Here is a 117,572-nt window from a genome sequence, read left to right as displayed (position 1 = left end):
CATTCTCTTGAGTTCAAGTTTTCTTTGGCAGCAGGGAAGCCTGATGCTGCCTGCAGAAGTCACAGGGGTCTCCCCACCTGGCTTTTGTTTTGGTCTATCCAGGTGGGCGGGGACAGAGCCCCGAAAGGCCTCAGCAAAGGGCATAACGAACAGTTCTGGATTTCAATATCAGAATGGCAGTGTTTTAACCAGTCGTGAATTTGCAGTAGGGCCAGCTGGTCCCCTTTTAATCCATGTATTTCTGGATCAGGGAGACTCTGATGGTGACTTGGTGACCCAGGCTAATTGCATCATGTGACCCAACCATCTTCAGCTCACGGCTCCCAAGCTTGTCCTGCAATTTTGCAAGTTTTCTCCACTCCATGAAGTCACAGAAGTGTGGCTGCCTCTGCAGAGGGAACAGGTGCTTCTTTTAGCTAAACTTGCCACCATTTACTTCCTTAAACAGCGTCGGACTCTCCTCATATCCCACCTGGAATTCTGCCATGAGTGATGTGTCGCTAGTACCTTTATTGGATAGAAACTAGGGACCCGTGAGTGGAGGCTGGCCTGGGGTCGTGGAGGATGCCAGGTTCAGCTGCAGGTGCCCCTGTGGATGTGGAGAATAGAGCCTCTGGGCGTGCTTGGGTGGGGGAGGCAGCCAGATGCCTGTGGTTTCTTTATCGTTCGTTCATTTATTTACGAAGAAAATGGCTGTTTCACAATTTATAACCTGTTACTGAAGAATTTAGCCCTAGTGGGGCAGGGGAGAGATTAGAGGGATTTTAGGTGGGGATCTTTGATTTGCCAGAAACAAAGCTGGCAGGGGCTTAAGCCACCAGAGGATATTGAGGTAGCTCATGAAGTGGCAGGGCAGTAGGGAGCCACAGCAGCCCCGGGTCTCCAGTTGGATCAGGGCCTCACCTGTGCCGGAGCCCCTGCGTCTCCAGTTCCAGACTCAGGAAAATTCAACCTCTGGGTGTTTACGAGCAGGATTCACCTCTCCGGTTTCTCGTGGTGGCAGGGGCATACGTGGCTGGCAGCTTGTCTTTCCCCAGTAGCCGTGCACACGGTGTGCTAACAACACATTTGCCCCGTGAACCGGTAAAGGACCCTGGTTGCACACGAGGCTCACAGTCCTGCACTCAGTGAATGACACACCTTCTCTCTTCACTATTCATGCCTCTTACCACACCCGGTCCTTGTCTTCACCAGGATGGTCCTCTTCGAAACACATCAACCTGACCTCACTGAGGTCACAGTACAGTTCATAAGCCCCAGTCCAGACCTGCTGAACCAGAGTCTCTAGGAAGAAGGGCCTGGAAACCCTCATTTTGAATCAACACCCCTGGTGACCATTATGGTCACTGGGTTAGTCCATCTCAATCTTAGCTTACTTTTTTCAGAGGTCATGTTCTTTATGAGGACTGCTGTTGCTCATGCCGAATGCTCCTTTTGGAAGATTCTTTTGAGAACCTTCACATGGAAAAGAAATTCCTATTCTTCTTTACAGCTCAAGAATTGTGACACCTCTGTGTCACCTTCTTTTCTTCTGTGACACTGTCACCACTAGCCCTTGCCTCTGTTTTCCCTGCCCACCATGTACCCAACACACCCCAGCCTTCACCTGTAAACACTCTATACATGTGTCATGAACTTCATATATTGACTTCTCTGCCTAGTTCTCTCACCAATCATCCCAGATCGAGTTCCTCAAAGAGATAAACATCGCTTTTATTTTTATTTTTTGTTACTTGAAAGAGAGAGAGTGCACAAGCAAAAGAGGGGAAGAGGGAAAGATAAAGGGGGGGAGAGACACACAGAGAGAGAGAGAGAGAGAGAGAGAGAGTCCTAAGCAGGTTCCATGCTCAGCATGGAGCTTGATGTGGGGCTCAATCCCATAGCCCTTGGATCACGACCTGAGCCAAAATCGAGAATCGAAGCTCAACCAACTGAGCCACCCAGGCACATTGAACGTTATTTTTAACCCTTGAAACTGGGCCATGCCTGGTATCTCGTGTGCATTTAATAAAATATCACTTGAATGAATATGGTTTAAAACTTACCAACTTTCACGATGAGTAAATAAAACATTACTTACTAGGCTGTAACTTATGCTTCCTGCAGGGATGGGTTTCTATCTACCTTTTTTAAAAGAAGCAATTCATTAATCTTAAGTACTCACTGCTACCAATGAGAAGCATGAGAACAGCCATGTGCATTTCAGCGCAATTTGATCGATTAACTGCGATTTCCTTTGGAAGCAATTGTGCCATGTTAAATGGTCTACAGTGTCACAAACCATGTTTAATGAAGACTTTGTATGCATTGATGTTGACTTCTTTCTTATTTTATCTGGGCAGCAATTTTATAAGGAACATGAGGAATTTGTACAAGTCTCTACAGACTGGGTTTTCTCTGCCCATGTGTTACAATAAATAGCCCACTTGCAAGAGATAGCACAGTTGTCCTGGACATCAAAAAAATCTGTCACCGAGCTTCACACGACAACAACCACAAACACCCTAAAGTCCACAACTTCTCTTTTACACCCGCACGACGGAACCATTGCCATGGGGTTTTACTGGATGCATTGCCTGCCCCTGCGTCGTGCCAGGACATGTTTATGATGCCGAAGGGGTCCGTGGCACTCGCATAAACTAATCCAGAAGATGTAATTGGCTAAGTCTGATTCATCTTTCATAGTTCTGCCAGGAGAAAAATGTTCATGGATTAAAAGAAGCGTACACACTGCTTTCTCCTGAGGCTCTTAACTTCTCCTTTGAAATAACAAAAGCCTCTCATTTCCTCATCGGTTTAGAGGCTTCAGTGGAGATTTTCAAAGTGCTTGCCAAGCGCAAAGCCATCCTTGCACTGGTTGCCAAGTTCAGGTGACAGTGGACTCAACTTTTGCAGGAAGACAAAAAACAAAACAAAAACAAACAAAAAAACCCCACCAAAGCTGCTTAAAATCTCTCCAGTGCTCCAGGAAGCAAATTTAGAAATTAAAAAACAAGAGTAAAACTCTTCCTAAGATTATTCAATTCAGATTTGTGGCTTTGTTTGAGAGAAGTAAAAACAAAAGTCTGATTTGGAGACCGTCCAAGCTTGGGACAGAAATTAACTTCACTGTGGGGCACCTGAGTGGTTCAGTCGGTTAAGTGACTGACTCTCGATTTCAGCTCAAGTCATGATCTCACAGTTTGTGAGATCGAGCCCCACATAGGGCTTTTCACTGACAGCATGGAGCCTGCTTAGGATTCTCTCTCTCCCTTTCTCTCTGCCCCTCCACTGCTGCCTTGCACGTGCACTCTCTCTCTCTCTCTCTCAAAATAAATAAACAAACGTAAAAAAATTAATTTCCCAGTGAAGCTTCAAGTCTCTTGAAGCTTCAAGTTTTCAAGCAAGTATGAGAACCTTTTGTTATCAGACTGAATGATAATATTTCTAGGGACTTTATTTCTTGTATGTTGGATTTTACGGCTATGACTTTGAGCTCTCTACAGATGCGGAATGAAGTTTGCTTAATTCCCTATAGGGGTGGGCACAGTCCAGGCGACTGAGGAGGGCTCAAGTGGCCTGTGAAGCTCCATTTCATCTGTTCATATTTTCTTTGATCACTTTTTATGTATAGGCAAAAGAATGTTTTATTTGGGGGGCACCCAGCCAACTCAGTAGAACATGTGATTCTTGATCTCGGGGTTGTAAGTTAGAGCTCCACATTGGGTGTAGAGGTCACTTAAAAATAAAATCTGTTTTAAAAAACGATTTATTTTTTTCTGAGTTACCACTGAAAGATTTCCCACTAAAGTCTTTCCCATGGAGAATACTTTTTTTAGCGATCTTTCTCTCTTCCCACCTCAAAATATAGACTCAACTCATACAGAAGCATGAAAAACCCAAGAAGTATAGCAAAGTTAATGTCATTTTACAATGATGGTGTAGGCGGGCTTGATGGTAAAAGCAGATGAGTCTGAATTCTTAAAAAAAAATAATTACACTTTAAAATAATGTTCTATCACTTTAAAGAACAGAGACTAACTCCCTTTTTCCATTTCATTTAAATTTTTTCCTCTTATCCCATTTTAAAACAAGATTAAAAAACCCCAAAACTCAAAACCTGTTCCCGTTGGTTAATACTTACGGGTCCTGTTCCTTTAACTGAGTGACCTCCCCATGGAGTCTTCAAACACCCTACCACAGGTTCGATTTTGCTACTAGCAAGTATTTTTATACCTAAACCCTATTTTATTGAAATCCCTAATTTAGTACCATGCAATAATTTGCACATGTCTGTTAATTAACTATTACAGAACTCTGTGCCCACGGTTGCAAATTAGGCACACGTTATCGCTAGCTTACGCGCCTGAGAATTCTCTTCTGGGTATTTTCACTAAGTTGTTCTTCAGGAGGAAGAAAAGATGCTTCGTGACTTGCTCAGAAAATTGAGGGTGAATTTAAAGACCAAATCTTCTACCACTTTCTTATGCTTCGTGTTATAAAGAAAAAATGAACATCATAGCGCCGGGGGGGGAGAAATCAGATTTAATCCTTACAGAATATTTTTATGCGCAGAGAGATCCTTAACATCACTTGATTTAGATTCTAAAAAATAAACTGATAAAAATACAGTTCAAATTATTTTTATTTCTGTTCAGTCTGTATTCATTTTAAAAATAATAACTACCGCATGGTGAGCCCTCACTTGGTCTCAGATGCTCTCCTGGGAGCTGGCCATGTATTATTCTATTTAATCCTCACTACTCTAAGGCAGGTACTTAGGTCAGGCCCCAATCACAGAATGGAGTCATGGAGACTTAAACAGCTCAAAAGACACTAGAAATTCCGCTTCCACGCTGCAGCTGCCAGCCCACCAGGACCAAGAAACCAACCTGCGAAATCACTATCAGCATAAAAAAAACTTAGAAGAAAATATCATAGAACAGAACACAAAAGGATGGAACAGAGTAATAGTGCAGAAAATAGCCCAAGGGCATCAGTTACGGAGAGTATTATTTTGTGAGAGTTTTGTTTTAAATCCACATGCACGTATGTGAGGTATGAACTAATTCTTGCTGCTCAAGTGCATTTCTGACTCTGGGTTGTGACTTTGGAAAATAGGAAATTTAACTGTGCAGAAATCAAAAGCGATCGCAATCTGATTCTGAAGGGTTGACATTATAGCTTAATTTTTTAAAGTTATGTACATTATCTGTCATAAAATGTCATGATACATGTTGGTCCACAGCTAAATATTCTGTTTTTAAAACTTCACGTTAAAAGGAGGAGAGCATTGTAAGATTAATCTCCCTTCTGTCAGAATGATAGAACTCACAACAACAAAAAAATGTAAACACAGAATCTCATTTATTTTTGTCTGAAGCACAAAGGAGTTCACTCAGCACATGAACAGTAAGCAAATCACACAAATATTGAGTAAAAATGTCCCCATGAATACACACATATATATTCTTAAAAGCAGCAATCAGGAGCTTAACAACCATGGAAGGTGGTTTTCGATAGAGAATGCTTTCTGACAGGCTCTTGAGTAGGAAGTGGACAGGTAAGTCAATGCCATGTAATATCAGTGACTCGAGTCACTTGAACCCCGTGGACTCTGAAAGCCATCTTGGAATTTATACTGACGTCCATCACTGGCCTGTTCAACTTTTGCATTTCAGTAAATTCGGATCAGATTTACAAACTAACCCCTCAGCTCTCAATCTCTCGCCTTTGGGGCTGTGGGAGGGAAAGGATGGGTGTGAAAACAGGCATGGGGACCAATGCTAGGGCTTGCCAACAGTGTCCTTTCCTTCATCTTTGCACTTGTTTCCACACTTTTCCTTTAGACACACTGAAAAGGGTTGGGGTCCAAAATCATACCTAAAGGGGCTAGGTAGACCTGAAGTTGCAAATATCTCTTCTAAAATTCATAACAATCCATGTAATCTGAAAATTATTTCAAGACGTTGCCATGACACAATTCTTCGTCTAACTTTTAAAAATTCCGAACACTCCTTTCAGACATGTGAATGTGTCCAGAAGCATCATCAACTTTAAAAAAATGGACAAAAATGAAAAGATGTCCCGGAGGCTACTTACTACACAAGCCTCCACTTCTGGAGATCTTTTAGGTATCGCACAAGGTAGAACTGATCCAACGTGCCTTCCAGCTTGCCTTGAAAGCCTTCCATATGTCTAGTTCTGAGGTGAAAAGATTAAAAATAGGAAGAGTCTGGAAGGGAGTGAAGATTCAAAATACATTGCTGGATCTCACATCCATTATGTTTCCTCTCTGACATCTCAGCTTTAGTTGCCAACAGGGATTTCAAGGGCACAGTTCAAAATCAGCTGAGCGTAACAGGAGTGTTTCCAACTACTTTCCTCCCTTCACCATGCAGAATTCGCACGAAAGTGAAAAAGAGATTCAGTGGGGTTCAATTTTCACAAAATTAACTCAGAAAGATCTGCTCCTGCCATGAAGGGAGCTAGTTCAAGATACTCTCTTGGATTCTAGAGCCCTTGACAATTAAATCAGAGAAGGAGCTTATGAAGGGAGCAGGGTCTCAGTCTCAGGTTATGATTATGAGGACAACGTCTCGGGCCCTAGTCCCATGTTTCATTCCCTTTTGGAAATTCAGTGCACCTTAGCTGCTCGGCCTGCTTTTGTGTTCTGTTGTAAAAAGTACCTTTGAAATGTGTGCTAGTCACCACTATTGAATCAGTTTTTACCTGCTAATGTGTATGTCACTAAAAGTACCACAAAACCCAAGGCAAACAGTGCCGGGTGAGGTGAGGGGGCTGATAAGAAGTCTCAATTAATTCTTTCTTTCCTGTCAGAGAGCAAAATATTCAAACATAAAGTGACAAACCGTGTTGGGATGAAATACCGCCTGTCCACAATTCAGAAAGTTAAGCCGCATGAGGCAAAGCCAAGGTTTCAAAGTGTAGAGCATTTGGCCACATGTATGGCCGATGCCTGTAGCGCTGCGAAAAGCATATGCGACGTTCGGAACACGGCACTTGGAGAAACCAAACACGTAAGTTGTAAGCAATGCAGGGAGATCAAACTACATGTAAACATGTCAACACATTCTATTTTTACTAGAAAAGAGAGTAGGGTCTTAACATCCTACTGGGCTACATTTAATGTTCGACAAATCGGTGGTATAGATCCATTCTACTTGTCGCTGATGCTGCGCTTACTTATATACACCGTGTATGAATCCTTAGTCTAAATGAAAACTGATGGTCAACGTCAAAAGTACATCTTTAAGGAAGGTACAAGTGTAGGATCTTGCAAATGTTGGGGATAGCCGCTGCCTATTAGTGGATTTTGCGTGTCTCCTCCAAATTCTTAAGCCCGCTCCTGTGGGTTAGACACCAGGTAATCATGTTCCTTTGGCAGGGACTAGGAGGCAGAGCAGGAAACACTCAGTCAACACTACAGAGAAATGGGGAGAAAACTGGCGGGGCCTTGTTGACACAGCTCGGGAATTAGGAATTCTGGAAATACAGAGATTGACACCGGAAACTGAATTTACTGAGTTACTTTATATCCCACAACACAAACTCTGTCGTTGTTGTTGTTTTAAAATAAGATCAAATTGTGAGTCGACGGTACTCAAGAAAAGTTCTTAAAAAGACTAACAATAAGATCAGCAGGTGTTGTGTATACAAAATCAATTATAAAAGTGTTTCCACCGGGAAAACAAAAACAAAAAACAAAAAGTAGGCAAATCAAATTACTGCTGATTTAGCATAACTATGTGAGAACAAAGTATAGTACAAGAGGAATTTGGTCTTAGTTCGGTAAATATGGAGTTAGCTATATGATATTACATGAAGTTCTCTCTCTAAAGTAAATAATAAAGAGTCACACTTAAGCTCGAGGCATGAGTGTTATGATATATTAAGAAAATCTATTCCTTTTCCACATTGGTTTATAGTATTTGGAATTAAACGGGAAAATGTAGTATTTAAGTGACATTCACATCAATACTTCTTAAGGGTTTATCATAAAGTCAATTTGTTTTTAATTATAGGGTATGGGAAAGCACACTGTAAGAGTTGGGAGGCATAACAATACTTTTTGCTTTGTTTCATGTTCCTAGATGTCTAGTACAGATTAAGTCCTATTAATATAACTATCAGGTGGGACATCTACATAGTTTTCATTATCCTAAAATTTCTGATGTCCTGAAAATTATTTGAAGTAAAAAGTCAATAGGATAAAATTGAAACACAGAGTACTTTCGATAAGCAGGATTTAAAGATTTGTAACAATATTTTTAGTTGAATTTGTCCTTCATTTCAAAGTTCTAACAGATTGATATCCGAGTATGAAATTTTCAGCAACTGTGGCATTACTCTTGGAGAGAATACGTCATTGCAATGGAACCCTTCCTTTTAGTACTGACGGATCCTTGACATCCAGCACTTACCCCAGTTTAGGAAGACCAGTCTACACAACAGTGTGGAGTATGGAATGTGTTTCTCTTCTAATAACACGGAAGCAATAATAGCATCACATAGTTATACTTTAAGGTGATTCTGAAGTACACAAAAATATCACTATTTATGCCATGTAGTTATATGAATAATATTCCTAAGAGACTTTAAATCTTTAATACCCAACCTCTGTCGAACACTTTGAAGCACAGAACTGTATTAAGAAAGCATGTGGCATCCAGTTTCTGACATTTCATGCCCAAAGAAGGCAAAGCACAACAATAACATCTCTGAAATGCAAATTCCATTAAGTGCAAATTTCCAGAACACAAGGTCAATCTAGAAACACATTTTAAAATTCAACAAGTTCTCTTCTGAAATTAATATGCTCAGTATTTAATTTTCAAACATAATCTGAATTGATTTTCCAATGTTTGCTCATAGTCTAACTTTTTCTCCCTCATAAAAATATATCCACTGTTTCATTCTCCATTTCTGATTTTCACATTTATTAGCTCAAAGTATCTAACCTTATAGGAGTATCTTTTCTCTCCACATTTCCAAATATGGAGTGATTTCACTTAAATCTCATAATAAGAACACCATCAGGAAGAACATTCCCTTATGTTTGAGCTTAAAGTAAATCCGAACAGCTCAAAAGGGAGAAATTTTGAATCCTCCCAAACAGAGTTGAGAATTAACGCAACTTCCTTCAAATGATTTGTCAAGTGAATACTGTAACTAGACACAGAAAGAGATAGTCATCCCAAGAACAAGATACTATTTTTTGACTTTCTAACTCCGCCCGGGCACAAGGGAGACGCAGAACCACGTGATCCCAGAGCTGGTAGAGGCCAAGGGTCTTACACTGAGCTTGAAAAGGGTACCACCTGCTTTCCGCCCACGTAAACTTCTTCAATATTTCGGTCATCTCCTGAAAGAAAAATGAAAGAATCATTCATCAAGGGCTTTTATGTCTGGAGTATTCTAATTGCCACCGGGCGGGTTTTAGAAACAAATACCACTTCTATGAGAGAAAACGCACAAAGGTGCTTTTTTTCTCACAGATTGTTTCTTATCTGGACAAGGGGACATGGCCAAGGGAAGATGTTGCCTCGAATTTGAGGATTAGGGTTGGAATTCTGCATCTAAGACAGAAATCACAGAAAGTTGGGTCCACTCCCTTTCAGCTGGAGTGGTTTGCATTTCCAGCACCAACTGTAAAGGAAATACTATCTTTACACCTCAGAATCATACTCTGGGTGGTGAGGTGGAAGGCCTGCAGGAAGTGAGCTCAAGAAATAGCACCTGCGTCTCTCCCATCTCAGGTTTATGCAGGACTCAGAGCTCAGTGGACCAAGTGGAGGCAGGGTAGAGCCTTCGGTACTCTTTATTTCTGTCTCTCAGTGAACGGAATGGAATGTGAGTACATTAAAACAAAACAAAACAAAACACAAAAAACCACACGCAGTGAGACTCCACCACAAACATCACAAATACGACATGGTAGGGTAGCCTTGGGTGGGGGGCGGGGACAGAGCGAATGTAGAAGGAAGAGACAGGATGGCCCCTCCCCTGGGCCTGCCTGCCATTCCTCAGCTTTGGGTTTATCTCGCAGAGAGCCATGTGCATTTCAAATAGTGCCTTTAAATAGTGTGCCCTAAATGGGCTTGATGCTGAGAAATGTTAAAATAAAATAATAAACCAAATAAAATGGTCACGCATAGGGTTTAGCCTGTGGTGCCACAAATATAGGGAGCCATACCCAAGAAAGAGACAAGCAAAGATTTTATTTCCCACAGAGACATATATCCACCTACCTACATAGAGGAACTTCTGGATAACAGCCTAAAATACAAAATAGAATAGTAATAAGAAAAAAATTCTGTGCATTTAGGAAAGTAAATTCATAGCCAATAGGGGTTGGCAAAGCACAGACATAGAAATGTATTTCTCAATGGCAAAATCTACTCTATTGGTGAAAAAGAAATGGTCTTTTGCTTAAAAAATAATCCTGGCTATTAACAAATGTTTATCCATTATGTAAAGTTCTTGGCATGTGATATTGAAATCTTCAGAGAAAAGTGTTACATAAATTAAAGAAATTAATTTAATAAAATAATTCAAATATTTTAAGAGGTGTATAAGAAAAGTGGGTGAATGGGACTCAGCCCTATTCCCACAAATTTACTTTAATGAAGGAATAAAAGAATAAGTAATATAAAAATAACAAATGGTACCACCTTCAAGCAATCTGGCATCTTTCTTCTAAAAACCTTGACAAGTTATATATAATGTCCTGTTTACTCTCACCAGTGTATCGATTTATAAGTAGTAGTGATGAGGAGAACAAATGCAAAAGAAATGTAGACAAAGTTAAATTTCCCTAGAACTTTCAGCCCATTGACAAATACTTGAGACAGGCAGAGTAGGACATTCTTCAAGGAACTCAAAACTGCTTTGATGTTAACACTTTGCTAGAGGTAAAATGCAACCTTTCTTGACAATAGCCACGACTTCCAGGATCCTATGAGTCTTCTTTAACTATGAAAATACCTTCTAGAAACTTCCTTTGTCTTTACCACCCTTGCCCATCACCACCACTTAAAAGTATATAATCAATTGTTCCTCACAATTCCAGAGCAGCTCTTCCTGCCCAAGGGTCCTGCCTCCATGCTTAAATAAAAACATCTTTTTGCACCAAAACATCTCAAGAATTCTTTCCTGATCATTCGCTCCCAGCCCTCATCACATCAGTAATAGTTAATTACTTTCTAGAAAAACTCAGTTTTATAAAGAGTTGTTAGGAAGAACCAGTTTAGACATAGAAAAAATATTTTAAAATAAGAGGAACAAGGTAATAAAACTCATTTTCATATAAAGTTAAGAAAATCAAGGTAGCATTGTGGTCAAGAGGCCAGACTCTGGAAGTCAGAAAGTCCTGGGCTGGAATCCAAACTGTATCTACTAACTACTAATTACTAGCCAGGAGTCCTTAGGTAAATCACTTAACTTCCATTAGGCCTCACTGCCCATGTGAGCAATGAAGAGATATTAATAGCATTTGCGTGTCATTAAGAGTCATTCTAATGGTTAATCAAAAAGGATGCATGGAAGTACTTAATCCCATACTACCTAGCACATAGCAAGTGATCAATAAGGAATAGGTATATTGTGGTTTCTTGTAGTCAAATACATTCAAATATACAAATATCTTCAAGATACAGATTTCTGTCAGTACCATTATTCACATTGCATTGGCAAATGATAAACAGTTGAAAAGGATCTAGTGTCCCTTTTAAGATCCTCCTGCATTCCATGAAAAGTTTCAGTTTCTATCTTTTTTTCTATAGGGAAGATATTGTGACTACTTCATGAAATCTATGCCTTCTGATGAAATTTATTTTACTTACTTCCGACGGATCACCAAAAAAATCCCCAGAAAACAAGTCAATGGGAGAGTCAGACGCTTTGGGGTTGATCAGGAGGGCATCAAATTCCTTGCCCACTTCAAAGTTTCCAATCTCTTTTTCCAGCCCCAGGGCTACAGGTTGGAATAAATTAATAAACAGTCAGTCTTTGGAGCCATCAGGTGGTGAAAATGTCCCAGTTTGCAAGGACAGAATCTGCCAACATATCACTAGAAAAAGTTAGTATCTTAGTGTGAAGCAGAAAAGCTCTCTCATTCCAAGCGGTCCTAAAACTTTGACATACAGAAAGCAGAATAAGGACAGAGAAAGCAAAATCTAAGAATCAAGACAGTTCCCCTCACCACCACAATCTATGATTCGGATGGCGTCGGTCTATCTCAGCTCTGTCAGTGCATTTCACAGTCCAGCTGGTCTATGATTTCCATTCATCCCTCAAACAAACATGACAATTGACATAATATCTTTCTTCTTCTTCCCTCTCCTTCTCCCCTCACATTCCAGCTCTTTTCCTTGCCCTTTTTGTTCCCTGAAACAGCTGACTGGATCTATTTTCATGGCAGTGAAATGAACCTCGAGTCAATAAAAAAATAAGTATCCTTTTACATATTTGCGAATGCAGGCATATCCATCATAAGTTCCTCGGTTTACATCCTGTGACTGGAGAAAATTCGCTTCTGAAAGTAAATAGATCCCCATAACTCAAGAGTCCCAACACTTTTGAAAGCAGACTGATTTCTCTGTACCCTCAAGGGCTTTCTGGTTGCCAGGGAAGAATGGTTTTCTAAAATAGGCATGGGTCAATAACATCTATTGACTTGATCCATCTCAAAGCTAGAATTCATGTTCCATGAATATTGGATGTCAAGGAAGAACATCTGTCACTTATGATTTAGTTTCAGAAGATGGGAGTGGTTGGCTTTCCTAGTCAATAAAGGTATTAAGTCTAAAGCTCCTTAAAGGCTGTAATTTAAGTGTGCACTGAGGTGCCAAATGGAAGCATGCATAAAAGGAAGGCCAACTGGAGGGCAGCATTATTTATTTGAATTTTTACATGTGTTGGTTGTATTCTGTCCCAGGCAGGATAGAGTCCAATGTGAAAATACTGGATTACGTATCTCTGTCAGACAATATCTGGTACATTGTATTTCTACATATGGATATCCAGTAGTCTTTTGGCAATTGTCTAAGCACTGATTTAGAAATCCTACTTGTTCTTAAAAGATTATTTAAAGGGCGATTCCTTTATTCTCAGAAAAGAAAAAGAGTGTGTAGCTAAAGAATTCTTTTAGGAAGACAGGGGTGTAAAAAGAATTAGAAAAGGTTAAAGGCAGTTAGGTGACTTCTACTAATTATGTGGGGAAGGACCAAATGTAATAGAAAATCAGCAGAAATTCTCTCCTCCTTTACCGATTACAATCTACTTCTTTTTGCCTTTGACAAAGAAGGATAACAAATATGAGTTTTTAATGACCGTATGCAACATAAAATAGTTGTGTGTTTAATAGGCCAGAGAACTGGCTTCATTTGTCAGTGTAATGGTATATATAAACTAACTGAGCTAATCATTAGAAGCTGGAAAGTCAGGCATGAACTAACCAAAAAAGACACAATTGCTTTCGTAAATTTGTAAGTTGGTCTAAATTCAGATTATTGCAGAGAGGCCCAGCAGGGCTGGTAAGCAATTCAGATACGTTTCAGGAAATGCAGTTTTGCAGCCTTAGAGCAAATGTCTCTGTGAGGGTGATTTATGCACATCCTGATCTTGAGAGTGAATGTAAAGGCTGTGGCAAGCTGGGAAGATGCCACAGTTTAAACAGGGAACTGTTCATCTCATTTCCCTCATAGTGTCATAGAGGCACAAGCTAAGGAGAAGAAATTTCATCACAGGAAGATCAGTGGCCCAGAAAATAGATTTAAAAGCTATACAGCCAAGACAGAAAAGGATTTGGTAAGCACCCCATACCAGCTTGATCACATACAGGATCCTGATGAAGCACCTCACAGAGAGTCTAGAATAAAAAAAGCACCATTTAAGTACAATCCATTCGCACCCCGAAAATAAGATGGTAGGCCAGCTACTCAAACTCAGATGCACAAACGGACTGGGGGTGGGGGTGGGGAGTGTCACACTTGTTTTTAAAAATGGGCGATTTAAAACTTGGAACTCTAGAAAACGAAATCATTAGGAAAATGCCAAGAGCATGACCTCTACTTGTTTTTTGTTTTTTTTCAATGTTCTTTATGGCGTTCATCATAGCCCCAAACATTCAAAGAAGAGCCAGGAAGTTCTCTTCCCAGGATACTCTCAGCTACTATCATCCTGCATTTCTAAGATTTATAGAGGAAGGTATCACAGTGCAAGGGTAAGAACCTGCGCTCTGGCATCAGACGATCTGGATTCAAACCATGGCCCTCTGTACCTTGATGGTTGTGTGTGCCTCATTCAGGTATCTCACTGGTAAGGTGGAATTCGTAGCAGTGGTTATAAGGATTGAGGAACAACATACGTAAAGCATGCTGCATACTGCCTGTCATCTGGTGAGACTTCAGTAGCTCTTGGCTATTATTTTTACTATTATTGTTATCATCACTCAGGCCAACAGAGAGCATGTTACTTGACTCTAGGAAAAAAAACTGATTATTTTAAAGAACTCACATGTGACCATTGCAAATATCCAGCAAAGCAAAATTAATATAATTGTGTGTCGAGCATGTCTTCTGTCAAAGACAGGGGGCTTGCTGAAGAAATGACATCTCCGCCACATATCTGAACCTTAAGTCGCTAAATTTGGGATATGTCCTATGAGATACAACAGTCATGAGTATGGGATGCCTGCTGATGCGACCCTCCTGTGCCTTCACGTTGCTTGCAAGGACACAGATCGGCATGGTTGTATACTGTTCAAGAAAGAAAGAAAATGGTCATTACCTTGACTGCCTCCAAGAGTAGCTAGTCTGAAGGCCTCTTTGAGGCTGAGGCTTTTCTCATTTATCTTATTAATTAAAAGTATATTGGAAACCATCACTGTTCTTCTGATTGCATCAAGCATGGAAGATGAATAACCACCGGCCACATCTACGGTAGACAAAATAAAGCCAAAGCAGTCACTTCATGAGATAAATGGAATATGAGCTATATGGAGTACGAGGTATGTGAGGTTGCGTTTTTGGTTTTAGTGACTGATATTCAGTCTGTAATATACTTCAAAGAAAAGATCTTCTCTAAACACAGAATAGGTATACAGTAACATTTAAAATAATTGAAAACCTGCAATTAGCATCAAATGGATACCTGTATTCCTTTCTTAGGGTTGCCACAACAAATTACCATAAATGTGGTGGCTTAAAGTAGCAGACGTGTATTCTCTCAGAGTTTTGGAGGGCAGAAGTCTTCAATCGAACTGTCGGCGGGGCCACGATCCCTACAAAGGTTCTAGGGAAGAATCTCTCTTCGCTGCTTCAGTTTCTGGTGTCTCCTGCCGTTCCACGGCTTGTGGCAATATAGCTACAGTATGTGCCTCTGCCTTCAAATGGCCAACTTCCCTCTGTCTTTACATGGTGCTCATTTTCTCTTATAAGAACATTCATCATTGGATTTGGGGCCCACCTTAACTCAGAATGACTTCATCTTGGGATCCTTACCTTAATTACATCTGCAAAGACCTTTTTCCAAACAAGGTCACATTTACATGTTCCAGTAGACATCTTTTTTTTTGGGGGGGGGGGCAGAAACGCACAATTCAACCCAGTACAATGCCCAAATGGTTAATAAAGCTAAGGGAAGAAACTCTTATCTCTGAATATTCCCTGAAGCCTCACAGAAATATGCCTGCATAGTTATGAAGGTAATTTGGGTAACATGAGATTTAAAACAAAGTCACGCTCTTATGCCCTAAAATCTCATCCTAAGTCTATTCTAATCCAGATGAGAACTTTGGGCATTAAAAAGTTACCTCTTTATGATAATTTTTCAGGGATAGCTTTTAAAATGAACTTAGACATTCTGGAAAATTAGTGTAATAAATGAACAGTGCTGATGTAAACAGCTTTACATGTTGGTTGGCATCATCATCAGATGAGGAATGTGATTTTTAGTGATTTAAATAAAGTCTCTAACCATAATTAAATTGAAATACTACGTTTGACAAGAACAAATGTAGAAGTTATGAAATGCATTTGCGTAAATAAATGCCAAGTAAATAAATAAGCATGTTTTATTAAAGGAAAAGTACATCTATAACTAATAAAATACCTTTTATATTTTAAGGGTTCCTTCTGCGTTTCCAGGTAGACAAACTTAATTCTCAGTGTCTACATATACTTCAAAAGTGGAAAGTAATAGCCTATTAAGTAATAATCTCTAGTCTGCAGTTCACTTCTATGTGCAACTGTCTTCTATGTCCTTAGATAACATGCATAGAATTTTTTTTAAGAATTTTCTTCTTTTAGCAGATGAATACTACCAGAAGATCATCCACTTCTTTGGCAAGTTTTATTACATCTACCTAAGTTATTAGTTCATTTTAATGAAAAAGATATGATATATATGTGTGTATATATGTGTGTGTGTGTGTGTGTGTGTGTGTATATATATATATAAATGTATATGTATATACACACACACACACACATATATATATATATATATATATATATATATATATATATATTACACAGGCATATTACACAGGAATATTATTCAGCCATAAAAAATAATGAAATCTTGCCACATGCAACAACATGGATGGAGCTAAACAGTATTATGCTAAGCGAAATAAGACAGTCAGAGAAAGACAAATACCATACGATTTCACTCATATGTAGAATTTAAGAAACAAAACAAAGTGAAAAAAATAAGAAAAAGAGAGACAAACCAAGAAACAGACTCTTAATTATACAGAACAAACAGATGGCTGTTAGAGGGGAGAGGGGTGAAGGCATGGGTTAAATAGGTGATGGGGATTAAGGAATATACTTGTCATGATGAGCACGGGGTGATGTATGGGAGTGTTGAATTATTCTATTGCACACCTGAAACGAATATAACACTGTTAACTAACTGGAATTAAAATAAAAACTTAAATTTAAGAAAAGTTATTTGTCCATTTTAGTAACAATCCATTAAATCTTCATTTTACCATAGCTTCAAACTAGAAAAATTTCAGATAAGATTCAGAAATAACATACTTTTAACTTTGAAAAACATTGTCTGCTTACTTTTTATTGCTAGAACCAAGCAAACGTTAAGTGTAAATGCAGAATAAAAATGCTATCACCATAAGGTACAGAAACATGTAAAGACTGAATATATATTTCAAAATGCAGCTGACCTTTGAACAACACGTGATATGTAGATTTTTTAAATAGAGTACAGTATCGTAAATACATTTTCTCTTCCTTATGATTTTCTTAGTAACATTTTCTATTCTCTAGCTTACTTTAGTATAAGAATACAGTATATAATGCATATAACATACAAAATATGTGCCAACTGACTGTTTATGTTTTGGGTAAGGCTTCCAGTCAACAGTAGGCTATTAACAGTTAGGTTTTGGGAGAGTCAAACTATGCACGGATTTTCGACTATGCATGGGGTCAGCATCCCCAACCCCCACATTGTTTAAGGGTCAACTGTATGTGGACAAAGACTGAAAGGAACAAAAACAAAAGCCACGCCATTAGGATGGTATTAACATGGAAGATTTGACTAATGCAGTTAAAAAAAAAACAGGTTTTATGAAAGATGACAGAAAATAGTATTTTCTTCAATATCTAATAAAAACTAACAATATGGAAAGAATAAGGGCAGATTAGAAAACAATGCTATGTAATTCACTGAGAAAATTTTGAGAGCTGTCTTATTATGTTGCTGAGGATCCTATATTCTTCAGTTGTTATGTTAGTAAAGTACCGATAGGAACCATACTGTGCCGAAGAAAGAATGAATGGACCCTGGTGTTTAGTCTGGACTATTTGTGTAAAAGTCAAGCTTTTCTTCTGGGAATTTCTGTCCAGAGTAACTAACTTCCTGATCCCTAAGATACCCAGTGAGCTCAATGGTTTCCCCCTGCCCCCCAACACCTCCCCGCAACACATTTCATGAAAGTAAAATCCCTATTTTATCATATCACAAGAGGCAGCGTGACGGGGTGGAGAGAGAAAGAATGAGCTTTACATTTTACTGACCTGGTTTTAAACTGTGGATCTGGGGCTTTATTGTTTTATAGACGTTTGGTCGGTACCTTATGAACCTCAGTTTTCTCAGAAAATTAAAATAACATGACCTACCTTAACAGTTGCTGAGAAAATCCAATTAAATAGCATAAGTGCAAAGAAATAAGGACTAAAGGATGGAAACTACATGGGGGAACTGGAGGGGGCAAAAAGAATGCATTTTTGCAGAAAATGGATTCCCAAACCCCCAAGTCCCTCTACCATCACAATAAGGAACAATGCTATCATTTGCCAGTCAACACGAAGGACATTATTTACAAGAAGACACTGAAGAAACCACACAAGAGTACAAACTTGAGCCAAAGGGCAATGGGAAGGTAAAAGCACATGATTAGATATGTGCGTGTGCATTTTGTTTCATTCATTCATTTATTGACCGTCATTTACTGAGCACCTTCTATGTGCTTGATCTATTTAAGCACTCATAAGTAAAAGTTATGGGCTCCACATGAGCCAACTACCTGGCGAAGGAGAAGGAAAAGAGACACATGAACAAACAAATATTAAGTATAGATAACATTCAGCTAGTAATAAAGAAAATGGACAGGGAAAACCCATTTAGCCAAGACGGTGAAGAAAAGACCTCTTTAAGGCAATGATATTTAAACTAGGACAGGAGTGAGAACTCAGCCATATAAAGAGTGACATAAAGGGCATTCCAGGCAGAGGAACAGAATGCACAAGTTCTTTTGGTAGAAGGGAGTGTGACTTCGTAGAGTGGTTTAAAACATAGCCAGTGTAGGGAACGGGGAGAAGTGAGAGACAAGGCTGGGAGCTGGACGGGTGTCAAACCATGCAGACAAAGCTTTGTGTGCCTTGGCATGAGGTTTCCCTATTCAAAACTCCACTGAAGGGTGTAGGCAGGAGGAGGTAAAATGGTCTGATTTTCACTGTAACTCTTTTGAAAAGAGAAGACTGAATTAGAAGGGCCCGGGATGAATGGGAAACCAATTAGGAAGCTAGTGCAGGAGTTTAGGCAAGAAACCATGGCAACCTCAGGTGGCCGTGGCTGATTTGGGGAAAGGGGGTGGACTCGGCAGATATTAGAGTCGTGGGTTGGATGAGTACGATGTAGACTACAGAATACACCTCACTCAGGGTGTGTTTGTTTGGCTGCAGCGAGAGGAAGAAGAGAAAACTCAGACGCAGGAAAGTGTGTACGTGGGGACATTTGGTGTGAGGAAGAGGAGGGAAGGATTTCCGATTGTTTCTATTTTCTCAATGACATGAGAGGAGGGTAAAAAAGTCAGGAGGGTAAGAGTTGGAGTAGAAAGTTTAGGGCAAACAAATAAGAAAAGGCCGTCTTGGAATACGGGGATGCATGCGTATTTAGAGCAACGTGATTGTCTGTTTGGGTAGTGCTGAGGGCCATTTGGAATTTGAAAGCAGAATTTAAAATGAAACCCCACCGGAGAATTTTTTTCCCAGCAACTTCCAGATGCTCAGCTGCAGACGCTGAGAAGGGGAATCGTTGGGAGAACCAAGGAGGTTCACGTTTTGCTAAGTGAGTACAAAGAAAATGAAAAGGACACGAGAGTTTCCAAGGAAATGATTATAGCAATGTATTCTGGCATCTAAGCTGGGTAAATTAGGAGTGGAAAATGGATTTGAGAAAGCACGGAATCAGTGGCTTGGCGTTTACAAGTTGATCAAAGAACTATTGCTTTGGGAGTAATGGAACAAGTAAGATAGAAAGTCAGGAGATTGTCATTAGGAGGTGGAACCCTGGGGGGCGCCCAGGTGGCTCAGTCGGTTAAGCCTCCGACTTCAGCTCAGGTCCTGATCTCGGGGTTCACTAGTTCAAGCATCACGTTGGGCTCTGTGCTGACAGCTCAGAGCCTGGAGCCTGCTTCACATTCTGAGCGTCTCTCTCTCTCTCTCTCTCTCTCTCTCTCTCTCTCTCTGCCACCCCCCACACACTCTCTCTCTCAAAAATAAACAATTTCAAAAAAAGAAAGTAAGTAGGACCCTGGTTCCATGTATGTTGTTTGTTTTAATGAAGTCGTAGGTCTTGTTGACGTAAACCTTGTTCCATATTTTTTTCCCTTCAGATTACTGGTTTTTTGGTTTTTTTTACTATGTCCCTTTATTCTGAGATGAGAAATTTTATATACTTAGAATTTTGTTCCCATTTGCAAAATACATCATTCTGTTAACCTTACACAGAAACCACAATTTCTTGGTTTCTGTTAACAAAATCAGAAAATAGAAGAAATTTTAGTATTTGGAAAGTTTTTTCTTGCAGAGAATGTACCGCTTTCAAAGTTTGTGATGAAAGATTAAAGATGTTCAAATGACATAAGGGATATATAATACCAAACCTCAAGGACCTGGCACTCTGTATCAAAAGTAAAATATTCAGGTCCCAGGAACCTCTTCCCAACCAGACGGAGACTCTTCTTGATTTACTGATTTGCCATTTTAATTTTTTTAATGTTTATATTTGTTGCCATTGTTTACTGACTTTATTTTTTAGAGCAGTTTAAGGTTCACAGCCTGATAACTTTTTTATAAGATATTACTTTTCACACTGTGCACATTCTATTAAGATACATTTTTGATTTTTGCTTTCGTTTTTTAAACTCTTTTACAATTTTTTAAATCTTATTTCTGTTTTAACTGACTTAGCCTTCACTGATATCCTATTATAATATCACTTCCTTGATCCTGGCCCTTTATTTAGCCTCATAACTCATTTAATGCTGTAGATTTTCAAGTAGTTTTTCCAAAGCGTTCATGGGGAGAATATTTTCCAAAACTTTGTACATCTGAGAATTCTGTTGCCTTCACAGGAGAATCTCGTCCAATATAATATTCTTGAGTAACAACTATTTGGCTCCAAACTCTTTCTTTCTCTTGGTATTTTTCATGCCAAACTGGTTTTTAATTGTTTTAGTGATAACTGACTTTTTTTCCCTGCCTCACTGTTTTAAGACTTTTTTGTTTCCTTTTTCTTTGCAACTCCAATATTTTGCCACAATGTGTTCAGTTATGATTTAGCCTGGAACAGGGTAAGTTCTTTGAATATGATACACAGTTTTTTCTTAAGCTTAAGGAAAAGATTTAGCCTTCAAAACTTCTATTATCTTTGTTCTGGATCCTGGGCCAGGAGACTCCCCTGTGCTGGTGCAATGCTGTCCTGCGTTCCGCGTGGATCATCCTCAAACACCCCCTTTGATCTTTGGTCAACTTTGTTCTTGACATCACTGATTTAATTTTCTGCAACAATAGTTCTACTTCGCATAGCTTCCCTACATGGTTAGTTTATTTGCTATTTTTAAACTGAAGTATAATTAAGATATCATAAAATGCACAGAAGGCAGGTGTCCAGTTCGATGAATGCTGACGACTGTACATGGCCATTGAAGTACCTTTCAGAAAAACAAGATATTAAACATTTCCATTGCTCCAGCAAGCTCTCTCACCACCCTTTCCAGTCAATTTCTGCCTCCGGCCCCAACCCTTGGCAACCGCTTTCTGATTTTTATCAACACCAGGTAAGCTCTACTGGTCCCTAGGTTTCATGCATATGGGGACATGCAGTGTGTGCTCTTCTGTGTCTGGCTTTTCTCATTTAACAAAATAGTTTTTAGATTGACCCTTGTTTTGCATACATCGGTGGGTCGTTCTTTCCTGAATGCTGAGTAGCACTCCATTGTAGGAATATGCTTCAGTTGGCTTATCCATTCTCCTGTCGGCAGGTGTCTGGATTGTTTCCAGTGTGGGGCTGTTATAAACACAGCTGGTATACACGTCCGTGTACTCCTCTTTCCATAAACACACATGTTCATTTCTCTAGGGTAAATACCCCAAAATGGAATTACCAGGTCCTATGCAGATGCATATTTAACTTTAAAAGCAACTGCCAGTTTGCCAGTTTTCCAAAGTGGTTGTAAAACTTACTGTCCCTCCAGCCGCAGGCGATTGTCTAGTGCGTCTCATTCTTCCCACCCTCCCCCCACCTCCGGTTTTCTTCTTTCATTTAAACACATTCCCTTTCCATCACAACTTGTGGTCTTTTCAAAGCACCACGTCTTCTTGTACTCCAAGGATGACGGCAATTTTCTGAAACTTTCTTCTGGATCCTGCAGTAGGTCATTTTCTGAGATAAGCTCATCTTCTCATCCTTTGGAATACTACTTTCTCTTGGTTTGCAATGTTTTTGTTAAGCTTCATGTGAGTTTCTCCTATCTCATAGGTGAACAAGCCCAGATCTGTCTCTGATGTCTATCTGATGATAGACAGGGTGAACAAAGTACTTTTGGACCTGCTGTCTCTCTACAGTATGAGGTTAAATGATGTTCTGGAGCCTCCAGGGGACAGGCAGTTTGTTATATAAAGGGCATATTCAGGAAAGGGTGGAATGTAGAGGGGATATTTTAACAGAAACTATGTAAAATGCAATAGCATTCTCCAAATGCATAAGTGAATATCTCATATTTAATCAAATCTTTGGTCAATACACCAACATTGATTTTTCCTTTAAACCAGTCTTTGTTGACTGGTGCAATGTGCCAGGAATGTGCTAAGCACTTCACATGCATTTTTTTTTTAATTTAAGCTTCAAAACAAGCTTATAAGGTACACATACCTATAACTGTTGTTATCGTAATTACGAAATGAAGTCTTAGAAAATTAAGGTAATCTGCTCAAAGTCTTACAGCTAATAAGTGACAGTTTCATCTAAAGGCTTTATGCATTCCTATACAACCCAAAGTCAAGAACTAGAAGTCACGTGATGAATTTTTTAAAGTTTTTATTTATTTATTTTGAGAACGAGAGAGAGAGAGAGTGCGCGCACAAGTTGGGTATGGGCAGAGAGAGGGAGACAGAATCCCAAGCAGGCTCCACACTGTCAGTGCAGAGTCCGAGGGGGAGCTCAAACACTTGAACCGTGAGATCATGGCCTGAGCGGAGATCAAGAGTCGGACACTTAACCAACTGAACCCCCCAGGCACCCCTGGAAGTCATATGACGAATTTAAATCATGGAGACCAAAATCCTAGAAAATTGGAAAGCAACACTTACCTGATTTTTGGCTGTCTACAAAATTTGTCATTAACTGACTAGCGTGTAACAAAAATTCTTGGGCATGTTTTTCTTATTCATTAAAGCTCTTCTGTGAAGGTAAAATCACCACCTTAACACCTGTGACTCTACCCAAGTATTGCCACAGTCTCAGTGATTGAAGCCTTAAATTAGAATAAAAAAAAAATCTTAATTCTTTTGATTCATGTAAAATTGGGGGAGAAAATCTAACATAGCACACATCTTTAAAAATATTAATAATTCATTTTGTATTATTGTATATCTTACCAACATTGCTGGTATGAAATTAACTGAAACAGCGGTGCCTGGTTGGCTCAGTCGGTTAAGCGTCCGACTCTTTTTTCAGCTCAGGTCATGATCTCAAGGTTGGTGGGATCGAGCCCTGCCTCAGGCTCTGTGCTGACAGTGCAGGGCCTGCTTGGGATTCTCCCTCTGTTTCTCCTCTCTCTACCCCTCCCCGCACTCACGCTCATTCACATGCTCTCTCAAAAATAAATAAATAAGCATTAAAAAAAAAAAAAGGAATGGAAAATAAATCCTTGTGCCCCACACCCATTTAAAAATTGTTTTAGTTTATTCACACACAGTAATAAAAGGTTCACGGCAGATATGCCTAGACATTCGGCCTGTCTCATGTGTCCAAAGTGAGAAGCACTGCACATACTCAGGAAAAACAATTAAAATGTGCTGCGAACAAAAAAAGACATCTCTAATTCCTCAGACACCTGGACTGTCCTTCAACACAGTCAACGACAGACTACCTTCGGGAAGTGGAATCTCATTTTGTGAAACACTGCTTAAAAGCAAAACAAGTTCTCAACATACCACCGAGTTCACAATGCTGGCCTCGATAGAATCTGAGCTTACTATGTGGCAAGGTCAAATAATTTTCTGTTGAGACAGTATTTGCGATGACATAGTTATTAAAAACTGAAACCGTACAAACCCAAACCGTCAAAAGCTAGCCAGAAGGACAAAACAAAAGGGGAAGAAAAATCAAGGAGCTTTAAAAAAAAACAACAAAAACCCTTTAAAACACCTTAGAAGGACTTACCCTTTATCACCCAATCTCTGAACAGGAAGCAAGGATAATGGCCTTCAGGAGGTTAGTATCATCAAAACCCCTTCTTACTGCTTCCAACCTTACCATTTTATCAGCTCGAGACAGTACTAGCAGATAATAAAACTATTTTTTAATACATTTTTTAAATGTTCATTTTATTTACTTTTGAGACAGCGAGATGGAGCGTGAGCAGGGGAGGGGCAGGGAGAGAGGGAGACACAGAATCAGAAGCAGGCTCCAGGCTCTGAGCTGTCAGCACAGAACCCCACGTGGGGCTCAAACTCACGAACCGCGAGATCATGACCTGAGCAGAAATCAGACGCTTAATTGACTAAGCCACCCAGGCATCCCATAAAACTTTTTTTTTTTTTAACATAGAACTGTTACCTGAAAATTAGTCACATCAGAAAGTTACGCACTTACTCAACCACTTTGCTTAGGTCCAAATAGCGAACTACTGACCTGTACCGAGCCCTATTTTCACTTTGTGTTTCATGACTTCAAGGACATTGAGAAAGCCGCTGCTGAGCCTGTAGAGAGAGGAGAGAGTCAGGACAAGGAGACCCACATGCTTCCAACAAAGAAAGGACACCAACAGTACTGATGGTGATTTCACTACACTTGGTTCCTGTCACATCGGCTCTCATGTTGGTACAAACTCATTAGCCACATCAGATCACCTGAGTCCCGGAGGAACACACAATCATAAAGGATCCTTAATCCTTGGGTTGAGGTTAATCTCAGGAGGGTACAAAGCAGCAAGAAGCAGAAGAGAAAGCAGGGGAATCATTTGTAAGGAGAAATAAATGAAACAATTCGACCTTGCAGTTAGTGCAAAAGTCTTATTGGTCTTCAGTGTTTTTTGTTTGTTTGTTTTGGTTTGTTTTTAACCAACTCGTCCTTCTATGTGAAGACGTACAAATTATAAAGCATCATCTCTCCTCTCCATCTGGAATAATTTGTTGCCCTGAATGAGTCGGGACTTGCAAGGCCAGAGAAAGGGGATACCACCGGAAAAGGGGGTGCAGGCTGATGCGTCGGGGCCTGGCAGTTCACAGGCTGCCGCTGAGAACCGCAGAAACTAGGAGAGAAGGGTCTAGGATGAATTCCAGACATGATGCATTGCACAGACTCAGAAATTTTAAAAGATGCTGTGTTCTTCGTGTGCATACTCCGCACAAAGTGTCCTCTTTCGAGGGCCTCTGTCCCAATCAGATAGGCCTCTAGAAGAGGGACACTAAAGACATGATTGAGAAAACGGAGGTCTTTGGGCTGCTAACTCACACCCCAAATGCTCACCAGCTACCGACCGATTACCGCCTACTTACGATAAGTTAGAATTGGGGCAGTGTGAGAGCGCCGCTCCCCGCTCCCTGAACACCTTGAGTTCCTCGGCGGAAAGGTAGCAGCCATGCGCCATCACTGTCTGGAGAGAAGAGTACCCCGCGTGGAGTTTACCACTTAACAATGTTTGGTGAGTCTTCACTCACAGCGAGACGTTACAGGTACACGCAGCTGCTGCGGCTGGCCTCGTCCCCACAAGAGCATTTATGATCACTCGTATGGATAAAATCCCTGTGTACCGGGTACCCCCTCAAAAGAGGCCCGTATGAACATGGGATCACACGAGGCTCAGCAAGTTTTGTGGCTCTTACCGTTTTCTCTTTTTCATCTGGAAAATAACGAGGGTCCAGGTCACCGGCAGTATAGGATACCCACCCCACCCAAAGATACTACGATGGCTTCATCGCCACCCTAAGAAAACAGCCACGTTATTTTATTTCCTAACTCTATGTGGGGAGCAACTGGTGGGGCCGTGCTTGTTCCCATCCTGATCAGAACTTTCTAGAAGTGAGCTTTCCTTTGCCAGCACATGGAAGCTGTGGGGGTAATCCTGGAAACGGTCGTTCTTTATTTCTGCTCCTAGTAAAATATATGCACAACGCTCTTGACACATAAAACCATATAATCTTTGTTCATCTATTTGTAAGTCTTTTTTTTTTAATTGAAGTATAGTTTACACGACCAAATAAGCTTTGTTTTATCACCCATATTCACATTTTCACAATAATTAGGAAACGTGATGTCTTATAAGCATTAACGTGGAAGTAAAATGGATCAAAGAAGTTGGGCGGTGTGCACACACAGGAGAATTTTCTGTTTAGTCCTGGTAATAATTTGTGGGTTTTCCTGAATGAGACTTACCTCTTTCTTATGGCATATATCCATATAGACACATAGAATGGAATATTACTCAGCTATAACAAAGGATGGGATCATGCCATCTGTGACAACATGGATGGACCTAGAGAGTATTATGCTAAGTGAAATATGCCAGACAGAGAAAGACAAATACCAGAGGATTTCACTCATGTGTGGAATCTAAAACAAAGAAAAATGAATAAGCAAACAAACAGAAGCAGAAGCAGACCTGAAAACACAGGAAACAAATGGAGGGTTGCCAGAGAGGAAGGTAGGCGGGGAGGGAGAGAATGGGTGAAGGGGAGTGGGAGACACAGGCTTCCAGTTCTGGAAGAAGTCATGGAAATAAAAGGCACAGCACAGGGCATATAGTCAATATATATAGGTACTATAACAGCATTGTGTGGTGACAGGGGTAGCGACACTTCTGGTGAACACAACACAACATAGAGCAAAGTTGAATCACTACATTGTATACCTGAAATTAATGTAACATTGGGTGTCGACTATACTCAAATTTTTAAAAATTAAAATTAAAAAAAAAAATGGCTTTACTCATTCAAAATTCTTTTCCCCTCAGTACAAAACCCATTTTCAAACAGCTTTCTCTTTTGGGAGGCACGGTTCCGTGACCACAGAATTAATAAAATAAAATTTTCCCAAGCTCTATGCAAATAAAATTAACATGCAGCTAGAAGGTTAATTTATTAATCACATGGAAATAGATGTAGAGAAGGATGAAAATTACAGTGTAGCATTTAAAGACCTATGTAAGGGATTAATCTTTCAGATTAGTCATATTCAGCCCTCTGTTCACATAAGTCCAGAAGAACTGATTTGCTGCAGTAGTTAAACTCTCCATACACTTTGTGCAATTCATTGAAGGCCAAGGCTAAAGGGTATACTGTGGAATGAAGTCTCTCCTCACTATATTAATCTAAATTAATGTAAAATTATTTAATTATGAAAGTAATATACACTCATTTTTTTAAAGCAATAGCAGAGTGTTCAAAAACAAAGAGTAAAAAGTCCTTCTGCCTTCTCCCTCAGGAGGATCACTTTTAACATTCAATGTTTGTATTCCAGATAATTTCTTTCTAACTGAGCATGCAACCCACACAACATCAAGCAATACTGTACAAACATTCTTCCTTGTAAGCCTGGATACATCATTCTTGTGAATGTTGGATAAAATTTTAATTATGAATGTTCTATAATCTAAACAATCCCCCACTGATAGATATTTTCTAACTTTCACATTAATTAACATTCCTATTCATATCCCGTACAGAATGGATCCTTTAAAACGTACCTGCTAACTCAAGGAAATGCGTATTTATATTCTAATGGATACTGACAAAATGTCCTTAGGCCAAACGACCTACCCTCCCTCTAAGAAGCCTTTAGATTTCTTTACTGGGATGAAACTTCAGGTCATTTTTAACTATCTACCCACATATGTGCATGCTCTAGTTTGGGAAATGCACATAGGTTGGAGAAGTCTGGAGATTACTATTGAGATTTTATTTTATTATTATTAGTTTTATTTGAGACAGAGAGAGAGAGAGAGGGAGAGAGAGAGAATCTTAAGCAGGCTCCATGCTCAACACAAAGCCCAACATGGGGCTCGATCCCACAACCCCAGGATCATGACCTGAGCCAAAATCAAGAGTCAGAGGCTCAACTGACTGAACCACGTAGGTGCCCCTGAGATCTTAAAATGTAGATAAATATGCCCTGCTGTATACAGGTTATGTCACGCTATGCAATGTACCTTATTTGTCAGAAGATTGTTCCTATCATACACATCTGTGTAGTTTTTATAATCGGGAAATAAGTTCTTCACAGCTGCTACTTCACTGGAGTTCTCACTTATGTGGCTCTACAAGAAAAAAAATAATAGTTTCAATTTTCTAATGTCAAATACCATCAGAAATGATACTTCTTCCCCAAAAGGATAAGGATGGATTCTACTTGCCTATGTAAGACCACGAAGACTGTACATGTGTTCTATTGAAAGCAATGATACATATCATATATAACAGCGGCATGAAAAATTAACTATGACTATGTCATTACATGAGCATGTAATGTTCTAACCCTAACCCTAAGCCAATGTTATGTTCTTCCAATGAAGTCTTTTCAAATCCCATACTATGTTAGGAACAAATGAAAGTAAAAAGTACTTGAAAAGGGTCAAGAGCCTAGCTATTGGTGGCAATTTGCTTCTGGGGTTAGCCGTTTAAGATAAGAGTTTAAGGGCCACAAAGGGACAGACAGCATGGTTCCCTCATAAGAAAACTAGAATTTGAACAAGGAGAGCTAAATGTTAGCTCAAGTTCTGAGCTTAATTGTGTGTCTTAGGGTGAGTCAGCTACTTCCTTTGGCCTCCACATTCTCAGCTCTCAAATATGAGGGTTGTGCTAAGTGAGTGATTTTCCAAAAATTCATATAAAAATTCATAGAAATCCAATATGTAAAAGGCATCAACAAGTTGCCTTTCAGGAAGAAGCAGGGTTGGGATTTGGGAACCCTGTCATCATTCTGTCCCCTTTGTCACCTTCCAGAATGTCTCCTGTGCAGAAAACAGTTTGACAATAACTGAGCTAGACAATCTTGAAGTCACCAAAAAAGAGCCCATAAGAATCCAAACGCAATCAAAACAAATGAGTCCTGGCCCCCACACCTGCAGAACATCACAAACCCCAAGAGGGCAGAAAGTGTTTTTGAGACACAACACTTGGGTGTAACCACCTCACTCCCTAGCCTAAAACAAAAATCTCCAGACCAACTGGTGATGAGTACATATTATGGGGGAAAAAAAAAACTCATGAGCAAGTTGCCATTTTCAAGAATGGCAATACCATTTCCCTTCTCCATGAAGTAGAGTGTCAGTCAAATAAATAGAAGAAAAAAAGAGCCATGTTCTAAAAATAGAGTATTCCAACTAGAGGGTGAGCTTTATCCTGTCCTTGAGGAAACTTAGACCACTGAAGAAATGCCTGGGCATCTGAAGGGAAAAAAGGACAACCAGATGATTCATGTCATTGTAATAAATTTGAGGAGACGTTAAATGCACATGCACACATACATACATCCCCAGCAAGGACACGCTTGATTTGGTTGTGTCTTCATGGAGCTCAGGACAGACTACCCCCAACTATGGCACTGTGGCATATTGTATTATTTTAAGCCGAAGGAAAATAGCTGACGTGGGAAGGTCACTCTGACCTTCCTCCACCCTTCTTCCCTGAAACAGGGAAATAAAATAAAACTCTTGTGTGAGGGGTGCCCACCCTATACTTGGAGGGAAGAAGCATCCTTATCTCTGAAGACAAAAGGATGCCCAGAAGAATCCAAACCAAAGATCATATTCCTCCATGACTGTGCACTCGTCACCCAACCTAGCCTAGAAATGCTCTGGGCTCTTTCTTTGGGTTTTCATTTCCTTATGAAGTCTCCTGTATCATGTAAAGCTGAGATTAAATACTTTTGTATGCTTTTCCCTTTTTAATCTGTCTTTGTCAATTTAGTTTTCAGATGTGGCCAGGGACTCTAAGAAGGTTAAGGAAAACTTTTTCCTCCCCTACAATTATATGGGATTGAATAAAAAATACAAATATCACAGTCCACAAAAAACGGGGGGTGATGAGAAGAGTTGATAAGCCCTAACAAAATAAATCTTATTAAAACAAAACACAACACCTTCCACTCTGATATAGAATCAATGTGTTGTCTCTCTCTTCCCTTGCCCATTGTGATAAGATAGTCAACTCTTAAGAGGGAAAATTGGAGTGCAGTACGTGATGAAGCCCGGAGGATGTGTGAAGGGGAGCTTGCAACCCCCAATTTTAACCTAGCTGGAAGCTTTAGAAGGGTTTTATTCCTAAATTGCGACCATTTAATGACAAAGTAAGATATGCTTTTTTTTGTTCCTGATCTCAAATTAAGAAACTCAGAACAAAAGGGCTTTTAAATGCATTTTTGCAAGTAGAAATTAGGTTCTTTTTGCTTTTCAAATAATGGGTGGTTTCTCCAAAAATCAAGGACTAGAACACTGACAAGAAATATCAAATAAAAGAGAGAAGTAGGAAAGAAATGCCTGAAATTTATCCTACAGAGAACAGGTAACCGGTGTGTCGTAGGTCTGGCTTGGTTACTCATGATGTCTTTGTCTCTCCAAAGCCTGATCAGAGAAGACCAAGGGTAAAAGGAGCTTCAGGTTTCTTACCTGAGAAATGAAAGGAGTGGATTTAGGTGACGTCTGTAAGAGCCCTTCCTGTGCTATGATGCTATTTCTCTAGGAGATCTCAGGAGAAGAATTGGAGATTTACTGCAAGAATTTAGGGTACTGAGAAGTCTTGCAGGTTTGGACAGAGGCAGAACTAGGGGGAAAACACCCACCTGAATGTGCAAATTATGGGTCTTCGCGAGGTTTCCCAGTTTACCCAACAAAGTCTCAGAGCAGGAAAGGGAAAAACGTGGTGTCACTATGGGCTTCACTCTAGAATACTGGAAATAATATAAAAAGCAATTAGTCAGGAAACCATGGATATCATGAATGGGTGGCAGACCCTAACATGCGTATCATACACATGTAACTATGTTTTCATTCTGGGGGACAGTCTCCCATTCTAACAGCGGGTGGAAGTTTTGGGTTTCATGGAAATGGCTCATGACTGAGGACAATGGAGACAAGATTCTACAGCACCAAGTTCAATGGAAGAAGATTCTGTCCTAAATGACAGACACCCCGAGTCACACATTCACATGAAGGCTCAGACAAGGCCTTGACTGGGTGGCCTTCATGAAGAGAAACGGGAAACAGAAGAACATCCGAAGGAGGCCACTGGGGAGACTAAAAGTGAGCTGGAGGCCTATTCACCACCTACATCTTGGGGAGGTGTGCTGGCCGTGGCCTCCCTCGGGACGTTTAGTGGCAGCATTGGCTCTGATGTGACCCAGGGTAAAGGCTGAACAGGAGAGAAGGGCTCGGAGAGCAGTAGTGAAGATGAGGACCCAGGAGGCTGCAGGTGGGTCTCCCGAGATTAGATTGCAAGTAATGGATTTCTTAGATTTTCAATCAGACCTCAAAAGGTGGTAAAGGAAGGGGCTGGCTTGCACAGTGGAGCTAAGAACCAGCATGCTGGGGTCGGGAAAGGAAACAGCACTGCCTCCAAGGCTCACCGACACTAGGGCATTGCAAAGAGGAGTGTCTGAATGCCTGCAGGCCATGTGATATACCACACATTAGGCACCAAGGCAGCCAACGGCTGGGGCATCAGGGTGAACACTGTGCTTCAGACCAGATCAGGGAGTACAAGAGGCCAGAGCCAACGTTGAGGTAGCCAACTTCCAGTTTTTACCAATCTGTCCACATCCGTGAAGCCCCCTCCTACCTCCCCAGGGACCAGTCCTGTGAGATGAAAAGGTTCTAGAGAAGAGGAAGGGAAAACCACAGAGAAGACAAAAAAGGCTGACCTCACAGAGCTGAGTTGATGGGTCCACTGTAGGAACAATTTAAGGCTCTGGGAAAATATTTCTGCATGCATGGAGTAAGCCAAACACGCGCAGACTAATCTTTACCAAACAACTTAATAACGCATCCTGCAAACAGCACAAAGGCAATCCAAAAACAAGCTGGGAACAAGCTTACTTACGTTCTTTTGGAGCATTCTCAACACAAATCTGAAATACAGCAACAAATGGGAAAATAGAAAAATGTGGCATTTAAAAATACGTTTTTAAAAAGGGTGAAAACATGATCCTCACAGGTCCTAACTTCCAGACAAACATTTCTAATGCTGTACATGTTTCACCACCAGCAGTTAAAGATTAACAAGTAGTAATTATTCTGCTTTCTCACGTGCGGCCAGGGAGATAAAGTGCGAAATCAGAGGGAACTGAAGTTTTATCATCTAACATCAGCTGAGCTGTTCGTAAGTATCCCCACAGCACCGAAGCCATTCTGCTGGCTTAAGCTCTATTTGGGGGAATATTGTAGGGTGTTACGCTCCTTGGATATTAGAATCATGGAATCCTATGCACCTGGAGGTGTTTAGAAGCCATAGGACTCTCTCCTCCTAATTTTCCTTTATAGAGCGAAAGCTACTTTCTCACACAACATCATCATTCATTTCCAAAGGCCAGGTGCTCCTGGGCACAGACGATAGAATAAGGCAGAAGGAATAGGCCAGAGGTGGCTGTGAATTGGGGGCAGGGGGCACCAGATGGGACCAGGTGACAATCTTACCCATTGTATCTGCAGGGACAGTAGTATCCGTAGGGCCTATGAAATACCTATTTGTGCCCTGGCCGAATATATTTACTAGCTAGCTTCCTGCCTACTGGTAGACCTTTGTTTTGGAACAAAACGCAGATTAAGGTTTACTACGATCACAAACACAGATCCATAGAAAAATTCAGCAAATGGCCGATGATAAAAGGCGTGTTTCATTCTTTCTGGGAGCAGGTGACGGTTCCTAAGCCACCCTTTTCAGAGGACACATTTAAGGTGAAGGAAGTGTGGAACTGGAGAAAAGGTGGGCTTCTAAAACTTGCATCAGGATAGGTTAGGTCTTGGGGGAGATTTGAATCTAAAGAATGTTCTTCTGGATCTCTTGCATGTTGAGAGTCATACAACACAATTCCTTGTCAAATCAGATCCTAAAGGGACTATGGAGAAGCCATTAAAGAAGTGTAGATAGAGTATTTTGGGGATCCATAGAGTATCCCAAGGTCATCTTAAAAGAACAGAACAAAAACCCGTGATCTCAGGCAAGAGGATGACCCACAACCAAAAGTAATCTAATGAGCACACCACATATATTTAAAGCAAGTTCAGTTTACAAAAGCCTCCATCTATACTAAAGGAGAAGGGAGTGGTAAATCATTAACTTTTAAAAAGAATCTTTCATTTCACAAAGGGGTTCACCCCAGGACTCCTATAACGAGTTCACAGAGGCTCCCAAACAGTATTGACATGCAATATTTTCTTTAGGACCAGACCAACCGCATAAAGTGGGGCAAACCCACACAGTGACATATGTGTATATCCGCCTGGTTCACAGAGGTTGCCTCCATCAGTGCTGCAAAGGGACTGCCCACAAGACAAATCAAGATGAATATACCTCTCTGTCTCCTCGATTGACACCTCAGTGGTCTCCTTGTATTCGGGAACAGTAACATTCAAATCCATGCAGACTTTGCCCACAAATGCCCGCTGCCCGAATTTATCTGTGAGGCACACACAAACAGAATCTGAAGTCATTCTTTTTCTCCCAAATGGTGTCTTTCCTAATCTTTCAATTAAAATCATTATGAAAACATAAGTGAGAATGTATCATAAGTGGGGAATTTGACTTAGTTCTACCAGCAGCTCTCAGCACTAAGGAACCTAGTCCTCATTAGAGGTGCTAGAGAAATTTTATTTTAGCTAGAAAGTTGAAGCTATGTGGGGTAATATTAATTTTTTTTTACAATGTCTGTGCCTCTGTCATAAGAGTCTTGCAAAAGCCTTTTTGCCTCTTTCCCCTGTAATTCGTTTTAATACCTGGCCATTATATTATTCTTCCCTAAAACCGCACCTTCATCAGATACCTCCTCTGGCTTAAAATCTTGAGTGTCTGATGCACATACGAACCTGTCCATAGTCTGAACTGTCCCATCTCCCCCACCTCCTCCCCCACCCCACCCAGCAATGAATCCTGTCCTCCAGTTTGGCTACTCTGTTCCCTGCTTCCTGGATCTACTATGGATGTTCCTGCTCTCACACCTCTGTCCATGTCATTTCCCCTGTTGGGAAGACATTTTCCTTTCTCCCCATTTTATGTCCCTTTGAACCCCATTTAAAAGTCCCTTCCGTGAATTCTTTGCAGATGATCCAATTCTGAGTTTTCTCCGTCTCCTCCCAAAATAGCAATATATATTTTCAGTGCTACCCTTCAGGCCTCTGGCATAAACTACCTTAGCCAGCAAGCAGAAGCATCAGTGCATCAGCCAGAGGAGCCAGAGGTATTTACTGAGCATCTGCCATGTTCTGGGCACTGTGCAAGGTACAAATTTTGGAATCGCTCATCTAAATCCAGTCTCCTTTCTGCTTACTAGCTCTATGACTTGGGCATGTTCCGTCCTCTGAGCATCAGTTTATGCATCTGTAACATGAGGACATTAACGACTACTTCCAAAGGCTGTTTGCAACTGAGTGGCAATAATCCACACCGAGTGCTCCATGTAAAGCCGGGCGTCTAGCAAGAGCACAGCAGCTGTTACTACAGTTATTAATTAATGTGTGTAGCTATTAGTCAGTTAATCCTGTCTGGCTCCTCAAGGGCAGAGACGATTTTCTATTTCATTGTATTCCCAGCACCTCGCACAGTCTCCTAACTGTAGCCAGCAGCCAACACAACATCTGCGGATCATAATAAACTGTTGCCACAGTGACAATTAGTAAACCTGTTTCAAAATGCTCTAAATTAATACAAAAACCTCAGACCCGTATACACCATTCTGAAACCAAAACCATTGGTAAATAATCAAATTACTTAAACAACAAAAAACATCCAAGGGCCATACACAAACACCTAATTACTCGCAAGAAAGGCGGTGCTCAAACTCCAGCAATTAAAAGGCAGGACTGCTCACAAGTAGAAGTCATTGCCGGACATGGTCTGACTGTCTTGGATGGATGTGCCCATACATCATGCTTTCATTTCCTCACCTGTAATTTCTGCAAGGAGCAGGGATGAGTCAGTGTGAATTGTTCCAAAGTAACAAGCCGTGGTTGTTCCATTCTTTAGTGTTCTCCTCTAAAAATAAATCACAAAACCATGAATCGCGTGTGCCCAGAAAAGTCACATGGCAGATGAAGACGAAAATAGAATTCTAGTTTTTAATTTTAAAATGTTTTTATTTAAAGGTATGCCATCTTGATGTGAAGTACAGTTAAGGTAAATGGCAAAAGTATTTATATTCCAAAAGTGTGAACTGGAGGAGAAGCTGGTACTTTTGATTTCCTAGATTCACACAGTTTGGTGTTGCAGAATTCACAAAATGCAATACTAATTAATTCCTTGTTTTTTAGGATTATTTAAGGATATCCAAACTTTATTGCACCAAGGGGTGTAAATGAGATTTTTCTATCTATAAGAGGGCAAAATTATGCAGCCAGATTTCTAGTTCAACCTGGCAGATTGGTCACATGTATTTATCTCCCTTCCTTAGCAAATTTCCACTAAACTAACAGTAAAATTTATTAACACACAAGAAATAGACATGAGCAGAGGAAACATTTCTATATCTTCCTAGACAAAAAAGAAAAAAAAAAAAAACAAGGATGAGAACGTGGAGGTGACTTTGGAAGGAGAGAAAGAAGCATGGAGCTGTTAAGAGAGAATTGGCCGATAGTCTGTATACAAAAGATTAAACCCTGGCAGGACCCTTCTCCCACTTGTTGAAATCAGCCACCCACCCAACCTGATCCTGCAGGAGATATTTACTCTTGCAGAAACTGTGTAGTATTTGAAGACTAGACATCCAATACTGCAAAGTATGGCCGACTGAAGAGTTTTAAGTGGATAATCTGGCTGACCCAAGGATCATGGGATCCTTGGTCATCACCCCCCAAAACGTCACATATGCAACTCCCATCACTCCTGGCAGGACTGATGACTCTTTCCTAGAGAAGATGAATGGTTCTAGAAAAAAGATATCCTCACAATGGCATTTGGGGCCCACAGTTGGAAGGGCCATTCATTGCCTTCACTGTCCATCCTACAATAAAGTTCACCAGTCAACAAGTGCTACTTCCCATCCAGACTCCCAATCAGCATCTTTGAGTGTCACACTTAAATATGGAATGTATGTTTGAGGTTCAATAGATACTTGAGGAAAGCTACTCTAAAAAAAGAGAAGAAAGAGCAAAGAACCTGGGAAAAAATCTCAGAGAAAAGAGGCAATTTATAAGGTCAGAATAAAGTTTGATTTAAAAAAAAAATCTAGGGTGCCTGGATGGCTCAGTCCATTGAGCATCTGACTCTTGATTTCGGCTCAAGTCATGATCTCACGGTTGGTGATATGGAGCCCCATGTTGGGCTCTGTGCTGACAGCATAAACCCTGCTTGGGATTCTCTCTCTCCCCCTCTCTCTGACCCACCCCCTCCACTCACACACTCCCTCTCTCTCTCAAAATAAATAAATAAACTTTAAAAAAATAAATAAGGAGCGTCTGGGTGGCTCAGTCAGTTAAGCGTCCAACTTGGCTCAGGTCATGAGTTCAAGCCCTCTGAGGACAGCTCATATCCAGGAGCCTGCTTCAGAGTCTGTCTTCCACTCTCTCTGCCCCTCCCCTACTTGTGCACTCTCTCTCTCTCAAAAAAAAAATTAAAATTAAATAAGTAAATAAATAAATATCTATGATTAACATTCTCAATGAAATAAAAGAATATATTGCATCCACAAAACAAGAACAGAATGCTATGAAAATGAGAGAACAAGGGCTCTCCAACACTAAAGATTTTATAAATGAATTTTGAAAGTCAATAAAAGGGTTGTAGGATAAATTAAAAACGAATCTCTCAGGGGGAAAAATATTTTGCACTTAAGATAATAGGGAAGAATATGCCATATTTTAACACCCTCTACTCAGCTTCAGCCAAATGTTGAAAAACAACAAGTGAGAGCCCAGTGACATCAGTTAGTCCCAAAAGTTGAGAGAATTGGGAAATCTGGATTTTTACGTCAATCTTTTCAAATTAAGACACTTTGCATATGAAATAAAATGTGTTTGACTGCCAGAGATGTTTAGAGCCTGTCAGCTACAGATAAGGATAAACTCTCTATCAGATTCACAAATCCAGGAGAAAGGGTAGTATCTTGACAGAGACATTGAATTCAATCTCTAGCAACCAGAAAAGCGCCTGAATTTGAGTGTGTGCTCATCAAATGTTTGTTGAATGAATACCTGAGGTAGCAGAATTACTAAGCAACAAGAGACATAAAATGAACTAAAATCAGCATCCTTAGATGGATAGCAGAGGACATTTTACCCTTGAAAGAGAAATGGACCATTAGAACGGTAAGAGTGAATTAATGATTTGCAAACTTGGGCCACAGCATTCTCTATGAACATAGCACAAAAGAGACATGAAAGTATATGAAGATATTTCATTATTTTTCTAACAGGGCTCATCACAAGCTAAGTGTAGACTGGAGGGAAGCATATATGGGGGGAAGAGAGGGGAGAGGTGGGGGCGGGGGGGAGAAATATCCCAGAATGGAAGAGAGACAGGAGTTCTCATATTGAAAGAACTACATATTAAAGAGAATGAACTGAAAAAGAGATCTATAAGTGAGATCTCAGAACATCAAGAATGAAAAGAAAATCTTGAAGGCCAGCAAATTAGCCAGAAAGGAATACATGTCAGATTGACTCCAGCCCATTAGATGCTGGTGGGAAAATCATTTTAAATAGAATTCTCTCCACAGCTAAAGTGCATCATTCAAGAGTCATAACAAAGTAAAACCATTTTTAGTAATTCAAGGATTTGGAAGGCTTATCACCCACCTTATTGGAAATGATTATCAGAAGCTAATTCTTCAAGAAAATGAAACACGAATACAAAAGGAAGACAGGGATCCAAGAAGCACAAGAAAAAGCAAGCACACTGTTAAATTAAGTACAGATGTTGAAAAATAAAGTGGAATTAAATTTTAAAATATTAAACTTAAAAGCTGAAGCTTATTTAAAAAATTTGTTTAATGTTCATTTATTTTTTAGAGAAAGACAGATCATGAGCGGGAGAGGAGCAGAGAGAGGGAGATACAGAATCCGAAGCAGGCTCCAGGCTCCGAGCTGTCAGCACAGAGCGCAACACGGGGCTCGAACCCACAAACTGTGAGATCATGACCTGAGCTGAAGTCAGATGCTTAGCCAACTGAGCCACCCAGCCACCCTGTAAGCTAAAGCTTATTTTAAATTAAGTGTAGATAGTGAAAAAAAACTGAAATCAAAACCTCAGATGATAGAACATAAGATGTGGTGGGAAGGGGGAGACGAAGAAGGGACAGTACATACAATACTCTTGTCTTCTTATATGGAAGAATATATTGAAAAATGATAGAAGACTTGTCTAACACTCTTAACAACTCAATCTTACAGAGACGTTAAAATGTCATGTTGACAGAGAACCCACACTCTTTTAAAAAATGGGCAGGGGGCACCTGGATGGCTCAGTCAGTTAATTGTCTTTGACTTGGGTCATGACCTCGCAGTTTGTGAGTTCAGGCCCTGTGTCAGGCTCCTTGCTGACAGTATGGAGCCTGCTTGGGATTCTCTCTCTCTCTCTCTCTCTCTGCCTCTCCTTCACTCTCTCTCTCTCTTTCTCACTCTCTCTCTCTCTCTCTCTCAGAATAAATAAACTTTAAAAAATAAAATAAAATAAAAAATGGGCAGAATAATCATAAAAAAAATTGACCTTTTGTTGGGTCATAAAATAAAGTGAACTAATTCCTGAGAAAAATAATCACATGAGTTGCACACCCTAACCAGAATAAAATGAAACTCAAAACGAAAACAGAAGTGTAATCTAACATTTTCTAAATTCTCAAAATTTCTCACCCTTTTCTAAAAATTTGGCTTGAAGATGAAATCAAAATTGTTGGCTCATTAGCAAGAAGGACGATGGAAGCACCGCACAGGCGCCGACAAGTCCTTCCTCTGACTCGGGGGTGGGGGTGGGGGGGGAAGGGGGGGAAGCTTTCACTGGGTGAGAAACTGCAGTTTCAAATTGGACTGGATCAAACCGGAATGTTCAAGAATCTGCCCGAATTATAGTTAAGGAACAGGACAGGGAGAGTCCGCAAAGCAAAATAAGAAAAGGCAGGAGGGAAGAGGACGATGCAAAGACCGCCCACGCTACTACTCCTGCCGGTTCCCACGGAGTCCAGCCCATTGAACAAACCAGCCACATGGGAGTGGCTTATGTAATTGAAAGAAATAAGAATCCGGCTTTAAAACTTACTGAAGAGGCCCTCTAAAATACAGCTGCTTTCCTTCTTCATTTGTTCTATATTTGGGCATCCCAGACTCCATTCTGCCCTGGTTCCTCATAAGCTTTCAAGGGGGCTCTTCCATTAGTGACGAGTTTGTATTTTTCCCATTTACAAGACTCTATCAAGAATAACATCAGACTGTGGCCTGTGTTTTCAGTCTTTCCTCAGCCTTCAGTTCTTGAGGCTAAGATTTTTGAGCTCAAAACAGACTCCAAACTTAGGATGACTACCAACTTCAAGGCTTGCAGCAATGGCCTCTTAACAGATTAGATGATTTGCATTTCCAGTGTGCTAAAATAGGGGGGAAGAGTGACCCGTTCCCTTTCTTTTCACCTTGTACTTTAATGATTTGATACCACTTTGGAATTGTTTGGATTCATTAGCTGAATCTTGGACAAACCCAAAGAGTAAGCATATTCTTTCTATTATCCACAATATTTGCAACTAGTTTATCGTGGTCCATTTACCAAGGATCTCACCTCCAATCCCTTGATTACAGGCTGTATAATATATAGATTACTGAACTCTTTCTAGTCTTTTTAGTTCATTCCAGTCCAATTTAAAACTGTAATCTCTCACCCAGGTTGCAGTGGTTAAAGGTAGAAAATCTAGGCTTGCTTTACTGGGATTTTTTTTCCGTATAATCTCAGAAGAGGCTTGCTAATATATACTTTAAATCATTTGCGGATTGGAGCGCCTGAGTGGCTCAGTCAGTTGAGCATCCAATTTCAGCTCAGGTCACGATCTCATGGTTTATGAGTTCAAGCAAGCTCTGCGTTGGGCTCTCTGCTGAGCCTGCTTCAGATTCTGTGTCTCCCTCTTTCTGCCCCTCCACCGCTTGGGCTCTGTCTCTCTCTCTCTCTCAAAAATAAAATAAACGTTAAAAAAATTTTTTTAAATTATTTGCAGATGAAATGAAATGAAATTTGCACCACTGTCATCTATGGTGCAAAACTCTGGGGTCTGGATTGCCCATTTGTTGATGTATAGATCTAGGTTTTCTGTGGGAGAAAATAACACAAACAAACAAAAATGGCTTCCCTCTAATCGTAAGTACTGCCTTAGCATCCCTTTGCACTGCCATGGGCAGTCTTCAGCCTAGGGACAGGTTCTACTTAACACATCTCAACTTGAACAGATTTCAATCATACCATCAGCTCATCCAACTGTTAAAGTGTGTGGGCCTGCTTGCTCCCAATCAGAAACATAGGACATATGCAATGCAAATATTTGTCAAGAATAAAATCTATTTGGGGCGCCTGGGTGGCTCAGTTGGTTAAGCGGCTGACTTCAGCTCAGGTCACGATCTCACAGTTCGTGAGTTCGAGCCCCGAGTCGGGCTCTGTGCTGACAGCTCAGAGCCTGGAGCCTGTTTCAGATTCTGTGTCTCCCTCTCTCTGACCCTCCCCCATTCATGCTCTGTCTCTCTCTGTCTCAAAAATAAATAAACGTGAAAAAAAAATTTAAAAAAAAAATAAAAAAAGAATAAAATCTATTTTGAAGTCACTGACATCAAATACTTAACTCTCTGATATAAGAAATAATATTTATAGAATACTGTCTGAAGGATATATGGTTCTAGATACTCTGTCTAAAACATAAAACACAGATGTGTCTGGTTTTTTATACTATAGCACCTTAATAATATATATTTTGACAACATAGCATGTATTTATATTAAAGATTATTGGAATTAATTTTTAAGGAAATCAGTATAAGGAATAGACATGCTTTACCTTAAGCAATGTTTTATTTTTTATCCTATACACTGTGTAAATTACATAACTGATTCCCCTCTCTGGATCAGCTGTTAGAAACTTAAAGCATTCAGCTTCAAGTGAAGTTATTGAACTGAGTTAACTCATTCAGCTTTAAGTTAAATTCATTGTGATAAATTCTAAAGAATGCGTGGATCCCCCTCCCCCACCCCTGGCCATGGCATACATTTAACTCTCGGTTTTATTTTGTTTTTTTTTTCTCCCTCTTTTTCCTTTGCCATGCTCTTGTGACTCATTTGCTTCCATTGTACATTATGTTATTTTAAGATATCTCAAACCCTTTCTAGAACAATGGGAAGTATAAATAAAATTTGAGGATAAAAAGGTTTGGTGTGGTTAACATGATTCATTAACACAATGCAATGGCAACTTCATGCACAGTGTTAGTCCTTCTCAGTTTTTCTGGTGTCATGTGGATGCTAGCTGAATATATAAGACCCACAATTACACTGAATTTATAATTAAGCAAGTCAAGTGTATAAAGGATAGCACTTGCTTTTACTCCTCAAGGCTTGAATGACGCAAGACCAAGGAAAATGGCAAAATGGCTGGGTAACCGCATAACGCTGATAATATTGTCGCCATCACATAGTCGTCACTTTAGAAGAAAAACCATCGACGGGTCCAACAAAAATGCAGGAATGTTCAGGCTAAGTGTGTTGAATGATAAGAGGTAGTGGTCAGATAAGATGGGATCTGAAGAAGGTATTCTCAACTGCAGAAGCTGTTTCTGGCTGCTGAGCGAATTTGGCATAGGGCTGGAATAAGAAGAAGGGAACTGACTTCTTTGAAAGAGTGGAAGGAAGGACATTTTCAGAGCCTCCAATATATGGCGGGTATACACCACAGGCGCTGCTCGATGACTGAACTAGCTCCATAGTTCCCTCTAGTGGTGTTAATGCTCATCACGTTCCCACATGCCCTGCTATAGGGGGGGCACCCGATTTCTCCCAATTTGGAAGCTACTAAAATAATGTGATATTCTTCTAACTGTAATTTGAAATTTTAATTTTAAACTTCCTTGGGTATTTAAAGCAAACATATAGAGTGTTTACCATGTGTCAGGCACTATCCTAAGAACCTCACGATACTAACTTATCATAACAATCCTATGAAATAGTTACTATCACTATCTCTATTTTACAGATGGGGAAAATGAGTCACGGAACTTTCCAAAGGTTACACAGCTATTCCATATGGTCCCCAGAACAGCACTGTGGATTGGCAGGAGTAAGGGAACACACATATGCATTAAACTCAAATTTAGTAATGCAAAAACACAAGAAGTAACAGAGTAAAGAGAGGCCACCCAATCAGGGATTTGGGAATTTGGGGTTCAAGTTGTCTCTCTGCTAGGGGTTAGCTTGTGTAGATGAGGTGGTCACAAACTCCTTGGGCTGTAAAAAACCTTAAAAAGTCTCAACAGTCCATGCTAGCCTTAACTGCTAATTTTATAATTAAAATTTGCCCCCAAGACGGGGCACCTGGATGGCTCAGCCGGTTGAGCATCCGACTTTGGCTCAGGTCATGATCTCACGGTTCGTGAATTCAAGCCCTGTGTTGGACTCTGGACTCTGTGCTGACAGCTCGGAGCCTGGAGCCTACTTTGAAATCTGTGTCTCCCTCTCTGCCCCTCCGCCATTTGCATTCTCTCTCTCTCTCTCTCTCTCTCTCTCTCTCTCTCTCTCTCTCTCTCTCAAAAATGAATACACATTAAAAAAATTTGCCCCCCAAAATGGACCCTTCTACAGGTGATTCAGTCATAACACACCACTACTCACAAGCAAGATACTTACGACAACTCTGGTATATATTTCTTCAGCAAAATCGAGGTTCTGGAATTTGTGTTCTACAGGAAACGTGTACTTGGTCAGCCAGTCCAAAAGTGGCAGGTCCACATTACTCCCAGCAAAAGAATACTGAGCGGCATGGATGTGCGTATCAACCAGCCCAGGCATGAAAAACTCACTGGAAATTAATACGAGAGGAAAAGAACTTTAATACCATCTTCAGTCATTTTCCATATCTTTAAATCACATCTTCCGTCAACAATGATTTAATTGTTCACCCCACACAGGTTTAGAGCTGATGCAACCAGAGGGCTGTAAATTCCCCTGTTATCTAGAGATCAAGAAACAACAGTAAGGCTCTGCTGGGAGAGACACGGCTCCTCTGTTAAAACGGCTGGTGTGAGGTTAACCAAAGATGACAAAGGGGAAAAAGCACAGCACGGAGTAGAAGCAAAGCAGCCGTGGACCAAGACACCTCACGACTTTGTTCTCACGACTGGAAGGGTATCGATGGCGAGCAAAGATGAGAAAGAAGGTCTTGAAAACATCTAGAGCCCTGCTGAGGAATTACTCCCAAGTCACTAAGGATGACTGATGATGACACACACACAGTGGCCACAATTTTAGACCCAGTGGTCACCTGACCTTGGCTGACTGAAAGAAATCTAGTTTTTTCCCATGTGATGTAGGGGCTGAGTTCTGAAATAGAAGCAGTAATGCACACTGAGGCTGGTTAGGGGCAGGCAATCTTAAGAGACAAGACTATCAACCCTTCTCCAGGTGCTGCTGATCTCTCCTGCTGTTACCTTGGCCCTCCAACTGATTTTCATATGTCTACTGATTCTTACAACAGAAACTTCTGGAAAGATGTTTTTTTAAAGAGTTTTCAGAGGCATTCCCCACAAAATCGAGACAAACCAAAACTAACGGCTTTTCTAAAGAACAAATCCAGTTCACCGGTGTCTATTAAGTGTCTAAACATATCCCAACAGATATTTGTTAGAAGACAGTATGCACCACCACCCTGAGAAAATACTAATTACATTTTAATGTACATAAAGAACTCAAGCTCAAAACTTGACATAACAAAGAATTCCTTATTCTACCAATTCAAATGTATACCACCTAGGTGGAAGACAAAACCAGGGCCGCCTATAAAATGCTTTAGTTTCAGGGGCGCCTGGGTGGCTCAGTGGGTTAAGCATGTGACTTCAGCTCAGGTCATGATCTTGCAGTTCGTGGGTTCAAGCCCCACATCAGGTTCTGTGCTGACAGCTCGGAGCCTCGAGCGTGCTTCCGATTCTGGGTCTCCCTCTCTCTCTGCCCCTTCCCTGCTCGCGCTCTGTGTCTCTGTCTCTTTCAAAAATAAATAAACATTTTTTAAACGCCTCATTTTTAGAGCAGTGGGAACTAGGAATGGGTAGCGCTACTGCTGACAGTTGTAGCAGCAGGGAATTTTTTTGACAAGGTGCATGTACTGGGCACTGGGCACCGCACCTACATGCATCATCCTACTTGTGGGAGGCGGCTGATTATAGGGATTCGATATATACATTCTTAACTCAGTCTGCTTGATTTTGAATGCAGACCCCGCCATAAATCAGCAGTGGGATAATCGATGTGTTTTGTGACTCAGTTTCCCCTTATGTAAAAGGGAGACAGCAGTAGCACCATAGGGTTGACATGAGGATTGTTAGCATGTGCTAAAACGGCGCCTAGATAATAAAAAGCATTCAAAAAGAAAAAAAGCAGTAGTTGTTATGATGATGTAATGCTCACAACAAACTTACGAAGTAGTGTTGTTATCTTCATTTACACAAGAGAAAACTGAAGCTCGGGAAATGTGAGTAGCTTGGAAAAAATGCGATCATTCAACTAGTCCAGGAAGTTTGGTCTGCAGACTCACTACTCTTGGTCACTACCCTCCGTATGACTGAACTCTTAATGCACTCTGGCAATGGAGAGCAGTGACCAGCTAGCATGGCAAGAAGGCAGCAGGAAGCGAGTCTACAATGTGGGGCATGAAGAGAGGGAGGATGAACTAGGGATTCCTCTCAGGTCTGAGTCACTGACCTCTCAGGATAACCCAGTCCTTGGGACCTTTACTGTCTCCACTACCACACAGTGAAATGGTGGTATGATTTCTTTATGTAGTTGAATCGTTCAATCAAATAATATTTCCCAAGTATGTGATACGTTAAAAAAAAAAAAAAAAAACTCTCCTAAGCCTTCTGGAAAGTCCAAAAAGAAATAAGACATCTTGTCTCCAAAAAGATTATAACCTGGTTGAGCAGATTAGGGGTGAGTGAGGATATCTGTGTGTGTATGGGGGGGGGGGTGTTGTGAGACAGCTAGAGAGAAAAAGAGAAGTAAATCTGGTCATAATATAAAAGATCTTAGTGAGCAATTTCACTCCTAGTGATTTACCCAAGTGAAATAAAACATATGCTTAAAAATCAAAAACAGGGTACAAAAATATTTATAGCAGCATTATGTATACTAGCCTCAAATTGGAAACAATCCAAATATCACAGGAAAACAGATAAACAAACTGCTGTATATTGACACAATGGAATACTATTTGGCAATGAAAAAGAAAGAACTACTGATATAAACAATAATATGGATGCATCTCAAAACATTATGATGGATGGAAGAATCCAGACACAAGACGTCTTGGTTTATTCCATCCATACGACATTCAAAAACAAGCAGAAGTGATGTATGTGATAGAAAAAAAATTAAACAGTGGATGAGGGGGTGGAGAGTGACTGGAAACGACACAAAGGAACTTTCTAGGCTGATAGGAATGTTTTATATCTTTCTTGGTGTGTTGGTTACATATGTAGATATGCTTATCAAAATTTATCAATTCACATCCCTAAGATCTATGCACTTTACTACATAAAAAATGTTTCAAAAACAACAACAGTCAAAAAAAAGTGTCTTTAAAAAGAGTCTTGAAGAGTCAATTAAGTGAATTAATTGGTATTGGTTATTCTGGGGTGCCTGGGTGGCTCAGTTGGTTAAGCATCTGACTCTTGATTTCAGCTCAGGTCATGATCTCACAGTTCGTGAGTTAGAGCCCCACATCAGGCTCTGCACTAACAGTGCAGAACCTTCTTGGGATTCTCTCTCTCCCCTCTCTCTCTGACTCTACCCCACTTACTCTCTCTCTTTCTGAGAATAAATAAAATTAAAAACATTTTGTATTAGTTATTCTGTACCCAAGAGAGAGGGGATTGAAATGGTATTTGTTACATTTTTTTCCTTCTCTTTTGCAGAACTGTGACATATTGAACCACAGGTTTAGGACAGAAATCTGGTGGTGCCAGGCATGTGTTGGGAGATTCCTTTCATCTCCCAACCGTCACATTTCTAAATAAAGATTATGGTGATAGGAACAAAAGGAAAAGATGAATACAAAAGAAAAACCTTGACATTTTATCAGGTCTGGGAAGCAAAGGAGAGGAATGAGTTCAAGAGAGAGTTTTTGAGCATGCGATGCTGAACATATGATACAAAGGGCAGAGAATGTAGGAGGAAACTCCACATTGAGGGAGGGGCGATGTTACGAAGCCTAGGGTCCAAGTGTAACCTCCAAAGCATCAGAAACATGGGTTAAGAGGTCACAGAAGATGTACAGATGGGATTCACGTTGGAGAGTCTGCCCTGAGCTGCTAACCCTAGAAGTTGGTGGTGCCAGAGACTTCTGTGGAAAAAGAACAAAACTGAATCTTGAGCAGCAGCATCCACTTAAGGAGTAAGAATGAGGAAGAGAAGGCCATGCTCCTTCTGTGCAGATTTGTCAGGAGGACAAAGGGAGACCCAGGAAAGAGGTATGAAGGGCACCAATGAAAGGAAAGGACTTCAGGACAGGGAATAGTGTTAAAACTGCAAGGGCGAGTGGTTTCAGGAAAGACTGAGTGCTCTCATTTCGATGCAGTGGTTGGGGGAGACACCCAACTTCACATGGCTTCAGTCCCTCCTTATATCTAGAATGGTTTAGTTACTGTCCTAGGTGCTGAAAAGACACACAGGAACATGGAAGATGACTGTTAGAGAAAGTACTGGGCAGAGGGAGAGCTCTCTTTAAAAATATTTGGTAGTGAAAGAACGGTAGTGTAGGAGGAGAGGGAAAGTCACGTTTTGTTGAGCACGTTTTTAAGAAAGCAGAGACGAAAGAAGCAAAAGAGATAATTTAGGGTACAACAAATTCAGAGGCGACAGAAGAGCAGGGATTTACTGCATCCTACATGTGACTTTCATCCAGAAGAGCTAACGATTCTTTTGGGGAAATAGGAAGCACTTTCTACTAATGTTTATTAGTAGAAATATTGACATGAGCAATATTCACATATTGCTTATATATGTATCGTGTATGTATCACAGGTATTGGTGCATGTGTGAGTGTGGACTGTGAGAGCTGCTCATGAGATCAGAGGTCACTGAGCCCAACTAATCATTTTACAGAGAGAGCAAAAGGAAACTTGGGCACAACACGCTTGTTTTCAGACATGCATCTTGTTAGTGGTGGCCTGGTCAGGATTAGAACTCGGTTCTCCATGAAGACCTCACTTGCAGCTAAATCATAACTAATGAAAGTCAAGCTGCAGACACAGCAGAGATGAGGCTTACAGGTGGAAACAGAAAAAGGTGAAACAGCTCTCCTTCCTTCTCTTTTCAGCTTTCAGCTTTTCAGCTTCTTCCTCTGCTTTTCAGCTTTCCTCTTTCCAATTTTACTATCTTAATTCCCTTAGAAAAGCTCGGTGTCTCCCCCCTCCCCAGATAAAAACCAAACGACTTCATCTTCCAAACCTGTGGTGCTGGCCAGCCTGTATTAGACTCTGAGGACAAAAAACAAAGTTTGCCCCGATATACACTTGCCAGAACATCCACCCATGTTCTAACCAAGTGGAAAACGTTAATAAAAGCTCCACAGTCAAAACACATGACTGTCTAGAAGGGTCTGAGTTGCCCAATCTGTTTGTACATCATTGTCAACCTTCATTAACCTGCCCTGCAGGGGGTGTGATGGTCCCATGGGCCTGGGGAGCCCAGGCCATTTGAAAATGACTGTTTCTTGCACAACAACACAGGCATATAAAACTATCAACAACATTCTGTCTTCATTTAAAATTTTGGTATTTTGTTCATCATGGATTCTTTGCATTAATTTTGATTTTTCAAAATACTGCACCAAACTATTACTTATCTTGATTACTGACTTTTTTTTTTGCCCTCCCCACCACCCTTAAATTCCTTGCCCAAGGTGAACACCTCACTTGCCTCACCCTAATCCTGGCCCTGCCAATTTCTCTATGGTCCCATAGCCACAATCTGATCCACTTCTAGGAAAGCACCACTCAGAGTGTTCCAGTTAGTATTTGCATTTAAAAAATCCACATCGTGCTGAGGTAGACCTGTAGGCACAGGAAGTCTGATAAACACACTGTCAGAGACATCATCTTCTGTGTCATTTAAATTGCGACTTAAAGAAATTCAACTGCACGTATCTCGTGTGTTTGATATAAGAATTACTTTGTATTTTGGGGCACCTGGGTGGCTCAGTCAGTTAAGCATCTGACTCTTGGTTTCAGCTCAGGTGGTGATTTCACAGTTGGTGGAATTAAGCCCTGCCTTGGGCTCTGCGCTGACAGCAAGGAGCCTGCTTAGGATTCTCGCTCTCCCTCTCCCTCTGCCCCTCCCCTGCTAGCTCTCTCTCTCTCTCTCTCTCTCTCTCTCTCAAAATAAATAAACACTTTAAAAATAGAATTACCTTGCATTTTAAAGATTATTTTTCTGGGGTGCCTGGGTGGCTCAGTCAGTTGAGTGCCAGACTTTGGCTCAGGTCATGATGGCACAGTTTGTGAGTTCAAGCCCACATCAGGCTCACTGCTGTCAGCAAATAGCCTGCTTTGGATCCTCTGTTCCCCTCTCTCTCTCTGCCCTTCCCCTTCTCATGCCCTTCCTCATGCTCTCTCTCAAAAATAAACATTTAAAAATAAATAAATAAATAAATAAATAAATAAATAAATAAATAAATAAATATTCTTTTTCTCCAAAGACTTCAGTCTTCCACCAAAGTTTACATTTTGTCTTACCTTACCACTTCTCTGTGTGTGGTGCTTACAGGTCCACCGGAATCTACATTTGTTTGATGGACTTACCTCCAAAAGCAGCCTCATAAAGAGGGACAAAAGAATATAAAAGGCCACAGAAGTATTTGCCCTTCCCCTCACCCTCCCACTGCTGAACCACTTGCTTATGGCCTCCCGACTTCCCTCTCTCCCGCTTGTGCACTCCCACAGTTTCTGACCCCATATCCCAAAGGCACACAGGCAGGAATCTTAATGTCAGTCATTCCTCAACATATATTCTCAAGAAAATCTAGAAAGAGGAAACAGGCAATAACACAGAAGTGGCTGGAATTAGGTCTTCCCTAACCGTGCTGTCAGTTACTGATCCCCAAACCTCCATCCCCTTCCTCCTGGTGGTTTATCTCGCTTCCTCTTTATTTCCTTCACAAAAGGTATCACAACCTATCGCTGGTGTGCTTCTGTGTCTGTGCACCCGCTTCATCTCTGAGAGCCCCATGGGCTGTAAACCCCACGAGGGCAAAGACTTTATAGACCATTTTCTGCTCCAGATCCTAGTTCTTGCACACAGTTAGCTCAACAAAGGGTTGCTAAAGGAATGAATTAATGATGGCAGACTCCTGTTCTCAAAGTTTCCACCCTACAGCTCCCTGTTCTCTAGTCCCCTCTCAACTCACCCCAGAGGGAAAAAAAAAAAAAACAAAGCCTCTCTGTCTCCAGGCAGGTGTCTAATCGTCTGAGACTAGTTGACATCACTAGTTGACAGCAAAGGGAAGAAGTTGGCTATGACTTACTGGTTGCTCAGTTCTCTTACTTCGCACGGCCGGAAGCACCATTCTTTGGCCAGCTTTTCCTGTTGAGATGCTTCTTCTAAAAACACTATCTTTAAAAGAAAGAAAGAAAAGAATCACAAATTAATAAGTCATTGGCATTTGTTGTTGTTAAATGTCTAAATCTTTTAAAAAGAGACTAAACTGTAGCTGAATTGATTTTTAAAGGTGTTCCATACCAAATGGGATAGCGTTCAGAGACAAAAAGACAGGGTTTTGCCTCTGCTTGTCCAAGGAAGTAAGGAAGTTTTTCCTTTTCTGCCTTTCTGTAGGCATAAGTAAGACTTCAAAATTCTAATTTGAAGATATAGGGTATTAAAAATCGTTCATCGATATCTATTTCTCCCCCACCCCAGAATGATTGAAGGAAACAATTGTTTATAGAAAGTGTACCTCACTGCAGGTGAATAAAAGATTTTTGTTAGGCTTTTATAGGAAACCCGCATCTAGAGTAGGGTAGTAGTGTATCATGCGGAAGGTTATTGACACAATATGATTGCACATAATAATTGCCCAGTAATCGAATCTCAGCATGACTTATGTTGATGCTCTGGTGCTGGACATCGACCATAAAAAAGGGAGGTCTGCTATATTTTTCTAGTACTGTGGATGAGATGTTAATAGAGTGATCTCTCACGCAGGCTTGGGAGCCCTAGGCAACTGCTGGGGAAGCTTGGATGGGCCTCTTCCTCTCTCTTTGTCTGGTTTCCCCATCGCAAACTGGGGGTAACATCAGAGCATACTTCACAGGGCTACTGTAGAAAGTAAATATCATAATTTTGGAAAAGAAATTAGCACATCTCTAGAACATAATAAATGCTAGACACTTTATATCTATTGCTGATTTTTTTTAAATACAGTGTTATTGTCTTCTCTATAAAAATGGATTGCAAAGCAAGAAAAAACAAGGAACAATGGAATATATATATACAGGAAATATATATATACATATATACATATATATATATATATATATATATATATATATATACAGGAAATATCCTGCATTTCATTTATAAATGTACTATTGTGAGAATACATGTTTTGTGGAACATAAAATACTGAAAAAACACTGGTAGATAAAATGTATCTAATTAATTAGAAGCAAGGCAATATAGTGTGGGAAAAATAGTTTGTGGAACTGAAAGTAAAGTAAAATATATGTTGATTTCTCTATTCATTGATGATATGCTTTTTAAAAAATTGGGATTTTTGTCAGAAGAGGAAAATAAAAATGTAATTCCTACAAATAAGAAAAAGTAATTTGATGAGTCTAAAAAACATATTTGAATTCATAAGTAGATCAAAACAGATCCATAATTAACTTAAAACACACAAAAACAGTATTTATCTATATAACTCAGAGCTGACTCACCATTAAAGACATAAATACATACATACATACAAAAACTATACAAAGCACTATATTCACACATTTGAATATATATTTCAAATAAACGTGTGTTTTTTTAACATTTATTTATTTTGAGAGGGAGAGAGAGCGCATGGGGAAGGGGCAGAGAGAGAGGGAGAGAAGGAATCCCAAGCAGGCTCCGTGCTTTCAGTGGAGAACCAGACGCAGGGCTCAATCTCACGAACCCGTGAGATCATGACCTGAGCTGAAATAAAGAGTTGAAAGCTTAACCGACTGACTCACCCAGACACCCCTGAAAGAAATCGTTTTTGAAAATATGAACAATCAAAATTTATTCTGGGAAACTGAAGGAACTAGTAACTCTAGAAGAAACTGAGGACGTTTTTCTAACCCATTAGGGAAGCTCACGGTTCAGAACCATGATACCTGTCACAAACACAAGTTTCTCCCTCCTAATAATTGGGGCTCTACCCTGAGGACACGATTGTCTCTGTGTTTCTCATGCATCCCGGTCAGGCAATGAGTTTGGTTTCTTCCATACCAACCATGGCCATCTGTAAACCATTTTTCCTTCAGCTCCTTGTAAACTAAATTCCTTTAAGACTCACCCCTTCCAGCTTTCAAGAGCACCTTTCCTCTCTTTGTTGTTCTCCTTTACCAACCTTTCTCTCATTGTCTACATTTGTCAATGCCTGCCTCACATTCTTTCTCTCCACTCCGAGCCCTGCCTTCATTCCTTAAAAAATCATCATGGATCCTTTCGACACCATGACCACCTATTTCCACGAACCCATCTTCAGTGATTTGTTCATAAACAAGTGAACAAATGAAGCTCATGAACTTCACATCGTGGTTACACCTTAGACATGTTCATGACCCATAACTGTTCCACCTCCAAAACTCCTGAGTCATACATCTGACAAAAATTACCTCTCTTTCCTGTTGACCATTTCGACTCCTCCAACCTGTCTTCCACTTGAATTTCCCTTTATCTTCTCCTCTCTACTTTTCCCCAGTCCATCAGTGCTCTTCTTCCACACTGTCCTTGTCTAGCTTAGATTCTACCACCTATTATTTCATATTTCTTACGTCTTAGTCAATACATACCAGGTAGAAGTTTAGCCTTAGCTGAATCCAACTCTCCCCTTCTCTGGGCCGCAGCACATGACATGGTTGATGGAATATCCATAATCTTCAAGGTCCAAAGTGTTCCTACCAACTCCTATCAACTCCTGGCACCCTAAGACATTTCTCTAGCACCGTGGTCTTTACTTTTAGTAAAACTTACAGAAAACGTAATTGCATATCCACCAACAGATCATTAAAAGTGCTTTTTCAGTGATATATTAATAGTAATTGTTATCAAATAACTCAGAAGGAATTGAAAAAATTGAGAGATACTGCTATAACAAAGCCCCTCCCAATCCCACCCACTTGATTCATGTGAAAATATTTCTCAGCACTTATATGCATAAAAATGGAAAATAAGGGGCCCCCTGGGTGGCTCAGTTGATTAAGCATCTGAATCTTGATTTCAGCTCAGGTCATGATCTCATGATTTGCAGGATCAGGCTCTGCACTGATGGCTCGACCCTGCTTGGGATTCTCGCTTTCTCCCCCTCTCTCTGCCCCTCTTCAGCCCGTGCGCTCGCTCTCTCTCTCTCTCTCTCTCACTTTCTCTCTCTCAAAATAAATAAATATTTTTTAAAAAGGAAAATAAAAAAAAATTGATGCTACTCCTATTTCATTCGACCAACAAGTTAACACTCATCCAGAGATATATTATCTAGTTGGGGGGAAAAATAGCTTTTTTATTTTACATCTAACAAATTATCTTATGGTCCCAGGGAATTTTAAATACCTTTATGCACAAAAATCTAACTGCAGTGGTTGATCAATAAAAGACTTTCAAATGTAAAATTTTATTGCATTAGCATAGACTCTGTAAGGAAAGTAGAATAGAGTTAGTAATTCAAGAAGAAAAGGGGACTATACAGCATTTCAGATCATTAAGAAGAAGTGAGCTCATGATTTTTTTTAAAAAGTAGATTAAGATAGATATCAAATCACTGTATTTTTATTCTGTTAGATACATTTTAAAAGTAATGTCACAGTTCAATTTTAACACATATATGTTTACAATCTGCAAAAAATTATGGGCTTTTTATGTATTTAAATTATTTTTGAGAGAAAGGGAGCAAGCACATGCACACATGTGCAGGAGTGGGGGAGGGGCAGAAGGAGAGAGAGAGAGAATCTTAAGCAGGCTCCACACCGACCATGGAGACCAACATGGGGCTGGAGCCCACGACCCTGGGGTCATGACCTGAGCCAAAATCAAGAGTCAGAGGCTCAACCGACTGAGCCACTCAGACGCCCCTGTTCTTTAAATACCATTGGAGGGGTGCCTGGGTGACTCAGTTGGTTGACTGTCCTACTTCAGCTCAGGTCATGATCTTGTGGTTTGTGAGTTTCAAGCCTGCATCAGGCTCACTGCTCTCAATGCAGAGCCCTCTTCAGATCCTCTGTCCCTCTCTCTCTCTCTCTGCTTCTCCCTGCTTGTACTCTCTAAATAAAAAAATAAATAAATAAATAGGACATTTAAATACCATTGGAAACCTGGGTTGGAGACAGCTTTAATTCACAAATCAAGTACTTAATTAATAGATTGCTTTCTTGTTCTTATTCATGTATTCACTCAACAATTATCGCCTGCATGTAAATAAATTGATAGGTGAATATCAGATATATTGCATAGATTAGTGAGTGCTGTGATGAAAAATAAATCAAGGTAAATGGATGAGGTAAAAAGTGGGGTGTGATGGATGTCTCTGAGAAATGATGTTTGGGCACAGATTTACATGAAGGGAGGGAGTAAAACACTTGATATTCTGGGAGGAGCATTCCAGGCAGAGGGAACAAATCAGCACAAAGTCTCTGATATGTTATTCAAATTTAATTTAAATTGGATGCTTGGCAAGTTTTGAAACATCAGGGATACCAGTGGGGATACACGACAAGGACCAGAAGAATAGAGACGGTAGCCGGGGCTTTGTAGATCATGGTACAGCCTTGAGATTTATTTTTAAGAAGTATCTAAAAGTATTTTGGAAAATGAATATGGCAAAGTTATAAAATATCACTGAGATTCTCTTTATGGGGCAATGCTCTTTCATCCTGAGTTTTTCTGGGCTTATGTGGCCATTCAACCACGTCTTCAATCTTTCACCATTTAATGAGTGCCTGTTATAACCCACGCACTTCCTCCACAAGCCACGGATTAGGTGGGCTGTCTGGCACATACAGAAATCAATAAAAACCAAGTTTCATAAAATCATAGATGGTGCCAGCTCACAGGAACCTTCCCATCTGACCTCCTTGTTTTCCAGATGAGGAAATCGAATCCCTTCTGTTAATCAAACAATTCCAAATACTCTCTTATTTGAAACTGTGACTATTTAGGATGGGCAATAACAAGAATGTCAGCAATATTAAAGCCAAAAGTAGATGAGTAATGGCTGTTAGCTAATGAAAAAAATCTTTGCAAGATAGAGGCTTCAAACACCAGATGGTAAATTTGGGCAAGATGTTTGTTGCTATGAACAGAGTAAACTGCTCTTCAGGCCATTGTGAAATAGCTTGCCCATCCAACTAAATAAGGTAACATATATTGCAACCCATTACATAAAATCCACCCTTAGGCCCTGTAATGGGAAATAAGATCAGATAAAAAACATGAGGTTTCAAAGATTTCTGAATCTTTTGGACGGAGATGAAAATCACCATATTAGCTCAATTCACCACAAACAGATTAATGGAAAAGAAAGACAAAGTGTGATTGCCTTAAAAAGGCAAAACAAACAAAAACTTGTCAGCTTATAGAGGTAGAACTGAACAAACTCATGTTACAAAGGCACCAAATGGCGGCGTGGGGAACTTACACATTCAGATCTGATATTCTCATGTCACAGGTGAGGAAACGGACCAGGTTATATAACTTGTTGAAGGTCACGAGGCAAGCCAGGAGTATCTGCTTGACTCGACCCGTCTTATGGATTCTCCCAGACCTTTTATGATTGCTTCTGCAATAGTATTAACTAAGGGTCAGCAAACGTTCTATGAAGGGCCATATAGTAAATATAGACCACGTTGTCTTTGTGGTAAGGACACAGCTCTGTCATGTAGCACAAAAGCAGTCCTGGATAATAGATAGGCCTGGCTATTTTGCAATGAAACCTTATGTATAGAAAAAAAATTGCATTTTATATAATTTTTACTTGTCATGAAAATTTCTTCTTTTCCAATCATTTAAAATTTAAAAATTATATTAGCTCACTGGCCATATAAAATCAGTCAGTGGGCTGTATTTGACCTGTGGGCCGCAGTTTGCCAAGCTTTGCTGCAGACTCCTAAAAAGACTCAGGGATGTTATAATCATATAATTTGAAAACCATCTCAGTGGCTTACACTAACATTTTCAAAAAAAGCTTTATCTCAATTTATGATTGGTTTTTCAATTGGCAATAACTTTTACCAATTATTCCTTTAACTTTAGCGTTTGATAAAATACTCTTGGAAAAGTATACATTCTGGCTACCTTATAAAACCTGATTTTGCTATAGAAATACAGATATTTTTCAATAAATTAAAAAAGTAACTTCAGGGGCGTCTGGGTGGCTCAGTCGGTTGAGCGTCCGACTTCAGCTCAGGTCACGATCTCACGGTCCGTGAGTTCGAAACCCAGGTCGGGCTCTGGGCTGATGGCTCGGAGCCTGGAGCCTGCTTCCGACTCTGTGTCTCCCTCTCTCTCTGCCCCTCCCCCGTTCATACTCTGTCTCTCTCTGTCTCAAAAATAAATAAACGTAAAAAAAATTTTTTTAATAAAAATAAAATAAAATAAAATAAAATAAAGTAACTTCAGTAATTCTTGTGATCTAATGGCATTGTAAATGATTCGTTGGCATTTAGTAACTTTTTAGTACAAAAATAAAACATTCTAAAATTATGGGACATCTGATAATAAAAATATTCTTATTAAATGTGCTTACCATGTGTACGACACTGTCCTACACACTTTACCTGTGTTAACTCATTTTAACTTCACAAGAACCCTATGAGGTAGGTACTATTATTAACCTCATTTCACAGATGAGAAAAGTCAGGCATAGGTATGTTAACTATTTTACCCAAGATTACACAGCTGGTAGGTATCTAAAATTTAAACTATAGTCCCTGTCCAGGCTGAGGGCTATTAAGCACCATGCTACACATTTTTAAAATTGTCTTTCACACAAAATTTTGTTAAAAGCCCTCCCCTTTAATTTCTCTCTCTCTCTTTTTGTTTTGTTGTTTTGTTTTGTTTTTTACAAAATATTTCTTTGTGCTTTTCCATTTCCTTCCCTTCCCTTAATACGTCCCAGACTGTGGGTCTGGTGGGACCAGGAACACAAAGGCAGTCAGGACTAAAGGTGTCATCAAGGCTAAGAAGGCTAACAGGGCCAGAAGGGCTGGGGATGAAGAAGTATAGAGTCAATAAGGCAGGTTAAGAGGACAGGGATGGCTGAGGAGACAGCTACCAGGATCAAGAGATTGATTACACACAGGTAACCAGCAAGTAGGTAAACATACTGTGGTTAATGATAGTATTCTCAGAGGGGAGTGACAAATATAGAAAGGGAAGGCTAGCATATGGTGGTACTGGATTTGAATTGGAGGTACTGGTGTCAACCATGGTTTTTCATTTAGACAGATCAATAATAAATAAATGGATACATACATACATACATACATAAATACATATACATACATACATAAGTCCTTCCTAAGTCTGTGTGCTGAGAGGACTTAGGAATAATGATACTCTGTAGCAATCAGCACCCATAATGCTCAGATCTTGGTTTCTATATACCATTCTCCATTAGAAAGAATCAGATTGACTGCAGCAACGGCTGCAGCAGAGAAAGTACATGACAAATCTGGAATGTAATTTTGTACCAAAAAGGAAGCACTAAAAATATAGTTGAAGAATGTTAAAAAGTCCACAGGAGCCTCTTTGAAGAAGCTCCAGCTAGCCAAATATGGGCCAGTTTTAGCATCTAATAATAGTAATAATAATAGTAATAATAAATTAAATCCCAATGAATAAAATAGGAATCCCTAAGTCCACACAAACGAAGGAAGGAAGGAAAGGAGGGAGGGAGGGAGGGAGGGAGGGAGGAAGGGGAGTTTTTTCTTACAGTAGAACACCAACTAACCCATGTGGAAAGAATAATAGAATTAGAAAATGAGCATTTGGCAGCCATCATTGTAATAAATGACTCATGCAAAAATCATCAATGAATGTTAAAACTAGTGGGTGAAAATTTTGTTGCAGAACAAGATATTTATATAAATCCAAAATATCTCCCCACAAAATTTATTTTACAGAGAAAAATGGTAACTATATGGTAGAAAAGCTTGGTAAATACTACTTTAACTAAGTGAACAAAGTTAACATCAAGAATAATGGGATAAATCAACATTGTGTGCCTCCTGCTATGATGCACCAAGAAGAACACAGCTCCATTTCTGTGGTATTCCTGCCAAAAAGTGCATAATCTTACTCTAATTATAAGGAAACATCAGGTAAACCTAAACAGGAAGACATTCTAAAATAAAACAAACAAATTGTCCTGTATTCTTGAAACTTATCCAGGACAAGAAAGACTTGAAGACCTGTTTCAAGTGGAAGACAACTAAAAAATCATGACAAGAACGTGCAACCTGTGATTCTAGTGGGGATCCTGACCCAGAAGAGAGAGAAAGCTATCAAGGACATTGCTGGGTCAATGGACAAGGTTTGAATGGATCTGTGGATAAGAGGGCAGAATTAGATCTATGTTAATTTTCTGATCTAGATGATTGTACATGATTATGTAAGATAGCATCCTTGTTTTTTTTTAGGAAATACATGATGAAGTATTTAGACTAGAACAGCACATCTGTAACTTACTCTCAATTAGTTAAAAAAATGTGTGTGTGTGTGTGTGTGTGTGTGTGTGTGTGTGTGTGTGTGTTTGCATATGTATACCTACATATATCTAGAGAAAGTGGGAAAGAACCATGAAGCAAATATGGTTAACATTATAATGTTAACAGTGGGGAACCTGGGTGAAGGCTATATGAGAGTTGTTCATAGTGTTCTTGTAACTTTTTAAAACAATTTGCAGTAACTTAAATATTTAAAAAATCTTAACTACCAAACAAACAGTATATTTCTTAGAATTACATATATTTAAGGGCGCCTAGGTGGCTTAGTCAGTTGAGCTTCCAACTCTTGATTTCAGGTCAGGTCATGATGCCAGGGTCATGGAGTCAAGCCCCACATTGGGCCCTGCACTGAACATGGAGCCTGCTTGGGAGTCTTTCCCTCTGCCCTTCTCCCCAGCTCTCATGCTCTGTCTCTAAACTAAATTAAACCAAACTAAATAAAATAAAATAAAATAAAATAAAATAAAATAAAATAAGAAATACAAATATTCAAATGAAAGTATAAGGACAAGTAAGGACATGATAAACATAAAATTCAGGATAATGGCTCCCTCAGAGGAGGAAGGGAAGGAACGGGGATGGAAGGGGCATCTGGGAGGCTTTGAATAAAAACAACAGTTCATCATGTCTTCATCTATTACAACCACACAGGCATTATAGCTGTTCTTTTTTATGTGAGCAAATATATGAACAAAAACAAATTATATGCTCATAATAAATGTTAGTTTTTAACTTCAAAATCATATTATATAAAATGCTTACACTGATAATCTGTGGAACACCCAAACGACCAACAAGAAAAACTAAGAGTGGGGCGTAAGCAGCGGGAAAACAGAATGACACGGATCTAACGTTGATGGCACCCAACACCAGCAATCTAAAGTGAGGTCATATATGTTCCTTCTTTTAGTAATGTGCCCAACGACCTCTACATGCACCAGAGTTTGCAAAAGGCTTTGGGATACAAATTATTATGCCCTAATGTTTTTTGTTTCTTAAATTCAAAATCCCCTGATGCCTTAACCAATTTGTGAAATAGGGAAACTGCTAAGATGGTTACAATTATCACAAAACATTGAATCAACTTCACTCCAAATCTCAAAACCAAGGTTAAATGACACATTTGAATCATGAAATCATTAAACAAGCTAACAATTTCAGCTGCTGTCTCACAAAAGACACCTTCAGAAACTAAATGCAGGAAGTGGACAACTGAGTATGAATTTAGGAAAAACACTCATTCTTCTTTTGAGAACCGAAAGGTGATGTCAACTGTCCCCAAAGTTTATCTCAACAGACTGCGGCAGATACAAAGCTACTGATAAGAAAATGCAGGTATACACAAAAGTACTGGCTACACAAGTCTATTCCTTTGGGTTTTTTTAAACATGAAATCTGCCTTAGAGACCTGTTATAGGTTGAACTGAGAATCCCTCAAATCCATCCACTGAAGTCCTAAACCCCCAGCACCTCAGAATGCGACTGTATTTGAAAATACGGTCTTTACAGACATGATCAGGTTAAAGTGAGGTCAATAGGATGGGTCCTAATCCAATAGGACTGCTGTCCTCATGAAAAGGGGAAATGTGGGAAGTTGATATGACAAAACACAGGGAGAAGATGCCATCCACTAGCCATAGGAAAAGGCCTAGAACAGAAGCTTCCCTCACAGCCCTCAGAAAGAACCAACTCTGCTGATACTTTGATCTCAGACTTGCGGCCTCCAGAACTGAGAGACAATAAATTTCTGTTGTTCAAACCACCTGGCTTGTACTTTGTTCTAGTGCTCCTAGAAAACTAATAGAAGTCTCTGTAGGAGGAAAGATTGGAAGACTATTCTAGCAAATAAGCAAAGGAAAAACACTGCAGAAACTCTCTTCCTTTGTTTTCTGTAGGCACCTCGTCTGAGAAGCTTGAAGTGGTTACAGAAAACCAAAACACTAAACTCACTGAAGAACCAAGATTCTGCTATTTAGCAGTTCTGTGAACACAGGCTAATCCTGTACTTTTTCTGACTTACGGTTCTTAAAAACGTGCTGATAATATGTGCCACACTTTTCAATCTTATAAAGGCAAACTATTTTCAAATGGAGATATGTAAAAACAGTCCATGAAGTGTAAAAGCTCTCTGTAAACATAGGTATTATCAGTAGTGTTAACATTTGATATGGTAGGAGACGACTGCCGTCGCGGTGTGCTTTGATTTCGGAATGGCATCGGATGGCCCCAGAGAGTTAACTTTGTTGGGTAAGTTCGAGAAAGGCAAGCTGGATGACAAAAGAGTTGGAGAATTCATATTAGTTTATATATTCCTACTCAAGGGGTTGATGAATACAATGAGGGATGCATGTCTGGAGATGGAGAGAAACATCAGTAAGCTCCATCCCAGCCTCTACTTATTAACAGCTTTTAGATATGAAAAAGGTAACAATTTGGAAGGGATAGTTTCTTCCCTAGATGGCAACATCAAGTTTTAAAAAGACATCCATGGGCTAAGACTACCAGAGAAAGCTTAACCAGAATGTAAGTAAAACCTGACATTTTCTATTTAAGAAAAATCAAATGCACAAGGTAAAGATGTGTGAGACTTGATAACCACAAGGACCATGAGCTCAAACAAGCCGTGTGGAATAATTGCCCATAAAAACAGATCTAACTAAGGTCAAATGTGTAGAAACACAGGCAACACCTGCTCTGCATGGTTCTGATACTTATCAATTTCAGACACCACGGTTTAGTTGAACAACAACAGCGCGCCAATGGCATGGTTCAAGGTTACCATGTCTACCAGTTACCATGGTCTACCATCTGTTACTGAGTTCACACACCGACAGCAAAGCATGTAGTTGTGTTACCTCCTTGTCTCCCAGCAATAAACTCAGGTGGCATTTTACAAAAATAGATCATTGAAAGAATGAATTGCTTAACAACGATGAAAGTACAGCAGAGAAGTGAAAAGCCATAGCACAAGAAGTGCTTAGCACAGCACAAGAATCTAACATAAAGGGAGTTATACAAGAAATAGCTGACCATGGGAACGTTGACAGTGCCACCATTGGAGAAATTCTAGATCTACAGCCAGAGGAACTTAGCGGAGGTAGACTTATCAACAAAATGAGGATAGTGATTAAAGATGTCTCAGAAGGCATGGCACCAGCAGTAGCTTCCCATTGAAGGAACTCTCAGAGAAGTACCTCAAGAGAGATTTCACTACATCGAGAGTTCAAGACGTAAAATCTTAGAAGTTGATCCAGAAGCTGGATGGCAATTTGCCAAGGTGAACAAAAGATGTCTGCTCTGTATAATTATTATATAATGAGAAGAGAAAGGCAAGCACTGTCCAAACTACTCTTGCTGTGTTTTTTAATAATGAAATAAAACACTGTGACTCTCTGTTTCTAATGTTTTAAGGTATCCTACATGAACACTATTTTTACGGTTTCTTTTCATCTCCCCATGCATTCAGATCAGAAGGAAAATTTTTAATACTTTAACAAAAGTGTTTAATGATCTCAATAATCATAATTTTCTCATTGATTATTTTTTCTTAGGTTTATTTATTTATTCTGAGTGGGGGAGGGGGAGAGAGAGAGGGATAGAGGGAATCCCAAGCAGGCTCTGCACTGTCAGTGTAGAGCCCAACTCGGGGCTTGAAATCTTGAACCAGGAGATCATGACTTAGGCCCATCAAGAGTTGAATGCTTAAACCAACTGAGCCACCCAGGCACCCCTCTCATTGATTCTTAAGATTACTTTGCATGGTTTCAGTTTTCACAGTGGTTTTTTTCAGTCTTTCCCTATTGTGCCAAGTGAGGACTGCCTTGTCCCGTCCTTCTAAATTTAGCTTAGGGTACAGAACTAGTTGTTGGTTTGCAGTTGTGGAGGGATGAACTGAATTGAAATGTTTTCAGGAAGGTGACCACAAGGTGAAAAAACCCTGAAATCAAAACGTGAGGGGAAATTCTGAGTGGAGCTGACAGTATTTTCTCTGAAGAAGAAAGAAATCAAGAAGATTATCCTGGTTGCAGATAATGGACACACCATCACATAAATGTGCCACTCTAGAGCAGCAGAAGTAGTTTCAATATTGGAATGTTCAGCAGAAGAGTTGTCAATTTCATGAATAGAATAAACTTCTAACGATTGAAAATGGGTATAAATGGAATTCACTGACTCATAACGTAGTGAACTTCTCATAGCTGGAAGTGCTAAGCAGAGGCTGACTGACCATCTGTTAGGTTTGTTGTAGCAGAAATTAATTTCTACACAGGGTGAGAGGGGGAGCTCCCTCCACAACTCAGATTCCAAACATCCATGTGGTGGCTCTAAAACATGTCCACAGATTCTTCAGTGCTCCTCTCTGTCAAAAGGTGGAGTCTAGTTCCCTTCCCCAACCTTGTAGTGGACCAAACTTAGTGATGTGCTTGGAATGAAGCACTCATGATGCTGTGTGACTTCTAACGCTAGCTCAGAAAAGAATAGCTTCCACCTGGCTCTCTCACTCTTGCATTATTATTCTGGGGGAAGCCTCCCATCATGCCTTGAGGATACTCAAGCAGTCCTGGGAAAAGCACTTGTGGGGAAATACCACAGGTTGCTGCCAACCACTGTAAGCACCAGCTTATAGTAATGCAAATAAACTTGAAACTTGGAAGTGGATCCTTCAGCCCCGGTCAAGCCTTCAGTCATGGCCAACATCTTCACTGAAGCTCCATGAGAGATGCTTAGCCTGAGCCTCTCAGCTAAACTTCTCCTGAACCCCTGAGGCAAAGGAACTGCGAGGATAGTAAGTTGTTTTAAGCCTCTACATTTGAGGTAATTTGTTACACAGCAAGAGTCACCCAATATAATCCATTTTGATCTGAACACTAAGGGCACAATGCAGTCTTGAGAAGCCTACTCACACAGCCTTTTTTTTTTTTTATGCCACTTTTCTTTTAATAGATCCAAACCACAATTTCCAAAAATTAGCTCCTATCATTGAAAGATAAGTGATTATACAATGGTAATCTGTTGTAAAAGTACACAGCAGAGAAAGATTCTAAAATGAATTCCTCCCACTCTCCCTGATTATTACCCTACATTCAAATCTGCTGCAAAAGACTAATGCAGACCTCACCAATAGGCCTTAAAGTTCTCTTTAATAGGCATGAAGTCCTTCAACAAGTTCATCTCTCGGTTGCCAATGGTCAGTGAAACAAGTCCTGAGCCTTTCGACTTTTCATATATAAAGGGACCACCTCTTTTAATATGGCACCATCTGCTCAACCAAACTTAAAGGTCCAACCCAGACTTCTACAAACTCCAGACCCATATATTTGACATTTTCCTTGATATCTCATGAGTATTTCTCACAAAGCACTTCAAAGTCAACATGTTCAAACTGGAATCCATAATCTTATTCCCAAACTTCGTTAGTCCCTTTCCAGGATTCCTGTTCTGGAGAACAACACCGCATCAATTCACGGTACATTGTAGAAAGTTTTGCCACATCTCTCTCTTATCCTTTGCTTAAAACCTCAATGGCTTCCCACTGCATTTAAGATTGAGAAAAGTTTATAACGTGATCTACAGGGCCTTGAGTGGTTTGCACCTATGTGCCTTCCTAGCCTAATCCAATTTCAGCTTAATCCCATGTCTTGCTCCTCACTTCCCTTGCCCTCTCTGCTCCACCATATTGATCCCATTTAGATCCTGTAGGCACCCTACTCTCGCCACCATGGGGCCTTTACACATGACCTTCCTTCTGCATAAACACCTTACTCTATTTTTGCCCAATTAACCCTACTCATATTTCCTATTTAAGTTTAGCTGTCTTTCCTTAGGATGCCTTTCCAGACTACCTCAAATTCCTCATCCCCATCCCCAATGAATGATTCTCAAAGCACCAGGCACCTTCTCTTTGTGGAAAAACATTGTGGTTAAATGTACAAAATCTAGAACCAGGCTGCCTGAACTAGATCCTTTGCTGTCGTGTGAACTTCAACAATTTAGTTAAACTCTCTGTGCCTCTTTTCTCATCTATAAAGTGGGGATAATAGGGGCACCTGGGTGGCTCAGTCGGTTGGGTGTCCAACTCTCAATTTTAGCTCAGGTCGGGATTTCGAGGTTTATGAGATGGAGCCATGTGTTGGGCTCTGCACTGACGGTGTGGGGCCTGCTTTGGATTCTCTCTCTCCCCCTCTCTCTCTCTACCTCTATCCGTGCTGGTGTGCGTGCACTCTCTCTCTCTCTCTTTCTCAAAATAAATAAATAAACATTAAAAAAATAAAGTGGGGGGGGCACTTGGGTGGCTCAGTCAGTTAAGTGTCCGCCTTCAGTTCAGGTCATGATCTCGCAGTTTGTGAGTTCGAGCCCCGCATCAGGCTCTGTGCTGACAGCTTGGAGCCTGGAGCCTGCTTCGGATTCTGTGTCTCCTTCTCTCTCTGCCCATCCCCTACTTGTGCTCTGTCTCTCTCTATCAAAAATAAATAAATGTAAAAAAAATTAAAAAAATAAAGTGGGGATAATAGTTGTAAACACTTTGTGACAACTAAATAAGACAATATACATAAATGGTCAGTATGGTGGCTGACACATCACAGACATTATATAAGTCTGAGTTACTATTTGATTACAGTTGCAATTTCACAATCTCACATGTATTCATAACTAATGTTTTATTTATATCTGTCTTTATCATTAAATGGCAATCTCACAAGGGTGGAGATGTTCATTTTTACTCATTGTCATACTTCCATTTCTGGCCACAGTCTTAGTACATCAGAGGTGTTTAATGGACACTGGATGAATAAATACATGCCCTAGACTCTGGAGAACCTTAAAATGTCATATTAAAGAGTTTAGACTTTATTCTCTGGAAGTTTTTTTTTTAAACAAGAGTCAGGTGAAAATTAATGGAACAATGATTGTAAGGTAAGTTGGGAGGACAGTTTAGTGACAGGAAGAAGCTTTCGTCACCCATTTGAATGGTTCATTTTGGTGAAGGCAATGGCCAGTGCAGAGAGTAGCAGAATGTGGGCAGAATGTTAAGGAAGAACCCTCACAACTTGGTAGTATACTGGATGTGGAAGGAATGGTTGAGGATGTGTATACATATATATGTGTGTGTGTGTGTATGTGTGTGTGTGTGTGTGTGTATGTGTGTGTGTGTATGTATATGTATACACACACACACATACACACACACACACACACACACACATCTCTGAATGAGAGAATGAGGAAAGAAGGATAGAACTATGGAAGGCCATGAGGAGATAAGGGTTTGTGAGTGGAGACGAGAGATGAGGTGGGGGGGCAGGACTTGTAGACAGAGCTGTCCAACAGCAGGTGTGGACACAGGACTGAAGTTCTGGAGGTGGCCAGGTCTGGAGACAGGGACCGGAGTCATCTGTGCGGAGGTGAGTGTGAACTCCACACAAGAGGATGACATATCTAGGAAAGAGCCATATCTGGATGAAAAGGCTGATGGAGGAAGCCTAGGGTTTGCAGCTGATTTGATGAGTCCAGAAGGGTGAGAGGAGCCAGGAAAACAATTGTAAGAGGTAAAGCCAGAGAGACAGAACTGGGGAGAAATGACATGGAAGCTCATTCCCACCCACTCTTGAAGAATTCAGCTGAAGGGCCAACCACTAACTCGGTGACCTATGCCCTCAGGTTAAACAGGGCATTCCTTTGGCACTGGTTGCATGCGTCTGCTAACACCACTGTGGTAGGCTCAATGAAGAGCTCAAGGATTCCAGGTGAGGCCATGCTGGTGGCTGCAGCAGATGGCTGGGGTTGGACAGGTGGAAGGTGTAGGAGATCACGTTACCCACATCCCCTGACCCCAGGAGGGGAGAGGGGCTGGAGGTGAAAAAAAAAACCACACTGGTGGCTGATGATTTAATTAACCCTGCCTACATAATGGAGCCTCCACAAAACCTCAGAAGGATGAGGTTCAGAAAAGTGTAAGACCGGGGAACAGGTGGACATGTGGGGAAAGCTCCATGACATTTCCCATGCCTTGTCCTATATATCTCTTCCTTCTGGCTGTTCCTGAGTTGTATCCTCTTATAATAAACCACTAATCTAGTAAGTGAATAAATAAATAAGTAAGTAAGTAAGTAAGTAAGTTTCCATTTCCTTCCTCGTTTCCAGAACAGAGAAAACACCTCAGCAGAAAGCAAAAGAGAAGGTTGGCAAGAAGTAGGCAATCGGGAGTCACACGCCCTGAGTTCACACCCCAGCAAAACAGATAAAATCGTTTACATGCTCATCTACATAGAATGCTTAAGTACATCCTGGCCCATCTCTATAATGCAAAATTATGGACGACTAAGATGTGCCAGTTTATGTGCTAATAGGAAAGGTCGTCCAAGACAAAGCGTTAAACCTTACATTTAGTTACTACCATTTGCCAGGGAAAAACGACTACATGTAAATATTTTCAAGTGTAAGCTATGTACATTCGTTTGTATGTGTTCTATACTATCTCCAGAAAAGTACGTAAGACATTGGTAACAGACATTGGTTGCCTGTTGGAAGGGGTGATACCATGTCTAGGCTACAGGAACAAGGAAGGGAACTTACCAGCAACTACATCTCCTTTTGTGCAGTGAGAACTTCCTATCGTGTGCATGGATTTATTTTAGGTAGATATTTTTTTAATCCCAGTTCCAACATTCATCAGCTGTGCGACGTTGGCAACTCATTACTTAATCCCACTAGACCTTGTTTCCTCACTCATAAAATGAGAATAAAACGACTACCTTCCTCATAAAGTGGCTGTAGGCATTAGCTGAGATAGCACATGTGCAAATGCTCGAAAGAATGCCTGAGGGCGCCTGGGTGGCTGAGTCGGTTCAGCGCCGACTTCAGCTCAGGTCATGATCTCACAGTTCGTGGGTTTGAGCCCCATGTCAGGCTCGGTGTGAACAGCTCGAGTCTGGAGGCTTCTTTGGATGCTGTGTCTCCCTCTCTTTCTGCCCCTCCCTTGCTCACGCTCTGTCTGTCTGCCTCTCTCTCTCTCAAAAATAAAATAAACATTAAAACAATTTTTTTTAAAGAATGCCTGGCATAAAGTTAGCATTCAGTAACATCTACGATACCTGTTTCCATAAATATGGCGGGCAAGATACTGTAAAGAGCCTTCAGTTACAAAATAATGATATGCTGCACAAGACTTCTTAGGTTGAACTTTCAGGACACAGGGAAAGCATCGACGCTTTTCAAAAGGAGGCTCTAGGCAGAAAGAGGAGCAGTGAGCAGTGAGCTCAGACGAAATGCACGGTAGTCCCTGTAGTCCCTAGCTCGCAAAAGAAGAAAATAAAAATCCTTTCTGGAAGAACACATCCTGGAACCATTTCACAGAAAAGGAAGAAAGACCCACAATGAGTGCTGACTAGCCCATGATCACACGATCCTTTGAATAACAGAATCCCTTCTCTAGTTCAGGTATGCCAACTTCCAGACTAATACATTTTCCCAGAAGATTTACTTTATAAAATCCTTTTTACACACAGCTCCACAATGATACAGTTATTAAGGTCTGGAAAAGATCTGCACTGGATGAAGGCAATGATGAGCTTTATTTTTCTCTCAGTTTTTATATATATTCCTCGCCGCTTGCTGCATACGTTATGTAGTTCTAGGAGAGTCACTTTTTGCCAACTAGAATTCTGTCTTTACAATTATTATGTGCAAATCCCCTCCCCCACTCCTGAGCTCCTGCAACCAGTTCGCTCCAAGAGCTCAGGGAAAATTGTGTGTTTTCATGAACACTGCATCATTAGTCAAACCTGTGGGTCTAATCCAAGTTTCCTGTTGTATTTTTATGGCAGCCATAGAATGGTATTTGATGCCATATTCCCTAAGTTTAAAGGGGCAAAGGCTTTATGCTTGATTTACAATTCTCTCCTCATCCCATTTGGTCACTGGATGGGACACGGGTGTAAAAAATACCAGACAGCGCCCCCTCCTGGAGGCTCAGATGTAGGGCACCATTACCTGCTCTCAGAGCTGGAGGATACATTTTTTTAAACGACTCTTTTTTTCTACCCAAAATGGCAAAATTGATAACGTATTTTTGTCGGTTTTCCATTTGTCACGTTAATTACAAAGCCTTTCCCAGTTCCCCTGGAAAACCAAATGTTTTTCAATTTCTAGCCTCTTTGGTTGTTGTTGTTTACTGTTGGTTTGTTAATCAGATTGACTGCATATTGAAAGTTGGATGAGAACAGAAAGGCAAAATTTTGGTTGGCTGTTTCTGCCAAGACTTCCTACAGCTATTCCAAGGTTTGATTTATAAAGCCCACTTACAAAGTCTATATAAATGTGTAACAAAATCATGGTGGCCATCCAGGCAGCATGCATTCACAGCTGCTAACTTAAAGTCAAATCAGGGCTCTATTTCCAAAAGAGTAGATTTAAAAAGATAAAATCTGAGTCTGACAAGAAGCATTTCATGTGACTTAATATTCTCTCCCTCCCTGCTTGTCTGTGTTCTCTTCATAGTATCTCTAAATGCACTTGACATTAGATTTCACACAACCAACATGGGAACTGCCTGCTTAACTCCACAAACTTAACTCCTGAGACTAATAAAAGAAACTCAGAACAGGCCCAGCTATTGGTTTTACAAATTCCTCTCCTGTGTGAAGATGTATGCCAGCCATGAACTGTTACTAGGTTACTTTTCACCACTGCCAAAGCCAACCTAGGAGGTCCTAAAGCTCTAACATGTAACAACATAATAGTGTTATTGAAAACCTGATTAAGAATTAGCAAATTGTCGATCTTGGAAAGGACACATAATTGCTTCAGGTTTACTGACAAATTGTCAGAATGCCTTAGGAGTTTTGTGTTGCAAGACAAAAAGACAAAAGCAAACAAAAATTTTATAACAGTAACTGACTACTATATCCTAAGGCTTCCATATACCACCAAACATCTGAGTAACAATAAAGCGTTTAACTTCTCCCATGCCAGAGCTGCTAAAGGTATAGACTTTAGAACTAGACCATGTGGCTTTAAATCCTGACTCCACTAGTTATCAGCTATGTGACCTTGAACAACGCACTTAAATTGTTGCTGACTCAAGTTTCCTCATCTGCAAAATGGAGACACAATGGTACTTAATTCACAGTGTTGTTGCAATGATTGAGTTAGTATACATAAAAGACTTAGACCAGTGGCTGAAACATAAGATGTGCTATACAGGGGCTCCTGGGTGGCTTAGTCGGTTAAGTGTCCGACTCTTGATCTCAGCTCAGGTCTTGATCTCAGGGTCTTGAGTTCAAGCCCTGCATTGGGCTCCCTGCTGGTCTACTTAAAAAACAAAAAAGTGCTATGCAATCTTTTGCCTGTATTAGAAACAATCACTTTCTTATTTATTCATTCCTCAAATATTTGCCGAGAACTACTTTGATAGCACATCTTCATTTGCCCATCTACATTCTCAAGAACATTATACCATTTTATTAAAAATGCCAAGTTTGGGTTTTTTTCAACTACTTCTTGAGAGTTACCGCATATATAACAAGGATGAGAAATCGCACTGAGGCACCGGTGCGGGCGAACCGGTTGGGCTTGTGGGCTTGCCAAGTGATACTGACCAACATGCTGACATCAGCTTCTGGGATTCGGTCCTAAACCCCCACAAAATGAGAAGCAGCCATCTGTGAAAATCACACCCGTGCACGTCAAGAGCTTGTGATGGAGTACATGCCAATCAAATCATGGAACACAGAGGTTGGGGGAAGCTGCTTAAAATATTTTTCTTGGCCTACCTTTTGTCGTGTTCGGTAATGCATTTCAACTGATAACAATTCAAGGCAGCACATACTTTTGAAATGTACCTCATATGCCCATCAAACTGCTAAGGATATATACATCAGATATATACATATCAGATATACGTAGAAGAAATAATCCTCACCTTTCAAGAGTTCATATTCTAGGGGCACCTAGTTGGTTTAGTGTCCCACTCTTGGTTTCAGGTCAGGTCATGAACTCACGGCTTGTGAGTTCGAGCCCCAATCCAGCTCTGTGCTGAGAGCTCAGAGCCTGAAGCTTGCTTTGGATTCTGTCTCTCTCTCTCTCTCTCTCTCTCTCTCTCTGCCCCTCCCCTGCTCATGCTCTTTCTCTCTCAAAAGTAAGTTAACATCAAAAGAACGAAAAAAAAAAGTTTATATTCTAGCTGGGGAAATAAAATTTAAGTGCATATAGGAAACTGAGAACCGTGCACGGTGGCATATTTGTAAAGTCCAAACTGGCATTACAGACTGAGCTGAGAAAACTCAAGAGAAGGGAGAAATCAGTGAGGACTAGAGAAATGAGTTTGCTTTTTGGAGGAGGTGATGGATAAGGTATACATACATATGGGAGAATGAGAGGTAAGGGTATTTGGGGTGTGGACAAAACGATGGCGAAGCCCAAAGGCATGACTAAATGTAAACTGATGTGGGTTTATATTACTATTTGTCACTTCATTTTGTTTCCATATCCTTTCATCTTACTGCCTTCTTACTCTACCTGCCCAATGCTTTGGCATTTTGGAAGCACCCAATCCTTTCTAGGTTACATGTGTAATTCTCCTTATTCTAATTTCAATTGACATAAATCTAGCGTAAGCCTTCTTGTTTTTCTCCTGCTTCCTACTTGATTATCTGGACAGAGAAAGAAAAAAAAAAAACAGAACGATTATACAAGCCTGTGTTCAAACATGTATAGATTGCAATTCTCCTTAATATGAGTCATTCAGGAGTTGTTTTTCTCAGCTGGATTAAATCTCCTTTTCAAAGTCATCCACCAGGAGGGATGGAAGGGGAGAGGTTTTTCTTGGTACCCTTAGAGAAAGTCCAAAAATGCTTTCCTGCAAACTTGACTGCATTTTTAAATAAAGGAAACATCTGGCTTTATGGTCTTTTCTAGTTTTATTTATTTATTTTTGTTTTAATTTCAAAAAAAAATCTCAAACTCAAGGAAAAATTATGCCTTTCCTGTTAGATCTTAATAAAATGAAAACAGTTTCGCTGCTGGCATCCTGTACTATAAAACAAAAATACTGACCGAATACCAGGAATTCTGGTGACGCCGAGACGGTAAGTAACATTTCTGAGATAAGAGTGCAAAATGATTATTAAGAAGGCTGCAACCACGTCTAAGCACTGGCACATACATGTTTGCAAATGTCTTGATATCCACTCAAACACTGGCGAGCGGGAGATACCAACATGCTTATATAATGTTACAAGTGGCACATTTGTATAAAAAGTACTCAGGTAACCTAAGAATTGGGAGAATAAAACATACATAATTTATTTGTATTTTATTACTATTAAAGGCACTACCTTATTTTTCTCAGAGGATAAACAAAAGTATTGCACATTTATCATCTCAAAAGAGTGGTCTATGACCACTGTCTTCATTTTCTTATCTTCCACCCATTCCAAAACCCAAATGAAGCTGATTGTCATCTTCTCTATAGCCAAATAAGTTTTCTTTCTTTCTTTTTTCTTTTTTGTTTATTTATTTATTTTGAGAGAGACAGAGACCACCCAAGTCAGGGAGGAGCAGAGAGAGAGAGAATCCCAAGCAGGCTCTGAGCTGCCAGCACAGAGCCAGGTGTGGGGCTCGAACTCATGAAACCACAAGATCATGACCTGAGCTGAAACCAAGAGTCAGATGCTTGACTGACCGAGTCACCCAGGCGCCCCCTTCCCCAAATAAGTCTTCTTAAGGTCGCCAATAACCTCAGGTTGCTAAATCCACTGGACATGTTCCCAGTATTATTCCTCTTCCTCCTACCATTCAATGACATGTACCATCTGTTCTATTCCCTCCTTTTTTTTTTTTTTAATGTTTATTTGTTTCTGAGAGAGACAGACAGACAGACAGACCACAGACAGGGGAGAGGCAGAGAGAGAGGGAGTCACAGAATCCGAAGCAGGCTCCAGACTCAGAGCTGTCAGCACAGAGCCTGACATGGGGCTTGAACCCATGAACCGTGAGATCGTGACCTGAGCCCAAGTCCAACGCTTAACCAACTGAGCCACCCAGGCACCCCCCTCCTTCTTGAAGTTGTCCCCCATCCTTTGTTTCCTATTATACCACATTCCCGGGGTTATCCTCTGACCTTTGGGTTGCCCTTCTCATCTCACTCAGTCTTTTACTCCAAACTCAACCACCAAGGTTAATATAGTTCCTGTTCTTTTCTCAAACTTTATTCCACATTTTATATCTCCCACTCAGATATCTCCTCTGATATTCAGACCTGCCAGCCACCCCCTACTTGGCATCTCCACATGGATGTCACAAGGGGGCCTCAACTCAGCATGACCAGAAAAGACCTCTGAATCTGCCCTCCCCGGGTAGATCTCTTCTTCTGTTCCCTCAACCAGTGATGGCCAACACATCCATTCAGTTGTAGAAGCCTGAAATACAGGGGAAGCTTGTCCCTAGCCCTCTTTAGCCAAACGGTCACCACACCTCATTGATTTCTGCCTCCCTATTGTCTCACACATCTGCCCATTTCTCTCCAACTCTATCACCACCTACTTGCCCTGTTCCACAGTCCAGTCTGTTTTCCTATAATTATTACTCTGCAATTATTGTTTATATATTTTTTTAAATGCAAATCTGATCTGCCTTCCTCTCTGTAACATTCTTCACTGGTTTCCCATTGTACTGCCTTTGGGATAAACAAAAAAGCCTATTATCGCCTGACACGTATCTCCCTGGCTTCATCTATTTCCACCAACCCCTCCCCCCCACCTCCACCCTCCACAGCATCAGTTTCCAGTTGTTTCCCCCCACTGGGTCTTTGCATAGGCCTTTCCTCTTTCTCTGACGAATTACCTCCCATGCAACCTTCAAACTCAACTCAAATGTTGCTTCCTTAGGGTTGCATTCTTGAAGCCTCTCTTCACAATAAGCCAAGTCCTCTGGTTTCACACCTCCTTAGTGCTCTGCATTTTTCTTTCTTAGAAATTATATACTTTTCCATGCTCATGTGGTTATTGACTCTGAACGCAAATAAGGCAGAACCTGCATCTGTTTTGCTCATTGTTTTGTCCCTAACCCCTTGAAGCCTTTGTTCTTTCTTCTTCAGCTACCAATTCTTATGAGCTCCAAGCATCCTAGCTACACAGGACTGTGAGTCCACACCAGGCTGGATCTTGAGGAGATTCATGTGCTCACACTGACCCGAGGACCTAGAGTGGCTTCTCTCTGTGTTTTATACTTAAAACAAAAACAAAAACAAACAAACAAAGACAACAGGTTAAGGCATACATGAGACCCTTCTACACATGGCAGGGGAAAAACAACCTCTAGGTTAAATAGTATGGAGGAGGGGCACCTGGGTGCCTCAGTTGGTTAAGTGTCCTACTTCGGCTCAGGTCGTGATCTCACGGTTTATGGGTTCAAGCCCCGTGATGGGCTCTGTGCTAACAGCTTGGAGCCTGAAGCCTGCTTCAGATTCTGTGTGTCCCTCTCTCTCTCTGCCCCTCACCCCCTCTCAAAACAAAACAAAACAAAACATTAAAAGAAATAAATAAATAGTATGGGTGAAAAACTTTGCCCCATCTATGCATCCCCCCAAAATAGCGTAGAGAGCATAGCAGACCATTCTGTCCTTTCACTCAGAAGCATTTACTGAATGGCGATTTTGTGCTAAAGCAGTAAGTACTATGAGGGCAGGAGACGGATAATAAGAGTTATTATTCATGGAGGGCCTAGCATGTTCCAGCACTGTAAATTGTAAGTGGCAATTTAAAAGCAATATTTTCAGTAAATTACCATTTTATGAAGACGTGAACACTTAACAAACCATAATATAAAACCAAAGGGAATAAGCAGTCCTATATAATCTACATTATTCCGAATCCTTCACATGGTTCGAGCTAAAGGCATTTGAGAATTTTATGAGGTCTCAGAGTTCCAATTAAACTCTACTTTTCCAGGTTCTTAATTATTCACTAGGACATGAAACTAATTACAACCCCCAGTGGCCAAATACGTTGTATCAAGCATCTAGCTTAGAAAAACCCAGAGTTCTTGTTCAAACAATTGGTTGTTTGGAAGATATTTTTAGCTAGCTGTACATTTCGCTGACTCCTCAAGTGAACTTTTCCATCCTGGTTATCATGTGGTGAAAAAATCCAAACACCATTTATTTATCCAACAAATAGTCATCTGAGTGCTTACCATATGCTAACAGCTGTGGATACAAAAGTGAAAAAGTTGAAAGAAAGAAAGAAAGAAAGAAAGAAAGAAAGAAAGAAAGAAAGAGGAAGGGAAGGGGATGGGAGGGGAGGGGAGGGAAGGGAGGGAAAGGGAAGGGAAGGGAAGGGAAGGGAAGGGAAGGGAAGGGAAGGGAGGGGAGGGGAGGGGAGGGGAGGGGAAAGGAAGGGAAGGGAAGGGAAGGGAAGGGAAGGGAAGGGAAGGGAAGGGAAGGGAAGGGAAGGGAAGGGAAGGGGAGGGAAGGGAAAAGAAGGGAAGGGAAGGAAAAGAAAGGGAAGGAAAGGGAAGGGAAGGAAAAGAAAGGGAAGGGAAGGAAAGGAAAGGGGAGGGGAGGGAAGGGAAGGGAAGGGAAGGAAAGGAAAGGGAAGGGAAGGAAAGGGAAGGGAAGGAAAAGAAAGGGAAGGAAAGGAAAGGGAAGGAAAGGAAAGGGAAGGGAAGGAAAAGGAAGGGAAGGAAAGGGAAGGAAAGGAAAGGGAAGGGAAGGAAAGGGAAGGAAAAGAAAGGGAAGGGAAGGAAAGGGAAGGAAAAGAAAGGGAAGGGAAGGAAAAGAAAGGGAAGGGAAGGAAAGGAAAGAGAAGGGAAGGAAAGGAAAGGAGGAAGAAAGAAAGAAAGACAGTCATAGTCCCTGCCTTCAAGGTGAGGTTATGGGGGAGATTCAAGAAAAAAAGTAAGAGATGTAAGGAGGTGCCAAACAAAAAGGGGGACAAAATGGGCTTAGCTATTCCTGAGAACAGGAGGACTAGAGTGATAACCAACCAAATGGGTAAACTTTGGAAACATTAAGCTAAGTGAAAAAAGTCGGGCACAAAAGGTCACATACTGTATGTGTGCATTTATTTGAAGCATCTGGGATATGCAAATCTAGAGAGAGAAAGCAAATTAGTGGTTGCTGAGGGGGGGAGGGGAAGAATAGGGGGTGGCTGCTACATGGTTCATGCTCCAAACATATTCTGGAACTAGGTAATGGTAATGGTTGTACTGTGACTGTAATAAAGGACACTGAAGTGCACACGTTAAAATGGTAAATATTATATTAAATTATAAAAGTAAAACGAAAACGAAAAACTAACACTGTGAAAAGCTAGAATGTGCAACATAAAAATTCTCCTCCACGTCCCTAACTCTCCGCTCCTACTCTACAAAAGTAAATATTATTTTTGGTTCTCAATTTTATATATTTTTAACGTTTATTTATTTATTTTTAAGAGAGAGAGAGTGCGTGTGTGCTTGTGGATGAGGGGAGGAGAGAAAAGGAGACAGGAAACCCCAAGCGGGCTCCGCGTCCCCAGTGCGGGGCTCGATCCTGCAAACTGTGAGATCACGATCTGAGCTGAAATCAAGAGTTGGACACTTGGGGCGCCTGGGTGGCTCAGTCAGTTAAGCGTCCAACTTCGGCTCAGGTCTTGATCTCACAGTTGTGAGTTTGAGCCCCACATTGGGCTCTGAGCTGACAACTAGAGGCCTAAGGGTCTGCTTCAGATTCTGCGTCTGCCTCTCTCTCGCTCTTTCTCTCTCTCATTTGAAAATAAATAAACATTAAAAAAAAAGAGTCGGTCACTTAACAGATGGAGCCACCCAGGTGCTCCATTTTGGCTCTTAATTTTAATGTTGCCTTCCAGAAATGTGTTTTATAAGTGTGTTTATAAGGGTATAGGTGCATGGAGAGGTTGTATGATCACATGATACACTTTTTCTGCCCACGTAAGCCTTTGGGGAACAGCAGGCCTTTAAAATTCCTAGGAAGCCTAGAAGAACTTACTTGTAATTAGAACTACAGTATCATTGCTTTAGCCTTCAAAGATTTTTTTTAACTCGTGAACCAATAGCTTGTCGATAAATTGAGATCCGCGCAATCGAGTTTTCAAGTGGGGTTTTAACTGAGAAAGGTTCATTCAGTCAAAATAATTCTTCAAAACCCAGTAATAGGCTGGGAAGAGCAAGAGGTCTGTGGCTATAGGAACCGGTGTTCTGCGGGTGCCAACCTGAGCGGGGACAATAGGGAAAGAAAAGATGCAAAGGTGTTTGTTGTGAAATGGTCTCAGGTAACAGTGCATGAATAACTTATTCATGGGAGGAAAAAAATCTTCATTTCACAAGCAGAAGCACTGAATACAAGGGTCAAAAGATTTTGAAAACTGGATCTCCATTAGAAGTTAAATTTGAAGTTAATGTAGCTTATCTTTTAGAATTAATAAAGTAGTATAATAAAGTCAACTAAAAAAAAGTCTTCACAAAGGAAAAGAGTATGGCTTTTTAGACAGTAGGAAACAATGTCAGTCAGAATCATGCATGAGGTAAGAGATGATCAACCTTGGAAAATGATTACAGAGAAATTCCATGAACAGAAAACACTACAGAACCAGAGAGTGGCAAACTCCAGTCACACTCAACAGCATTGCTTCAAAGCCTCAAAGAAGAAGTCCAATTGTGCTTTTAAAAAATCTCTCCAGGGGCACATCAGTTAAGCATCCGACTTCGGCTCAGGTCAGGTCATGATCTCACAGCTCGTGAGTTTGAGCTCCGTGTTGGGCTCTGTGCTGACAGCTCAGAGACTGGAGCCTACTTTGGATTCTGTGTCTCCCTCTCTCTCTGCCCCTCCCCTGCTCACACTCTGTCTCTCTCTCTCAAAAATAAATAAACATTAAAAAAAATCTCTCTGGGATATAGTCTTACCGTTGTTAGAATGGCTGGAGACAAAAAGACAAGAAATAATAAGTGTTGGCAAGGATATGGAGAAAAAGGAAGCTCATGCACTGTTGGTAGGAATGTAAACTGATGCAGCCACTGTGAAAGACAGTATGGAGGTTCTTCAAAAAATTAAAAATAGAACTACCATATGACCCAGTAATTCTACTACTGTGTATTTACCCAAAGAAAAGAAAAACACTCATTTGAAAAAGATATCTGCACCCCTATGTTTACTGTAGCATTATTCACAATAGCCAAGATAGGGAAGCAACCCGCGTATCCATCGATAGATCAATGGATAAACACACACAAAGAAATATTACTCAGCCATAAAAAGAGAATGAGATCTTGCTGTTTGTGACAACAAGGATGGACCTAGAGGGTATTATGTTAAGTGAAATGAGTCAGAAAAAGACAAATGCCATATGATTTCACTTGTACGTGGAACCTAAAAAAAACAAAATGAATGAATAAAAAAAAAAAAGGCAGAAATGGACACATAAATACCAAGAACAAATTGATGGTCGCCAGAGGGCAGAAGGTAGGGGAATGCACAAAATGGGTGAAGGGGGGTGGGAGATCCAGGCTTCTAGTTATGGAATGAGTAAGTCATGGAGATAGAAGGTACAGTATAGGGAACAGAGTCAGTGGTACTATAATAGCATCGTATGGTGAGTGTTGGTGAGCATAGCACAAAGTATGGGGTCATGGAATCACTATGCTGTACATCTGAAATTAATGTAACACTGAGTATCAACTATACTTCAATTTGAAAAAAAAAATCTCTCTGGAGCTATAAATGTCTTTTTCACTCATCACGCATGACTGTCTTTGTACTACACACCACATTCAACACATTTTACACACACACTACACAACACATTCAATAGACCTAATTTGCATTCAAACGATAAGTCAATGTTGAGGGGCCCTAAGGACAATAGGGTTTCAGCCCTTCTCATGACAGGAGGCAGGAGGGACTCCTTGAAAGAGCACAGACCTTGAAATCAGTCATGAGTGTGAATCTTGGCTTTGCCACTAACTTGCTGTGGCCGCAGCTGAGACAGACAATTCTCTGAGCCTCCCTTCTTCATTTGTAAAGCACAGATGATGAAGCAAAAAAAGGACGATGATGATGCGGTCTCATCTCAGAATTGCTAACGTACAAAGAATCTGCCAGAGTCTGACAAAGAGTATGACTTAATAAATGTTACCTTCTCTCCAGTTCACCTCCCATTTGTAAAAGAAGTTCACACTAGCCCAGTGAGTGAGGACGTTCTATAAAGCTAAGCATAATGAAAGGCAAAAATGAAATAATTACTTTACCGAAAGAAAAGATAAGAACAGTGGCCAATATTTATTGTGCAATTGCTATGTGCCAAGTACTTTACACACTCTGTCTTATCTGCCTCACCACTCCTTCAGGGTGCTATTATTGTCCACAATTTATACATGAGGTGCCAAGGCTTAGATATGTTAGAAAATTCATCCAGGTAAGAGGCAGAGTTGGGGTCTGAATCCACATAGTCTGACTCCAGAAGCCATGCTCCTCACCACCAGAAAAACACTGGTGTCAGTATATATGCCAACTTTTGTGGGAGAACAAAGGGTAATTTATTGCAACTGAAGGAGGATGGCCAGGGCAACTTTTGAGAAGAAGAAGAAGACATCAGAACTGGGCCTTGAAGGAAGAGCAAGATTTTATTTTGACAGAGGTGGAGTGAAAAGGGGGATATAAAAAGGAGGACTATTCCGGGCTGTGAGATTGGCACCCACAAAGGAGGCATAAAAGAACACGATGTGCTGGGGAACAGTGAGAAGTTGGCAGGGATAGACATCCCTGAGCTCATGGATACCTCGTGGTGTAAACGAGTCATGGAAATCCCTCTCCCATTTGCCAGAGAGAAACACGGAGCAGGAGGAAGTATTTGTTAGAAAAGCAGGGTGGGGTCAAATAATGTCATCCCTAGAATGTCGATCAGGAACATTTGGATCTCAGAGACAACACAGAGCCGATGGTAGTGGTATGAGAGGCGATACGTGATGCTCGCCATGCTCCAAGGAAGTAGCCTTCGGGGATGTGGAGAGCATTGATGAGAGAAACGGGCAAACCTTGCCCTGCCCTTGTGAAATTGATAACCTGGTGGTACACTGACATGACCCATCAGAACTTGAACTAATCAGGGGGTGGAGAGAAGGCTTCCCTTAGTGTCAAGTGACATTTAAATTGTGATCTAAAGGAGGAGTAGGCATTAAATAGACATCGGAATGCAGAAGAGCAAACAGCTAGGAGGCTCCTGTATTAGTTTTGCAAGAGAAAGTGAAAGGCTGGACAAGGTCAATGATAATGGACAGGGCGCATACAAAGATACCCCAGAGGAAAACAAGCTGGTCTGGACTAAGGATCTGGGTGCCTGGAAAGACACTGACATTTTGGGCCAACAAGGAGAAGACAGAAATGGGGAAAAGGAAAAGGCAGTGAGCAGTCCTTTGAAATAATATGATTTTTTGGAAAAAAAGCAGTGCCGTAGTTAGAGGTGCCCTGGGCTGCAATTAACAGATGTGTAGACCAAAAAAAAAGCCATTTCATTATCCCGCAGAAGTCTGAGGGCAGTAGGCGGAGGGCAGTTCCCGGGACAGTTAACTATCCAATGATGTTATTCATGTATGTATTCGATGATGTTCAAAGACAGACCAGGTAAGTGTCTCTGAAATCCTCTAAAGCTCTTCCTCATCGTCTCAAACAAGGGCAGCAGGTCCACTCTTCACATGAGAACATCCAAAAAAGGAAGAACTCTTCCCACATTTACGAGGGAGAAAAATATTTCCCAGAAGCCTCTTAGCCAATTTCTTGCATGTCAGAATGTCAACACTGGCCACCCTTCAACACCAGGAAACTAGAAAAGTAAGTATCGCACCACACCTTTTAATAGAGTCACACGTATCTCTCTAACCATATCATCAAGTCCATTTGACCCGACCTAAGTTGACACCAATCCTGTCCACCTCTCTCCACCTCCACTGCTGATAACCGCTGATGTTTACTGGGCATATACTACGTCCAAGGCGGTATTCTATGCACCTGACAATTAGTAATTCACGTAAGCCCTCCAACAACCGTATGAGGGGGGGGGTTACGCTAGTTATTTTATTTTATTTTATTTTTTAAATTTTTTTTTTAATGTTTATTTATTTTTGAGACAGAGAGAGACAGAGCATGAACGGGGGAGGGTCAGAGAGAGAGGGAGACACAGAATCGGAAGCAGGCTCCAGGCTCTGAGCTGTCAGCACAGAGCCTGATGCGGGGCTCGAACCCATGGACCGTGAGATCATGACCCGAGCCGAAGTCGGACGCTTAACTGACTGAGCCACCCAGGCGCCCCACACTAGTTATTTTATACATGAGGAAACTGGAAAGCAGAAATGTTCAGTAACTTCATCAGATGCACATAGTTAGGTACTCTTAACAGTTCATCTCTTACCAGAAACTAATGTAACATTGTGTATCAACTATACTCATATCTTTTTTTTTTAATTTTTTTAATGTTTATTTATTTTTTTGAGAGAGAGATTGGCCGAGCATGAGCATGGGAGGGGCAGAGAGAGAGAGAGAGAGAGGAAGACACAGAATCTGAAGCAGGCTCCAGGCGTTCATATCTTAATTGACACAATGCACTGCCTCTCTCTTCTGAACCACATCCATTTCACCTAAACTACTGCAGCAGGCTCCTATCTGATCCCCTTGCCTGCACTTGACTCCTCTCCAATGCATTCTCTTTTTTTTATATTTATTTATTTTGAAAAAAGTGAAAGCGAGTGAGCTGGGGAGGGTCAGAGAGAGAGAGAGAACCCCAAGCAGGCTTTGCTCTGTCAGCACAGAGCCCGACATGGGGCTCGAACTCACAAACCGTGAGATCATGACCTGCGTTGAAATCAAGAGTCAGACACTTAACCGACTGAGCCACCCAGGTGCCCCTCTCTAATGCATTCTTTAACTTGAAGCTAAAATGACCTTTAAAAAGTGCACAGTTTGGGGTGCCTGGGTGGCTCAGTCAGTTGAGCGTCCGACTTCGGCTCAGGTCATGATCTCTCAGTTTGTGAGTTCAAGCCCCATGTCAGGCTCTGTGCTGACAGCTCAGAGCCTGGAGCCTGCTTCTGATTCTGTGTTGCCTCCTCTCTCTGCCCCTCCCATGCTCATGCTCTGTCTCTCTCTGTCTCTGAATAATAAATAAATGTTAAGAAGAAAAAAAAATTAAAAAGTGTACAATTTGATGATGGCAAATCTGTGTCTCTGCCCTCCAACTCCCTATGCACTCCAAGACCTTGCCCTGCCTATCTCTCCTGCCTTATCTTGAGTTATCCTTCTCCTAGAACTTTGGACTCTAACCACATCGATGCATTCATTCTTTTCTACCCCAGGGTCTTTGCACAGGCTGCTCCCTCCCTATCTCCAATGCCTCCTGCCCTACCTATTTAATTTCTACTCATCCTTTAGGTCACAATTTAAATGTCACTTGACACTAAGGAAAGCCTTCTCTCCACTCCCTGATTAGTTCAAGTTCTGATGGGTCATAGCAGTCTGTTAATGTATCACTATGTTATCAATTTCACAAGGGCAGGACAAGGTTTGCATGTTTCTCTCATCAACGTGTCGTCAGCAATGAGTCCAGTCTTTGGTTTAGGAGTCAGTCCACTTTTATTACAGGTACACGTCTAAGCTTTGTTGCTTAAAAGTGCAAGTCCTTTGAGGCTGAGGACTACGCCTCACAGAGGCGGCTTGCTCTAGTGAAGAGAATATGGCTTTGGCCCTGCTAATTCAAAATCCAGCTATGCCACCATCTCTGAAAGCATGCTTTCTCAAGTCTCAACTTCCCCATCTGTAATGGGAATAATGACACAGTAATATACTAAATACAATGTGCTGGCACGCCTGGCGACAAATGCCATGTAGATCTTTCTTCCCAGGTGCATCTTTGTGTCCCAGTGGGCCAATGACATGAGCTGGGATGCTGCACAGTGGAAATGTGGTGACCTCCCCACGTCCCACATAGTGCATCATAGGCCATGGCTTTCTTCTCCACCTGCTGGTCTGCACGATGCCATCATGTGGAAATATGCAAAAATGCTACAGTGAGCCAGAGGTTAAGGGTTTGCTAGGAGCATGTCACTTGAGTTACATGTCACTTGAGTTAACTCTGAATTCAAAATGCCCAATACTAAGATGTTGACGAGAGATTTTTTTAAATTAATGTAATTTTCAATGAGCTTTACTTAATGAATTAAAAGTAGTTAGTCATTACCATGCTCTAAGTCCTAAATGAAGTTACAGGAAATGAGAGATGAGGTCTAGAAGGAAGAGAGAGAAGGAAAGGAAGTCATGTCCCCTCTATCTGACAAGCTACCCCAGACCTGGGCTTGAAATGGAGAACTAGGTCCCAAGACCCTCTACAACTGGTCCCATCACACACCCTATACCCTTGTTTACCCCAAATCCACCCACAACCTGCATCCAAATGCCCTGGGACCTTTGCTGGAATGCCATTTCCTGGGGGCCACTCCAGATTCACCTTCTCTGGAGTGAGAATGACCCCCAGGAACCAGCACTTAAACACCCTTACGTGTTTCTGATCATCCCAAGGTTTGTGAACAGCTTTAGGAGCTCAGTAAAAATGTAAACATCACAATGACACCACACACTTATTTGTTTTATGGGGAGATAATCTTGTGGAAGAACCTTGACATTTTTTAAATGAACATTATCCCAGCAGCTACAAAGGCAAAGCAGCCCCATTTTCAAAATGGAGGAAGTCAAATCTTGGAATATATATGGCACATTCTTCCCTTACACGCAGTCTGCAGCCAACTGCCTTACAGCTAGAAGAGCAAATCAACAGTTACCAGTTCGGACATTTCATAAGGCACTCGATTAACTCACCTTTGTATTCAATTCCTAGCTATTTTCTTTTGTGGAGGAATGGCATTTTTCTAAATTTATAACTTCAGTATGCTCTCGCTGAGGAATAGACTTCCTGACTGAACTGCTAATTGCATGTTCGGGACACTCTTTCCTTCTTCTTCTCTAAAAGCCCCAGAAAAGGTAATTTTTTTTTTTTTAGGTGAATTACTTCCTTTTCTTACTACGCGCTACCCGGTGAAGGCAGTCTTCAAACCCACCCTCTTGTCTGCTATCTTCCCAAGTAAAATTCTAGATATGGGAAGTTGATTTTTAAATAGAAACCCAAGAGATGAACAGCTCCTGGTGATTAGGGAAACACCTCTGATCTCTCCCCAGAGTAGTGGTCGCTGTTGCTTTACTTCTTGGGACTAGCCCCAAGTCTAAGGGTTCCCTGAAACTTGAGGGTCAAACGCACCAGGCAATAATGTATCACTCTCGGTGGGGGTGGGGGGGGACATTATTAAAGCCTCCCCATTTGGGGGAGCTCTGCGAGTTCCATCACCTTGGAAACACAACAGCAGTCTCCCTGAATACACACAGAATCATTTTTAAGCATCATAAGAAAACAGGGTTCAGTTATCCCCAAACGTAAGAGTCACGATTCAAAACTGTCACTGACTCGGAAGCGTCTCGAGTCCAGGAATGGTATCTTCAAGCTGACAAGTCACAAATAGGTGTACTTTTGCTAACCAGACTGGTAGTTGAGGAAAAGCCCACCCTCGTCTTTATTTTTTTTTTTTTTTCTGCCAAAAATGGAATGGCTTCCACTTACCAAACTAGCCAAGCCACTGCTGATGCAGTCACCACCCCCAGCCCGGTGCGTCCAGCCCGGTGCGTATGAACAGTAAATATCAGACATCAAGTTACCTAGGTCGTTTGTAGAAATCCCGATTTGGGGAAAAGAAGTACAGAAGACACACTCATAGAGGACATTTTGAGCCTTAAAACGCAACTGCTTGCTTTGATGCAAATGGCTATGGGGTGGGGGGCAGGGTAGGGAGGACGTGGTTAATTTCGCTCTGACTACCTTTCTAGCATTATAAGTCATCTCGCTGGCATCGTTGGTATATTGTCTGTTGAGCAATCAAGTGAATGAAATCAGTTGTTTGCTTATTCTATGCACTGAAAGGGCTAAACAACACTAACCAAGTGACTCCCTCGTCTGTTATTTCTTTCACAATAAATTCAATGAAATGTACGGAGCGCCTAGCCTGTGCGAGGCACTATGCCAGGCGCCAAAGACACAAAGATGAATGAAGCAAGGTTCAGGTTTATTAGTGATTTCTTAATACTTGCGAGGGCACAGCCTCGCTCCCCCTTCCACCGCAGCCTGGACGGCTGTCTAACCAATCGTGGGTGTGAGTACTCCACAGCTCCCAGCTTCTGGGAACGTGTTACTCCCAGGCCAGCCCACGAACCTAGCCCCAGGGCTCTTGTGGCGTTCCCCAAGAGTCAAACAGTCAAGTTCAACTCTGGAGCCGAGGCTCTCGCTCCGCAGCGCAAGGTGCCAGACTCTTTCCACCTGTCCGCGCGCGCGCCCGTCGGGGTTCGCCAGACCCCGCGCCCGCTTACTTTGCCGCTGTCGCTCACGCCGAGGAGGTGGTCCCGTAGCACCTCCATGGGGTTAGTCCAGGTGGAGTGGATGAATGTCCCTCGGAAGATGTGCGCCAGGGGCGGCATCGGGGCGGCGCACATGTCAGCGGCAGAGCGCAGCGCGGGGTTCGCGAGCCGAGGAGGGCGCACCGGGCGGAGGTGCCAGGAGGGGTCCCTGCAACTGCGGGTGGCTGCCGAGTGCACCTGCTTGGGCCTCCTCCTGCCCCCGCTTTCCTGGGCGATCGCCTGCCCCCTGCAGGCCGCGCCCAGGGGCGGGTTCCGTGCCTCCTCGATGCCAATAGGATTTTCCTCCTGTGACTTGGCTCCGCACTCCCTTGGGGTGTGGTCTTTCTCTCCTCCCCTGTGTTAGTTTTTGATCTGTTAACTCTTTGAGTTTCCAAATTCACAGCCTACATCGCAGTTCTTTCAACCTGGGGTGGCTGAGTCACCAACCCAGGTGGGGAGGGAAAGAAAGGAAGGGGCAGAAGGAGCGGACGTTTCCAGCTTTGCACCTCCGTCGGTCGCTAAATTCGCCACTGCTCCGCGTCCCCCAGCCTCCTCCACCTGTCTTTTTTGGCACACTTCGCGTTGCGCCTGCCTGCTCTCTCTGCCCTTTAAACTTCGGGCTGCTTGTGACAAACCCTGTACCTCTTCAACCTGTAGCACTTTCAAAGTCTGAACAGTCCCAAGTTCAGGAACAGGTGGAAAGGTCCGCTAGAACTGCCTGTCTTACGGATCAGTTTTGTTTTCAGTTTCTGGGGATGCAGTATTTGTCCTAACCTGGTGTTCCGGAAGCATCCCTCAACAGAATTGCTGGGGGCCCCGCCAACAAAGGTTGATCTGTATCCCCAAATCCCTCTCTTTTTCCTTGAGTCCAGTGTTTTGGCGCTTGTGACCATCCACAAACAATTCCAGTTCCAGTCTTTCTCACACCTAAAACAAATGCATTTCTTTGATTTAATTCCAGTTGTACGGGGGGGGGGGGGGGCGGGCTTGGGATTAAGTTCTCAGGCCAAGTGGCTAGGAATGGCACTGTGGCATAGCTTGACGGAAAGAGCACTGGACTAGGAATCAAGAGACGATGGTCAAGGCAGTGAGCCTCGGCCTCTTGATCTTCATTTGTGAAAACTGAACTCCGAAGGGGTGGTTGTTAAGACCGCCTCAGGGTCAGCATTCCTTCCTTGCAATGCGTTCACAAAATCATTTACTAAATTCCTCCAGGGAGACCAACTGGTTTCCACTCAGGGCCACACACACTCTGCTCCTTCTGCCCTTAAGGCCGCCTGCGGATCTTCACCGTGACCGACCCTTCTCATCACTGGTTTGCCTCAAATGTAGCTCCAGAGTAATCTTCCCAGCTGGCAAACGAGCAGCAGCGCCCCACCCCCAAAGTTTCTATTCCATTCACCTTATTTCTGCCATTGCATTGATCATATCCATCCTCATTTATTGCCTGTTTTTCACTGATTTCTGCTCCTCTCCCTGCAAAACACACACACAGTAACGGAAGCACCACAGGACCAAGGCTCTCTCTCTCTCTTTTTTTTAATGTTTATTTATTTATTTGGGGGGTGGGGAGGAGCAGAGAGAGAGAGAATCCTAAGCAGGCTCCACGCTGCCAGTGCACAGCTCATCACAGAGCTCGATCCCACCAACCCGTGAGATCATGACCTGAGCTGAAATCAAGGGTCCCACACCTAACCGACTGAGCCACCCAGGCCAACCAGAGACCAGGGCTCTTATGCCTAGAATGGTGCCTGGGGTTTCTTACATGTTTACTGAATAAATGTATGCATGTTTTTTGGGGGGGAGCAGAGCAATAACCTGAGATAAATATCTATTGTGGCTCTTACCTAAAGGATAAGGGTTTCTCATTTCAGCGTACGAGCAGGCTTTCTCTGAGTTGCTGCTATTATGACGCGGGGCCAGTTTACATAAATGATTCGTTCCCCTCTCAGGTCCTTCACCCTGAGGAAACTGTGGTCCCAGGACACTGAGGTGGCTGGTCACCCTACCAGGGACTCAGAATTAGGAAGCCCTGAAGCTGAGAGCATCGTGCTTGCCTCTTAAGGTTGCCACGTTAGCCCTTTGTCCCTGTCATTTTGTCCTGATTCTGCAGACTCGCACACCTTCCCTGTAGGTCCAACAGCCAGCACAGTGAAAACATCCTCTTGACTCAGGCTTGGATACATATGAACCTCAGAAGGAAAAGTGAAGAAAATGTCAGGATTTTCGTGTAAAAAAGGAGTCCATTCAATGTTTCCAGAAGAGGTACTGGATCCCTAAAACAGATACGGCTAATATGTTATTTGTAATGAAAGCAACCTGAGTGACCAACAATAGAGACAAGTTTAGTGGAATATTATGCAGTTATTAAAAAGCAAGGAAATATTTAAAACAGCCACATGGCAATTACATAGAAGATGGTAAGTTTTTTAAAATATCATTTATGGGGTGCCTGGGTCGGTCTGTCATTTGAGCGTCTGACTCTTGACTTCAGCTCAAGTCATGATTGTCAGGGTCATGAGATGGAGCCCCGAGAGTAGCTCGGTGCTGGGCATGAAGCCTACTTAAGACTCTTTCTCTCCCTTTCCTTCAGCTCTTCCCCCACTCGATCTCTCCTCTCTCTCTCCCTCTCTCTCAAAATAAAATAAAATAAAATAAAATAAAATAAAATAAAAATGTCATTCATGCTATGGTTACGGTCATGAAAAGCCTATAGGCATATATGCTAGAATTTAAAAGGTATACCAAAACAATGGATGTCATTCTGTGGAGGTAATGGAATTGCTAGGGAATTTTGTTTTGATGTTTGTTGACATTGTTATGTGTGGCTTCTGGAATGAGTAATGATTGTGTAGCTTTAAATACAGTTAATCTTAAATAGAAGGAATGGGGTGGGGGGGGGCACCTGGGTGGCTCAGTGAGTTAAACTGCCGACTTTGGCTAAGTCACGATCTCATGGTTTGTGAGTTCGAGCCCCGCGTCGAGCTCTGTGCTCACAGCCCAGAGCCTGGATCCTGCTTCGGATTCTTTGTCTTCCTCTCTCTCTGCCCCTCCCCTGCTCACACTCTGCCTCTCTGTCTCTCTGTCTCTATCTAAAAAATAAATACACATTTAAGAACATTTTTTTAAATAGAAGGAGTGTACCTACCACCAGCACTCCTCAGGGATTATGTCTTCCAAGCAGTACTGACTTCTGCTCCAATTCCCAGCCAAGCTGTAGGGCCTGTGCTTGGGATCCAGTACCCTCAGCTCAGCCAGGTTCAGGAAGTTTTGGCTTCCCAACTAATCTCATCTGTTCTCCATCCTCATCTTTTACGCTGCTGGTCCCCCTGCAGTTTTGACTCTCATCTGGGCTTCCCCACGAAAATGTTCTCAAGGCCACTGAAGTTTGAAGGAAGAAAGGAGCGCAGAACTTTCATATTCACCTTTGAAACGTAGACCAAGCCCATCACAAGACAGCTTCTGGTTAATATGACTATTGCCTGGCCAGGCAAAGCATGTGACCGATGGTATTTATTGTGCTTCCAAAGTCTCAAGGAAATAGCAGTTTTTTTCTTCAGTTCTTTCGATAGCCCACATTCATATTCATGCAGTATTAGAACTGAAGTTATTATTCATGTACATTTCACTGCTATTTTCTAGTATCACTATTCAGTTTCTCAAAAAGAAATCCAACAATGGTGTGCACTTTCAGAGTCCTACCCTCACATATCATTTCTTTCCAAAGAAAGGAGATGCTCCTTGGTATGGAGGCTTCCTGAAGCTCTCGCTGCTTCTTTGGGCTCTTCTCCTTCCGTATCCCACATACTCTGCGTCTACTTTGCTCACGATCTCTGCCTGAAGTGCCCTTAATGCCACATTACACCGCACTTGCCTTATTCCACTGCCCACTCTCCCCTGGCTAAATCCTTCAGCTTAATCGCCCCTTCCCAACTCCCTCTAGAAAGCCTTTACACCTCCTCTCTGTCTCAAGTACTAAGTGCTCCTTCTCTGAGTTCGCAGGGTATTATCGTTATTCTTTTATTAGTCTATCTTCAGTAGAAGATTGTGTTCTCCTTAAGGACCGTATCTTCTTCCTTTCTTTCTCTGTATCCCCTTAACACAGTGTGTGGACAGTAGGAAGTACTCAATAGCCTTATATAAATGTTGAATTTCAAGTGATGGCTCTATTGCTTACATTTTAGTGATTAAAAAATCTATAGAGGGCGTGTGCTAATGGCAATCAGTTCATTGGGAGTAAAGGTTAAGAAAGAGCTTTATTTTACTTCTTTAGTTTTCCAACATTTCATATGAAAATTTTCAAACACACAGAAAAGTTGAACAGCTTCCTTTCTTAAGATCACACTTCTTCTATCTCAAATGGAGCCAAGTGGTCTCAAAACTCCACAACCACTGAGAGGGACCAGTATATTCTAAACCTCTAACGTCCTGAGGCAAAGGATGGGACCATAGCACGATCAGTTTTACATTTTGTTCACTTTATTAGTATCATCATACCCACAGCTACTCAATCTCTCCTGCTAGATAGAACTTGACTGCTGAAAAAGGCTTTCTCTTCTACTTCCTTATTCTGAGCCTCACAACAAATCTATAGAGTAGGAAGTTTAAGCATTTAGGTATGGAGAAACCGAGGTTGGCGTGCCTGTCTAGTTAGTATAGGATGGACGTGGGTCTCCACACCAGTTGTTCTCATACATTGCCTCCATACAGTAAACTGCAAAGAATTTTCCATTCAATTTTGTCATGACGACGTCACTGCATTGTGGGTTGTCATTTACAACTGTCACATTGTACATGATTTCCCAACAGTTGCCAGTGACACACAGATCTACCCTGAAGTGAAGCCAGTGGACCTTGAGAAGAACAGTCCAATCATCACAGGTCAGTAAAAACGATGCAGTGCGAATAACTCATGTTTTCATGAGGCACAGTGAAGGACAGGTGGGTTAAATGAGAAGTCACTTTCCTCTTCCAGGCAGGAGAGAAGTTGTCATTGCACAGTGAAATAGATGCCTGCCTATTTTATTTATTCTTCTTTTGTAGCTAAATCTATCAGTTTCCATGGTGCCCCATGTTCACCATGGAAACTCTGACAAGCTTGTTATGCTTCACAGAAGAAAAAAAAAAAGCACACCAAAAATCCAAGATGGGATAAATGCAGTCCTTTTAAAATTGTGTTCTTCTGAGTAGGAAGACTTGAAAGATAGCAAATCATAATGATCTCGATTTTCCAGTTCTTAAGTCAGAAGGCAGGTTTGCATTCCCATCAAAGGAGCATCCTTGGCCCCCCAACTATTTTATCTGTGTAGCAGTAGTTATGTCTGTGACTGTCTCACTTCTGCATTTCCTGGCAACAGAGAGGTGGTTCAGTCCTCATTTCACTGATTTTTAGAAGAATATTGTGCTAGTCCCCATATATTTGTCCCGTTTGTCCATTCAGCATTTATTGGAAATCTGTATTAGGACAGATGCTATGCTAAGTACCGTTGATAGGACAATATGTGAAACAGATCTTGTCCTGCCTATATGTAACTTACACAATTCTTTCTTGAATAAGGTTTTAGGCCAGGCTCATGCAGGAAGATTTTTTTTTCCTGGATAGAAGGCTTTCAGTATCATGTAAGTGGTTATCTCCATCACCTACTCATACTGTTGATTGATCCTCAAAATCAGGTAGTACCTTAGCAGAGTTTAGTTTATGCACTTTCTCTCCATGACAGCAAGCTCAAAGCAAATACTAATGACCTGCTGTTACTCTGTCTACATTTCTGCCCAACATGAATTATATTATCCAACATTTAATATCAAGGGATAAGCGCTAGATAGAATCACTATCTCTAGGTTCCTATCCAGCACAGCCACTAGCCAATGATGTCTTGGAAAGTCATTCCACCTCTTCTGGCCTTGGTTTCTTCTCGTGCAAGATAGATAGAAGGTCACATCTTACCACTGGTTCCATATTTCTTTATTCTCAAGGACTCATTTTTTTTTTATTTCTCCTACTCAAACCTTAAGTTTTAAAACATTCATCAAGACAAGATAGACACTTGATACAAGTAACTATTGAATGAATTATTTCCCCATTTTTCATGAATTAAAGACCAAATTGATTACCAATCAGAACTTGTCATCAATATGAACAGTCTAGTATCATCACGTTGATAATTAATTTAAACCTAATGCAGATGTAACATTTTATTTAGCCCATGCAACCTATCTCAAGTTGGACAAATTCTGTTAGGCTTTGTGAATTGTTAAAAATAGCTTAAGGAACACAGTTTTGAATTTGTAGAATAATCCTCCCGAGTATCCTGGTCCTGCAGGTTGATAAAAACCCAAGTATGGCAGAGACTCATTGACATGATTTCACATGTATTTTGGGAACTAGTTGTCCATTTTTCCACCTTAAACTAGAGGAGTTTACACACATGTAACGTGCCGCACGAACAGCTAAGACCCAGAGGATGAAATGAATCCTATTTAGGTGTTAATTCTTGAGACCACAGAGGAGGGTTGGTTCTCCTCAAAGATATCGATGAGCAGCTCAAGTGGCCTGAGCTGGCATGGGTTCCGGAGTTGGGAAGACACTGGCTGCCACTAGTCACATGATAGTGGATGTACTGAGCACTGTTGAATGCATGGGGAGGCCACGGGAGCCATGCCAAATGTGAGCTCTACTCTCACAGAGCCAAATATTATCATCCTTAGAGGAGCTACACAATTAGTGCCCTCAATCTCATCTGGGAATGAAAGACTAACTGAAACCCAACTTAAATGACAAAGAAATGGTGTTTTTAAAGAAAAAAATAAGTTCTGAGGTATTCTTTTTTTTTATTTAAAAAATTTTTAATGTTTATGTATTTTTGAGAGAGAGAGAGAGAGAGAGAGAGAGAGAGACAGAGCAGGGGAGGGGCAGAGAGAGAGACACACACACACAGAATCCGAAGCAGGCTCCAGGCTCCGAGCTGTCAGCACAGAGCCTGATGCGGGGCTCAAACTCACGAACCGTGAGGTCATGACCTAGCCGAAGTTTGAGGCTCAACTGACTGAGCCACCCAGGCACCCCTGAGGAATTCTTATGGTGTTATTTAAATACGTAAAATTAAACATATTTCAGAAACTGTAACAGCCAAAAATTCCTTTCTCTATGCTTATTTCTAAAGGGATGATTTTTAATATCATGCATAAATGAAAGAATTTGTCATTTACGGAATATTCTTCCATATGACATGCAAAAGCCACTAATTATATTTGTGACAAAAAACTAGCCCTCATGGGAGGGGGAGAAGCAATTTTTGCTGTTGCTTTTATAAGTTTGGTTTGTGCTTTCAGAATCCTTTGTGCAATGGAACATAATGACTCAGTAAATATTAAAGGAATTAATGTTACATTATATACATTAGCCGCCCCCCCACCCCCCCCCCCCCCAATGCAGACCCATTCAGTTTTCCCTCTGGAGCATTAAAATTGCTGTAGTGTACATAATACTAGAATATTCCATGAAATGAAGAAAATGAAAAAATGTATGAGACTATGGGCTGAAAGTGGTAGAAGATGAGGTCAAATGGATTAAGCCAAGAGAGAATACACAGCCTCACACAATCAAAAAAATCCATGGTCACACTACCTTGTGGCACAGCTTGCTTGCAGGTTAATCAATGCCAAAGCAGCCAGTGGTGCTCCCCTCCTGTCTCTCTCTCTCTCTGTGTATGTGTCTCCATCTCTCTCTCGCTCGTTCTCCCTCCTTCCATTCTCTGGCATCTTTCTCCTCGATGGCAGCAACCACTGTAGACTTTATACTCTCTCAAATTCAAGTAAGGGCAAAACCAAGCAACATGTTTCCCAAATTCCAGGAAAACCCAACACAAAAACTCATTTTTTTCCTTATTTACCCCAATTAAGCCAATGTCTTTTCCTCAAACCATCAGTGGAACAGACCAACGTAAAATGCGATGTCATGACCTGAGTCACAAGCTCCATCAAGCACAGGAGCTGAATGTGGGGAAGGGGGTAGTTATTTAGACAAATTGAGATAAAGTGTCCTATAGAAGGCGAATGGATTCTGGGTGGCAAAAACAGCAGATTTTATTAAGGTGTGATGAGTACTAGTTTCTCTACTCAAAGTTATTAATTTAACTCAGTGAAATGGTAAGTGCGGACATAATTAGCAATATAACAGGCATGTGGTGCATCTGGGTGGCTCAGTTGGTTAAGCACCCGACTTCAACTCAGGTCATGATCTCAGGGTTCATGATTTCAAGTCTTGCATCAGGCTCTGGGCCGACAGCTCAGAGCCTGGAGCCTGCTTCAGATTCTGTGTCTCCCTCTCTCTGCCCCCCCTTTCTCTCTCTCTCAAAAATAAATAAAAACACTAAAAAAAGAAAAAAAGAAATATAAGAGGCATAAATATTGCAAAAGTATAATGGAATACATGATGCACTTGAAATAATTACAACATGTTTTATCTTCCCTGAACAAACTTTGTGCTTACCACAGGGAAGATAATGTGCCATGTGTTGTACAGGATATAAAAATAAGTATGGTATGGTCCCTGTCCTCACGCTAAGAATGACAAGTGTAAGGGACCTTTTAAAAATAAAGTGCATAGGCAGGCACCTGGCTGACTCCGTTGGAAAAGCACGCAACTCTTGATCTTGGAGTTGTAAGTTCAAGCCCCATGCTGGGTGTGGAGATTACATAAAAATAAAATCTCAAAAAAAAATTTAAATTAAATTAAAGTACATAGTAGAACTACTCTTAATTTTTATTTACGTACTGCCCTTACCTTAGAAGGACATGAAGACACAGATCTGAGTCACAGTTCAGCTCCCATGACTTAGAAAAAAAGCCATTTATGATTTGTGATACCAATAGGAATTTCTCCATTTGCCATGCACTTTACATTATGGAAATTATAGTCATTTCTAGATATGGAATATATTGATATAGTTATTTCAGTGGCCTAAAATACATAGCATGACAATGTCAATCTGATCATTAATCTTCACTGTCTTTACCTATCCTTCACGCCAACCTGAAGTTGGTAATAAAATCTAGTAAAGCTGCAAAATTTTGGTTCAAATGAGCCACCACAAGAAGCCCTGCTTTGACCATTTCTGAGGGTCAAATATTTACTTCTTAATCTTTTTCTAATTAAAAAAAAAATTTTAATGCTTTATTTATTTATTTATTTATTTACTTTGAGAGACAGGGCACGCACACATGCGCTAGCCGGGGAGGAGCAGAGGGAGAGGGAGGGAGAGAATCCCAAGCAGGCTCTGATGCAGGGCTCAGTCCCACAAACTGTGAGATCACGATCTGAGCTGAAATCATGAGTCAGATGCTTATCCAATTGAGCCTCCCAGGCAATCCTTTACTTATTAATCTTAAGATAAAGTGCTAGGAAGAGGAATGGCAGGCTATGCGTGGTTTGCATTTTTTTTTTTTCATATACCTCGGGGTATTAGGATAGGGGGCTATGCTCATAAAAACAACATATGATGAAACTCATGGAAAGGTGCCGTGATATCAGTGTTTCATAAGACTTAACAAAGACTTAACTCTATAAATTATCCTCCTTCCTCAGTAATTAAATATGGTTGATTTTGCTGTTGTTGTTGTTCAATGAGCTGGGTAAGTTGCCACTTCCCACCCTTAGCCAATGCCCTATGCTCTCATTCATTTAGTCAGCAAACATTTGTTGAGCCCCTACTATATTCTAGGCCTTCAGTTGGGCCCTGGGAATCAAAAGAGTAAAAAGACATGGTTCTCACCCTTAAGAAGTTCACAAGATAGTGGTGTAAATAGGCAGATGTGTTAGCACTGCTAAACCATACATAGGGCTGCCTCTTCTCCCCTCAACCCCTGCAACCCCATCCACCCACCACAGAGCTCTGAGGACTGGGTCTGTCTCCTTTACCACTGTGGCCACAGGGCTTAACACAGCATCTGGCATATTGTAGATACTCAATAGATGTTTGTTAGATGCATCCAGTACACTGGTAAAAATACACATGAGATATAAATCTTTTCAAAACTTCTTATTGATTCCTGTCTCAGAAGAGTAGATATACATGGAGAGAAGTGGGTCTGGCGCAGTGATCCTCAACCAAGAGTAGTCTGCTCCCTAGGGGGCATTTGGCAGTGTCTCATGACATTTTTGGCTGTCACAGTGGGAGGTTCTGCAAACATCTAGTGGGTAGAGACCTGGGAGGCTGCTAAACACCCTACAATGCACAGGACAGCCCCCACCACAAAGAGTTATCCATCCAAAGTGTCACTAGGTCTGAGGTTGGAAATCTTTGTCTAGAATAAAATCTTCAGCCATAGGATCTTAAATGTCCAGTGATCTTTAAGCTACTGGAAGTTACATTTCAAAGTAAACTTCGAGCTGGAGGTTGCATTTCAAAATGTCACATAATTTGTCGTAGTTTGACTTTCTTGATTAAGAAAGAAGAAATCACTTCTATCCCACATGTCACCCCTCCAGGATTTGAAAATGGTGGTGATTGTCCTAGCCTTTTTTCCCTACCATGTTCATCATTCCACTATTCCTCAAGGCAATTAAGAATTGTAAATAAAGAGTATATTAAAAAATACAGGATATTAGCAATGGGTGGAACATAAGATGTGTTTAGATGATGGGTCATGAGATGATTTTAGCTATCTCACAGACACTGCATAAACAGCATTGAATTATATATAATTATAGTGAGAAAATTACTTCCATTTGAATTTTTCAATCCTTCCTAAGTCAAGAAGACCTTCTCAGGATGGTACTGAAAGGCTTAGTAACCCCCCAGGTTTCCCCTTTTTAACAAAGAGAGAGACTGCAGAGTTAGAACCTTCTAAAGGCAACAGTATCTAGGTAGAATCCAACATTATTTTGTTTATAATGTATTTATGTTTATGGTTTCTTCTTGTTTATGGCAAGGGGTGCTGGTTTTTCTTTTATAGATTTGGCTGGTTTCTCACTTATGGTTTTGTACACAGTTCTCTAGTTAAAGTTTTAAAAAGTGAGACTTCTTGAAAATTTAAGTAAATTACAAAACGGATACACAAATTGGGCAAAATCAATATAGACGCCATGTGTAGTATCTAAAGTTGGGGAAATTATGGCAAACTACAGTCCTCGAATCAAACAAATGAGTAGCCTGATCTTGACTCTACTACTTCTGCATTAGATGCTCTTGAGGGAGATATTTAGCCCTCTGAACCTCAGTTTTCTCACATTGAAATGGAGATGTGATAATCCCTAGTTCATTGAGTTATTGTATTAATTGAGGCAATGGATGTAAAATGTCTAGATAATAGTAGATGCCTAATAAATGTTAATTTACTTCTCTACTCTTACCCATATCAGCTCATTCCCATCCACACATTGTTCCCTTCTGTGAGTAGTGCCCTCTAAGAGCCTGGTGTAGTAGTGTGGATATGAGCTTTGGAATTACATCAATCTGAGATCAAATCTCAGCTTTACTGCAAACAACTTATGAAACTCTCTGACGTTCATTTGCTGCCATTTTCTTTAAAAGGGCTTCACTGGGATATTGTGGGTTTGGATGACACCTAGCACCTTACCTGGTGTGGGGGATAAGCTTAGGAATCCCCCGGGCTTGCACCAATGGGTTAACAAGGCATAAAAAAGTACAAAGTCATAAGTGCTCTCACCCGAGTTTGGGTAAACCAGATTGGCACTCCAAGAATAGGGGTGTCCAAAGGCACCTCAAGAATAGGGAGGTGAGAAGGTGCCAGGAATAGGGAGATGCAAAGGCACCCCAAAACAGAGAGGGGGTGCAGAGCCCCCAGAATAGAGAGAGGCCAAGGCCTAAAATAGGAATGGCGCAAAGGTGCCCAATACACAGGTGTATGAAATAAACAAGATTAGATATTCAGGGTGGAAGCACCCCCAATTTAGTACAGTTTAGCAGAAAAGCTGCTTTCACAGGAGGATAGGGCCAGGTTAGGTAAATTGGTGAATTGGACTATGGACCACTGGGCTGCAGGCAAAGCAGCCCAGAGGGGAGATGGTTAACAAAAGAAAAGGTGCCTTGTCAACCCTGAGGTTACTCCCCTACCTGTCTCATCCCCTAGGCTAGCTAACATAGACAGAGGTGCTGCCTCACTTCTGCCATTAACAACCATCTGCCCATCTGCCTAGCGCCAGGATTTTGTTTTATATTGACCCAAACCCCAAACACTGTATATCTTCAAAACCCCCTTTTTCACTCACGTCCCCAAGTTACCGTTAGCAGTTTCTTTGTCTCCTTGTACACGCCCATCATGTTTGTAAGCCTTCTGATCTGAATAAATATGGGGCAAGGACCCTTATTCGGGGCTCTTGTCTTTTCTGGACACCAGTCATCTCTTGCTTTAATCCTGCATCTGCTCTTTTGCTGGCCAAAAGAGAACTTTAGACTTAGAGTCTACGACAGATGGTGATCCCAACCTGACTGAAGGGAAGGGGACTATGGGCCAATGTGGGCAGAGAGCCGACGTTGCTAGGAGGTGCGACACCTCGACTGCAGGACACCGCGGAACAGTAAAGGAGCTCCAAGGGAAAAAAAAAAAAAAGAAAAACGCACTGGGTACAGTCTCTACCTGACGAGGTAAGGGATAAAGGGAAATTATATTAGGGTTCGCTACCGCGGAACTTTTTGAGAGATCTCCCATGGGAAACTCCCTGGCTCCCTCCCCAGCCCCTGACTCCCTACAAAAGTGCTATATTTGAATTCTTCAGTCCCTAGGAGAGACAGCAGGGGCTATTCTAAATTATAAGGCTCTCCTTAGATTATTGGCTGTCCAACAAAATTGCCCTTGGTTCCCAGAACAAGGAACTTATGATCTTGAAGTGTGGCAATGAGTAGAAAAAACAATGAAGGCCAGGTATTCTAAAGAGGCTAATGTCCCCCCTAAAGTAATCCTCACCTGGTCCATTGTCTGCACTGCCCTTCCCCTCTTGAGCTTGGACAGTGCATACAAAGATGCAGAGTTATCTAAAAAGGAGGAAAAACCTCACTCCCCCATACTCAGATTGTGCCTCTGGCTCCTTTACAACGCGAAGATACTCCCCCTCTCCCAAAAGGGTGGGACGATATTGATATCAAGCCTCTGAAAACCTCATCAACAGGCTCTGATAAGGTCCTTACCCCAATACAAAAGTGTCTTAAAAAAGCCCATAAGCAATGAGAAAGAATGAAATATGGCCTTTTGTAGCAACGTGGATGGAACTGGAGAGTGTTATGCTAAGTGAAATAAGTCACACAGAGAAAGACAGATACCATATGTTTTCACTCTTATGTGGATCCTGAGAAACTTAACAGAAGACCATGGGGGAGGGGAAGGGGAAAAAAAAAAAAAAAGAGGGAGGGAGCCAAACCATAAGAGACTTAAAAACGGAGAATAAACTGAGGGTTGATGGGGGGTGGGAGGGAGGGGAAAGTGGGTGATGGGCATTGAGGAGGGCACCTGTTGGCTTGAGCACTGGGTGTTGTATGGAAACCAATTTGACAATAAATTTCACATTTAAAAAAAATAATGGAATAAAATAAAAAGCCCATAAGGCCGGTAAATTACAGCTGTTTCCTGTTGTCAAGCAAAATGGACAATATGTCCATGAAGGCCTGCCCTTCCAAATGGTAAAGGAATTACAAAAAGCAGCTCAGCTATATGGCCTTCATAGCCCTTTTACAATCGGCATTTTAGAAAATATTCATGGCACTCATTCTGTGTGTGCCTGGGACTGGGGCTCTCTTATGAACATCATTCGGAGCCCAGCCCAGTATGCTGTCTGTGCCCAAGAGTTTCATGATGTTTGCGTGACTAGTGCTATGCAGAACTTTGCCGCTGCTATTCCGGTGTCTTTTAAACAACTGTCTGGCACAGGGCAGGATTCCCAACCAAGGCAGTGAGCCCAGCTTCCAATCATTGTCAGCAAAGCAACACCATGAAATAGTGCGGCGGATTTTACAGAGGGCATCCCTAATATTGGGGACTCTAACTCTCTCTCTCACTGTTTCTTCCTATACACTCTGGTTACTCTAACTATACGTGAGGGCTTCTCCCTCATTCCTTCCCTGGATTAAGTACTATGATGCTTAGAGCCAACTGTCTCTGGCTAGTCTACCTCGGGATAGAGATTTTAAGGAATATTCCCAAGCAGCTGCCAAAACTCCTTTTGTTTGGGGGAACTTCCCTGTCTTCTCAGGCCCGACATGGACCGCCTAATTCACTAGTGGAAAACCAAAACAAAACAAATAATACAAAACAAAACAAAAATCGGGATCTGCTCATCTACCTGAGCTGACAGACTTTAGGACCACGTGAACTCTTTTCTCTGCTCTCTGGGCCTCTGTCGGCCTCCAGGCCTCTAGGCTGTGGAGCCACCTCACCTTGGCTGCCTTCTCTCCCCCTCCTCCCGCTTCTGCACCTGGGGTGCGGCCTGCACATCTGACTCTTCAAAGCCTCAGACAGCACTCCCCCTCCCCACCCTGTCAAAAGGCAAAAAACAAACAAACAAACAAACAAACAAACAAACAACAACAAACTGAAACTCCTTAAACTTTAAATTTCCTCACTGGTGCCACGGGAAAAATTAACAGTGGTAGATTTTTAAGGGGACACAGGTAGAACATTATTAAGATAGGCATGTCTTTTAAATTATAAAACTTTATTCTAGGGGCGCCTGGGTGGCACAGTCGGTTAAGCGTCCGACTTCAGCCAGGTCACGATCTCGCGGTCCGTGAGTTCGAGCCCCGCGTCAGGCTCTGGGCTGATGGCTCGGAGCCTGGAGCCTGTTTCCGATTCTGTGTCTCCCTCTCTCTCTGCCCCTCCCCCGTTCATGCTCTGTCTCTCTCTGTCCCAAAAATAAATAAAAAACGTTGAAAAAAAAATTAAAAAAAAAAAAAACAACTTTATTCTACTAAAGTTGAGATGAATAAAATTCTAAATGTACACTGGTATAAGGTTAAAATTCTGCTTTTAAAAGCATTTCTCTCTGTTCAAAAAGCAAAGTTTTCTTGGACTGTTCTGCTTTTGATCAGACAATGTAAACAAAGGGTTTTGTCTCTCTTGTCTGCCGAAAAACCAAAGCTTTAGGTTTCATCTTTATCAGGTCTTTAATTGCTTAGTTAAAACTTCTCAATGTTAAAGGTGCTAAGTTTCGCTAACAACTACATAACGCTATACATTTGCCTTTAGGATCTTTTATTGCCATGGTGGTTAAATAAATTTTTAAGATTTGTAATGATTTGTAATCCCATTTAGGATGTGCTTTATAACTTCCTAAGGTTATAACAAACTTCCCAGGATTTAAATGATAAATGAAACATATTTGGTGTTAACTAATTTCAGTTTGTTGGGTCTGTCTTTAAAGTTATCAGCATTAAATATAAAACTTTATTCTACTAAGGTTTACTAATGGTCAAATAAGTTCATGTTATCTCTGTTCCAATCTGTTAACAAAAGGTTGCCTTAAAGTAATGGTTAACTTTGTTTGCCTCATAGTTTTCTCGAGTAATTGTTAAGATAGCTTTCAGGGTCTTTGGTAACCTAAGATGTTAAAATTTTGCTTGCATGATAAATGAAATAAATTCGTTGGATATCTACACGGTGAAAAGCTAAAACACTAATTACTAGATATGGGTCTGTGCTTTTGACTTGCTGCAAAACAAAAACAAAAACAACTAAGGATTTTTGGAACTGTTAAATCCATACTTTATGCTTAATGGATTCATAAGTGTACCACCTAAAAAAATTTTCTAATATAACAGACAGTTCACAATTGGTTACTACCTACTTTTTTCACTGGAGACTAAGGTTTCTAAGAGTTAAAGTTCTGCTACTGAAAGGGCGGGCCTATGCCGGCTGACTCCATCTTGTTCTGTGTCCTTCACCTTGACCACACCTCCTCCCCTTGGGTAACCCCCCCCCCCTTCACCTGCCTAACAGGAGGACCCTTCCCCAGCCAATCGGCTGAGGCCATACCCATTATCTCACCAACTGCCCCTAGGCCCCAATAAAACCTTTGTCCTTTTGAAACTCGCTCTCTCTCCCTGGTATCTCACCGCTGCGTCGGTGCAGGTAGGGAATTGAGCTTGAGCTAGCTCGAATAAAGGCTCTTTTTCTTTTACATCGGACTCGGCTCCCTAGTGGTCTTTGGGGATCACGAATTCTGGGCATAACACTACATGTAGTTAAAACATAAAATAACAAAAGAAACTCTGTATGTAGGAAAGTGGGAGATATAAAAGAAAGATATAAGAAATGGTAATATATTTTTGTTGAAGGTAAAAGAAAGTAATTTTGTCCTAAACGAGACTGCTTATTTGGAGAAAAATGGCTTGGGACAAAATCTAAATGCAAAGAAAAGTTGTAGAAGGTTCGTGAAGGAAAATCTTTAAAAAGGAATTTTATGTGTGGTCAAAATGGACCAAGGTTAAGATAAATGGATTTTAAAAGTACACAGGGTTAAAGATTAAAATTCTTCCTCCTTTGGTCCAGAGGCTGGGAAAATGACGGCAATACTCTTGGTGCCAGCCTCCGAATCCTCGTTTGTGTTGTTCTGTTTGGCAAAAGAATGGATGCCTCTGCCATATGAGGGATGGATAATATATAAAGGGCTTTTACTAAGATACATGGAAGCCATTTTACTAAACTTAGCCCATTGTATGTCTCAAATGGATATCCACATGGCTAAAACATATTTATATGAACATTACTGAAAAAAGGGGAATAGACCTTGAGTTTGGCCCTTTAGCTCCCTCCCTCAACGGCCAATGATCAATATGTATGTTACTGCTGAGCAAAAGTAAAATGAGTGCATCCTACAATAACCACAGAAAAAATACATTTTTGTTAATGGTAATAAATAAATAAATAAATAAATAAATAAATAAATGGAATTTTAACAAAACGGGTAAAACAACAGGACAACATGCCCTTTTAAACTGTTTTACGTAAGCCTTGGTTGGAATTACCCATTCTTTATAATCCACAAGGCCAAACAATTGTATAATGAGCATATATTACTCTTAAAAACATGTGAAAAACAAAAAGGGGGAGATACCCCTGGTTGTCTGCATTGCAACCTCAGCTCCTTCTTGATCGTGCTAGGATTACTCTTAACTTTTTAAATCCCAACACTCAAGGACTAACTGCAGCTAAGTTACATTCTTCCAAGTCAGATAAACCCTCTCACCCCATGGTGCTATGCAAAACCTGTGAAGGGGGGCCCACCCCGACTGCACCCACTCAACTTCTCACCTGGGGTCGAGGATATGCTTGTGTTCTTTCAGATTCCGGACTTCTGTGGATTCCCTCACTTTTGGTAAAGCCTTACCATGGCAACATGGAGACCCCCAGAATATCTTACAGTGAACCAAGACTGCCAGACCATGAACCATGACTCTGAGTGAGCGGCTACTGGCCCCTCTCTTCAACATGGAAGAAGCCTCTTCGTGGACTCCTCATCCTGAAGCCACTCTACAAACACAAGTCCTTGTCTCTGATAGAATATGGGGAAGCCTTAAATGCCCGTCTAACCAGGTCAGAATCCTCTTACAACACAATGATATTGCATATACCCCTAATTCACATCTGATGGCTATAGTTTCTGCCATTAACAAAAATTCAATATGTGTAAGCCTAATTCTACTCCTTGCCCTCATTTGTCCAGGCCAAGCTCAGTATTCATATTGGGCTCATCTCCTTAACCCACCTCTATTTGATAGCTTCACACTCAAGCCCGGGATATTCCTATTAGCAATAATGACAGAGTTCATGGAAGGAGCCAATCTTAACCCGCCCTTCCAAATGGAACAAGAGCATTGGCTTTATGTGCCAAGACCTCAATGGTGGCTTCCTCCAGCACCTCCTGTGTGTGTTACTAAACTCAACAACTTATACGCTTGCCTTAAAATAAAAATCAACTGGCTTTTACATATACAGCCCAAAACCTCTACAAGGCCAGACAATCTTACCTTTTTCTCAGCTACAAGCTTTGATATACCTCAAAAAACAAGTATATCTCACACTCTTAATGTTGTGGCTTGCTCCAGTCTCAAATATTCAGACCACCCCTGGAACATCATTCCCTGGACAACCTGTTATGGAGAGACGGAGCATAATCTTCACTGGGGTAATTGGACCATTATTGACAGCGGTCCTAGAGGACATGGTGAAACAAATACTCCAATAAGACCATACCCTTTGGCCAGCCTAGTAGGCTTATCTGGCCCTATAATTTCTGCACATAAAGGGAGAGTAAAAGGACCTTGGCTTGTTAATATTTGGAAGCTGGGTCTTCCCTTCTTCACTCGTCTTATTAGCCATGGCGAAATTTACGTAAAACGACATATTAACCTCCTAATTGGGGCCTCCCTGCACAATAGACAATTTACATGGACCACTATTTGCGCCCATTCTCCCTACGTTCTCTTTGCTACCTCCACCTTACAGATCCAACAACTAGGAAATAATCATAATATCTCTATCTCTCAGGGCTGGTTTATGTCCTGTGTAAGTAATAATAACATCACCCAATTAAACATCTCCTCTTTATTAGTACTTAGCGCGTCTTAGCCTGGGTTCCTGTTAATAGCTCTGAACCCTATATGCATCGATCAGTACTAGGTGCACTTTCCAAGCTTGTTTGACACTGGCACTCTGCTGCAAGGTGGAAAAGATTTGTTGGCCTGTTAATCAGGGGCATCCTAGCAGCAGTAGGGATTATCGCCTCTGCCACTGTAGCTGGAATCAGCCTGCATCATACTATCCAGACAGCCCATGTCCTTAACAAATTTATGGCCAACACATCCAAAGAATTTGTAAGCCAAACTTCCACTGGTAGACAAGTTTTGGCCCACCTTGAAGCTCTTGAGGCTGCAGTGGAATTTACTGGAAAGAGACAAGAGGCCTTGTTCCTCCACTCTAAACTGCACTGGGACCCTAACTACCAGCATATCTGCATGACTAGCATTCCTCATAACCACTCCCAAGTTTGGGATGGTGTCCAGACACACCTTCGCAGTGTCTTTTCTTCCCACCTCTCTGACAATATGGAAGATTTAGATAGGACATCGTGCCAACAGCTACAATATGCAGAGGATCAGCTTAAAAACGAATGAGCTGATTCCTGGGAAATGTGGCACGACCTAAATCCTTTCTCACTTATGGCTAGCATCCATCTCAAATTCTGGATAACTATGGGGAGCAGAATCCTCCTACTGTGCCTCTTTTTATGTCTTTGTAGAATCACCCTTCAAGCCATCCAAAAGCAAAAGAAGGACCAGGAGCTCGTCATGACGGTCCTCGAACACGAAGCTAAAAGAACCAAGAAAACGAAAAAGGGGAACCAGGGAGAATAAGCTTAGGAATCCCCTGGGCTTGCACCAATGGGTTAACAAGGCATAAAGAAATACAAAGTCATAAAATGCTCACACCCAAGTTTGGGTAAACCAGATTGGCACTCCAAGAATAGGAAGGCGTGAAGGTGCCAGGAATAGGGAGGTGCAAGGGCACCCCAAAATAGAGAGGGGGTGCAGAGCCCCCAGAATAGAGGGAGAGGCCAAGGCCTAAAATAGGAATGGCGCAAAGGTGCCCAATACACAGGTGTATGAAATAAACAAGATTAGATATTCAGGGTGGAAGCACCCCCAATTTAGTACAGTTTAGCAGAAAAGCTGCTTTCACAGGAGGATAGGGCCAGGTTAGGTAAATTGGTGAATTGGACTATGGACCACTGGGCTGCAGGCAAAGCAGCCCAGAGGGGAGATGGTTAACAAAAGAAAAGGTGCCTTGTCAACCCTGAGGTTACTCCCCTACCTGTCTCATCCCCTAGGCTAGCTAAGATAGAGGTGCTGCCTCACGTCTGCCATTAACAACCATCTGCCCATCTGCCCGGTGCCAGGATTTTGTTTTATATTGACCCAAACCCCAAACACTGTATATCTTCAAAACCCCCTTTTTCACTCACGTCCCCAAGTTAATGTTCCCAGTTTGTCTCCTTGTACATGCCCATCACGTTTGTAAGCCTTCTGATCTGAATAAATACGGGGCAAGGACCCTTATACGGGGCTCTTGTCTTTTCCCGGACATCAGCCATCTCTGGCTTTAATCCTGCATCTGCTCTTTTTGCTGGCCAAAAGAGAACTTTAGACTTAGAGTCTATGACAATCTGGTACATACTAGGTCCTCAACAAATGTTGTCTCTGTTGCCTCTTACAGCCTGGTCAATACCTCATTTAAAAGAAAACCCCTGGAACTGTTGTAATATTTTTTTAAAGTACAACTGATGCTGAATACCCTGAAACTTATCTTCCTTGATCTGAACAGAACACTTCTATTAATACAGTCTAAGGTTACATCTGCACTACTAGGAGCCATATTCTTTTGTTGGGGTAGACCATACATTTAAATCCTTTCTGTGCTGGGGGCGCCTGGGTGGCTCAGTCAGTTAAGCGTCCAACTTCCGCTCAGGTCATGATCTCACAGTTTGTGAATCCGAGCCCCGCTTCGGGCTCTGTGCTGACAGCTCAGAGCCTGGAGCTTGCTTCAGATTCTGCGTCTCCCTGTCTCTGCCCCTCCCTTGCTCACATTCTGTCTCTCTATCTCTCTCAAAAATAAATAAAGATTTTTTAAAATCTTTTCTGGGCTGTGATTAGTATGAATTGTAATTGACTTCCTGAACCTAAATCCAAGGCTTTACATTATCTTTAATGATGATCACCTTGTTTAGTTTTAATACAATGCATCAGTAATTTGTCAATATCTTATGCCATTCAGAGATTTGTTATGTGCTAAACAAATCAATGATCCAAGGTATTGTTAAGAGAGATGAATAGGTCAGGGCAATGACAGAGCCCAGGAGCTTATCCCTACAACCCCACTCCACCTTGACCTTGACCATTAGTCAATACATTTTAATATGGGGGCTCAATCCATTCTGAATTCTCCATACTATACTGCCATTTACATTATATTTCTACAACTCTCCTTCAAAGATTTTATGAAACATTGCTTGATACCTTACTGAAGATGAGATATACCACATATTCTGTTATCACTTTTATTGCTTAAAAATGGATATAATGCTAAGTGAAATAAGTCACTCAGAGAAAAAGACAAATGCCATGTGATTTCAGTCATATGTGGAATTTAAGAAATAAATCAAATGAGCAAAGGGGGGAAAAAGAGAGAGAGAGACAAACCAAGAAACAGACTCTTAACCCTAGAGAACAAACTGATGGTTTGGGTGGGGGATGGGTAAAATAGGTAAAGGTAATTAAGAGCACACTTATCACGATGGGCACTGACTAATGTATCAAATTGCTGAATCACCATATTGTACACCTGAAATTAATATAACACTGCACGCTAGCTCTACTGGAATTAAAATTAAAAACATCAAAAAGGAATGATTTAGATTTCCCAATGTAAAAAACTAAAGGGGATATTTCCCCCTCAATTTGTAAAAACGTTTTATTTCTATGAAAAACTATTATGGTAATCATTCATTTCAGTCATGTGGGCCTCTCAGTAATAGCTTTTATAATATTCATCCAAACATTATATGGGGCTTGATGAGGACAGATACGACTCCATTCATCTTGCCATCCCCAGTACACAGCACACCTTCCTCACTGTAGGTGCCCTTAGGTGCAGATAGGAGAGCAAAGGGATCAAGTTCCTGAATTTGGAATCAAAGATGGATCAGAATCCTGGATGTGCCACTATGGTGATGCAATCTTGTGCACGTGGTTTCATCTTAAATTTCACTTTCTTACGGTAGAGATGCAAACACTCTCAGTTTCACTATTAAAATTTAGTGAAATAGTATACATATAATTCTTAGCATAGTAGTTGGAATAAAGAAGGCGCTCAAATATTACCGCTAATTTTTTTTATTATTTGATCATGCGATTACTTGCGTTGATTAAAATTGAAAACACATAGTAAAAAGCGTTAGTCATAATGTCCAGGACTATACCTTAATTCTTTCTTGGGTAAATATATATTTATTCAAAAGACGATGTAAAAATGTGCCAATCTTGCTAATGAACAGCTAATTGTGGATGTTGATGTGGAAGGAAACAAAAGGAATCGAGTAGGAGCTCTGAATTCAGCTGACCTTGTCTTGCCTGAATTGTAGAATCTTGTATTTCCAGAGAAGTGTTGCTCAACAGGGAAGTAACCAGCAAGAAACCCAAACTGTTGCAAATCATAGACTGATGTGATCTGGACCGACCACCTTCTTTTGCCAGTAAGTAAGCCGACTGGGATATCCTCATTTCTGTTAGAGCAGTGTCAAGATTGCTATCGGGCAGAATTGTCGAGCAGAATTTCCTCTACTTGATACGTTTCACAAATATTAATTCAGTTCTATGTACTTTTTTGTACCCAACTTCTTTCCCAATAGGTTTGGAGGCACAATTTATGCACGCTTATAAATCCATGACAACCGTCAAATGCCTTCCTGGAGTATCGTCTGCTCATTGAGAGTCTTCAAAAACATAAATGGGGGTCTCACAATCAGTAAGGGAGGTAGGCAGGGCAAGCATAGTGCTGTTAACCTCAAAAATAAAATTGTCAGTTACTTTAATGAATTTATTCTGGAATAACAGAATAACAACTCAGGCATGCAGGGTACAAAAAAACCATGGGTGAGTCTGGAGGACAAAGGAGAGGAAAGCTTTTTTATGGAGGAAAGTGGGATGGGGCTGTTACAAACAAAAGGTCCATTGGAGTAAACTGGGACCTGGAATAATAGTGACTTTTTATTGGCTAAGTTGTGACAGTCTCTCGTTGGCTGGGCTGCTGCAGGGGGAGGAGAAATCTTTGTTCCTCCAGCTGGGGTTGCCAAGTGTAGACTTCTTCCTGTTGAGAACGTACAAGGTGTGTCTTTTCCTGGTGGGGTTGGCAAAGGGCTTCCAGGCATGGTAGGGTGCGAGAGCTCTCTCTGCCCACCTCCCAACCCATTTTAGATGAGGCTTCCTTAATTCAGTTTCACACTACTTTGCAGTTTTTGGATGCATGGAGATAAACAAACATTAAATGCCATGTCCAAAATCACAACACTGGTTCTCTAAGTTCCTCAGAGTTTGGCAATTAGTTCAAGGCTCTTTCTATCACCCTATTGGTCTTTTATTTTAGCAAACTGCTTCAGCCCACAACTGGTGTGAATCCCTATTTGTGGAGGCCATTCCCTTTCCTCTCCACTTGTTTTCGTTTTCATGGTCTTCCTGCTCCCTGTTATACCAATGGTATCCACTCTTGACAAGGAGTAAAGAGAGAATCTGATAGGTTCCTATGTAATAAATGAGAAACACAGAGAGAGTTCGATGTGTGACCTGAAGGACCAGATTGTTAAATGGCCAACGAAACCTGGTAACACACCCCTGTGATATTTCAGATTCCTGTACTGGAGATTGGTATTGGATATTGGTTTCAGTCCTCACAGTAGGCTCCCTAGCCTTACATCTTGGACCTTGCACTAAGGTGGCACTGCATTAATATAGAGGGACTATTTTGGGCCCCATTCAAAAACTATGGCATTGATTGATTGATAGATTGATTGGAGTGGTATTTCTAGCATTGTTTGGAAGAATATTTCTAGGAAGTCAGCAAGTATAAGAAGAAATGAGGGAGCTTTCCTAATTCTCCTTAAATTGTAACCAGAATCAATGTCTATCATACCTATGGGAAATCAGAATGATAGAAGGCCATAGAGTTTAAGAATAAATGACCAGGGAATAATTTCCATGTGGCTTGAGGTCACTTGGCTAATCTAAAAGCAAGCATTCTCAGCTCTGCATTCCCAGATACAATGCTCATATACACAAGCGATGCCCAACCAGTATCCAGACTATATTGCTGATTTTTAAAATAGAACAGAATTCACGTAAAATAGCTGATATGCTGGAGCCTGCAAATCAATAGGTAATATAGATTGAGGCCAGAGAAATGAAAGCTCAGAGATTGCTTCCTAAGCAAAAATTACTTCTTGTTATCAGAGAATAGTTCTCCTGAAATTGATTAGCATGCAAGGTACAAACAGCTGTCTCCTTTTGTTCCTCTTGCTCCACTTTGTCCTTGGAAATTATAAAGGTCCTATCTCACAGGTGCAAATATCCAGGGGCTGCCCTGCATAATGGGCTCTCATAAGTCAGAGCCACAAATCTGGACCATGAGGTCAAGTACAGGGATATTGTTCTGGTTGGGGATGAGATGGCAGGAGGGGAGGGCACTCCAGGAACTCTAACTACTTGGGTCCAGCAGAACCATCAATGGCTCGAAAGTCTCTTGGTGTGTCTGCACTGCCGGGTCCCTGTTGGACATTCTTGGGAGTATTATTCCTGGCACTAACTTTCATTGTCTTGATTGATTTGGAGACCTCCAGAGTGATGTAGCAATAATAAAAATAGACTGAGATTGCTGCACATGTCATTTACTATCAAATCGCAAGGAAGAAGGGGTGCCAAATGCCTTCTTTCCTTTCTTCATTGTGTAACACTGCCATGGTGATTCCATCATTTCTACCTCACTTAATATGGGTCATTGCTTCTTCCCTGCTTGTAGGAGCCATCCTGCAACATGCTCACACCCTCTCTCAGGTCCTTGGAAGGTATTATTACAACCTGTATCATGGGAGAATGCTCTCATGTTGGTAAATTCTGTTGTATCCAAATTTATCTTCCACTCACCTTTGTCAGGCACCCTCAGAATCCAGTCCCAGGCATACTGTCCCAGTGGCTGGTGTTGAAATTGGACTCAAGGAAGATAGTTCATCTCCTCCCTCAGTAGTCCCAGCAGGTCCTTGGCAGAGCTATTCTGTGACTTAACCCCCGTAACTGATTTGGTGGTCGGGAGGGGATACAAGAGACGTCCTGGATAAAGTGCATAACATCTTGCAGAGGAGAGGTCTCTGTACTAAATTCAGTGTGTGTGTGTGTGTGTGTGTGTGTGTGTGTGTGTCTAGCCCTTAACAGAACAGAGGAGTGGACCATTTATGCAGAGGACTCAGGGTAATCTGGAGATATAAAATCCTTAGAGGGAGGTCGACACAGATGTACCTATCCCTTGTGTCAGGGGCCCAACTGCCCAATCTTAGCATAGCAGACCTGCCTCAACTACTCTTACAATTAAATCCTGTCCTTGGTCCTCTTTTTGAGCCCTTCCCATTTTAAGAGATGAGAGCCTCATGGTGTGTTTCTAGGGAGGCCCTCTGGCCTTCTCACTCAGCATTTAACTGCTGATTTATCTCAGCTTTTTGCTACCCTTTGCCAGGGCGTCTGTAAAGCTTAACAGCCAGGTAATTCACTGTCCTTATGATTACTGTTTCCCTCTTATGTCCACCTACCAGGGACAGCATCCTCACTGGCAGCCAGGAGATGATGGTCAGCTCCAAAATCCCATCTCAGTGTTGTGCTTGTGGACCAGTCTTTGTACCTACTGTCACGGGTTGGGATCCCTGGATGCAGATCCTGAGAAGGAGCTTGATGAACGCTCTTGGGATCAACACCTGTGGAAGAAAGCAGGCTTAGGCATAGGAATAGGCTGACTTTCCATGAAGTTCTTGTGTTGAGATGGCTCCCCAGGTTCAAGTCAGAGGTTACAGGCAGATCTTTATACTTCCTGGAATAGTAAGTCATTAGATGAAGTTTGTCCCAGAAAAGTCATGATGCGAGGCACAGTTTTCTTCCAACACAGTAGGAGGCTACCAGCTAAGTGCTATCTTTTGACCACTGGGAGAATAAATCCTCATTCTGAAGAGGGATCAGGGTGGCACATCACAGCATACACCAAATATGCTGATCTAATCACTATAAAAACATGCTGCAGCTTTTATAATTACTGCCATGTAACTCATAAGGAAACTGAAGCACAGAAAGGTTAAATAGCTATTATCTCAAAGACAAAGTTTTGGAGGCCATACTATCTTTGAAAAACTACTTGATTCTGCTATCGTAACACAAAAGCAGCCACAGGCGATACTTGAACAAATGGATGTGGCTATGTTCCAATAAAACTTTATCCACAAAAACGGGGGGGGGTGGGGCTGGATTTGGCTCACAGACCATAGCGTTCTGACCCCTGGTTTAGCGGGTACCACTAGAGCGAGGCCTTGAAGAGCGAGTAAGGTTGTTTTAGAGTAATAGACAAAGCACACTGCAGCGAAGGGAAATTGCAATGCGTGGTTAGGAATGGTAAGTAGGTAGCAAAACCACAGCACAGAGCTCGTGAGGCAGGGGTGTGGTGGGACGGGGTTACAACATTAGGACCCTGGTTATGAGTGGGGATGAGAGGTGAGGATGGCAAATGAAAACATTGGAGAATCTCGGGGTGTTTACCCATATTAAAGAACAAAAATTCAACCGAGTAAATTTAAACATCCAATTGACTTTACTCAACAATTTATGAATCGGGCAGCATCTCTTCTAACAAAAAAAGGGTTAAAGGATTTGCACAAAAAGGAGTTGTACAAAGGGAAGAATTTTAAAGGCAGAAACTGGGTGGGACAAGGAAGTTACTGGTAAAGGAAAAGATTGTTTCAGGCAAGGTCACTTCCTAGAGAGTCTTATCAGGCAAGTTACCTCTCTAAAACTGATCAGGAAAACTCCAGCTGAATGGCTTAAAAGTCCACTCATGGAAGAGGTTGACTGCACTTAGGTTAGGTATTAAGTCTTGGTAGTGCTTAACATAAGTGGTTCCATTTTGGGCCCGTGGTTTCTTTTTAACACTAAGGTGCTTTTTAAACTGCCTGGAACATTGCCCCACGTCCTTTGACTAATTAAATTCTACTGACCCTTCACAACTCAACTCAAGCAAGAATCATTTCCACAGTAAAGCCTTCAAGGACCTGAGGCTGAATTGAATGCTTGCTTTGTTATTCCTATAACCCTTTAGGACCTTCCATCATATAAAACCATACATAATCATCTGCTCACATATGTCTGTCTCATTACACCAGTGACTTTCTAGGCCAGCTGTACATTTGGAATTAGAGCTTGGAGATACACACACACACACACACACACGCACACACACACACACTCTCCCCCCCAAAAAAAATATGTGTATATATATTTTTTTAAGTTTATTTATTTTTGAGAGACAGAGTGCGTGTATGCATGTGAGCAGGGGAGGGGCAGAGACAGTGGGAGAGAGTTTTAAAAGCTCTCCCATGATTCTAAACTGCAGCCAGGATTGAGAATAACTGCACTATATACTGTGAGTTCCTCCAGAGCAAATACCTCCTCTAACTTGTCTTTTATCTCTAGCAACTAGCACATAATAGAGATGCTCGATAATGGTGATGAATTAGGGAATAAATGGAAGCTCAAGAATGCCATAATAAGGAGTTCAGACTCAATGTGTGGAGGCCATTTTCAGCCTCCCTTGACCACTCTCAATAGAAGTATATTCTATTTCTTTGGATCAATGGGTAGAATGTACAACACTATAATTGCTTCAGAGAAGGTCTCCTCTATTGGACTGTGGCTTCTTGAGGGCAGGGACCATGTGCTTTTCATGTTGTGTCCTCTGGGTTGGGCCCCATGCTTATCTCAGCACAGGTGCTCAATAAATGTAGAATGAAACAAAATGAGATTGTCCCATTCTTATAAGTTATCCATTAACCAAAATCTCCAGGTCTTAGTATCATTATCTTCTCATAGCTCTGTTTTTCCCCTCATGTACTTGATGTGGAGGTATTGTGCTTTAAAAAAAAAAAAAAACTTAATTAATTAATTTAAGAAATAGCAAATAAGCAAAAGCTGATGTCGTTTAAGTAGTAGAGCAAAATCTACAAAAAAGCCTGGCATGAGAGGAACACCTGGGTGGCTCAGTTGGTTAAGCATCCTACTTCAACTCAGGTCATGATATCATGGTTCATGAGTTTGAGTCCCTTGTTGGGCTCTGTGCTGACAGCTCAGAGGCTGGAGCCTGCTTTGGATTCTGTGTGTGTGTGTGTGTGTGTGTGTCTCTCTCTCTCTGCCCCTCCCCCACTCGCACATGCGCACTCTCTCTCTCAAAAATAAATAAATATTTAAAAAATTTTTTTAAAAAGCCTGGCATGAGAGCTGCCAACCAATTCTAGAAGAATTGCAGAAATGGAGATGTTCATCATGGTCCTCCCTGCACCTTATGACCTTCCATTGGGATTCCTCTTAAGTCCATTCATGGCTCATTCTCAAACGAGCACTCCTTTCCATTCTGCCTCTCTCTCAAGCCAGAATTCGCTTACCCTTATTTGGGTAATGGGAGAAAAATAAGCTGTACTTAATTGTTTAAAAAGCCTTGGACAAGGGTTGAGAAAGCAAGTGTGCACTTTGCCCTTGGCCTCTACCCAATTGCTTGTGTTCAGAGCTGTAGGCCTCAGCTTCTTCCTATGTAAAGTTCTTAATCATCATTTTCTATAAATCAAGCGTTAGACCTCACCAAGAAATTACTCATTCAAGTGCACCAAGCTATGAATATTAGGTAGATTTAAACCTCCTGGGAGTATCTGTTTTTTAAAACAGCTCTTACCTATATAAAGAAGCCATTAAATGGCACTGAACCCACCCACTTCCTCCATTTATTTTGGCTTACTTTAACATGTCACCTTTATTCTCTCACTAGACGAATAAAAGAAAATTACTTGACATTTTATTTCAGAAAAATGATGGGTTCCTAATGTGAATGTAGAGCATTCTATGTGTATGTGCTATAGGGATTGGTGTTTAACTATCTTTCTCTTAGTGCCTGTTCAGTGAAGTGCACTGGAGAAGGTGTCAGAGACCAGGGGAAATATTTCTAGTGTCATCCAATGTTTTCCACCAGGCACAAGTGATCTCCAAGGCAGGAAATTTCCAGAGGGAGGAAATGCTCTGGCTCAGGAATTTGCCTTTTCCCATCTTGGTAGCAAAAGTCCTCCCAGGCAGATATAACCTGGGGCTTTTTAATGGTCAGCTCGTTCTGCTAGCTCTCCTGCCCTGCCTTCATGTAACCAAGTAACCCTCTGATGAACACTTAGCCTCTCATATAGATTCCACCGAGCAGGGATTCTTTTCAGCAGTTAACATTTCTCATTGTCACTGTTTAACTCTAGCATTTTAGGTTTTACATGGAGTCTGTTGTGCGCTAAGTGAGCATTAATCTGTCTCCCTGTATCTGGAAAGTTCTGGGACTCTAGCAGTGATTGGAGCTGTAAGATTGAAGTCCAGAATATGAGATGTGAAAAATATACTACAGTGGATGCCATGAGCCCTGAGTGTGTCCCACCAGTACATTTTCCTCAGTGATTCCCTAACCTCATCCTATGTGCTGCTAAGTCCTAACTTGGTCTAAAAACAAGGGGGTGTTGGTTAACGCTGTCTGAGGACCGTGGACACAGCTGGAGAATACCCAAAGGTCTGGAGGTAAAGTGAGGAAAATACACTCAGTACGCCATGGCCAAAATGCCAGGAACGAAGCAGCCAGTGGAGACTCCGACCCTGCCTGGCTTATTCTCTGGCTTTCTCAGGGAGAGAGGCTGCTGGCCTATTCTTTCAAAAGCTTGACTAATTTCTTAATCAAAAGAAAGTTAAATTGGTGTAATTTTACTTCATCTCTCACCGCCAGGCAAGGACATACATCAGACACCCTAAAAGAAACTCCAATGAGATCTCACCCAATCTGAGGAGTGAAACTGTATTGCTTTGATTGTATTGTTGTTCACTATTTTATTTATTTATTTATTTATTTATTTATTTATTTATTTATTTATTTATTTTTACCATGTATTGCATTCTAAAAATAAGTTAGGTGCTAGGCAAAAAACTGAATCAGGCTCAAGCCCTGCCTAAATAAAGATGCTGGCTGCCAGCCTGTCTCACAGGAATCCTATGAGGGTTTTGAGCTGGTAAAGAACTCCTACGGAAGGTTGTCAAAATGCTAATGCAAATAACCAATCCACTGTAATCACATCAACGTTGTGTGTGTGTGTGTGTGTGTGTATCAATCTTCCACTGTTATGAGAAAATGGATATAAAATGCCTAGTACATGGCAAGTACTCAAAAATGACAGTAATAGTTTTTATATTATTTTCACTATTACGACTACAGTTAGAAAAGAGATTGCCCATGGAAAGCAGATTTTTTCAGAAGAATGGTAAGAAAGTCATCTAAACACACTTCCACCCTACCACACCACCACTCCAGTGTTTGAAGCCCTTATTTAAGACAACATAAAATGGTGAATGAATATATTTGACATTTGACATTCACTTAGTTATGGAGATAGCTTTGTAAATACTTCAAAAATAATACGGTGGTAACAGGCAGGTAGAGAAGTAGTCATAAACCCTTGTTTATTGTACCTTTTCCTTTCCATGCCAATTACATTCATCTCCTGATATGAATTGATTTTCCATTTATCATAAGTCCCTTTTCTGTGGGGATCTGGATAACTAATGACAAAAATCCAGTAAACCATGGGGTGCCTGGGTGGCTCAGTTGGTTGAGCAGCCAAATTCAGCTCAGGTCATGATCTCACGGTTTGTGGGTTCGAGTCTCACATCAGGCTCACTGCTGCCAGCACAGAGCCTCTTTTGAACCCTCTTTTCCCCTCTCTCTGCCCCTCACCCAGTTGCACTCTCTCTCTCTCTCTCTCAAAAATAAATAAACTTAAAAAAAAATCCAGTAAACCACTAAACAGGAAAATCTGGAAGTATATGGCTCAAATGAAACCACCAAACAAAATAGTTGATGGAATTGAGCTAGAATTCAAAGTCCTCTCTAATAAATGGCTTATAGTCACACAAAGATAAGAAAAAGAGCAAACAAGCCAAAAGCAGAAGATAAACAGGTACATAACAATTGAATGGGGAAAACCATCTAACCTCTTTTGGAGGAAATGACTTTGTAGGTCATGATGAGTTTCTTATTTTGGCATAGAACAGTACAGCGTACAAGGCACAGTCTCATACATCATTTCACTCGATCTCCACCATGAAAATGTAGGCAGATAACCTGAGAGAATGTCCAAATCTCCAAGCCCTAGCCTGGAAGGAAAGAATAAGTCAATCTACAGGTCTCTGGTAGGTTCTCCCAGGAAAGACTTTCTTTCATATCTTTTTTCTGTTTTTCATTTTAGAAGAGATTTCTTTTCCCATCAATTAATTTAAACTTAAAAATTAGTTTTGATTCAATTTGGTTCAAATGCTGTTTTTTGTTTAAGGATATAATTATATTCCACTCTAAGTGAAGCAGTGCCATTAACTATAACAAGTGTCATGCAGTTTTAAAAAGACCAGGCTAAGTCAACCTGGTTGACTTAAACCATAAAGAATGGACATTTGGAATGCTACGGATTTCCTCATTTTGAACCATGCAGATGGCCAATTTGAATCATTAGGGTCACAGGGAATTTTCTTCTTGTCAATTTCCTAGGATTGACTTTGTATGCTCTCCTTGAACGGATCTGAGTATTGCAGACTGACAGTTTGCTCAAAGAGAGACAAATACTCTCAGAAAAGCTCAGATAGTTAGGATAAACTTGAAATAGGGATAGAAAAACTAACCAGTTCTGCAATATCTCTTTTCAGTTCCTTGTACACCCAATTCTTGTCTTGTTCTAACTGGGCAAGCAGATGTGGTCAGACTCAAAGATGAGATCACATTTGCCTGTCACTACGGGCATAACCGTTACTCAACATCTGGCAAGTTTGTGAGTCACCAACATTTATTAGACACCCCAGCATAGTGACTAGAGTATAGCAGACGCTCAAAAATGTTTGTTTGGCAGATGGATGGAAGGATGGATAGATGAATAGATGGATGGATGGATGGATGGGTGGATGGATGGATAGATGGATGGATGGATGGATGGACGAACTGATTAATGGATAAACAAACTAGGTACCAAGGTTGAAAAATAAGTTAAATATTTATATTAAATTATAAACTTATATATAGAATTTTCCTCTATGTAACTGTTGAAGTAGGACAGGGACATAATTAGAAGTTTCTAGGGTCTAGGAAACATGAGAATAGAGTCCATTCATTCTTAGAAGCCAGATAAACCTATGTGCTCTGAATCCAAGACATTACCCTACCTTGAAATATCTCTCCCACCTTCACCCTGAGCAACTCTAACATTCATAATTCTGCCATAACCTGTTGCTGTATCATGTTGTTGAATGTGTTGATAAACATCTATATCACTGTATCACTGATTTTCTTTTACTATTCTGATAACAGTATGCCATATAATTGGTCTCCTTTGTAACTCTAAATATGTTATCCTATACATATAAAAATATTGTTTTAAGAAAGAGTCCTTAGACTTCTAGTAGGCCACCAACAGTGTACGGAACAAAAACCATTAGAAACCACTGCTTGAGGGGCGCCTTGGTGGCTCAGTCCACTGAGCATCAAACTTTGGCTCAGGTCATGATCTGGTGGGTTCTGGCACCCGACTAGGGCTCTATACTGACAGCTCAGAGCCTGGAGCCTGCTTCAGATTCTGTGTCTCCCTCTCTCTCTGCCCCTCCCCTACTCACACTCTGTCTTTCTCTCTCTTTCAAAAATAAACAAACATAAAAAAAAAAAAACACTGCTCAAAAGGCAAGTCCCTAATCTGCACACCTCATTTCTGTTCTCACCCAAGTGGCAGAACTTAGTCACATGGTCACACCTCCCTGCAAAGGAGATTGATAGATGTAATCATTAATGATGAGTGCTTTGAGTCCTCTCTCTCAAATTATCCAGGATTGAAACATAAAAT

General features: G+C 41.2%; 1 protein-coding gene across 5 annotated transcripts; it reads right to left on the bottom strand.

Annotated features, from left to right (window-relative positions):
* Nucleotides 1-5,329: 5,329 nt before the first annotated feature.
* GDA (guanine deaminase) lies at nt 5,330-110,199 on the bottom strand. Of its 5 annotated transcripts, none has more exons than XM_053907808.1 (14): nt 110,184-110,199; nt 49,920-50,008; nt 43,034-43,205; nt 35,129-35,216; nt 33,540-33,645; nt 32,070-32,097; nt 30,814-30,921; nt 28,184-28,291; nt 25,536-25,633; nt 24,670-24,737; nt 14,791-14,937; nt 11,844-11,974; nt 10,251-10,278; nt 5,330-9,364 (listed from the first exon to the last, which is right to left on the bottom strand). In XM_053907808.1, the coding sequence occupies exons 1-14, from the start codon at nt 110,193-110,195 to the stop codon at nt 9,294-9,296; spliced, it is 1,254 nt and encodes a 417-aa protein (XP_053763783.1). In that variant the 5' UTR covers nt 110,196-110,199; the 3' UTR covers nt 5,330-9,293. The 5 variants fall into 5 exon arrangements, with proteins under 5 accessions (XP_053763783.1, XP_019319149.1, XP_019319150.1 ...); XM_019463604.2 differs by lacking the exon at nt 110,184-110,199 and adding an exon at nt 84,803-85,359; XM_019463605.2 differs by lacking the exon at nt 110,184-110,199 and adding an exon at nt 84,803-84,915 and having other exon boundaries at nt 49,920-50,004.
* Between the last annotated feature and the right edge of the window lie 7,373 nt (nt 110,200-117,572).

Source organism: Panthera pardus, unplaced genomic scaffold, assembly GCF_024362965.1.
Source record: "Panthera pardus isolate Hobbes unplaced genomic scaffold, ASM2436296v1 HiC_scaffold_20, whole genome shotgun sequence".
In the NCBI taxonomy this organism is placed as follows: domain Eukaryota; kingdom Metazoa; phylum Chordata; class Mammalia; order Carnivora; family Felidae; genus Panthera; species Panthera pardus.
Note: the sequence above shows the minus strand (reverse complement) of the source record. Positions and strands in the feature narration are given on the sequence as shown.

Coding starts and splice junctions, on each gene's coding strand:
- GDA (XM_019463604.2), bottom strand. CDS start 84,925: ATGTGCGCCGCCCCGATGCCGCCCCTGGCGCACATCTTCCGAGGGACA. Junction 28,292..30,813: donor CCCATAATTTGCACATTCAG/GTGGGTGTTTTC, acceptor TTTTTCTTGTAG/AGCCACATAAGTGAGAACTC. Junction 14,938..24,669: donor GAAAATAGGGCTCGGTACAG/GTCAGTAGTTCG, acceptor TGTCTACCGTAG/ATGTGGCCGGTGGTTATTCA.